The sequence below is a fragment of the Theobroma cacao genome, chromosome 9, assembly GCF_053813885.1.
Source record: "Theobroma cacao isolate CCN51 chromosome 9, ASM5381388v1, whole genome shotgun sequence".
NCBI classification, from domain to species: Eukaryota; Viridiplantae; Streptophyta; class Magnoliopsida; order Malvales; family Malvaceae; genus Theobroma; species Theobroma cacao.
In genome coordinates this window covers 2,420,842-2,539,324 of record NC_142647.1, presented here as the reverse complement: position 1 = coordinate 2,539,324, position 118,483 = coordinate 2,420,842, and the positions used below count along the sequence as shown (strand labels likewise).

The following is a 118,483-nucleotide window of genomic DNA, read 5'->3' as shown; positions in this document are numbered from 1 at the left end:
GTAAAATGCTTCACCGTCGGTGATTCTATCGTTTGTCTTTGTGTATTGAAAACTGATTGCTGAGGTCCCTTCGAGTTGGGGATATTTTGAAGGGAGTTGTTACTTATCGCGGAATAAATAGTATAAAATAAAATGTCGTGAGTATTAGGTGATATTTAACCGTAGTTAAAGGAAGTTTTGAAAGTTGTTGGAATGAAATTACCAGTAACTTCGAAGCTGAATCTCGAAGTTTCGAAGCTATTAATACGATAATTTAGCCAGATATGCCGAGATATATACGATTTTGGTGATCAAGAGGTTTATTGACACGTGGACGGATTGCAGACAGTGGCAGCCATGCGCAAATGGGCTGATTGTTCGGGCTTCTGCATTGCATCCACGCGTCATTAACTCTCTGCAAAGCGACGAACTACTTGGCAGTTAAGAACCCGCCAAGCTTAGCGGCAGTGTCACGGAGACCCCCGTGCACTTTAGCAAGTTTAAATTATGTTACGCTAATGTACACTTGGGTGGCAGATATTTCCATGGCGGAGCCTCCATCTGCGACGCAAGCAAATTTCCTTGTCCTGTTTTCAAATAGATGGTGAAGTTCAATGTTTTGGTTTCAGGTGGATTTCTAGCATTTCTTATTTCTTACTAAGCAAAGGTGGCGAGGCGAGCTCGTGCTGTTATTTACCATTTTAACATTTTAGCCACTCCTGTGTTTTTTTTCTTGGCCAGGCATTAAAGTGTCATTTTAGTTAATTTCATAAACGCTGTCAAGTCTCGATCAAAATATAATTTTGAAAATTAAATTCAATAGTAAATTTGATTGGCTAATTAATTGGAAAGTAAATAAAAAAATTGCAATCTGAACAAATTGGATTGATTTCGGAGAGAATTTAGTAGTAATTCCCAACATACTTTTGGTGAAGAGAGCATTTAGTAAATTACAGCGGATATTGAAGCGGTAACTGGCAAGTACACGTACGGGATACTAAAATCCAAATTTCCTCGATCTATGGAAATGAACGGCTGTGATGGCACCACGATCAAATCAGGGACAGAATCGCAAACCGACAAAAGAACTGAGCACATGATCCGTACGAATAAATATCGCACCTGCAGGGTCCGTACGTTGACACGTAAGCGCCATCACGTGACATACACCACCCCGGGTCAAACCAATGGGTACACGTGGTTGGTGGCACAGTGAGCCGGAGGTGATAAGCTTAGTCCTGCTACTGACACCCCATCAAGGCGATGAATACGCGTGGCATACGATATGGATTATTGCCTATGCTTTTGATCTCTCGAGATCTCCATGATCTTGACTTTGCTTTTTACTGTTCTATGTTTTTTCATTTTCCCTTTTTTTTTGGGTGTTATCAGCTTCAAGATTATCCACAAGGGCTTTCTTCGGATGCGGTACTCGGACGGGGATCTCCCTACTTTACACATCTTTGTCGTCAAACTCTATACATGAATGTTTATACCTGAATTTTTTTTTATATTAGCAATATTCGTCAATATTCAATGTTTTTATCGATATTAATTAATAACATTAAATATTTTTTTAAAAAATAATATCTATATTGGTCAACAAATGAAACAATTTTTTATTAATAATTAAGTCCAAAAAATAAATTTTAATTTTAAACAAACTTTTTTCTTTTAATATTCATCGAAAGCAATATCATAGGTCTACACCATGCCTTAAATATTTATCTTGAAAAAGTACATCTTAAAAGTGAGAATTGAGTATTTAATTTAAAGGTTTTAAATTTAAATTTTAAAAAATATTTATAAAATTAGTGACGTCTCTTTTATTTATATAATTCAAATTTCATTACTAAAGGAATCTAAGAATGTATCTTGTATTTTTCTAAAAGATGTTTCTTTTTTTTTTTCCTCTCTATTTAAGTTGTTATATTCTAGTTAATATTTTAGTCATGCAAGTTGTACTCTGCGGGAACCCTTTGCTTTACAGACAAAGAATGAGGAACCTTTTTTCTTGCAGAAGCATCTTATTTGACTCATGATTAGTTTTGGATTAGGATGAAAACTCATTCAGCTTGCTTGAATCTTAAAAGGGTATTTTCGAAGAGAATGTGGCAAAAGAAAAAATATTTATTTAAAACCCACTTGTATTATTTAGAGCTTTTCCTGAAGCAGTTAATCCCAAATCTGCCCATTAAGTAGATAGTCATTTCATGAAAAGTCATGGGTTATGTTGTCCCTGTCACAAAACAGTTGCCAAAAACAATAGTTAATGATGTACTAATTTAGGTTAAGATGATCGTGAATCCATGGACTTGTCCCATTGAAAAATCTCCTCGGACCGCGTTTTCTGCAATCCTGTCAAGCACATAACCCCCCAAAGTGGGACATAAAACAAAAAAAGAATGGCAATATTCAAATGGGTTCCTTTCATTTTAATTTCCTGTTTCCAGTTCATTTAAAATAGGAGTGGCTCTTGTTGGTTTTGGTTTAAGAACTGTGGGCTTAGGAAACCCGCGTAGGCTTTTTCAGCTTTACTATTAATAGGTAAATACGTTTGTTTTGGGCAACTAGGGGAAGGGAAGACATGGCCCAGGATCCCACCCAAACCCCCCGAAGGTCTTATACACTGCCGCTAAATTGTGCCCATGATGTAGTTAGAGCCCACTGGCACATGGAGGTGGTAGGTTAAAATGGAGTTGTTGGAAGGCTGAATTTGATGGTTCTGCCTTATTAAGCTCAACCCTACGCGGTTTATTAATGTTCATTTGTTTTTTTCTTTTTCCATTTAAGCGAGTGGAACTTGGCAGGAGAATGGAAAAGTTTGGTGAATTTGAATTCAATGTCCATGTAGCTGATTTCTATATAAGTAATAAGTAGATAAGACAAAAACTTAAAGAAATATTTAAGCACAGCCATTGGTGTTAGCAAGTTGGTATTTATCGCCAATAGAGATGGAAAGCAAAAGAAGTGGTGTCTTCTCATGGTGGAACGACAATGATTTTTAAAATTGGTGGAGTGGTTCTGACCAGGGAAAGCTGGGAGTCATCGGTTTGGATTTTGCTTGATTCCATGGGGTTGCTCCATGCAGAAAATGATGGCCAATCATTCATTGAGATGGGACATGCACTGCCACTAATATGCTGCTAAGTAGTACTACAAAAAGAAAAACATGTCATCCCAAAAATTCAAATTATCACCTGGTGATTATGTAGCCTAATGGCATGTGGAGAAGGTAAAGTTGGGATTAAGAGTTTATCTTCAATTAATTACACAACCAAGAGGTTTAAAACAATAAGACAAAATAAGCAAAGTTTCCCATCATATTGCAAATGTTGGACCAGGATGCCATCTCTGTTAGCATTTTGTTTGGGTTGGAGCTTTCAGCTTACACGAAGCCTATGATCTACGGCCTTTCAAAATTAAGTCCCCATGTTCATTCACCCCTGGAAACTGTTACCAGGAGCCTGCTAATAGTCCATGGTCTAATGGAGTTCACAACGAAGTTAAGATGGAAATTGAAATGTTAATGCGGGAGCACTGAAACAAGAGCTTGCCTCAATATGTGCAGGCTTCTGCACGGTGAAGACTCTGTAGCTGTAAAGGTTAAGTAAAAGTAAGTGGTCCACAAAATTTCAGAATGTATCATACAAACATATCGTCACCAGAAACGTGCATCAGTGAGAATAGCCTCTCAATTTTTTGTAATAAGGATAACCTCTCATATTCTAACTCAGGGGTCAAGCTCCAAATATTGAACTGCAAAAGGAGAATGAAAAGTTGTGGGCTGAAAATGAGGAGATGATCACTAAGCGAGAAGAAATGCTGGAAGTAGAGAACTCAAAGTTGCACAAGAAGCCAACTGAACAAATGGACCAGAAAATGAATATCATAAACCAGAAGTCAAAGTCGATCACTACAGGAAAAAGGGCAATCTCCTTGTTTCAAAGAATGCGTTGATAAACGCATCTCGGCTAAAGAGATTTTGCACCATAAGGTTTATCAGTGAGGAGGAATCAGGAGTGTCTATGTTACCATGCATACAGTTCAAACATGAGAAGGAATTCAGTGTTTGCTCGCAGTGTAGCAAGAATGGTAACTCAATATCTTGGTGTCGGTCCCCTACCCATCCAGTTTTTACAAATAGTAATCTCTGTAAATTTCCCTTGTCTGTTAAAAGACCTTCAAGCTACGCAACAGTGCTAGGAAGGACAATTTTCTTGAGACACAGAATTTTTTCGTGTGCAAAACTCATCTTAAACGGTTCAAAGTGCCGCAAGCAGTGGTTCTTCAGTCAATGATGTTTCTTAAATTAAGGAGAAAGGGAAGCTGACGGCAAGAACCACCGTTGGGGAACAACAAATGAAGAGACATAAAACTGCTGATGACATCAAACAAGAGGGAGGGGAGAAATTCATTGACTTAGATAAGGGTGAAACGAGTTTGAAATGTACAAGCCAGGATATGTCACCAAGATTTGCTATCAGGTTAAGATCTGGGTCTGATTCTGCTAGACTTAAGAAGAAATTTTCCTTGGAAGAAATAAGTTAGTAAAAATCTGGAAAAATTCAACTAAAAGGTCAATCAATTATGTGGGAAAGAGGAAGCTGGAGCACAAATTGGGGGCACCACGCTTGGTAGGAAGTTATGCTGATAAGAAGGGAAATAGACTGAAAGGAATCCGTCGGGCTGCAAGGAATTTCTCTTAAACAGTTGAAGAAGTACAAGGCTGATTGCGGCTTTTCTTTGCTTGGATTGTGCTTTGACAACATCATCTCATAACTTTTAATTTTATTCTCTGTATCCTTGTTATCTGTTTGCCTTTCATATATTGGTTTCTTTGCGTTATTTTAATGAAAACAAAATTAATCATCAAATAATACTTGGTATTTGACTACTTGTTGCTCAGAGGAGCAAGCATGTTGGGCTTGATACAACAAATATGGGTTGGGCCGCAGGCAAGTTCTGTAAGAGAAGAAACAAAGCCCAATTCTGACAGACCAGACCAGATGTTGCAGTTCACATGCGGCTGTGTAGCAGACCCAAATCCAGGTACAGTTGTTTTTCATTTTTTTTACTATTATTATGTTTTTGATTAAATATCCAAATAAGTCTTTAAATTATGTTAAAAAAATAATTTAATTTTTATTATTTTATTACTTTCAAATAAGTTTTTAAATTTTTATTTCAGATCCAATAAGTCTAACTCTCTAACCATTAACTAACTTTCATTAATCAATTATACATGTGACACTTTTATATTATTTTATTTTATTATTGTGATATTAAATATTATTAATTAAAATTTATATATTTACTTTTTAACTTATTTACTTAATTCTAATCAATAATATCTAATACCACATTATTTATCATGTTATAGATGACATAGTATAAAAATGTCATTTATACTATTGATTAATGAAAATTAACTAATGATTAGGTAGTGGGATTTATTTTATTTGAAATAAAAATTAAAAAATTTATATGAAAGTACTAAAAAGATAAAAATTGAAATGATTTTTTTATATAATTTAAAGGTTTATTCGGATATTTATTTATTTTTTTCTTTGCTAGTGGGAAAGGCAATTCGGGAATTGGGCACTTGCGTCATCACACAAAAGGGTGAAACTGTCGTTGACACGAGTTTTGGAGATGAAGAACCGGTGGCTCAGGTGTGAGAACACAAATAATCTAAAATTCAATGATTGTTCACTTGGTAACATACTTTTTCTTTTTGGTTTTTGCTATCCACCTTATAAGTCTGACAAGTTCATGAGCATTTGATGGGCACTGTGTCTCTGCTCTCTGGGGTCCAATGGGTTTCAGGCTGAATCTCAAGGGGGTTTGCCCAGTTCCCTCTCATTTTCTTGCCAATTCACCTTCGAGGCTCCCTTCTTCTGGTGAGTTCAAATAGATTTCAAATCCACCTTTCGTTCTTACTCTGCCAGAAAATAAAGTTAAATAAGCTTTCACTATTATATATATTAGATGACAGTGGCTAGATTGAGTTGATTGTTAAACTGTCTGTTAACTTCCTAGTTGAATTTGTTTTGTTGCCTTATGTTTATGTTAATTGAAGCCAAATATGGGTTGTCCTAAAATTAACTTCAAATTGGAAAGTTGGTTGCTTTCTGTTAAATTATAAGCCATTCAAGATCGTTGCTTTTACTATGCTTTATTTCCAAATTCACATCTGTGGTCTTATGCTTTGCTTATATATGATTTGCTCGTCTTTGGTTTGTTGTAGATTTTTTTTTTTTTGGTTTTATTCACTCACATTGTCCTATTTTCTGATGAAGGTGTGCTTTCGTTAAAAGATCCTCTGAAGGCATATGCTTCATCCGCAGCTCCGCAAACATTAGAAAAAGGTTGCTTGGAAATTGAAGAAATGAAGGTGTGTGGTTATGTCAATTGTTTCTACTAAGTTGCATAACTGTCCATTGTCCATTTCAATCATTTTCACTCTCAAGTGTCTCATACTTATTCTGAATCTTTTTCATCCAGGTAAACATTGGCAAGGGATCACAGGCACACAGTCATTCACTTACTATGATTGATAAAACTCATGAACTAATTGGAGGGGACAAATCTTCCTCTCGCACAAGCCCACAAGCATGCAAGGCTTCACATTATAGCTTGCTAATGGAGAATCTCGACGTTTTAGAGGAGACATTTGCTGATTCAGATGTGTTAACATTGGAGAGGGAAATTCTACTACAATTAGGAAGGCTTGGAGCTCTGAAATTATTCAACACATGTCTCTCTAGGACTCTTAAAGCTTCAAATATTTTGGACCTATCTGATGTTCCTGCTAATAGTGGAGATTGTAATATGAATCTCTCGGTGGATGGTCAAAAGGATAATATTGTTGTTTGCTCTAGAAAAAAGAAACAACGCAAAAAGATAAGAGAAAGGGCACTAGAAAACCCCACTATAATTTCTACCCAATTGCTGCCATCGAACACCCTGCATGGACGCTTTCAAAAGCCCAAAGTTTCTTCTGCAAAAAGAGTGTCAGACTCTAGAAGTAGAAGATTGAGAATTGCTAGAAATGAAGCAGAAATGTCGAAGGGAGTGAAGGTTGTCTTAAAAGTTTAGTATTTGGAATGCATATTCTTTAGTCACATCTTAAGGAAATCTTTGACCGCTCTACACTTTCCCAAGCAGGTGGTTGCAAACTTGGAGAGAATTAGAACAACTTTAGAAGAGGAAACGGGTAGAGCGGCAAGCTTGAGTTGCTGGGCAGAAGCAGCTGGAGTTAGTGAGAAGGTGCTGCAACAGCATTTGCGTTTTGGTTGGTATTGCAGAGATGAGCTTCTAAGGAGTACTCGCTCTTTAGTCCTCTACTTTGCAAGGAACTATAGGGGTCTGGGAATAGCCCATGAAGATTTAATCCAGGTTGGTCAGATTTTTTCAATATGTTTGGTTGTTTCATATAATGCTTGTTTCAATTTCTATTCCTATCAATTTGCTCATATAAATGTAATTTTCGGAGCGGATCTTGCCTGAATAACAGATGTGGTTGCTTAGCTTTTTCTTTGGCTATGTTAAGAATTCTATGTTTTGGAGTCTAGTCAACATATGTTAGTAGGTTAGGGTGAACTTTCTTGTGGGAAGTATTATGTTTGGAAGGGTGGGTTGATTTCTCAAACAATACAGTTCTTATAGACTGGGAATGTATGCCCAAATAATAATATAATATCCTTGTGGTGTGCTTTTCCATTTAAAATGGCATACTAGTGGGCATTCTCTCTTTTTAAAATTGAGAAGTAATTATACATTACCTTAATCAAAAAGCAGAAATGATATTGCCTTATGGAATCTCCCCAGTAAAATGGATTATCTTAGTAGGTGAATTACCATAAAACCCTCCTTTTTGCAGGGTCATTAGCATATTCAAATATTTCATTTTCTTTTTTAAATTTTTGTACAAATCATAAAGTTCTGGTAACAGTGAGAATGGAAGAAATCATGCCATGATTTATCAGGGCATCTTTTCTTCTGTGTGTCCTCTATTTCCTTTGGTTTCCCACCTGACCAAACATTCAAGTTTCTTGTTTTTGACAGGCGGGAAGTTTAGGCGTCTTACAAGGTGCAGAACGGTTTGACCACACAAGGGGATACAGATTTTCTACCTATGTACAGTTCTGGATAAGAAAATCAGTTTCAAGGATAGTTGCACGTCATGCTAGAGGGATTCAAGTTCCTGTATGTAGCTTTCTTCTTTGGTAGATATTTTTCACACAGATATCATGCTAATGCGTGTTGGAGCTTGACCAAAGTGTTATTCTCCTGTTCATTCTTTGTAGTGCACGTTAAGCAGGGCAATAGTTCAGATACAGAAAGCTCGGAAGGCCCTTAGCAAAAGCCATGGCAAATACCCAGACGAGGATGCAATTGCCAAGTTCACGGGACTTTCTTTGGCTAAAATCAGATCAGCTAATAAATGCATGAGAGTTGTGGGTTCAATTGACCAGAAAATTGGAGATTGTATGAATGCAAAATATTTGGTATGTCATTATTTTGTTTAGTTCACTTTCATCTATTTCTCTCTTGCATTTTAAGAACTTAGCGATGAGTAATTGATTAAGATACAGATAGGTTGTTTTGGTTATCTGAAGAAGGCAGTAAAGTTTCCATTTGGTTTTATGGATAATAAGTGATTCTCTATTTGATCTCCCTGAGACCCCTTTTTAGTTGAGTTGGATCTCTACTTCTTTGATTAGTCTGCTATATAGTGGCAAGAATTGAGGATGCATGTGACAAGAAATGCTGGTGAAGGTGCACAATCTATTAATATGGCAAAACCCCCTCTTGTTTTTCTCACAAATATGTACCTTAAACTCACTCTCTTTCTTGCTTGTTAGAAGCACTATTCTTTTTGTAAATGGAAGGTTGACTTTGCATCTACAATGCTACTGAGAGCATAACTTATTGAGGTCCCTTGACCTTATAACTTTGATCATGTGTGGATATGATTGGAGAACAAGGGCTTTTAGTGTTACTTTGTACACTTGAAAAGTCCTAACTCAAAAAAGAAATAACTTTAACATTAACAATATTATGAAAGTTGTGTTTACATAAAGTTATTGTGCATGTGTGAAGGATACATTCTAGAAAGTGGATGATGCAGGACAAGAACACGCTTGTTTTCTTCTCCCCTGCATTAACTCAATGCCTTACAATTACATGATAGGGTATAGATTTTTTTCTTTATTTAATTGCTTCTCAGAATGTGCATGTGCATTCTAATTCTCTAACACAAGCTTGTTGTAGGCATCAATTATAAGATGCTTTGATTGACAACAACTGTGGGTAATGATGCAGGAATTTATCCCCGATTTGTCAGTAAGGAGCCCAGAAAAAACTGTGATGAGGCAGCACATGAAGGAAGATATTCATGATCTTTTGAATGGTTTGGATGCAAGAGAGAGGCAAGTGATGGTTTTACGTTATGGGCTCAAGGGCTCTCCCCCTAAGTCTCTTGAGGAGATCGGGAGGCTGTTTCATGTGAGCAAAGAGTGGATAAGAAGGATAGAGATGAAAGCAATGAAAAAATTGAGGGATAAAGAAACGTGCAGAAATTTAAGCCATTATTTGGATTCATAGCTAGGGTTACGGTTTGAAATAGCTCTCATGTTGGCTGTTTTTGGTGTTAGAGCCTGAGAACACACTTAATTGCATTCTCTAAAACTATGATAGATGAGTAAATTGTAAAGAGATTTGCAAAATGCAAAACAGAAGGAAAATGTACATTCAACCGTACAAGGTTCAAAATCAACATGGTGTTGTCTTGAAGTCTTCACACAGACACTGTGTGCATCCTGAAACTAATAGTTTTACCCTGACTGACAATTGCTAATCATCTTCTTTTAGTAAAAGAAGTTATTGTTATTCTTATGTCTTCATTTGTAGTAAGCTAGAAGATTGGGTAAATTGTACTTGTGTTATTGCCTTGCAACCATTCCATAACTGAGCATAAAGATTGAATATACATGGTGACAATCAATCTCAGCCAAATGAAACAAGAGGGAGAAAAAAGTAACTATCAAACTGTCAAGTCCTTATGAACTTGAAAAGGAAAGTAAAGAATGAATACCAAGCTTGGACCTCTCCTTCTTCCAAATTAACCATCAAATTCTATAATTTGACAAAACTTGTTGTCTCTTTTCCTGTCTCTTGCAATTGTGGTTCTACCGTTTTGCCGCTTCTTCTAATCTCTCCCTCCTCCAATCCGTAATTCAAACGTGGAATACCTCGACTCCCCCTATCGTCTATTGTCCATAAGGATGTTGGTAACTTCATCCTTCTAGTCTTTGGACCATAGCTTGATATGAACTTCCTCTGGACTCTTCCATAACCCAATGTCCAACGTGAATAAGCTAAGTTAGTTCAATCCAAATAGAATGGGCCCAAGCTCAATCTCCTGGGTACCATTCATTTTACAATTACAAATATTTTCCGTTTTCATGCCACAGTATTTTTTCTACCACATTACCATTATCTTTAATTATTTGTCAAATTTGCCACTACTCCATAAAGTAAGGTTCAAGATTCTTTGTTCTTTGGGAAAAAAAAAAAAAACAGAGGGTAATAGAGTACCACTAGTGTATCTTTTCCTTAGTCGTTTGAAAATCCAAGTATTTCATTCATTACATAAGTGTTTTATTTAACCATTATGATATAATATTTAAAAAATTTAAATTTTTATTACGTTTAATTAAATTTTTTAATTTTTATATAAACTTTAATAATTAACAATTTACTAATTATTATTAATTAAAATATTATTTATCATTTTTATACTCATATGACACGAATATAGCATTGATATAGAAGGTAAATACCATTAAGTCAGCATCATATTACATAAAATAATAAGTGATATTTTGAATAATAATAGTTAGTTAAAAGTTAATTATAAAGATTTATTTGAACTAAAATAAAAATATATATACTTGATTGAATATAATAAAATATTAAGAATTACTAGAATATGGTAGTTTTTGTAAGTTTCGTTCAATGAAATGGAATACATAATATATTCGCCTTTCAAAAAAAAATAATAAGAACTTGTTTGAATTTTTAATAAATAGTTTAAAGAGTATTTTAGATATTATATCAAGAATTAATGATTGAATTTATATCAATGTATTTTAAGTGTATAATATTTATATACTATTTTTCAATTATAAAATATTACCTCATATATATGAAAAAAAAAAGTTTTAAAATATTTTTGTAATAAACATTTTTTAAATTATGAATATTTATTTTTAAAAAAATTAAACTTTTAAATTTATTCATTAATGAGACGGTAATATTTAATTCATATATATTAACCGTGCATTAATGATATCAAAATAACCCAAATTCCTAATATTTAATTTGGATGAGCTGTCACCAGTAACTAGCGTAAATGAATATTGAAGAATTATTATTTTACATGGTTGACGAAATTCAAAAATTTTATTGCAGAATTTTCTCATCACGTGTTTGGTTACGTGTAACACACTAATTAAAATTTTCTTTGATAAGTAATATATTTAATTAAATGAATACTATATCAAAAAATATAAACAATATTAAAATGTCAAGTTAATCCATTCTTATTTAGATGAACATGTGATGTTTTTATGCAACTAGCTCCTTTTTTTTTTTAAAGTATGATTAAACTCTTTTAACAAATGACAAACGATAAAAATTCTTTATTGGGCAAGCAAGCAGCTTCCCAAAGGAGCTGCTTCAAGTAAGCTTTTCACTTGGCTTGGTTTACTACACGTGGCTTACGTTCTTGCTAAGAAAAAACTGCTTCAGCACTCGCTTTGCAGTCACAGTAACCGTCCCTTTGTTGCTGGTCCACACACGAAGCAAAGATACCATGCCGGTAATTCAATCAAATCCTGATGCTGCGCTTACCATGATGGGTTTTTGCGCTCCAAGTTACGCGCCTTTCAGACACCAATACATTTCGCGCGTAAAGTTCACGCCCATCTTAATTAATAATTAGGGTAGGCTTAAAAGCGAAAGCTATTTAATCTCAAGGCTAGACAAATATCTACGCCGTCGTTTTTACCTAACCCGCGCCAGGAGGTTGCTTAAATGCTCTTTAACTAAAGCTCGAAGAGCATTAACTCTCAAAGAAATCTAGAACAACCAATCTTACCGTAAACCGATTATATGACCATTTTAGACTGGCTTTAAAACTGAAAAAAACTACTGTAACCAATCAAGATTTGAGAAACAATCAGGCTCACGTAAGCTTTAACATTTTTTAGTCTTCTCCTCATCTTCACCCCAATAAAGCGCTCTCTCTCTCTCTCATCTGTTACTTCCTCTCTCTTCTTCCCCCTCTGTGAAAAGCGCACTTTCTCTCTCTCTACAAAGCCTTTTTTGTTGCAGAGAGTCAGAGAGGAAAACCATTTCTAGGGTTTTCCATTTTTTTTTTATATTTCATAAAATTTTGACACAAACAGTTATATACAAAATATTTGTAAAATTGCGTCTATTATTTCTTTGTTTTTCATGGTGGTTTCAACGGTTGTTGTTCCTGTATGTTCCCGAATCAACGAATTTACTCCAGCACCGAATCTTAACCCTCCATTCTAATGACTTTCACCAGCAGTGAATGGCTCGATTTCATTCTCGGTTTCTCCATTTCTTCTCCTTCGTCTTCTACACCACCCTCATCTCTCTTTCCTCTTTGGCCCTCGAATCGGATTTTTTGGTAATTGATTCGGATTCGGAAGCTCTTTTGTTCCATCAAGACTACTCTCCGCCAGCACCTCCTCCGCCGCCTCCTCACGCCCCGTCGGTATCTTGCACTGAAGATCTCGGCGGGGTAGGTTCCCTGGATTCCACGTGTAAGATTGTGGCCGATGTGAACCTCACTCGTGACGTGTACATAGAAGGGAAGGGTAATTTTTACATCCTCCCCGGAGTTAGATTCCATTGCCCCTCAGCGGGATGTTCCCTAACCCTAAACATCAGCGGAAACTTCTCTTTAGGGGAAAATTCTACTATAGTTACTGGTACTTTCGAGCTCGCGGCTTATAACTCTAGTTTTTCCAATGGCTCCGCCGTGAACACTACGGGATGGGCCGGGGACCCACCGCCTCAGACGAGTGGGACCCCTCAGGGAGTGGAGGGAGCGGGCGGAGGTCATGGGGGCCGCGGTGCGTGTTGCTTGGTGGAGGATGGGAAGTTGCCGGAGGATGTCTGGGGCGGAGATGCTTATTCGTGGTCATCATTGCAGGAGCCTTGGAGTTATGGGAGTAAGGGAGGGACGACGAGTAAGGAGGTGGATTATGGAGGGGGAGGTGGTGGCCGGGTGAAAATGGAGATTAAAGGGTTGTTGGAGGTGAATGGGAGCTTGTTGTCTGATGGGGGTGATGGAGGGAGCAAAGGAGGTGGTGGATCAGGTGGTAGCATCTATATTAAAGCTCATAAAATGTAATGTTTCTCTCTTGATTACTCTGTTTTTTTGAGTTTGTTTAGTGTTGCTTTGGTTTATTTAGATTTCACAGTTGGATGGTTGTTTGGTAATTGAAAAACAGATAACCAAGTAGTGGGAATTAGATACTTAAGTGTCCTTGTATATGTGTCCCTGCTATTTAAGAGTAAGCATTGAATTTTCTTTGTGTTAGATTCTTTGTCTTAGAGAGGATTATAAGAGCATAAAATAGTTTGTAAATGAGAGCTTTCAAAGCATAAGGCTATGGAACAGTAGTGATGAAAGTTCATTTGGGCTGGCATTGGCTGTTGTGATGATGAATTCAAATCCTTTGATGAAGCCTCTTAAAGCTCTAATATTGCTCCTAGCATGCATACTAACGAGTGAAGGATATTGATGATGAATTCAAATTATTTGGTGAAGCCTCTTAAAGCTCTAATATTGCTCCTAGCATGCATACTAACTAGAGTGAAGAATATTGATGAAACAAACCCTCAAGTCCGCTTGTATTTGCTTGTGAGGAAAGTTTTGGTTCACTGGACATGCTGCATGCTATTTATTGCAAGCATTTAATGATTGTGCATATATTTTGTGGATTTGTAAAATGCACCTTTAATCAAGTTAATTTGGAGAGCTTGGAGCTTCCTCCATTAGCAATTAGCCTTTTATGTAATCATTGGGCCACATAAGTTGACACCTGGGATAGCTGACTTTGGATATGGCTGGGTGCTAGGTGATTTAAATTGTTTTAAGCCCTATTTGTTAGTAGCGGGAATAGGATCTGTGTCTCTTATCATTTGTGCTCCATTTAGGTCATGCCTGATGTTTCTATTTTAGTTTTATTAACAAAAAAAAAAAAAAAAAACAGAACAAGGTTATGGAAGCTGATGATCCTATCTTATGTATGTGTAGTACTGGCCAATTCTGATGCTTCAAGTGTCTGCAATTCTGGATATAATTTTCTTTGTCTTTGTTTTGAATAACCTGACTCTTTTGGATAAATACGTATGGGTTTAATGTCATTATATAGTTACATGGATATAATTAGGGTGTTAGTGTCATTGTATCTGTTGTTCTGTGAAGAGCAGGACTGGAAGTGGCAGGATAAGTGCTTGTGGAGGTAATGGTTTTGCCGGTGGGGGTGGTGGAAGAGTTTCAGTTGATGTTTTCAGTAGGCATGATGAACCAAAAATTTATGTACATGGTAAGACTTTTCATGTTTTTTGCCATTCTTATGATGGAAGAAGATCAGTAATTATTAAGATTAAGAAATTAAAGCTATTTTTATAATATTTTTATGAATACTTGTTGACTTTTGATTTGCTAAAAGAAGGGACTCATGAATGATGAATAAAATTGGCTAGCTTATTGAAGTGCGGTCTAAAGCAGTTTTTGACGATTATAGTATTTTGCACTCTAAGGATGCCTTTTGATGGTGAAATAAACGAATAGTTCACATGATGAATGAACTATATTGGATGATAGGAAGCTTGGAAAATGACTGTTTTTTTTAGAGCTTTTCACATATTCCAATTTCATTATTCAATTTTTTTCTATTTTTTGTTGTTTACTGCTTGCAGTTAGTACATTCATGGTAACTGCTTGGTAATTAATTGATTATTATCTTGCAGGAGGAATTAGTCATGGCTGCCCTGATAATGCTGGTGCTGCTGGAACCTTTTATGATGCTGTGCCCCGGAGCCTTACTGTTAACAATCATAATATGTCAACAGATACAGAAACTCTTCTTCTAGAGTTTCCTTATCAGCCACTTTGGACTAATGTCTATATTCGAAATCATGCCAGGGCAACTGTTCCGCTGCTTTGGAGTCGTGTCCAGGTTTGAGAATTTGAAGTTTTAATTTTGTAACAAAGATACCAAAAAATGTTAACAGGCTTGAGAGTTTGAATTTTTAATATTTGTGACAAAGATACTTAAAATGTTGATATCTTCCAAAACTCATGATCTTTGCCAGCTTTTAGTTCTCATTTGATACTTCAAAGTGGCTTTTTGGGCTTTATTTTCTTTTTAAGGCATCTGAGTTATTAGTAAATTCAGTTTACTTACCTTTAATATATGAAGTTCTCTCTAATTTTTTTCCATGTTTTGGAGTTGCCATATTGTATCATTTTTTTGCATTGCATATTTGATAATTGTGCTTTGTAAAGTTTCAGGTGATATAGGTTTCACATTAGGAATCTAATTCTATTGTTTGTTCCTTTTATAGGTGCAAGGACAGATAAGTCTACTATGCAGTGGGGTGTTGAGCTTTGGGCTAGCACATTATGCTTCATCAGAATTTGAATTGTTGGCAGAAGAACTGTTAATGAGTGATTCTGTACTAAAGGTGACTGATGCATTTTCTTGGGAACTTGAATACGTGATGAAGTATGTAAATTTTTGCACAAATTGGTGTTTTATAGGTTCTTATTTTGAGGTCTTCTCAAATGCATATTTGGTGGCTGTAAAAGCTCTATGCTTTGAGCGAGATCTCTGTTTCTCGTATTCATTTTGGTCTCATTTTATGAGACAATATTCTCCACATTTGCTATCAGTTGTCTTCCAAAGTCTTCTTTGTTGTTATATTGTTAAGTTGATAACTAGATTACGCAACAGAATACCCTTCCTGAAATAGCTGATTTTTTTTTTAATAGAAGTTTTAACTAACTGTTGTATCGATTTCAAGCTATGTATTTCCACTTCATTTGCACTCTTTATGTTGTTAACATGTCTTTCTAAGTTCTGATATATCCTCATAGCAGCGAGATGATTCCAGAGCATATATGTTTCAGCTGTGTCAGCTGCTCTCTATTCATTTCCGCTTCAGCTGACCATTTCTGTATCTGCTGTGTCAGCTGCTAGCTATTCATTCTGTTTCAGCTGATCATTTGTCTCATTTTTCTTCCTTTCCTATTTATTATATGCTTCTGATATACTTTCTGATCCCCCTGTTTGACAACGTCAGGTCTATGGGGCTTTACGCATGACTGTGAAAATATTCTTGATGTGGAATTCCGAAATGCTTATAGATGGGGGTGAAGATGCGACTGTTGCAACTTCATGGCTCGAGGCTAGTAATTTAGTTGTTCTCAAGGTGCTTAACCTGCTGCATCTTTGTATTTCTTTCGCATGTTTCTCAGGATGTAATTATTCTTGACAATTCCCCCTTCCCTCTCTTATTCATACCCAGGAATCATCAGTCATACATTCAAATGCAAATCTGGGAGTACATGGTCAAGGTTTATTGAATTTATCAGGACCAGGAGATAAGATTCAAGCACAACGACTGGTCCTATCACTATTTTACAGTATTCATGTAAGCAACTATTATTATATTAATTGATTGGTTGTTTTCTGTTCACGGTTTATACATTTTGTTGGTTTGTAAATTCTGATATTATATGATTAAATAAAAGTAATTTAAGTTTGCTGAGGACATTTAGGTTTGGAAGCTGAGGTATGTGACTGGTTACATTTCAACGGTTGAGTTACAGTTCTGAATAATAAAAATGCTTCTAAAGTTATTTAATAGTAATTCATTAAGTTTTACTACTCCGTCTAAACTTTCATTTTAATTTTGATCCATTCATTTGTCTGAAGTTTTTGTAAGGACGATGATTTATTTGTACTTTCACTGTCATATATAATGTTAAACATGGTATATTTTTCTTATAGAAGCCTTTTTTGGATTAAAGTGCGAGTTTGGTTGTTTTGCTTATATTGGAGGGGAAAACAATGCAAATCTTGTGTAATTCTAGCTCTTTTGTTGATTTTCGTAGCTTCCATATTCATGTATGTATTTCGATGCTGGTGTATTACACTTCTTTGGCCACTATAAAATCATCATGATAGTTAATAGAAAAGCACGTGATTTGGTGTGGCTCATGGACATGACCACATGTATGGTATAGATATTTGGGAATTCCATTCACCAATTGTGATGAATCTTTGCCATGGGATTTATATACTTTATGCTGGGAGATTCATGGTGGCTGTCCTACATGATTAATGAATTAATTATATTTGTTTGTGTGAAGGTTGGACCTGGATCTGTTTTACGTGGTCCCCTAGAGAATGCATCATCTGATGCTGTGTAAGTTTTGGTTTTGGTTGTATCACCCTTGGATTGAAGGCTTGTACTCGTCTTATTATATGTCTCACTATTCCTCTTTTTGTGTTGGGCAGCACGCCAAAGCTTTATTGTGAGCTCCAAGATTGCCCCATTGAACTACTTCATCCTCCTGAAGATTGCAATGTGAATTCGTCTCTGGCTTTTACTCTTCAGGTGTTTATTCTATACAGTTGTGCAGTAATGAAGTGAAAAATATGCTCGCTTTTGCTTATTTAACTGTTCCATTATTATTTTTTAGATATGCCGAGTTGAGGATATCACTGTTGAAGGTCTTATTAAGGGATCTGTCGTTCATTTCCATCGGGCAAGAACAATATCTGTACAGTCTTCTGGAATAATCAGTGCATCTGGAATGGGTATGTTCTCCATTGCGGTTTAGGTTTTATTTTCTTTAACCCTCTTTCTCTCTCTATACACACAGTCATGTGCATACACATAGAAACACATCCATGCACACAAATTGATACCTCCATAAAGATAGTCTTGTATACCTTTTTATCATCTTTTATCTGTGTCATATTTGGATGGACTTCTTTTTATTCTTGTCCAGGATGCACAGGTGGCGTGGGTAAAGGAAATTTTTTAGACAATGGTATTGGCAGTGGTGGTGGCCATGGTGGTAAAGGGGGGCTTGGATGTTATAATGGAAGTTATGTTGAGGGTGGTATTTCATATGGGAATTCAGAGTTGCCCTGTGAACTTGGTAGTGGAAGTGGAAACGAGAGCTCATCTGATTCGGCTGCTGGAGGTGGTGTTATAGGTAATGCTTTTGGGTCAATTTTTTTTGTGCACATATATTTGGCTCTTTTTTGCATTTAAATACCTGAAGATGGAGATAGGCAAGTCTTAGCAAGGTTAGTTTGAGTGCTATTTTATACCATCCTGTCTGTTTCCTCTGAAAATGGCTGTAAGATGGTTAAATTTTATTATTAATCATGTAGGGCAGCTATAACTTTAGTGCAATCTGATTGGTTGATTTTAAGTCACTGCCGTATTACCTCTTTCATCTTGTTCCTGGGATTGAAGTATCCTAATTGTTTTAGCCTATAAATTTACATTAGGTAATCTGGTTTAAGGTTTAGTTATCTAATTCTATGTAAAAATGAGGGGGCAATGTTTGAGTTGCTGTATTGTCTTAGACTCTTAATGAACAGCTATCGCTTTAAGTTTATTTAGTCGTATTTTCATGAGATGTTATGTCTGAACAGTGATGGGTTCTGTGGAACATCCACTGTCAAGTTTGTCTGTTGAGGGTGCTTTGAGGGCTGATGGAGAAAGTTTTGAAGAAACTGTCTGGCAACAAGAGTATTCTGTTTCTAATGATTCAAGCATAGCTCCCGGGGGTGGCTCTGGTGGTACTGTCCTTCTGTTTCTGCACACATTGACTCTTGGCGAATCTGCTCTTCTTTCAAGTGTTGGAGGATATGGTAGTCCCAAAGGGGGTGGTGGTGGAGGAGGGGGAAGGATTCATTTTCATTGGTCAGACATTCCCACTGGAGATGTGTACCAGCCAATTGCTAGTGTGAAGGGAAGCATCTATGCTAGGTTTGTTTCCAATGTAATTTCTTTTTCTGAATGCTAAGTTATTGATGGACCTACACATTTGATAACTTTTCTAGGTCCATGATATATTGGGGCAATCAATGCTCCAGGTGGTATATGTCCACAAAATGATATTGTATGGTAACTGCTAATAAGCTTTTCATCCCAAAATTTGTCTCATTCTCTGACTATTACTTAGCTTCTTCTGTTTTGATAGATTGAGGGCATTAGTGAATATGAAATAATCAGAAGTATGCTTATTTTTTAACCATGAACTGTCGAGTCCCAAACATTATATGTTGAGAATGTTTTATGGATCTGGTAGCAATACTATGGTTTTATATGGAGTAGCTTTTATGCGATTCATAGAGCAAGTTGTATCATTTCATGAAGTCATTGCTATTCTTTGCTTTTGATTGTTTGAGAATATTCTAGATTGAAGCCTTAAACTGCAAATATGATTGATAAGTGTTGCTTTTGGGACTATATTGTGGTGGTAGACTTAAACTGCTATGCTGTAATGCCTAGATCTTATCTCAGTGCTGCAAATCAAGTGTTGAAGCTGTCAAGTGTGATTTTACTTTGGCACTTTGGTTGCATTAGTGAGTAGCTGATTCGTATCTTATGTCATTGCTTTGAAGGATTACACTGGAACTATATCTTGATGAACTGTTTAGTAAAGATGTATATAACAGGTTATGTGTTACAAGTGCAGTAACTGCTTGCCAAAAGGGCTTCTTAGTTTGTAGTTACCTTTAACAAGGAACTTTGTCTTTGCCTTCTAGTTTATACTTGTAAATACTTGTCTCTGATGCTCATTTATGGAGTTTAGCCTATTGGTATCCTGGTGATTTTGTGATTATTGGTACAGAGGAGGATTTGGTGGAGGCGAGAGTGGAGGTGGAGAAAATGGAACTGTGACTGGTAAAGCTTGTCCAAAGGGACTTTATGGGACATTTTGTATGGTAAGTTTGCAATTTTATGGCGTTCTTAAAAATTTCAGATTCTTAACATGGAGATGGGTACTGGAGGCTATACTTTTAATTGAAGCATCTGGAAATTTAAAATTTATTCAATAATCAAATTAACATGAATTCTGTCATTGAAATGCTCATATGTTTAAAGTTAAAGGGGAAAAAAAATTCTATTCAATCCAATAATGCAGTTGAATTTATGGGGGCAGTTTAATATAAATGAATTTGGTACTTGTCTAATTAATGTAATGTTATCCTCCAAATTGGTTGGAGCAAGTCTATCTCGCATCTCTTTCTATAAGTTTGTAGAGATCCTTTTGTTGTCTTCTTTTGAACCGATACAAATTGTTTATTACTTTCAGCTGTTGAAGTTTGTTAACTATTTCTGTTTCTCCAGGAATGTCCTGTTGGTACTTATAAGAATGTTAGTGGCTCTGATAGCTCTCTCTGTTATCCTTGCCCTGCTTCAGAGCTTCCCCACCGTGCCATTTATATTGCTGTTCGAGGTACATTTGAATGTGTATGAAGTAGATTATTTGATGAGATTCAAATGGCATACTGCTCTTATACTGCAGTTTTTTGTATTTTTTTTTCCTGAAGGGTAGTTTTTTTCTTTATTTTTAGTAAATTAATTTTCAAAACCTCCTTTATTAACAGGTGGTATTGCTGAAACACCTTGTCCTTATGAGTGCATTTCAGACAGATATCATATGCCACAATGTTATACAGCCCTCGAAGAGTTAATTTACACATTTGGGGGACCTTGGTTATTTTGTCTTCTACTTGTGGGTCTTCTCATCCTCTTAGCACTGGTGCTTAGTGTTGCACGAATGAAATTTGTTGGGGTTGATGAATTACCAGGCCCAGCTCCCACTCAGCATGGCTCTCAGATAGATCATTCTTTCCCATTCCTGGAGTCATTGAATGAGGTTGTTTATAGTTCTTGTTTTGGTTCTCTTTATGATGTCAAAGAACTCCTGGCTTTCTGTGCTGATATTTGTATTGTTGATGATATATTTTTCCCCATGCTAAGTTATCAATTCTCTTGTTATTTTTGCCCACCGTTGCCTTTGGTTAACTTCAATTGTACCGTTTTTTCTCCTTTTTTTTTTTTTTTTATCCTTTTCAGGTATTGGAAACCAATAGAGTTGAGGAGTCACGGAGTCATGTGCACAGAATGTATTTCATGGGTCCTAATACTTTCAGTGAACCTTGGCATCTGCCCCACACTCCTCCTGAAGAAATAAAAGAGATTGTGTGAGTATTGCTATGTTTTTTGTTGAATTGCTTCTCATACACTTGTGCTGTACGCTGGATTTGATTAATAGTTAATTTATCAGAATTGTTAGACATTGACTTGAGTTCCTTGACCTGGCAGATATGAGGGTGCATTCAACACATTTGTGGATGAGATTAATTCAATAGCTGCTTACCAGTGGTGGGAGGGTGCAATTTACACCATTCTTTCTATTCTTGTGTATCCCCTTGCTTGGTCATGGCAGCAGTGCCGCCGGAGAATGAAATTACAACGATTACGTGAGTTTGTTCGATCAGAATATGATCATGCTTGCTTACGTTCTTGCCGTTCGCGGGCTCTCTATGAGGGGCTTAAGGTCTCTATTTACTTCTATTCTTGGTTTAATTTGTTCTCTATTATGGCATCATTTTACGTGGTTTACATCTTGTAGCTGGTCTATGTTCATCTTTGCTTCTGCTTTTCTCATCATTGTCTTTGCAAGACATCATCATCTTTGGAAAACCAACTATGTAGACATATCAGAGATGGATGCTGTTTATGCCTGAACTCATTCTAGTTTGAGTGTTGAACAGAGTCAGAGTCACTGAAATAAAGTTTGTCTATATATTCTTCCAAACTTATCTTATTTACCATCCTGAAATTCTCATCAATTCTGGAGGCTTTTAGTTTTCTGTACAGTTTGTTTTATAAACGTGTTTAAGTAATAACAAGAAGTTTTTTCTCAATTAAAAAGAAACCAAATTAAAGGACTGATTTAATGGCTCCTATAGTACATGGTTAGATGGGTACTATATTTTTGGAGGGAAAATGGTTACTCTATACCCTAAGTGCTAAATCAGTTGACTTACTGCTATATCTGGCATTATAGTTGCTTTTGAGTCAATGAACACTAAAGAAAAGAACAGATGAAAAGGATTTACAGTGTCAACTTTTTGGGATTTACACATTAATTTCTAAGATTTGAACAGTTTTTGATCTATGATACAAGTGCTGCTAAAGCATAATTCTCGCATGTACCTTTAAACTTGAAATTTTGGTATTTGATCACTGTAGGTATCTGCTACTTCTGATTTAATGCTGGCTTATGTGGACTTCTTCCTTGGTGGAGATGAAAAGAGAACAGACCTTCCACCTGGCCTCCCTCAAAGGTTTCCTATGTCTATAATTTTTGGAGGTGATGGAAGTTATATGGCTCCATTTTCCCTCCAAAATGATAACATTCTTACCAGTCTTATGAGTCAGGTTAGTTCTCATATTTTAGGTATGTACATTGGTGAAAGGCATGGGTTTATCTTCCAAATTTTAGCTATTATGAAGTTCTTTTTATTGTTATACCTCTTACAGTTGGTGCAACCAACCACTTGGTATCGACTGGTGGCTGGTTTGAATGCACAATTGCGCTTGGTTCGTCGTGGACGGCTAAGAGTAACATTTCGATCTGTCCTCCAATGGCTTGAAACGCATGCTAATCCTGCTTTGAGAGTCCATGGTGTACGCATTGATCTTGCCTGGTTTCAGGCTACACCTGGTGGTTATCGCCAATATGGACTTTTGGTGTATTCTATTGAAGAGGAAAACGAGCCTATATCATTGGGAAATACTGATGGAGGAATCAGAACCGAGCTTCTTTCACGGTAATGTTTGTGTGTGTGTGTGTGTGGCATGTTGGCATATCTCGAGCAGATGCTTGGTTTATTATAGAAATATATCCCTGCACAAGAATAGGATGACCTGTGGGGCGTATTTTACAGAACCCCGAGGAACTAAAGTTAACAAGTAATTTTGCTTGTATTATATGATAGAAAGAAATTCAAATTTCTGAGTTTCATATATGTGTATATACATGTGTGTGTGTGTGTGTGTGTTTGCATATGATGGAATTGTTTGATGCCTAATTATATGTAATTTAACTTGGTTGCTTTCTTATTTGCTTCATAGTATGAAGACCACATACCGGCAAAATCAATCTGGTTATCGAAGAGAAGATGCACTTTTAACCCAAGGTCATCGAAGCAGTGAAGGTTTTGCAAGGCGGAAGAGGAGTTACAGAGGGCTTATAGATACTAACAGCTTACAAATGCTTGAAGAGAAGAGAGATATGTTTTACCTTCTCTCTTTCATAGTCCATAATACTAAACCTGTTGGTCACCAGGTAGCTCACATGAATTAAGGAGTTATATTTTTTTTACTTGTAAATTATTTACAAATCTATATCATTCACTTATCACCTTGTTTTATGTTGCAGGATCTTGTTGGCATAGTCATATCAATGCTACTTTTAGGAGATTTTAGCTTAGTGTTGCTTACTTTCCTCCAGTTGTATTCAATATCATTGGTGGATGTCTTTCTGGTTTTGTTTATTTTACCTCTTGGCATTATTCTTTCGTTTCCTGCTGGCATAAATGCTTTATTCAGTCACGGTCCAAGGCGTTCTGCAGGTCTCGCACGTTTCTATGCTTTGTGGAATATAACATCCTTGATTAATGTGGTAAGTTCCTGTACTTTTTAATCTCTATTTCACTAGATAAACATGCTTTTTTTCCTTTTGTCTTAGTTTTCTACAATCCCTATAATAATGAATTTCTATTTCTTTGGATTTTATTAATTGCTGAGGTCAACAATTAAGCAGACCTAACATTATCATTTAAATTGTCCTTGGTAGGAGTGAAAGAGTTTGGGCAGTATAGAGGTAAATGGAATTTCTGGGTACAAATGAAATGTTGGTAGGCTAGAAGAAAGGGGTGTGGGGAAGGGGAGATATAAGAAAGTATATAGGGAAGACATAAGTTACAAAAAGGGTTGATACTGGTGAATCTTAATAGCATTTATTCCCCCCATCTTAGTAATGGAAAAAAAAAAAAAGAACTTCCCCCCATCCCCCATTTCTCTCTCTCCTATCTAAGGAATATTAGATGGCAAGATGAATTAATCTTCTAACTTCCCAACTTTATCTTTTTACCCTAATATCCTTTGTATTCTTAGCTGCTCCAAGTATTTGAAAGTAGTAACCTGCCTTTTGTTTGAATCAAAACCTGTGGTAATCATCATCTCATCCTTTGCCAGGGTGTTGCATTTCTTTGTGGATATATTCACTATAAAAGTCAGTCATCATCAAGTAAACAGATCCCGAACATTCAGCCATTGAATATTAACATGTAAGTTAATGTATTAGGTGCAAAGGAAATTTAACTGTGACACCATTCTTGCTTAACATTGGTGTGTATCTCCTTGGTTTGGTTTTGGATGCAGGGATGAAAGTGAATGGTGGATTTTTCCAGCTGGACTGGTTTTGTGTAAACTTTTCCAATCACAACTTATAAATTGGCATGTTGCGAATCTAGAGATTCAAGACCGCTCATTGTATAGTAATGATTTTGAGCTATTTTGGCAGTCATGACCATCATCATGTCAAAGAGATACTTACACATTAACAAGGTTCTTTTGTTCACTTTTATACTGCTCTAGTTTTTGTATGTAATTTGAGGGGAACAACTGAGTTCTTGACACATAAGTAGAAATAGAAACAAAGGAGAAAAAAAAAAAGAAAAACCAAGAGATAGAGTGAGAGGGGCATTCATTCATGTAAGCTCTCACGTTTTTCCTTTAATTTTGGGAGTTCCAATGTAAATAAAGAATTGGAGTACACTAATGCTTTAGAGAATTCATTTGTATATCTCTTCGGTGCTAAGTTTGTCATATCAATCTACCTTGTGAAGCTTCTTTATGGATCCGGGCATTATTGCTGGTTATAATACTATCTGATGAGATGCCAGCCAAACCATGCCCTGCATGGTGCATGCAATCCTTATGAAGTTGACTAGCTAATACGTTTTAAAGATTTAGCTTGGATCCTGAGGTGAACTCTCTCCTGATCTTCAATATGTTTATATAATTTTCTTACTGAAACGACAGGTCTGAATTTCGAAAGTGCCCTTCCAGGAATGTTCATAAATGTATCATCTATATTGAACTTTTTTAACCAAAGAAGATACTCTTATGGCAAATATTCACTTGATATGGTTCTGTTACTTAAGGTAGATAAAACCACCGGGTAAGACCTTGTGCCATGGTTAAAGTGTCTAGCCACCCATTGTAACACTGACATACCAGATTAAGAGTCGGTAAAAATAAAACTGTAACTAAACTGGGAGGTAGTATCAGATACAAGGAACATGTCCACCAAACCTGAAAATAAGGAAAAACAAGAACTGGCAAAAGGCTACAAGCATTTGTTGAAGCTAATACCTTTCTCGAGATGACTGATTAAGGCATCATATTCAACAGTTTGTTTATTAATGAAAAAGTCTAGGAAAATGCTTGTCGTGTCAAGGGCTTTAGGAACACTCCAATGAGAAAAGGCGTAAAGACATTGGTTACTAGACGAGCAAGTTTCCTTCGTCATGGCAGCCACTCTTCCCTTATAATCGAGATTTCTATGTGCATGAATGGTTCCACTAAGTTCTGCCTATACATACTCAGAATTTAACTGATCAAAGTGAACAAAATGCATAATCTTTCAGAGAAAAGTGTGTAGGGAATGCGTATCAGTTCATTGACAAACATTACAAAGCGGGATATCAGTGGGGAATTCATCACATCCAAAGCTTATAAATGAGAATTTGAGGCCACTTACGTACATGAAATTCTTTGGGTACTAAAGAGAGAATAATGTGGTACCCAAACAGTCTTACTCCTTGTTCAATACTTTAGGAACTTTGATATATGGCTCCTTGTAGCTTGGAACAGACGCTATCAGTGCTTCCCTGTTGAGAAACATATTTAAAGTCAAAACACTCAGAATATAACCTAGTGTAATGTTGAACTCAGGAACTACAGTGCATCAAACTATTTTCATCTCACTTATTCTCAAATGTTTCAGGGACATCTTCACGCAAATTATCACCTTCAGTGTCTGCAAATAAAACATAGCATTGACAAAAACTTGTTAAGAGGGTAATATCTAGTTACAGAACAGGAATGGTACTACGCATTGGTCAAATACACCAATGGTATTCCTACTAGTTTCTCCCTTTGTTAAGATATGCAACTATAATTAGCATTTTCTTTTTGTTGGGCTGCCCTCTTAACAATACAACACCATTGTTTAGAGTTTGACACTGAACTACAATTTGGCCTAATAAAGAATCCCGCCTACCAAACCTTTGAACTTGGAAAACTCAAATGGACAAACCAACTGTTTAAAAACTACCCTTCATTGATATGCTAGAAAACGCCTCAATTACATTATCTCAATTTTGATGCAACGCCATATTTTACTTCTGCTACAAACACATATCGCAAATGTATAGCACAATTGCACCAGTAACTAACAACAAGGAAATACCAATTTATATGAATGAGTTCTAAGTACCAGCTCTAAAAGCCGGCTCGACACTGTCAAGATCAACAGCTTGAAGTTGCCCAAACCTGCAATAGAGAACCCAAAAACCAAACAGAAAATTTACCTGTTACTTTTACCGTTTTCAAGTTGTAATATTATTAGAATAACATCCACTCACTAATAAAATGGAAATTATAATAATTAATTAAAGTACATTCTTCTACATACATCGAGCATAAATGCATAATCAATACAATATTTCTTAAAAACTTATCTTTATAAGAATCATGGGATAGCCTGACATATAATGGCAGCTAAAACCCCCAACAAAAACCAAAACCCGGCCCCCATTTTGTTGAGACATCTCCAAATTATTATCAATATTAACTGATTTGAATTCAATTTGGTTCTGAACTATCCTTTATGAGAAGATTACCAGTCTATCACTTGTCGAATTTTGGGAGCAAATTCTTCAACCTGAAACCAAACAAAAGAAAGAGTTGAAGATATCAAGTTAAACAATAAAGAAACGAGTAAGCGAAATAAAAATGGAGGAAAGTAGTGAACGAAACCTCATTTGGGGCGAGTGAAATACGAGCTGTTTCGGCCAGACGACACACATCCGGTGGCTGCAAAGACGACCTCGTTTTCGTGGATAACTTCCGGATTGTGGGACTACTCTTAACAAGATAAAAGGGTTTTGAAGAAGAAGAAGCAAAGCTGCTTTTAAACTTGAAGTTGGTGAGCATCAGCAAAGCTCTGCTCCCCATTTTTTGTTGTCGTCCTTGGGTTTATGGATTAGCAAGTGACCCCTGCACTACTTTGCTCCGTTATCGGCCGGTTAATACGACGTCGAAGTGGAAAAGGAAATTGTTTCTTACCCAGCCTGAGCCCGAAGGGAAATCACAGTACGTGGCCCGCAAATGCTTTTGTTAATTTGGGCTATATGCAGAAGATGAGAGCCCAAGCCTAAACGCAAACATTGGGCCTAAGTTTATATTTAGCCCAACATAAAAGGAAATACTGTCGGAGGCCAGCAGATGAAACAGAATTTCTATACATCAATGCAAGCAAATATGGTCTCAATCTAAGAGGGGAAAGATAACTCTTTTACTTGTTTGTTCATTAATATTTATAAATGAAGCTAAATTTTGACAAATTTCACTAAGCAAAGGTATTTCCCCTCTCTGTTTGCTTTTCCCTTCTAGTAACAAAACTCAACTATACGTGGGATTACATCCTAACTATTTTGGTTTCATTACATGTTAAAATGAATGAGCACATGATATTTACAAGAAGTCCATTATACAAAATCAGCCTTTGTTAGGATCTCCCGCATCGTGAGCCACAGTGCTCTTTTCCCCTTCATTCTTATAAGGATGTAGTTGTGGAGCCAGAGAGAAGCTCCTTTGACCCTCACTGGACGGAGGAAGTGGACTGGTGGGATGTCTGCTTTCACCCTCAGAGACTAGAGCAGGTGGCGCTGAGGTCACTGGAGCAGCCTCTGCTTCACTGCCTCCACCATTGCTTGGTACTTCTTTGCTGCTACTAACGGCTGAAAATTCATCATAGGTTGTATTTGAGAGTTGGGGAAAGTAGCCATGGAGTGTTGGAAATGGTAATAACATGAAGATAAGGAAACATGGCAGTTTGATAAAGCCAATTCTGAATTATCTCTAATCAGATGAAACGTTATTAGCTAGTAAAGTTGGCATTTCCACGGATACTAACTGCAGTTAGTCTACTATTCACCAATAGGTTTGAATGACCAAAATAAAAGATTGCTTGAGTAGCAGAAATAACCTGCATGACTGGATACAGCAATGCTGATGTTTGTATTTTGTGGTGCTGATGAAGTTGCAGCCCCTCTTTTCATCTTCAACTGCGGAACAAAAAGAAACTGATTAGTTTTGTTTTCAATGGATATTCTGAAGTGAAAATAGTTGAACCTTTGATCATGTTTTTTGTGTAATGTTTTCATTCTTGATGAACTTAAGAACTAAGGTACCACTCCCTTAACTTCAATATCAAGGCACTACAAATCCTCTAAACTTCCCACTCTAAGATAAAAGTAGGGAAATAAAGAGAGAGAGAGACTAACATCTTAGAAGCAAAGTTTATCCTGCAAAAAGACAATCTATGTTCTAGCATTCTAAAGAAGTTCCCAACTCAAAGCATGTCAACTTTCATACCTTAGCATTTTCTTCACAATGCTTTACAACAACTGAAATGCTGGCATAGCGGCCATTCAATAGCGTATAAGCCCACAACAAAAGTTTCCTTGGAATGCTTAAATCAAGAGTTTCAGCCCCTTCCATACTTGATGGAAATTGCTTTTCTTTTACTAGTTGAGATGGCACCAACCAAAGGTTGACACCAGATGGGAGCATTACACAGGAGCTCTCTCGATAGAAATTATATGAACTTCTAAGCAAAGAGTTGGCGGTCTCCATATCTCCATCAGAAGCTTTCTTTATAATGATATTATTAATTTTTGCCAAAGTTGGGCTCCATTTTGTTTGAAGACTTTCAAAATGAGTTGAGTCCTCAAATGATGAACTCCAGATTTCATGTGTCTGCAGATCAATACAAAGCTGCTGGCTGCGTTCCATGGCACCATCTATTGAATTAAGAGTTTGAACCTCACTTGGGAATCCAGATTGCAGTGGAGTGATTGATGCCAAGCTATATATAAGAGATCGACACCAAGCAACAGAGGCATGCCTGCAAACTTTGGCACAGTTACTATTTGACAATTTTGGATTCTTGAACCGCTTTCGGATCCGCTCATTTATTGCTTCAAGTATTTCCAGTTTGCCATTTCTTTCCAGGGACACAATATACTGGTGTAGATACCTAAGTCAAGTTTATCAACTATTAGAATTTTGTGAAAAGGAATGACACTTTTAGTTCTATTATGGGTTAAAGGATAAACAGAGCAAATTGCCTTATTTAGCAAAGTCAGAATCTACTGTATTATTTATCATATACTAAATGTTACACATTAAAATTTTTCATGAGTTTTAAAATTCCTAAACAACAAACTCAGAAAATATATGTTACCCATATAAAGTGCTCTCAGATATTTCTGAACTCTTAATCTCAGGCAAACAGCAGATCTCAGGCCATAAGGTACCCTGTTCCATAAACAAACCAAATATCTTCTCTAGTTGATGCTCAAAACTGCAGGCAGCATCAGCACCAGCAGGCTCAACTTGCCTCATGGATAAAACTAGTGCCTTGATGTGCCTCCCAAGTGCCACTGGTACAAGATCTTCTATGCACAGGGAGAACTAAGTGCAAAAAACAACATCAGTTAACAAATAGTATTAAATGACACAGATGGATAAGGCAGATGACTTTGACAGTAATAACATGTGATCAACACAAAATAAATTACTGCAAATATACTGATCATACAAGAATCTTCGTTCTTTTTTTTTTTCCTTTTCTTAAAGAGTGTGCATATGTGCCGGTAGGATAGGCAGGCTCTAGTAGGAAATGATACTAGAAACTGTTTACGTCATCTCCTAAATCTTGTTAAATGTATATGCATTGGCTGATAGGAGTTAGGTTCTGGACAAAATGCAACAAATCAAAGCTAGTTTCTAAAGGATCGACTTGTTACCCTCTTATCTGACCGAAGGGAGACATAAGCCCGGTCAAGAGTACAGATGTCTCCAGTTTCTTCCAACAGTTTCAGATAAAACAACAAGTATTTCCGGATGCAAGTTATAAATTTTCGAGAACTCTCTGGTAAGTTGACTTCAAGGGCCTTCTTGTTCCCAGCAAAACCTGGTGTTTTGCGCCTGATTTTTTTTCAAAAAAAAAAAATTGATTAGATTCATATAATAAGAGGCAACAAGCCACTTCCATGAAATGCATTATCGATGACATGAATGTTAACAAGGGAACCTAAGGACACCATATTTAGAAGAATTTGAACCAAAGGGAACCAATGCATTATCAACATTCATCAATCCATACTTTTATTTTATAATGAACCACTTTATTTCTAGGTTATGACTGCATGTCAAACAGAAGGACGATATAAATCTAATAGCTTGGAATTGAAATACAGATTGCAGCCATACTTTCCTTTTTTGACCATGCCATCAATCTCCCACATATTTATTGTAAAGGACGAGCGAGATGATTTGAAGCAAAAAGAAAGTTCGTCTTTGGCTTTCTGCAAATCAACCCTTCCCCCCTTCTTATATAACCCTTGAGCAAGCATAAATCTGGCCTTATGAAAATGTTTCAGATCTCCTCCAACACAAATTTCCAGGGCAGAAAGACAATCATTGTAAAGCATTGTCCACACCTCCATTTGCTCTGATTCATCATGATGTTTTTGCTCCATATTTTTTTGACAGCTTTTGTCCATTACATCTTCCAAAAGTGAAGTTTCAGGAGTCATTCCCCTGATAATGTCCATTACAGCATCCTTCACAGATTCACCGAAAGAATACATTGAAAGAACCTGGACACAGTCAATGATGGTTGAAACTTAAGAATTGTTATCTGGTAAACTAGACAACTTGTACAAGTCCAGAAACTAAAAAACTATCAAATGATTAGTGATTCAAGATAAAGAAGCCATAACAGGGGGAAAAAAAAGAGTCAAATGACAATAATGTTACTTGCTCGGAGGAGGGGAGGGTGAAGGGGATGAAAGAAACCTTTAAAACTTCAAGATTTTGTTTTCCACGGGTCCAGAGTAACTTCAGGCGTGAAGCATGCATCCGGTAGAAAGGATCGACAGCTGATGGATTCAAAGCAATGGCCTTATCATAATAAGATAATGATGTCTCATGTGAGTATCCAAGCTTTTGACAGAGTTTTCCTATGTAGAATGCATGTGACCAATCCTGCCTACAACATAATGGAGTCAGCTGAAGTTACACATCTTAGAATCTTAAATATCAAGAGTGAGACAGAAAGTGGAAGGGTAGGGATTCAGAAAAGCAATAATACTTGTGCATGAAGGCTTTTTTAAAATGCCTCAAAGAGTTTTCACAGTACATCCTCCAAGCTGCATCCCTTGAGGGCACGATAGATCGCTGATCAAAAAATGGGACAACATTCTGAAGGCTGTCATAGTATACCAACGCCAATAGCTCATGTATCTCGCACTAAGATCATGCAAAGTTATACAATAGTTAGCAACAATTTGCTACAAATATTAATAATAAAACCAACATCTAGATTTTATAACTTACACAGAAATGATATAAATATAACCAGTAAAGCATCTACTGAGGGGCATCCAAGTCACAGTTTTATTCTCATTATCACTATTGAACTCTTTTAAACCTCATACTAGATGAATGTCCCCAGCATTTTACTTGTATCAAGGAACCTTCCAAGAAAAAGGGAACTAATTCTTAAAATCATCCAACATTCACAGTGCATAGTGTTAAGTGATAGCACATTGCATATGCTCTCAGCGGGACTTATCTCTTGTTCCATCCCTTCTCACTAACTCGCATGTTAAAATCTGCTGTTGCGTACTGGTTTGAGAAATTACATTTAACGACTAATATAAGGGCTGTAGAAAGCATATTTGTCTGAAAATGATCAACAACATCCAAACTAGAGTCCAGCATGCATATGAATCAATGGAATAGGGCAAAACCTGCTGTGCTGATGTCTTTGCCAAAGCCAAACTTATTAATAGACAACGCCTGCTCCTCCTCCTACTTGTCTCAACTCTCTGAGGCAAAGTAGTATTTTTCCTCCATCCTGATACATTTATGTGCTTACTCCCATCATTTAGCAGCAAGTCCACCTCCTATTTAAAGGAAGCCCAAGAGAGTTTTGTAAAGAAAATGATCCCTTGCCAGGAAAATATAAAAACCAAAAAATAATAAAGTTTTAATGGTCTGTACATCATACATTTTAAAATGATAAACAAAAGTAAATCTTGCCTCATCATAAATATTAGCAAGACGTTGCCAACTCTCAAAGCGTAGAGGGTTATAGAGTAGATCATATTTGAAGAGATTTGCATTCTGCTGAACAAATTCTTCCCCTTCCTTGGTAAGCACAAAGCCAGGCCATTTATCAGTTGCATTCATTTCTTCTGACTGTGCCAGGAAATAATACAAATTGCTATAGACCTCCAAATATGGCTCAGAGCTGTATACAGTTGACCCATAATTACACACAGATAGCATCAGTAAAGAAGCAAAATAATGCACATTTAACCATTAATGAAGAAACAAACAAGCATTTAACATACTAGCAGAACAACACAAGTATATACCTCCGAAATGATGATGCCTTGTACTGTTTGAGGCTTCCTCCATTAGGAAAAAGCATCTTTGTTATGGTCTCAAGATAACCTTCAGATCCAGCCATCTCTGACAGTTTGTCCTCACATAAATCAGGATCATCTAAAAACTTATCTATTATATTGCCAACCAAAATATCTTCTGGTGGTTGAGGAAAGTGTTTACGTATGGTTCTTAGCACTCTGCGAAGTTTGACCAATCCAGTTCTCTGAATGTAAAATAACGTCATTGAGCTAAGTTGCAATCAGCACAATTTAAAATGAAAAAAAAAAAAAAACTCCTCGTGTATGCATGCACAGGCACCATTATATTCGTGTTAGTGTCAATGATGCATGTGTATGTGTGTGTGTGTGTGCGCGCGCGCGCATGTGAAGAGAGAAAGTCTACTAACAGAGGAAGCCTTGGCAGAAGGAAGAATGTATTGGAATACATCAGCACATTGTTCCTTAGTTTGATAATCACCACGACTAGTACTTTTGTGCACAGCCAGTTCATCATCATAGGATGAGTCAGATCTAAGTTTTAGACCATATAAGCAGAAAAAGCACTGATCCAAAGCATTATCAATCATTAGTTCAAGTTCCTCCTTTTCATCTTCCGTAAGCTCATCAGCACATTCATCAAGCTGATCACCACATTTTTCTCCAAGGTTGATTTTCTCATCATTACTGCACTGCTTTTCATGTGCTGTTGTATTGTCCTTCTCTTCACCAGAACAAGTTGGAGCTGCTTTAGAAGCAATCCCTTCAATATCATCCTTCATTGCAGTAATGGATTCAGAGTTTTCAGTTCTACCCATTTCCACATCTAGCTTATCTGAACTTATTTCATTTTGTGATGTTTTGGCATCATTATCATGGTTTGGCTGCCCGTCATGTGGACTATTCTCACTGGTTGAAGAGTTACAGCAGGATTTTAGCTTCATGTCCAATGCCAAGAGATGCTTTATTGCAAATTTAAGAAAAGTTGCTTCCTCCCCTTCACCACCTTCGCCCGCACAGCAAAGTCCATATTCAGCAAGCAAGTCATGAATTGCCACGATTAATTCAACCTAAGACAAGAAGTCAGAGAACAGAACTTAAAGAAAATACATATTTGCACACAAATGCTGTGAGAAAAAGATTATTCAATAGATCAATGAGTGAATTGCTAATTTCTTCTTCATAAAAACTAATGTAAAGTTCACCTGGGTTTTAATAGTTACAGAAGGGTCAAGATGTTGAAGCTTGCAAAAAGCAATGGCTGCATCAATGAAGCAATTACTTTGCTTTTGTTCCAGTTGATCAATAATTACTGGCATAGAAGATTTCTTGCAAAGGACATTGTTTGCAATGTTGTACATGATCGCCAGAAGCAGTGATTGAATGTCACTAATGATGCCAACTAAAACAGTGCCACTCTGCAAGCATAGCTAATAAGAAGTAAAGATGCAATATGGGGAGACAAAAATGGATATATTTCCAATTTAAATATTAACCATGGAGTATAAAACAGCAGGGATATGTTTCACAAATATCATAGAACTACGATCATTTAACATCTGATAAATTTGTCCAATAAAGAATGCGCTCATCAATCCTATTAGCAACACATTCATGCATCTTAAGTGAATTCCAGAGCAATTAATACTTTAATCTAGACTACAATTATAAAAAGCATTTCTGCTGGGGAAAAGAAATTACTTACAGAATCTCCACCTTGATCATTGAAGTTTTTCACTTGTGACACACATTGTGAAATCGCCTTCACTTCCTCCGCAACCAAGTGATCCCAGTGCTTGCTTGAACTGTCTCTTGATACCATCTCAGAACCAGAAAGCATTTTTAACCCTGACTTCTGAGGAAAGCGTTTACAAAAAGCAACGCATTGATACATGCCAGCTAATGCTGTAAGTAGTTGAAGCTTTCGTGTGTGACAATTCAAATACACTTCAATATCCATTGGCTTTATCTTCTGACAAGCTTTAATTAATATATCTAATGCTGACAGTTCAACAGATGTAATCCCCTCGCCCCTTTGGTCAGCAGCCAGTAAATATGATACATAATTGGCAGAAAAAAGAAGAGGAGCAAGCAAAGTTACACATTCCAGATACATCTCTTTCTCAATCATCTCACCTAAAGTCTTATCCAACAAGAAATCAACCTTTAATAAATTTATTTCATGAAGAATCCTCTCAACAGTTAACTCTTTAATATTCTTACAATGTGGCAGCTGCACCATACATAAAGGATTGTTTGCATTTTCCTTCTTCGCCAAAATTGACAAGGAAATGCAGAATTCCTCATAAGCTTTTGCCTTGTTGCCATCCAGAACAGACAACTGTCCACTCAACCAGAAGTAACGAACCCAGAAGGGACTTTTGTTGGATGACAAGAAACTATCTAAATGTGAACTTTCACAAAAAGAGTTATTGGGTGAAATTCCATCAGTGCCAAGAAAATTCTTAAATGAAGAGCAATTTTCATTCCCAAATGAAGAAGTCATATGAAAAGGATGATCTAATGCGACTGATTCAATTATTTTACATAGATGGTAGGATGCCTCCGATAAGAATTCAGATAGATTGGAGGAATTGGAAGGAGAAGACCCAATGTCGTAGTACAACTCAGCAAGAAAAAGACTACATTCAGGAGTCCTATCCTGCCCCCAATGCCTTGTCAACTTCTCCAACTCAAGGAATTTGACATGTGCATCTGGATGCACAAGGCTTTTATTTGTGGCATGTTCCAAAAGCAAGTGACCCAAATGGTAAGCACCATAATTTTTTGAAGTTTCTTTCGCAAAATTAGCAACATCTTGACATTCCATATCCAAGGAATAAGCTTGATCAGCATATGACATAGAACAATTAACAACATCATCAGAATCTTTGCCTTCTGGTCTACTGATGACAAAAGGTTCGAGAAATTGAAGCACAATCTTGGCCAAATCCTTATCGGCAGCAAAATCTATTTCTTCTTTGCCAGGTTTACGACTCCGAAGCCTTTCAAGACGAGTACTCCGCCTCTCCTGTGGTTGTTCTTCCAAAAAATTTGATTCTTTTTCTTTCAAGTTACTTGCTCTTTCAGTGTCACAATCACTAGGAGGAATACTTTCACCACTTGAAGCTGAAGTAGGCACTTTCTTTTCCACAGGCTCCATAACAATTTCAGAACCAGGAGGGATGAGTATCCTTAACCTGACATCTCCAGATCTTTGCAATTTTCCAGTCTCCAGCTCAGAACCACAACGATTCAGCAGTAGTAATATTCCCAGGAGTGCATCAGCGAGAGCAGCCCAGGAAGCTTCTGTAAGTTGCAAATCTATGTTCTGGTTCAGCTTTTTGAGGGCACTGCCCTCATCTAGATTCTCATCAGGTGCTTTTCTCTTGTCATGAAATTTAAGACGAACATGTTCAGGTTCTAGCTTATCTATACCTCTAGGAGCAAAAGGAACTAATTCTGACTCCTCAATAGTATTTTTGACATGCAAGGCACGAGAATGCAATGGCCAATGCCTTAAAATCAACTCTGAAACAGAAAGGCATGCAACTTCATCACCAATGGCAATGAGAACTTCCAACAGTTTCTCCATGCAATTCCCTGCCACACAATATATGGTTGTATGCTTCATGAAAATATAGCACACAGAACACAACAAGAGAAATAAATACATGATACAACTGAAGCAGACAAATGCTCACAATTGTTAGGACTGCACAAAAGTCCCTGCTCAAACGCCCATCGTGAAATACTCAATGAACCCATTGAGCATGATAGAGTTCCCAGCTGGTTCCAGACAACCGAATCTTTATTATCAATCTCTACAGCTTGAAGATAACAATGCAAAGCACTCTCATAATGACTTGAACCTTGTTGAAGGAAAACAGCAGCAAGGTTCTTCAGTGACAAAAATCTGCAGAGAACTATATGAAAAACATTAACAAATATGGTTACAAGAATAAGACATCATACGTAAATACATTTATTTGGTACACTTAGCAGATAAATCTAAATCACAGCAAATTTCAATCAAACCAGAGCAGCACATGGCTTTACCAATGGTTTATAAAATGAAACCTTTACAGACACTTATAGGGAAGACACAATTTACATAGACTAACCAACAACAAAGACTTAAAAAAAACTTTGTACTTATCATGCATATCACCTAACTCCACAGTCAGCTGACATTAGATTCACTACTCTATTTCAATTTGATTTTTGATAGGGAAAGGGGATTAACTTGTAGGCACGTCATGGCTTTGCATTCTAAGGTGCGATAAAAGGAAAGTAGTCGCATGTTAGCAGAGTCAAAGAATGAAAACTACGTAAGCAAACTATTTAAAAAATAAGTAAGATATAGATGAGAAGACAGCTCTTAACTTGAGTTGTAACAGATGACCATCGGTAGTATTGCTATCCACCTGAATATATTTAAAAATAAAAGTAATTACTAAACTACTCAAAAAAACAAAAAATTAAAGCAGTTGCAACCGAAATCTTCTTCATGGAACAAAGCAGATACTTGAGCGTTTGAAATAAGAGGATCCTTCAGAACGGATTCTAACAGTTCGCGAGCCTTTTCGTACTCTTTAGCCTGTAACTTGAGAAGCCCATCATGGTAAGCTTGTGTGAGATGGAACTCCTGCAATAAACCATAAAAGAAATTAAATTTTTATACTTCGAAATGACAAGGCAAAAAATAGAACCAAATATGGCTAGTCTTTTGAAACATAGATTTCTACACTCTCAAATATCGAAACCAATACAACAAAAAACACCCCAAAAAAGAAAAACTCAGATATTCAACAAAGAAAGACAACACTGAAAAAAAAAGCAATTCGAAACAAAATTTTTACTCTACATCCAATATCAGGCTTATGTTAGAGAAATAGAAGGAGTATGCCTGGGCTTCTTTAGTAGGAGCTAAGGGTTCCCATTGACCTCTGGAATCCGTATCGTTAATTGCTGCGATTGAGAACTGAAACACAAAAAAAGAAGGAAATTTAAATCAATAACAATAATAAACAGGAAAATTCACCCCTTTCCTTTTGCAATCTGATACCAGTCAAGAAAAGATTAAAGAACCAAACAATCATCGTACCATCTTGTTTACTTCCTCGTTCGAATGTTGGTGTTGTTTTTTTTTTGCTTGCTTCAGATTTAGGCGGGTTCAAATCTTACCATCCTGTTTAGGATTTCAGGGCTTTGCTTTTCAGGTGATGAGACTTGTTAAATATTCTTTCACTTTTCTACTAGAAATAAATAAATAAAAGGGGACGCAGTTATAAGTTATACCAGGCCCACCTGCCCAGGCCGTGACATTTAAAACGGTGTCGTGCCAGAGCCCGGGAACAGAATGACTTTCCTCAATTAGATTTCACCGCTGTGACGAAAACAGAGAGATTCAAACTGACCCGATCAGAGCTTCGGATTCTGGTAAGTGTTGTGAATGCTATAGATTCCGAGTAAAACAGCGTACTTGTTTTAAAAGGTTGGATTTTTGTGGAATTTGTTTGTTCAGTTTCGACGAGAAATCGGAGTAAGCCCTTTGAATTAACTCATTTTGACGAACGTTTGGCGGGCTTGAAAGGCTTTGCTTCATCGAATGGTTTTCTATTTTAGTTTCAAAAAAGCTTGTAATTTGTGGGGGAAAAGAAAGGGATAGACTAACCGAACCATGTGATTTTACCAGATTCAAGAGCTTGAGGTGGCGGCGGACTTTCTTCTTATCTAGAATGCTTCATTCAAACGACTTCAATTCATTGATTCTTCTCTATGTTTTAATCTTCATCAGCAGCAGCTCAATTTTCAGTCATGGAGAAATGTAAGTAACCTCGTAAAAGTTGGATTTTTGTGTAAATTACTTCCTTGTCATTTTTCTCTTGGGAACGAATGAAAGTTGCCGCTTTGGATTTACCAGGCTTGACGGCAGCGTTTTGAATGTTGGGGAGGAGCTAAAGAAGGAAACTTTACCCTTACGAATGGGTTCTCGAGTTTACCGACTACAAGGGCTCAAATCATTAACTTGGTACGAAGTGAAGATATCGTATCCAGCTTCTGTATGTAATTTCTTTTCTGTGATCTGCCTCTTTGTGGCATTTTCATTTCCATAAAAACTGATCTTTGCTTTTGTTGCAATATCAGATCCCTGCGAGTTTTTCTTTGCAACTGAAGAAGGGGAATTCAGATTCTGGGTTAAAAAGAAACAGAAGACTGTTGAATACAGAGAAGTTGATATTCAAGACCGATAGTCTTGACATGATTAATGATCAGGTTTTGGTTATGCTGCTTAAATTGTTTTTGATGCATCATTTTCTACCTTAAGTGAAAGGTAGTACTATAGAAGTTCATTTTTGCTCAGGGTGGGTTGCACGTTTTGGTAACTGTGGAACCTGAAGGTTTTGTTGCAATACCCAACACAAAGGAGAGAGAGTTCATCATCTTTAATATTGGTAGACCAACTATTTTCTTGCTCTCCCTATAAGTTTTTTTTTTTTTTTTTTGAAGTGATGATTCAAGCCCTTCCCTTTTGTAGCTTTTCCTTCTTGAAATGCAATATGATGATTCTGATCTGATTTTACCATTTCACTTCTGTTAAGATAATTAAACAAATTATCTAAGTAGAATTATAATGCAATATTGTTAGCTAGTTAGAGTTATAATATAATACTGTTAGCTAGTTAGAGTTAGATATACACATAATTTCGTAATACAACATTTCTTTCTTCTAACAGCTTCTTTTTGTTTGCTTTGCTTCTCATGCAATACTTATTTGTATCCCCTTTTGACTTATCGTTCTTCGGAGAAAAAGCAGTTTCATATTACCTTGTTTCCCCAGGAGCTCAGGGTTTTTCAGTATGACCGATAACTTAAAATTTTTCACTTTTCAGTTTGCGATGAACTATTGTTGGGCATCCCTTACAAAGCTTGGTGGGTTGTAGTCTTTGCCTTGCTGTGTTTAGGATTGGCACTGGTTGTTCCTCGTTATCTTCCATCATATCTGCTTGTTGGTCAAAATGTTGTCAAGCAGTCCTGAGACTTGTCTTAAGATGAGGAGTAATCGATTATCATTGCCACCATTTTCCTACTGTGGAGCATGTTTAAATTGTTATGTAAGGAGAGGTGTTTCTGTAACAAAATTTTCAGAGATGTAGCTCTAGCAACCTTTGGAAATGTCGAACATCTGCCTTAATGATGCTCAAATGCAGCAAATCTTTGTCACCTGTTTATGTTTGTTCAGGGGTATAATTGTATAGTTCTTCTTCCAGAGACGAAATCACTTTAAACCAGGGAATTGAGCATCGCATTCTTCATCTTCTTACGGGTTATTCTGATTTAATCATCCTAGTTGTTTGGAGGCAATGATAGGCTGTCTCTTGACAAGCCTTTTTAAGGTCTAAAACGTAGCAGGGAAAATATGCACGGCTTTTCTTTTGTGTCCTCCTAGAATAGGACCGGTCTTGCTTTTTAGGACCCAGATTTCATTAACGTGGGCTCGTAATTAAACCCAGAAGAAGCCTGAACCAGATGGTAGTTTGGGGCTCCAGCGCCGATCAGCTGATGGCCTGATGCCCAATAAGACAAGTAACGAATCGCTGATCTACGATTCCAGAGTGAATAAAATTAGTGATTCAATTAAAAAGTAAAATTTCAATCAAAGAGTAAAAATGTTCTGTTCAATTAGTTCATTAAGTCTATTAATTCAAAATTTTTTGTTCAATTAATTTATTTAATCAATTTTCAATTTTAAAATCGAATTGATAAAAAATCAAATTAATATATATTATTATATAATATTATTTTTAAATTTATACAAAATATATATTTTATTATTAATTTTTATTCTAGATTGAAGTTTATAAATTTTAATATTATAATTTACAAAAATAAAAAAACTATATTTTTTTTTCCAAAATCAAAACCAAACCGATCGAATAATTCGATATTTGATGGATTTCCATCCTCTCAACCCTGCATTCTACACATTCAAGACAAAGAAAAACTTATTAACAGAGAAACGAGATTTTCGAAGCCACAAAGAGAATCAAACTAAAGCAACTGTTACAATTACTAAGCCCAAAAACACATGACCTACACTGCATGCATGCAAATATGATGGAAAACAACAAGCAAGACACAACACCACCACCACCACCTTACAGAACCAACAGACCTCAACCCAATCCAAGCCCTAAGCTAAACACTCTTATTCAAGATCCTTGAGCAACCTCCTGAGCCTTGTGCTGCACATATTGTCCATACTCCTTAGCCTTCTCCGTCATGTCCCTAGCCGTCCTCGCAAGCGTATTTCTTGCAAAATCCAGCTGATCCGCTCCTGGTGGATGTTTCCCTCGCACGTAATTATATATCCACGATAACGCCGTGATCGCCGCCACCCCACACCCACCGGAAAACAAGAACCCGGTAATCACCAGGAAAATGACTACCCCAGCCGGGACTAGAATTGGGCTGAAAATGACCATGAGTGGCGTGGCCATGATCAGGGCCATCACTGTCCCGGTCAAGGTTAACCCAGACAAGAATAGCAGCGTTGCACCCAGTGTGGTTGCAGTCAAAAACTTGGCCGCCTGGCGCGAAGATGGAGCTGACTCATAGAGCTTCTGAGTCATCGGCTTGTTTTGATCATTCGACATGATGAACGGCCCTCGGTCTGATGATAGTGTTCAGTGAAAAATGGCAATGAAATTTAAGTGAGAAAATGGAAGACGGTTGCGGAGGTGAAGAGAGGGCAAGGGTGGCCACTATAAGGAGGTGGGGGGAGGGATACGTGGCGGGAGTTGGAGGTGTGTTCTCCTCGTGATGTGTGTTGTGCTGAGGGTAACTAACTGTTACTCTCTTGAACAGAGTGTAAGGGGTGGGTTTGGTTGGGTCTGGCGCGTGTGTGGCTGAGCAGCGTTGCATGGGTGCGAGTCGACAAGGATGTGACGCGTGCGAGAGACTCGGGTGAGCTTCTTTAGTAACGGATCCTAGGCATTGTGCTTTGTAGAGACTAGAGCTAGAAAGTAGAAAGGGGAGATAATATAGACGGAACCAGTCGACTATGACCAAAGGAGTCAGACCATCCATTTTAGGGACAAATTTTCGGATCCAATATCAACTTAGTTACTACAGTTTTTGTAGTTAAGTAATTGGGCTAAGACATTTTCGAGCTCCGATTGGGCAAAATTCTTTGCCTCAATTGTCCATAGGCCAAAGCATTTAGTAGGATCCGGATCTCCAAGTGACTTTAGCCCTCTCTCCTTAGGGCCTTAAGCCCATGACTTGAAACACACAAACCTAATATCCGGAAGACATGAACTAGTCAACGTGACGGCCAATGTGACTCTAGCCTCGTCTCTCTCAAGAGAGACGCTCCTTCAGATCTCAAAAATGGAAAATTTTGAAAATGCGTTACACGTGGCACACCGTACTGATTCGACCGTTGCGAGTGGGGTTCGCCGGATCCCTCCCTAACCCCTCTATTTTTTTTTTCTTTTTGTCTTTCTCTCTTTCTTCTCAATCGAAATATAGTAACTCGTCAATTTTTTTCTCTCTTGGCCTCTCCCCTCTCCCTTTCCTTCTCTCTCTTTCCCCAAAAAACTTGGTCTTTATTTTTTCTGTCTCAAAAAAATGGCGATCGCCGAGACCCACCCGCAACAACAAGAGAAGGTGAAGATATTTTTTTCCCTTTTTGTTTTCCTTGTTGTTCTTGGGAAAATAGTAGCTTTTTTTTTTCTTTTTCATCCTTCAAGAACCAAGCAAAGGCCAAATCTCAGTTTATTTTTCTTTTATAGAGGAATGGGGATTTTGAGAAGGGTTTTCTACATATAAAACGTATCAATTCGCGAACAGTACCCATTTATAGGGTTTAATTGGCAGATTTGGGAATATTAACAAATTTTTTTGTCTAGTTACCGTACCATTTGATATGTAGGGTTAAGCGGAATTTGAAGAATTGGGAACGTTAATGATTTGGGGATTTTGCTATATATATTTTAATTTGTGTATATTCATTTTCACAGGTTTCTTCAGAGGCTTCGGCAGCTGAAAAGAAAAGATGGACACTTAGCGATTTCGACATTGGGAAGCCTCTTGGACGAGGGAAGTTTGGTCACGTTTATTTGGCTAGAGAAAAGAGGGTTCGTTTCATTCACCTTTTTGTTTAAATTTTTTCTTGTTGCTGTTTTGTTTGCTAAGAATAATGAGGAAATTTGATGAAAATAAGTGTTTGTTCATTATCCGGCTAAAATAGAACAGACATATCAAACACTGACTTGCTCTTATGATTATCATTATCTGTAATTATTGTATTAGGCTGATGCATACGTACCTTTGAAACAGAGCAATCATATCGTGGCACTCAAGGTGCTTTTTAAAAGCCAATTGCAACAGTCTCAAGTTGAACATCAGCTACGTCGTGAAGTGGAAATACAAAGTCACCTGCGCCATCCCAATATATTGAGGCTTTATGGTTATTTTTATGATCAGGTATTAGCCTTTTAGACTCTATATTGGTGTTTTGATGCATGTAGATAATTGAATTTTTGCTGGATGAATTGACATGTCTTATTCTGAATACAACTGTTGCAGAAACGTGTTTATCTAATACTGGAGTATGCAGCCAAGGGTGAGCTATACAAGGAACTCCAAAAGTGTAAATACTTCAGTGAAAGGCGTGCAGCTACTGTAAGTTATTTTTCTTTTTGTGCCAATAGATTCATCCGATAGTTTGTAATGCTTAATTGAATTTATATTTGTATATAAATTGACAAATATACTAATTAGATGTTACGGTGTTTGTATGCCTATGTTGCGTGTTGCAGTATGTTGCATCATTAGCTCGGGCACTCATTTATTGTCATGGAAAGCATGTAATACACAGAGACATCAAACCTGAGAACCTTTTAATTGGTGCACAGGTAATTCCTAATCAATATGGCTGTACTTGTTGTTTAGTTTATTTAATGGAAGTCTTGTAGCACTTATCTTCTCAATTGGGATTTGTCAGGGTGAACTCAAGATTGCAGATTTTGGATGGTCAGTGCACACATTTAACCGCAGGCGGACTATGTGTGGTACACTTGATTATCTTCCTCCTGAAATGGGTATGTAGTAAACCATTGAAACTAGGGATTCACTGTAATGCTACAGCAGTTTTCATTTTATTACTGGTTCAATTTGTTCTTTATCAAGCAATATAACTTCATAGGTGCCTGAAGAAGTATAAGAGAAAACTAAGTTCAAACAATATCCATTTGTGTCATAAAATATAACTTCATAGGTACCTGAAGAAGTATAAGAGAAAACTAATTTCGCCTTACTTTTGATGTTCTCCACAGTTGAAAACGTAGAGCATGATGCTAGTGTAGATATTTGGAGCCTTGGTGTGTTATGCTATGAGTTTCTATATGGAGTCCCTCCTTTTGAGGCCAAGGAACACTCTGACACTTATAGAAGGTAAGCGTGAGCTGCAAAACAAGAGAACATGATCAAAGCTTTCTTTTACGTTTGGAGATGCATTTCATGGCACTGCATTTTTTATCAAGTTTAACTTTTGTTCTCAAATGATGATATGTTAGGGAATTTAACCTGCTATAGTATGCTTTCATTAGCAACTGGGATGCAGTATTAGTTCATCTTTTTATTGCTGATATCATAACTTTTCCACTGTACCACGTTCACAGGATTATGCAAGTGGATCTGAAGTTCCCTCCTAAGCCAATTGTTTCATCTGCAGCTAAGGACCTCATTAGTCAGGTATCTCTTGTTGCTGCATATCATCTCTTGTGATAAACATATAATTGTTCCATTGGGGCATATCCTGAACTTTTAACTGTACTTACAGATGCTTGTCAAGGATTCCTCCCAGCGCTTACCACTACATAAGCTTCTTGAGCACCCATGGATCGTTCAGAATGCTGACCCATCTGGCATCTATAGAGCTTAAGATACATTCTTTTGTGAGGATGATTGTGCAAAGATGGTTTCAAATTAAATGTTATGGTTCTTGACACTATGAATCCTTTCTTTGCATGTGTCTTCAAGCTTTGTAGTAATAACAGCAATTTGTCTGTTAAATCTATTGTAATTCATTTGTATGTTAAAATAGGATGGATCTGTTGTTCGGTGCGGTATTACCAAAAGTTCGAACTCCCTTACTCCAGAAAATGACAACCTAGACATTAATTTGTAAGTTACTGCGGGTTCAAAGCTAAAGATGAAACCATCTCGTTGTTCCTCAGTAGTAAACGAAGGGCCGATGGTGCCACGTTTATCACCAGACTTTCTGTTTCTTGTGTTCTTTTGGCCCCGATTAGGCAATCACCAGATTCAAAAAAAAAAATCAGAAATTAGTCGAATAGATTGTTGTAAAATAGCTCCTCACTTGGAACAATAATAGCCATTTGTGATTCTTTTACCAGCGTGGAAAAATATAGCACAAAGTAACAAAAAGAGCCAATACTTTCACTTCCATGGCAGTATAGATAAGCTGATCAGAGACGTTTCCATGTAAGACCATGTAAACAACTATTAACTTCTGAATGTTAAAGAACCAGCACCAAAATATCTAACTATAAGTAATTCATACAACAGCAGAAATAACTACTCAATTTCAAAAGTTGCTGTAAGACCTTCTTCACTGTAACCAAATATTTAGGGAATGCAGAGCGTTAAATATGAGTGGCAATTTGACCCACTATAAAGATGGTGATGAACATGACAGTATTTGATGCACCTTTCATGATATACAAGGATCGTCTTCAGTCATTGATTTTCTGTCTTTACAATTTTCCCCATCCAACAAGCCAGTTGCAGGTTGATCCTCTTTCTTGGCTTCAGAAATATCTCTGGGGTTCAAGAAGCTTGGCTGGTTTGTTGAAGAAAGCAGCCTCGCCCACATCCTGTCAGTAATGACAACCTTGTTCTGTTTCTCAATGATTCGCTGCATATTAAAATTCCAACAGAAAATCAACAGTAAGACTTTCTGTGAAACCATGAGAGAAACATCTTTTGCTGAAACAAATTTGGTCAGGAAAAGCGCTGCAAGTATTAAAAACATGGTGGGAGACAGAATGCAGCTTTCCATAACGATCATCTTTTTACAGGTAAATTCAAAAACCAAAAGCTCAATGACTAAATCCAAATGTGCTATGTCATTGCAACCCACCACAGTTCTTTCTTTCCCTTTCTTTTATTTAACTTTTGTTTCACTGGTTTCTGTCTCAAATAATGCCACAATGACAGCATGAATTGGAGTGACCATTGGTTCATGGTTAATGGTTCTAATGGACACTTGGAAAAAAATTTATAATATGAACCAGTGTTCACCGGCAGAGGAGTTATTAAAGGTGCAAGGAACATACATTAAATGGAATGTAAGCATGTCTCCCATTGACAGGACCAACAGTGAAGCCTGTATACCCTGCCATTGCTCCATGAACTGCACTATGAGCAAGTAGGGTGCAGTAGACATTATCAGAAGCAATGCTAGGAATAGCCCGGATCATGTATGTAGGATCTGCAAGCCAAATTTTTCAATTCAAATATTTTGCACATAATTAAAAGGTTGAATTTAGCAGGAAGAAAGTAAACAAAAAGCAAACGAGGCATTAACCTATATATTTAAGATTAATGGGCATCCTCTTCTTTGAAAAATGTTCCTATACAAAGCAACAAAAGACAGTTAAGATTTTAGTCTAGATATTACATAGATATCTAATGAGTAGCCAACTAGCCATAATTAAATAAAAGCATAAATTAGTCAATTGAAGGTATTACCTTTATCCTATGAGAGATCCACAGCCCGACATCTTGAAGAAGCTTGTTTCCTGAAGCATCTTGTTGGCCCATGGACTGCAAGCTCTCTGAAAGAAGATCCTGTCCTGCTCCTTCAGCTATAACAATAACCATATGTCCATTTTCTTTGAGCCTTTTTTCAATAAATTCATAAAGACCACCCCTTCCTTCAAGATAGAATGGTGACTCTGGAATCAAGCAACAATCAACATCACGGCTGGCAAGAGTAGCATACATTGTAATGAAACCTGAACCAGCAGTTCAATATGATAAATAAAGAAAGGCTCAAAATTACCAATACTACAAAAATTAAACTATGGGACAACTGGCAGTATTGACTATAACATTGTCAGGACTCCCATCTATTATGATTATACCAACTAAGCATACCACTGTAGCGTCCCATTAGCTTTACAAGTCCAATGCCATTCTCAATACTTCCAGCTTCAACATGTGCCGCATTAATGGCACGTTGAGCCTCCTCAACCGCAGTATCAAAACCAAATGATTTGTCAATAACCTGAAGCAAAATCAGCAATTCAACACAATGCCATATCATGGATTAATTAACGTGTCTTTAAAGTGGTGACAAGGATAAAGTGTGCAGAAAACTACAAATATGAAGATGAGAAATACCGGAATGTCATTGTCAATGGTTTTGGGAATTCCAGCAACTGCTACTTTGAGGCCACGTCGTCTAATTTCCTGCCCAGAGCAAAATGAGTTAAGCTAAAACTTAAGAACAATGATTAGTATTCAAATTAATGCTAAGAACAGTATTGATTTTTCTGACAACACATTATAAACTTGACTAGAGCCTTGGTTAAATTGATCAACCTCTGTGCGACATTTTTCTTAAGACTTTTATAGAAAATACCAAATGCTAATACCTCAAAAATGACTGCTGCTCCTCTTTGAGTTCCATCACCTCCAATTATATAAACCTGAACCGCTAAAGGAGACAATTAGAACCATCGGAAACTAGTTATGTGACAGAGCAGTCATTAGAAAAATATTAGATGCATAAATTCAAACAAAACAGGGAGGAGGCTGAGACAAAAACCTCTACCCTTGCACCTTAACACACCTGATTGATTCCACGATCCTGAATGCTATCAACAATCTTTGAGGTATCATGACCTCCTCTTGATGTCCCAAGGATTGTACCACCACGTTTATGGATATCATTAACAAACTTAGGTGTTAAGGTGACAGTGTTCTTGGCATAAAAACCCCTGTATCCTCCCTAAAGATGTATCAAGTATAAGTTGCTGGTGAAATTACCAAATGATGACACCCCACACTGATTATAAACCAACTTCACATGCATTAAAATGCTTAACTATCATACCAAAATCACTTACATCGATTCCAAGAATTTTTCTGACACCATACATGTGATAGAGGCCACAGACAATTTCCCTGATCACTGTGTTGAGCCCAGGGCATAGACCACCACATGTTACTATGCATGCATGCACTTCGTCTGATTCAAAATACACCTGACAAGCATTGCATGTGCCAGTCAGTAAACAGTCTATAGCTTACATTTGGTAACTTCAACCCAATAGCATTGAGACAAGATGAGGATTGTACCCTTTGACGAGGTCCTGCACGACGAAAATGCACCCCTCTTGGACTGTCTTTGTGAACAACAATCTACAATAAAACTAGTGATTCAGTCAACCATACCAATTAAGAAGCTATATAGTTAATAACTGTAATTGCAACACATGAAACAAACCATTTTTCATTTGGTATAGTTTCAAAGGCATTCTTTCTTACCATATTTACACCGCAGTTTCAAGTAAGTGCAGGACTTCAAAAACAGAGTATGAAATCGATTTTTGTTATAAATATATATATAAAAAGAACAGTGTATCAAATTGAAACCAAGAATATGGTTTATAAATAAAAGGAAGATCACCACATTTAACTTCTAATGAATTTTCCATAAAATACAAAACCCCAAGCATTAAGACAATGATTTACCTTCTGAGTGACGGTGTCATCTTCGTTAACAAAATACTGCCTGCAAACCAAACAACCAAGCAAACAAATCACTATCTTGCAACAAAAAGGGGATAAACAAACCACAATCGAAAACCAACGAATCAGCTAATGAAAAACACCAGGTTTACTGTACTCACTTGACTACTGAATAAGCTGGATTATCTTGTAATGGATTGGGATAGCTCTGCCACACAAACAAACACCAATAAAACGAAATTCAAAAAAAAAAACTATTCGCAATTACGTAAAGCTGAAAGCTATAACGTAACACATATAAAGTGTGTAATACTGTTATTCAACAATATATATATATATATATTACAAAACACGGCAAGAAAAGAAAGAAAGGGAGTGAAGAGGGAGGCTTATAATGAGGGAAAAATCAGTAACTTAAAAGATACTCGAAATGAAATGAAAAAAAAAAAAAAAACAGAAACTGAGTTCTCAAATTAATTTCACTAAACAAAAGTCTCAATAGTTTGCATCTCATCTCTCTTGAACTAATATCACTGGATCAGTTCGAAAGAAAATTTTGAAAAAATAAAGAAAAAGTGAAGAGAAGGTACAGGGAGATCAGGAAGGTAATCAGTCAAATGAGGAACATCTTCGAGCACGTAACCGGCAGCACCGGCAACCAACTTCATCTGCGTATCACACGGATTTCCCATAGCTTGCTCTCTCTAGAAAAACAGGGAACTTCGATCTTCGTTTTTCGGCAACTAGCCGGAGGAAAAGAGAAACAGCAACCGTTTTTCTTTTTGAGAAAAAACTGGAAAGCGTTGGCCGCGGGTGACAATGCCAATATATAGGGGTTGTCTGTGGAGAGAATATTGGATTATCGAAACACTTAAGGTCGAGCACGTCGAAATTGAAGCGGCGTCGTTTGCACCTGGATCCGAGGTTCTCTTCCGCAAAACAGGTGGCGACGCGTACGTTGTATTTCCTGCCTTTAACTGATACCTGTGGCTTTTGTGTTGGATTTTAGTCTTAAGATTGTTATTTTTAATTGGCTTTTAGACATTACTCATCCTGCCACGTCAGATTAAAAGTTGTTAAATTTAATTTTTTATTTATTTCGTGCACTTACTCTTTTTATTTTTTGAATATTTTCGTGCACTTACTTGATTTATATTTGTGGACACTAATATTTGCCAGTATGAAGATAAGAAGATTGGAAACCAGTTTCGACCATGGAATTTAAAAACAAAAGGAGCTCAAAACTTGGTTAGTGTTAGTGAAACCTGGAATGAGGAATATTTTGAATATTTATTTAATTAATCGGACACCATAAAGTGTATAGAGGCATAAATATTTGTGCCTTATTGCATTAAATGAATGAGAATCTGCTTTTGATCATTGTTGTGGGTTCTTTTTTTTTTACACTCTTAACAAATAGTGCAGCGATGTCAGTGTAATGATGCTGACGGTTTACAATTTGGTCACGGGTTTTACGAGTTGGTAAAACATACTTAGAGTTCGCTTTCCATCTCCATTGTTGGCAAGTAAAACATGACTTTTAACAGTGCTTCACATTTAAGTTCTTAGCATTCAATGTGTAAACCTTTTTAAACTGTTACAAGATTTAAATGATTTCATCATAATCGATGAAAAAATGCTTACACTGCATACTGATTAATTTAAATAAGGTTCCTAATGACACCTTATTGTTAAAATTTAAATTTAAAATTAAAAAATTTTGAATTCAAACTTTAAAAAGAAAAAGATGGTGAGATGTGTATTGTAAGATTATATGTATGTGTATATATATAGTTTTTTAATTTGAGGATGTATAAAGTAATTGAATTTTATTTGAAATTTTAGATGAAATTGCCAAATTACTGTTATACAAGGCTAAAGGTCTCCAACCTTTTCAGCTATAATTAAACTCAAGCTTGTATTGAACATGAAGATGTTCGTCTGCCTTTAAGAATGAATAATAAATCTAATTTAATATAAATTATAAATTTTATAAAAAAATAAATATGATCATATATTTTATTTATTATATTATTTTATCAAATTTTTAAATAATGTTTTAATTAAGATATTGTTTTTAGAATTAAAATTTTTTTGATGAGTTTAGTTTTGGTATATGGTACAAAAAAGTTATTAGACTTTGAGTCACTTGATATTTATACTTGATCAAAATTCCTCAACTGTATTTATGCATTTTCTTTATTTTAATTTTTTTGTTTAAAATTATAATAATTTAATTTTTTAATTTTCAAAATTATTTTAATTTAATCTTTTTAATATTTTTCTTTCAAAATTACTCTTCACAAAGTTAATATCATTACTGACCATATGTCACACTCTCCTTCAACAAAACAAGCTCTATAAACCCTTACATTTGTTTTATATATTACTTTTGTTTTTTTTATTTTTTTTTTATCTCTCCTCTCATCTTCTCTCTTAAAAATAGATCATTAGTTACCGATATCGTCGTCAATCATCGAAACTCAGCAAGCATATAATATTTTTTAAAAAATAAAAAAGAGACCCGTGTCTCTCCTCTCTTAGTACTGAAGGAAAGTATGACCTGCAGTGCTATGTTTGACATGCCACATAGGCAGAGACATGTGTCTCTTTCTTAATATTGAAGAAGAGTGTGACACGTGATACTATCTTTAACATGCCACGTGGATATTTACATCAACATATGTTAACATTTTTAATTCGTTTTATATGCCATGTCAACAAGCAGTGTTATGTCAATGTAATGTCAACAATGATTTTAGCTTTGAGAGAAATAATTTTGAAAGAAAAATATTAAGAGATTAAATTGTAGTAATTATCAAAATAAAAAAAATAAATTATTATAAATTTTAGTAAAAGAATTAAAATGTAAAAAATACATAAATACGAAGACTACTGAGCTATTTTGATCTTTGTATCTTTTAGCATTGATGGCCATGAGCTGACACGTCGGTATTGAGAGAATCTAGAGTATGATTTGGCATCTGGTTATTGGACCCATTCGTTGTCACCTTTAGCTTTTGATACGCCAATCAGTATGGAATCTTTTCCTTGCGCATTAAAACTCACAGGAGCCCGCCTCCTCGAATTGACATTGGACCATGCCGTTTAAGTCTTACGCCACGTTTCTTGAAGCCGCTTCACCTTCACAAGAAGTACAAGCAAATTCTCAAAGCAGAGCTCAGATTGAAGCAGGGAGAGTAGCTTTAATCTGATAAAATGTCGTCTCCAGCAGAATAAGTTTCTATACATTCTCATTTCTTCGCAGCATTTATGGTGCAATTTCACATTATTCGAACCTTGAGCATCACTGTCATTATTTCCTGCATGATTTATAAGAACTTATCGCTCACTGATTTACGCATTGTATCATTATTAATTTTTCTTTTTCTGTCTATCTTAATGCATTTTTTTTCGTTATCTAGTGTTTGGTTGCTTAGAAAATCTAAAGACAAGAATAAGATAGCAGTTTATAATACATTTTGTCCTTTGTCAATGTTCCTTCTTTTTTTTTCCCCTGCGAAAAAGGTTTTTGTTGATCGGTCATCTTACATTTAATCTGAAGGTTTTAGTTCCCTATTTCCACATTTTCTTAGCGTCCAAACAGAAATCAAGCGAACGTCAAGTTTTAAATGTAAATATTTGAATTCGCTAGCAAATAGCCACGTAACCGTCCTTTCTGTTTTTTCTTTTTTAGTCCTTCTTGCAATTTTTATTTCTTAACAGATCTTCTTATTGTCCTGATTGTGCTGATCCATGCCATAACTTGTTGCTTACTCTTTCTCAGTTTCTACAAATCTCTGCCACCGATCACCAAAGCTTACGGGACTATTTGTGTAGTGGCTAATGTTGCTTTCCATTTGGGACCATATCGACTTGAACATATTGCATTTCTCCACAAATTAGTAATTTCAGACTTTCAGGTACGGCCTAGGGTGTACCTGTACAAACGAATTCTAATGAAGCGCTTTTACAATGATATTATGACAAGTCTTGTTCACTTTTGTTCTGTTTGATTGAATGATTGTTATGTGTCACATAGCTACTTCTTGCTAATAAATGAACTTAAACTGTTGCCCTTTTCTTTTAGATTCTTTTTTTGGGTTATTGAGTCTTTTCTTTTAGGTGTGGAGGCTTCTTACAAATTTATTTTTCCTTGGAAACTTTTCTGTAAATTTTGGAATTCGTCTCCTCATGATGTAAGTATTTAGCATAGAAGCTTTCCAGAAATAATCTAAATGTCATGCGCCGATGCATGTGTTAATATGTGTGACAACATATTTGTTATTGACCTTCATTTACTTGTTATTGTAGAGCTAGATATGGAGTTCAGCTGGAGAAGGGGCCGTTTGAAAGGTGGACAGCAGATTTTCTGTGGATGATGATTGTTGGAGCTCTTTCATTGCTGGTGTGTTTTAGACATGCAACTTTTAATGTTCTTTTTCTACATGGTCTCTTCAGAGTTAGATGGTAGAATTTCTTATAATTTGGTATATGAGTTTATAGATGTCAGGTTTAGAATAGCTCTTATGTTGGAGTATATTATCTTTAGTTTCTTCTTTCTGTGCAATTAGGCATTATCAGCCATTCCTATGTTAAGGAGTCCATTTCTTGGGATTTCTCTGGTATTCATGCTTCTATACATCTGGAGTAGAGAGTTTCCTAATGCTCAAGTCAATGTATATGGGCTTGTTGCACTCAAGGCACACATTAGTTACAAATCTGTGTCACGGTTGTGCCTGAATTCTGCCATATTCTTCCACTTATTGTTACTTGTTGTTTGGGTCTGCTGGTGTAAATGCTTATACGTTACTGCTGGAACACAGGCTTTTTATCTACCATGGGCAATGCTTGCTTTGGATGTTTTATTTGGTTCCCCTCTTAAGCCGGACCTTATGGGGATAATTGCCGGGCACATATACTACTTCTTGACAGTGCTGCAACCTCTTGCTGGGGGAAGAAACATTTTAGCAACTCCAACATGGGTGTATCCTTTCATGTTTTATTCACAATGTTTTAGTTTTTGACCTCTCTGGCAAACAACAAATAACTAACATAAGAGGTGAAACTTTTCCCTTTCATTTCAAATTGAATTAATATTTATTCTACTGGAGGATAATAGCTCAAGTGATGATAGAGGTTATATACTTCCTTTTTTCTACTGAAAATAGTTATATGGATCATTAGTAATTTGCGAGTCTCCTTCACTGTTTGCTTGCTGTCCTGATGACTATGCTATTTGTCTGAGGTACACCCATAATTTCCTTAGCTTTTTTGTGGAAATTATAGCAATTATCTTCTCCATAAGCCATTTTGGGAGGAAATCTTAGATGAGTATTTCGTGGGCAATTGCTGAGCACTCCTGTATACTGTTACCAACTTATTCAATGCCTCGGTTAAATTACAGATACATATGACATTATGTTGCACTCTACATCTCAATCTAGTCTACCGGTTTATGTTAATTGCAAGGTCATGTTGTTTCTCATGTTTCTTTTAATCTAAATATTAGTTTTTTCAATTGAATTCGTATGTGCTTCACAATATATACTTTGTAAGATTTTCCAATATTTCTTTCCAGAAGTTTGCAGTTATTATAGCGGTTCTTTGGTTTAGGATATTCATGAATTTACATACAAGCAAATTCCTTGACTCACATGATTGCAGGCATAAACTTGTTGAAGGTGGAAGACTTGGGGACCCTACAAATGCCCATGTCCAACTAGATAGGGCAACCGGCGTGGCATTTAGAGGGAGGAGTTAGAATTCATCCCCTGGTGAAGGCTTTTCTTTCAGGAGACTCTGGTCATCTTGAAGAATCTAATTATTGGAAGCTGCAAATGCTTTAGCAATAATACAGATTTCTTAGACTGTATAGCATGTTTTTGTCAAAAGGTTAGATCTTGAGGAACGAGGACAAATCTGATTTGATTATGTTTACATGGCTATCACGAATATTACCTTTATGTAAAAATTAATAATGAGAATGACCCTTCGGCTAGATGGTCATGTACCCCAAACTCAAATTCAATAAGTTGATTTGGGAGCTCTCCCTTTGAAGTGAGGTACATGGCCACTGAGCCAAAGGCTTAACGATATTTCTCTGAGTAGAATCTATTTCTTTAACTTCTGATCATTTTGACTTCTCCAACATGTTCTTGTTCAATCTTCATCAGTGATCAGTGTTTTGATGATCCTCTGACTGAGTTGAATTAGGCACCGGTTAGAGAAGAGATGCAGGCCTGTGTTTAGTTTTCTTTACAGATGTCTTGAACAGAGCCCAAAACTGAAAGTTTCTCCATCCGTCAATTGACTATTGTAGTTTTCCTCAACTTGTTTACCTGACCAGAAAAATACAAGGTTTCCATAGACTTGAGATTTGGGAACTGACTAGTATAGGGCGGTGATGTTCTCCTCGGTTAACCTCTAGGGCCTGGGCCTTCCCCATCCCAAGCTGACCAATTACCTAGATTTCTGCAGATGCCCCAAACACAATGAAATCTGTGGCCACATTTACCTGCTTACAGCCTTTCACTTAAATGTTAAACATGCACCACCAAGAAATAATGCCAAAGGACCTGAGCTGAGGTTGCTTGTGAACACAACAAAGTGCAAAGCATGAATGGATGAGATGAGTCCCATTATTTTCTAGTTCCACCTAATGCCTACAGTTTTTCCGAATTCCAATCCGCTAATTACTTCCTTTCAATCATTGAACAACTTGTCGCTTAAAGATTAGTACACCTATAGTACTACTTTTCTTTCGGCTATTTTTCGTTAAATCACCTTTGAAAAATTAAGCGCATCAAGGGAACTGTCGGGCCGACGCTTAATTAAAAAAAGGAGGTGGGCGCCAAACGACAGCACACCCAATATTTTGTCCACGTTGGACGATGTCCAGCGCAGCTTGATTTTTACGCAACCTGCCTGCCACCTCCTTCCTCCTATATCTCCTCTTCTTCCTTTCTTCTCTTTGCTATTCACAAAAGAAAGAAGAAAAAAATCATCAGTCAAAGGAAGAGTTAGCAAAAGCAGAAGCTAAACAAAATCAAGCAAAGATGTCTTGGCAACAGTACGTGGACGAGCACTTGATGTGCGATGTAGAAGGCCAAGGCATTCATCTCACCGCAGCTGCTATCATCGGCCAAGACGGCAGCGTTTGGGCCCAGAGCGCTCCCTTCCCTGCGGTTCTATTTCCTTTCTCTTCTAGCTTCTTTTTCATTCCGTTTATTCTTAGATTGAATTTTAGTTTTGTCTGCTTTCTTTCTTCCTTTTTTTATTTTTTTGTAGTTAACATGTTATTGGGCTATTGGCGGTGATATGTGTTTTTGTGAACTTGTTCTTTGTTTGGGCTGTGCATGAGGTCGTTTTATTCTGATTACTTTTTAGTTTTAAAATTTGAAGTAATTAGGTTTAATTCGAATTACCGGATGATAAGTTTCTCATGTTATCATCAAATTAGATAAGAGTTCTTAAATTGTTGTGTTTCGTATGTGCTAAGGTTCTTTCCGATGAGTTTTCTTTAGGAGATGGTAGTTGAATGAGTCGACTGCAAAGGGCACAACTAGTTTACAATCTTCGTATGCCGGCTAAGACTAATATAGCTTACTCGTTTAGCTGACTGCATTAGTGCAATATACGGCTAGGATTTAATTATTCCATAAGTGATTTTAATATGGTAATAGCAGACCGATATGTTTGGTCTCAAACAAAATTCTATCAAGTAGAAAAGTCATAACGTTGCAGCTCCTTCTTGGGAAAAATGTGATTGATCTCAAGCTTTTGTTTTTTCTTTTTTTTTTTTTTTTTGGAAATGTGTATATAAAGAACTGTTTCTTTGTTTTGGAAAGTCAATAAGTGGAACTAGAGCAGATTGGGATTTGCAAGAGTTTGCATCAAAAGCATGTGCCTATCGACTTGCTCATTTAGAAGGGGCATGATTTATCTAAAGCATGGTTGGTATGTGTGTTGTGTGCAGTCTGTCTTCTGCTTGCATCTACAGATGGGCTCTCCTGCTTGTGTAATTCTATGCCCTGTGGAATTTTAACTGTTTCTATGCACTTGGTCTTGCAGTTTACGCCTGAGGAAATAACTGCCATCATGAATGATTTTGCTGAACCTGGTTCTCTTGCACCAACTGGCTTATTCATCGGTGGTGTAAAATACATGGTGATCCAGGGTGAACCAGGGGCTGTGATAAGAGGGAAGAAGGTAATTTATATATCTTGGTGCATCATAATTGATCTTGTTCTAGTTAGCCCTACAGGTAATTTGCATGGCAATCTGGCTTCCTTTGTAAAAGAGGAAACAACTTAATTGCTGGAAACTCCATTGCAGTGCTATACGTTCAGTGGTTTCTCTAATCAAAACCTAATTATTGTGCTATAATGCTATGAAATTGTTTAGTAGTATGGTCTTTTTTTGAGTTTCCCTCAACTTAATTATGCATAATTCAGGGCTCTGGCGGTGTGACTGTTAAGAAGACCAACCAAGCCTTGATCATTGGTATATACGATGAGCCTCTGACACCTGGTCAGTGCAACATGATTGTGGAAAGGCTGGGTGATTATCTAATTGACCAGGGCCTTTAATTGCATAGGTATGTTGCTTCCTCTTCGTTCCCTTTCCTGTCTCTCTTTCTGGGAAAATGTTTTTGCATCTACATATGGTAATCTAATATGTTCAGCACTGGACTTGTGGGCAGTTGATATCATTTCCAATGGAGAGCTAGGTGTGAAGATGAAGTGATTTGGTGCTTGAAAGTGATGATGCTGATATTGATTCCCCTATATTGTATGAAATTTAAATTTTTTTTTTTCCTTTTTCCCCCCCAAACATTTGCTGGGAATGTGTTATTTTACAGTGGAAAATTTTATTTGCAAGGGAATTGTTGTCTTAGACTGATGATTGTTCTTATCCTTATACCATTGATGTTAAATTGCAATTGCCATCTAAAGTTGATGCATATTGGACAAGTTGGGCTGTTGCTCTTGAAAACCATAAAAAAATTCTTTCTTTTCTTAATTTCTTGGGTTTGTAAATTTAAATACCAATGACTAACCAACTTGGAGATGTCCTCGAACCCCAGCTAGAAACTGCGGCAAGAGTTAAAGAGCAGTTGGTTTCTACTTTCGTTGGACCGTGGGCGGTGTTTTGCCATACCTGTATTGTAGCCGCCAATACTAACAAAGAAACTTGAAGTAGTTGTACAAAAGAATATTTCCAACTCATGCTTTAAATATTTAAGAATAATTTTTTTAAAACAATTATTTAAATAATTTAAATAATTTTTTATTATATTTAATTAAAATTTTGTAATTTTTTATTTTATGTTAATTTAACATTATAAGTAAAAATACTATATTTCATATTATTATGTCTATCATAATCTATTGTTAATGTATCAACAACAATTAATTAATCATTGATTATAAAAATTTATTTAATTTAAAATAAAAATATTAAAATTTAACTAAATGTAATAAAAATTATTTACATATTTATAAATAATTTAATTTTTTTAAAAAATATTATATCAAATATTTATTATATCACGGATCATTTTATGTATGGAGAAATGGGTTCTTATATTCCCTATTTTCCTGTATCTTATATTAGTTTCATCCTAATAATTAAAAGCGTTCATCAAGAGAACCTGTGATATAGGCCTGAGGGAACGGCTCTGATTACAAGTTGAAAATAGTGAGAGCAGATGCACGTGGCGGCGAGGAGACGTCCGATTAAAATAAGTCAGCAGCAGCCGGCAATCAAATCACGCCTCTCCCTTATGCTCTTTTAAATCTATCTTCTGTTTTCCTGTCTTCCTTCGTCTAAGCTTACACAGAAAGGAGTAAAAAGGAAAACCTCTTTCTTTTGTTGCTGGAAGCTGCAGAGCAGAAAATGGGAATTCCATCGGAAATGAGGGATGTATTCATACAGAGAAGGAGAAATTCTTTCGTGATTCCTTCTCCTGCTGAAGAGGAGAAGAGATCGAGGGCCGAACGGTTCTCTCAAGGTTTTTATTTTTCATTTCCTCAATTTTTGCAGCTGGAAAGTCTTAGGGAAAATAAAAAGAACATCAAATCTGAAATTTCAAATAATTTTTTAACTTGATTTTGTTTCAGTGATCAAGCTGCAATCACATAAAACTCTATTGTATTTTTCTTTTTTTCTGTTTGACAAATTTTCCGTCTACTAATGTTGTATGAATTTCGGTCAAACGCAAGTATTAATAGCTAGTACTAAGCTTTGGTTTTTGTCTAATCCGCAGAAGGAGTTCGTGCCGGTGTCAAGGCTGCTGCGATTGCCGCCGTAGTCAGTGCTGTACCCACAGTACGTTAACGTTAACCTCGCAATTTTATTTTATTTTATTTTTGATAAATGAATTTTCCAAATTTATAGTAACTCGTTCTGATCTATAATTCAAATCTTTTGTGACGGTTCCTTTCTAAAGAGCCGTTTAAACTTCTTGCTCCTTACAACATTTTCAATTTAGGAGGATTTCTGTTTTCCTCCGAATAATTCAAGGAGCATCATCCTGAATTCAAGTGTCTCTTTGGTTGATGCTTCTATTTTCCTGCACTTCAGAGATAATGGTTACAAATTGCAAATTTTTTCGACCTTTAGGTTAATGCAGGTTCATCCATTCCCCTTAACTGAATCTGCTAGCCAGCTGCTGTTTAGAACTTTTAATTCTTTGACCTTCTGTTGTTGAATTACAGATTGCGGGTTGTTGGTGTTATAAATTATATAGTTATGGCATAAGTACTAATTTACTTAGATTAAAATGTGTAATTTTTGGTCATCTAGTTTCAGTGATTTAGAGATTAAAACACAATTAAGTCAATGGCTGCTTAAGTCCTGGAGAATTTAATGGTGTTAAGAAAACAATTCTTGGAGTTTCATGATCTCCATTAGTAGAGGTCGGTCCTCAGTTCTTTTCCATGCATGGATGGGTTGACAATTGCTTTCTAATTTTATCCCAAGTTCCAACCACCCCTTCTTTTGTCAGTTGATTGCAGTTCGTAAGATTCCTTGGGCGAAGGCGAACCTCAACCATACTGCTCAAGCTCTCATCATCAGTGGAGGTATTCTCAAATCTGTACTGTATGTATGATTTATTAGTCTTAGCCATAGATTCTCATGAGTCCTAACTTGTGTATCCATGATTTCTATATAGCATCATATTAATGGCCATCTTGTGATAACATAGAAATATAAGGGATATGGGAATGACTCTTATTATGATTGAGTATAGTACGATTGTCACATCATGATATGGCTATCTTTATTGGTTAACAGCGTCGATTGCTGCTTACTTCATTACCGTTGATAAAACTGTGTTGGAAAGTGCTAGGAGAAATTCTCGAGCCCAGTTTGACAAAACGGTTTGAATGCCAGACCTGGAGGTTGTACAAAGGTTCCAAGAGCAACGATAATGTATCTTACAACTTGATGCTGTTGTATGGCACATGATGCAACTTTTCTCTGAGTATTAGCTTCAGTTGTTTGACTTCTCTAAGCTGTTTAAATGTATTTTGTTGATATTTTCTCCTCTTGATTATAGTCATGAGGTATATCCTACTCACCTGCCTTCAAACACGGAATTCGTGTGATTTCATTGCTCTGCATAACACAAAGTTTAGCTTTCATCATGCACTGTTGATTCCACTTATGCATAGCAAAAAGGTTTGGCCCTTTAACATATTCTTGAAAAAATAAAAAGATCGGAGATGGTTAAAGTATTAACAAAGCGATCGTGAGCAGGGCACACTGCTTGCACCACCACCTTTCAATATCCAGAAGGCTGTTTATTTTTGCTATCATATAATGGCAAATGTAACAAAATTACAGATGGAAAAAATTGTACTAAAAATTGCAATAAAAGTAATAGAAAGGAAGGGAAGAGGAAAAGGTGAGGTCCGTTAGAAACATAGAATGGAGTTAGCTCAGGTGAAATCATTAATTAGCCTGGATAAATTACCATATATTCTTTAAACGGGTACCATGGGAGGAGCAAATGCATAACATCTTGTGTCAGTAAAGAATAAAAGCATTTGCTGTATACAAAAGAAACACGAATTTCAAATAATTAGGGTTCCCCATCCAAAAGGGAAAAAATAAATTATGGGGGAAAGGAGACAAATTCATCTCCAATTATATCAGGATGACCGAAATGATCCATGGAAAGAGCAAAAATACCCCATTCCGGATATTGTACCATGTCTTATGCGTGAATTAAGTCTTCAGAATGCATACCGGTAGATGGCGTCAGCTACACCATCTTCATCATTGCTAGGGCCAATTACATCAGCCACACTTTTTGTTTTTTCTGTTCCATTACTGAGAGCAATTCCTAGAGATGCCAACTCAAGCATTTCCACGTCATTTTCCCCATCACCAATGGCCATTGTCTAGGGCCAAACAGAAAAGAAAACCATGATTAGATTATTAAGGTCAAATATAGGCATGTTTTTACAATACATTTAAGCTTGTAAAAACATAGTTCAGTTAGTATCATGAGAGTTCAACTTTTATCGTTGTAGAGTAGTAGTAATTGAACAATGTAGCAGCTACTTCTCCAGTCATCTACAGCGTAAATGCTGGATTTGCTGTGTTAAAATGCAAAATCAACTAGAAAAAGATGCTAGTTTCACCTTATCCAAGCAAATTCAGTGGTTGGGAAAAGAGAAACAGAGAAGAGAAGAAAGGAGATAGGAGAACATATTGGATGTACCTCCTTTGCGTTGACACCCAAATGATCAAGTAGCATTTTTACTCCACTCCCTTTTGAAGTCCCAAGGGGAACGATTTCAAGCATGTCTGGTACAGCTTGGACAACACTCGCACGATCTCTTGTTGCTTCTGACCAGTATGGACGCAAATTGGTTGATATTCCCTCAGGAGTGTCGAAAAATATCAGCTTCTGCAAATCCAGAAAACGTGCATTAATGATAAGGATCATATTCAACAAAATCCACAGTATCTATTAGGTTGAATTCTATAACAGAAATTGAGTCAAATTGATTGCAAGTTATTAATGGCATTTAAAACAGAAGTCTTCAAGCACCTTAGGCTTTTCATTCTCGAAAAGTAGTTTTATGTCAACAGATATACAATGTACATGCATCTATATTAGAATTACAGAAGCTATGGGCAATGACTACCACTGTTTCTAAAAGCATTTGGGATTTAAAATGGAATGAAAGCGAAAGATGGGAACTGCATTTTGGTAGGAAGAATGAAAATATCATTCACTCATGCCAGGACTTCTCAAAGCATATTGAAGATTGTGGTCATTGAGCAAACAACCAGATTTACTAAAATGAATAATAATTAAAAAACGAAACAATCACCATAGCTCCTTTTTTTCTCTTATCACAAACAAGATGTTTGAGACCTGGCGGATAAAGGATATACTCCTAGGACTTTCTACCTATGCTTGAAGCATGAACAAGAGATTAAATCTCTGCCTGTACCTGTATGTCAGCAGCAGCTACCAGATGCTCAACTGATGGCATGATCTCTGCCTGTAAAACTTCTTATGTGAATTATATCAGAAAAGTTCCCTTGGTCAACAAACAAAACGTATCGATATGAGAGAATGGTATATAAAATATAATGCACCTTTGGCTCATGATATACAGTATGCAGTGTGTCAACAAGAGGGTGATCAAATAGGGTTAAACAGCGATCCTCACAAAATGCAATAAGTGGAACCTTGTGCTCTAGAGAGTAACGGCCTGCCTGCAAAATTTAATAACTTTTGAATTGTGATACAAAGCAATAAATATAAATTCTTTTAAAAGATCTTCATGGCTAATCAGGGCATCAAGCTTTTAGCATCTTGATTCCTTTTTTTTTCATTCACCTGGTCCATATGATATCTGACACAAGACAGACACCCAAAAATGTCTCTGATAATTCCTAGGAAGACTACTACTTAGGTCACTAGACGAATAATGGCTAAAGTATCCTTTCCTTTTCTCCCTTTGGAGAATGGCAGGACAGTAGAGAGGAGTGAGAATATCCTTTTTCAAAAATTAGGCAATGAATACTATTAAATGAAATCCCATCTAGATAGTAACAAGCATGAATCGCAGCCTCTGGCAAAAAAATGTTCAAATTCATAAGAAATAAAGGCAGACTTCAGATGACAATTACCTGTAACAAGCACACTTAGCTTAAATAAACTGCTATCTGCTCAAACAAAATACAGTTCATATAACATTATAATGTGAGAGAATTTTTCCTGATAAATGTTTACACATAGACTCAAAAGCAAAAGCCAGTTTTGAAACTAGACCTACTCTCAAATGAGAATGAAAACTTACCATGCAGATTGCAGAAAAATGTTCAATGCTTGCAACTAGCCCTTTTAACAGGACAAGGGGACAAAACCACAATCCAAATTATTTTATGTTCAAGCAAAAGAGATATTTACCTCTCTGCAAACATTTGGATCTAAATTCCTTCTAAAAATTTCCCGACCTTTTATACCATAAACAAGCAATCCCTGCAAGAAGGAATAAGAAAGCAATTGAGTCAACAGATGGTAATAAAATAAACTGCAATAGATTTTCAAATTTCAAGCATACGAAAGTATGTGGAGAATCAAAATTTTGCATTGTGTTCTAAAGGATTCATTGAGAATGCACTAGAGAGATTCTAGTCATGGGATAAATATGTGAACTAAGAAGTTTACCACAGGAGCTTCAATATAAATTCTTCGTAAGTCATTCCACAGTTTATCTGACATGATATGTATATAATATACCTTTATGAAAGGAAAAATATATTCATTGAGAGAAGAGAAAGGAAAACAATAGAGAAAGCAAGAAAAGCATAAGAAAGGATTAAAGCAGTATGTGAGTCGAACAATGTCCTTTAAGAAGTGGTTTGCTTCAATTTTTCAGCCAAGCATCTTTATGCAGAAATAGATGTATGAGTTCCCATGTCACTATTCAGTTGAAACAGATGCAAAATGCTAACTGCCAGCAAGGACAAAGGAGAAAGAAAAACCTGTAAGAAAACCCCAGGAGAGTGCTCTGAAAGGATGCCGTCTTTGCCAGCTAAATCAACCATCTGCAGAACACTTATTGCAGAAGGACGTGCCTGACAAGTATCAAATGAAGAACTGGTAATGAAACCTTCATCTAGCAAGCAAAATGCCAAATGGAAGAGAATGAAAAAGAATTCTAACTATAAAATCCAGGTTAGAAGTATGAAAAATATCCCGATAGTCAATAAATCTGAATGAGAACAAAAAGTTCCCTCTGTTCTTACCTTTCCTGTGGCTATCACAATTTTTACACCTCTTGATGATGCCTCTTTTAAAGCTCTTGCATTGGTCAATGAAACTTGACTTCTACTGTTCAGCAGTGTACCTATCATTAAAGTTACAAAAGGATTAAATATGGTACCGGATATAAGAAGCACTTGAATTTCAGAGGGAATAATCTCACCATCCATATCACAGAAGATGTACTTGAACTTTGGTTTGTAAAATCGAAGACTACCTTCTTTCTTCCTGTCTTTTGACATATTATCTGTAAGATTATCTCACTTAAGATTATATATCATGATATATTGTTTAGCTTCAAAATCACTAAAGGATATACACATAAAAAAAATATAAGATTTGCAGGGTAAGAAATAAGAATTTAAAGGGTCCAATTACTAATAAACAGACAAAATATGATAGTACCATTTGAATTTTCCATATAAAGATTTTCAGCATCATATGCACTCTGTATTAATCCTTTTCCCTTCCATCCAAGACTCTTCAAAAGAAATTCCTCCTCCTTCTCCATTTCTTGTTCAGCGTCCTCACTGATTTCATGATCAAAACCCAACAGGTGCAGCAACCCATGAACCTTCAAAGAGGATAAAAAAAATTAAGTTGGAGTCACTACAACATCAGGTTTTTTTATTTCCTAATCCTAACTTCTTTAGAAGCTGAATACAGTACAAAGGCTGCTTCAATCTGCCCATTGCTTCCTTAGTTTTATTTTTTTCACACCTCTTATGAAATTGAAACCTAGGTATCAATTGTACCTCAAACACTTGGTTGCCAACCCACAAATTTGCCTTTTTGGGTTTTCACATAAACAGGTGAATCTAAAAAATTCCTTTCTGAGTGTGTATTGTGTGTTACCTTCTAAATAAAAGATTTGATTTCTTGAAATTCCATTCATACCATTATTATTTAAGCTCTATTGCAGTTGTATTATCGACAAAAGTTTATCTGCCCATTCTTTCTATCAATGTATGATGTTATAGAGTAAATATCATGACTCTCCAGTCTCAAGCAAATAAATGGAGAAAGTTCATATTGCTAAACCAACCATAAGGATTCGTATTTCATCAATAAGAGTGTGCCCTCTTTCTTCTGCTTGCCTTGCAGCGGTCTCAACAGAAATTACAATATCACCCAACAGAAGCTGCAAAGAAAAAAAGACATGTCAATGGCTTTCATTTACAAGTTACACAAACATTTCAGTCAACACATATTCTACTTACAATAGGAAGCTTAAGTTCAGGAACATGTTCTGACATGGAAAGGACATCGGTAGCATGGTCTTCGTCCCTCCATTCCTTATTTAGTTTTCGGATGAACTCATCGTTGCAAAGGAGTACAGACAATTCTACGCTCTCGAAACCGCCAAAATCTTGAATAACAGTATCTCTTGTTTTGTAATTTGTATCTTTCAAACGATCAAAAGCTAACTTCATCGCCGTTGGCACATTGAGACGAAGTAACTCCGCAATGCTCTGCAAAATGTATGATAAACCAAAGAGGAAAATTACATAATCGGAATTGCCTATGCATTTTCTTTTCTTTTATTTTCTCGAGAATCAAACGGAAAATAAGTTAATCCTGCATTTTTTTGAAAAGTTAATGTAAGATAAAATATAATTACCAAAATTTCAGGATCATCAGGCAACTCTTCTTCAATGCAAATACTAACACTGAGCTCCAACTGCTTCTCTCTACTCTTCGCTGGCCGTCTTCTCACCTTCCGATAATCTCTATTCAAAGCCGAAACGATTCGCGTAGGCCTCCAAAGCCGCCTCCCATCTTCTCGGCAGAGAGCGTGAAATCTCCTACCGAAGAGGGGAGATTTCGATAACGAAGGGACATCGAAACGAGCCGTGTAGCGAATGGGAGATAGATTGGAAGGAGAGCGGGAGATGGAGAAGGTGGTTAGGGAGCGTTCAAGAGAGAAAGTGGTAGTGGCGCGTGAAATAGCAGACGCCATTCGTGAGGAGAGAGTAGGGTGGAGGGAACGGGGGAGAAAGGAGAGGCGAGGGAGCATTGGAGTCTCCTTTCTCGTGTTAGCTAATAGTGCGACTCTGCGAGGTTGTTAAGCCTGCGTTAACCGAAATGGTTAAAACCGAGACGAAATAACCAAAAGGTTATTAAAATTTTGCAGATATTTATTCCAAGATCTTGTTTAGGTTCGTTTAATCCCAGAAAACTACTGTTGACCGCTGACCGCTGAGGCAGCTCGCTCAGCATATGCGATGCTGATGTTGCGTTATTCGATTTTTCTTATCATGCCAAGGAAACATAAACCTTGGAATATATCAGTATTATTACTGGAAACAAAAGTATACAGAAATAACGATGTTTTTTTAACTTCAAATTTATCTAAGTATTAAAAGTGTTTGTGGGCAAAACAATTATTCAATGATGATGTTATCTTATCAAAGATAAAAAAAAATAAAGCCTCTACTTTTTCTTAATTATTGGAAACAAGTATTTCATAAAAAAAGTGTTTAAGATGATACATTTAAATTTTATTTTCCTTTCGAACTGTAGAGTGAGTATACAATCACAGATATAAGATTGTTTACTAAATTGAATAGTGTTTGTTGATATAGTAGAATTTATGAAATTATTAATTTTTTTAAATATTAAGTTGATAAGATATTCAACATCCACGTTTAATTTGATGTAAAATTAAAATTTATTTTTTTATTTTTTTAAAGCACCTGACATGATATTCTCTTCTTTCTTTGAAGCATTTGACTGTTGGCATGACATCACCTCTCACTTAATCTAACAACCCTACTTATCTATGCTTTGAAGGTATTTGGTTTGGGTTGAATTTTAAGTCAAGTCCGTTCTGCTATTATTTTGTCAAGAAACTACTGTTTTTTCTCAAAAAGTAAACTTAATTGAGTATGAAACATTCACGTTTAAAAGTTTTTCAAAATTTTTTATTCACTTAATTTAAAATTGAAATTCCTTGTCTACTTTTTTTAAAGTGTTTGAAGTTGTTTTATGAATATGTAAATTTAAATATATTTATAAAAATTACTATACTTTTATGTGTTTGATAAAACAATTTATAAAGTTATACCAGGGTTTGCACCTAACAAAAGAAAGTTGTACTCAGTATTAATGATTTTATCCCATTTCTCAACCTGGTGTTAAGCCCTTTACCAAGTAAAAGAAAGTTGTTGGACCAGCCTGCCAAGTCCAGGCGTCTTGCTTAAAGTTTGAAACCCAAGTCTACTTACAGATCATATGAATTTTATATGATGGATTGATAAAGTATTAGTAGTATTATATTACGTACATATAATATGAAATATAATTCCTATTAATTAATAACATAACATACTTTATTTATATCATTTTCGATTTTCACCCCTCATTTTTTTTCCTTTCAAGTCTCAATTTTTTTGCCTACTACGCTTTTGTGATTTACGATTAAAATACAAATTAAAGTTGGTTCATCCTCCCAATAAAACAAAAAAGGTTGGTCATAAGCAAGAGTAAAGAAGTAAATAGGCTAAAGTTAAGTACTGTTAATATACAAAGTAAGCTTTAAGCCTCAAATGTTGTGCCTTGTTAGCATATTCAAGATTAATGGTTCAAACTATTTAAACAAAAGATTTAATGGTTTCGAATCAACCATCCCCTTTAATCTTCCTCCCAGATTTTAAAACATGCAATTAATAGTCATTTTTTAAACAACAAGTCAAATAAAGATTAACAAATATAAGAATATAAGTTTGAAATAATATGGTGTAATGTGGAGAAATTTTGTATAAAATGTACTAGATAAAATTTATTTTTTGTGATTTTAATTCTTTTATATTAATATACTGTGATTTATTTGTTTTTTTAATTAGCATCAACGTGATTAAGTTATATGTTCAAAAGAAATTACTTTCTTAACTTCATTACTAAATTATCAAAATATTTCATTTCAAAAGTTATCATATTTGTTTACATTAAAAGTATTTTCATAATTTTGACATAATATTAAAAAAAGTTTTTAAATTATTTAAAAAAATTCAAATAAACCACTATTTTTTATTATGTTAAACTCTTATACTTTAATTTTAAGTTAAATAAATATTTATGATTAATAATTAATTAATTTTTATTAATTAAAATATCACTTGTTTTTTTTAAATTACGTGATATTACACGTAATATAGTAACATATTATATTAGATGGTAACATGTAATGTTAATGTGGAATGACGACAATGTCAATATGACATTTTCACTCTCTGCATTCATGTCACATGAGTATAAAATGACAAGTGAATTTTAATTAGTAAAAATTAATCAATCATTAATTATAATAATTTATTTAATTCAAGATGAAAATATAAATACTTGATTAAAAGTAATAAAAAATAAAAAAAAATTAAAAATTTTTAAATAATTCTAAAATTTTTTCAAACATTATGTTGATCACATAATCTTTATAAAAACTAAATATTTAAAACGTTTCAAATTTTAAAATATTAGACAAATCTCTACAAAAAAAGGATTTTGCTAATAATTATCATCAAAACATGTAACATTACCATTTAAAATAAAAAAATTATCAAATGTACTTAATTGTTGCTTTAACGCTCGATATCAAATCTTAACAAGAATAAGACATGGCTTGACCACCAATTCGTGAGCATCCTTACTTTCTACCATAATAAAACTGTAACTTAAATTTTTTTTTCTATTAATTAAGGGTAAAAATCCATCAAAAAAAAGAACAAAAATAGACAAAAAAAATTTAAGGAAAAACAGCCTTCCATGGTAAATAATACAAAGTCAATAAATGCATTGACTTTAGTACTTTACAAGACCATAAAGACAATGGATTGGACAGACGGAATGGCTGATAAAATCATAATATTGGTGAGGGATTTTATGGAAAGGAAAATCCTAATCTTATTACATACCTTATCTTTAGTGGTCGAGAATAATTAAAAGAAGATTCATATGAAAGAATTTTGGAGCACCGACCCGCCATTTTCCTGTTCTGAACCAAACAAAGCTCTCTTTCTTTGGGGCACCAGATTTTTTTTGACATGTGCTTTTGACTTTTTAATCTCTTTAACCCGAAAATCAGCTAGAATTCAAGAAGCAAAGAATTTATGCATATCCCAAATTTTTCTCCTTGGGTCGGTCACATTGAAGTTTCGCTTTGAAGCTGCTGAGAAAAAGAAAAGCGCGTGCCACAGTGTACTTGCTAATGTAATTTATTCCCACTTCCGGTTCACATCTGCATCTGTCCATAAAATAATCAAAATAAATCTAATAAATTCAATAATTAATTATTTAGTCAGGCATCTAAACCAAAAAAAAAAAAGAAACCCTACCGAACGTTCCCTTAGCCAACCGAAACGGCGAAACCCTTTCGCCACTCTTTCATCCTCTCTTCTCTTCTCTTCTCTTTCTCGATCTTTCCTCCCTTCCTCCTTCTCTCTCGTCTTTGCGCACTGTTCTTCAAAATCGAGTTTAGATCCGTGTCTCTTTTGCTTGAAATTCCGTGTTTTATCTTCTTCGTTTGAATCTACCGAACAGTTTTTGTCCCTTTCAGCGAATTAGGGTTTCGATCTGTTTTCCGTTTTTGTACTCCTTTTTGTTTGCCCAAAATTGAAAAAAAGAAAAGAAAAAGTTTCTTTATTTTTTTTCATTTTTTCCGTTTTCCCGGATTTTTCTCGTGATTTTTGTTCTAATCCAAATTTGATCACTTATGATTTGCTAAATCGGTTTGTTCCTTGTCACGGTTGCTTGAATTTGTTCTGACTTCCGGTTAAATTCAAGCTTGCGTATCTTTGGGGTCGTTTTTTGGTTGTTTTATTGCTGAAACCGATGGATACTCGGAGCCCTAACGGATCTTCGCCGCAGCAATCACAGTCTCTGAAGAAATACGGAATCACGAAACCGATATCCCTCGCTGGGCCAAGTGAGGCTGATGTTCAACGGAATACGGAATTAGAGAAGGTAATGTTAGTCTTTTTTTCTTAAGGATAGCATATTTTCAATGATGTTTAATTCACGATTTTTTTTCTTTTGTCTGTAGTTTTTGATAGAGTCAGGGCTTTACGAGAGCAAAGAAGAAGCTGTGAAAAGAGAGGAGGTTCTCGGGCATATCAACGAGGTAATAAACGAATTATCGAGTTTCTCTGCTTTGTCCCGTTTCCATTCAACGAAGAAAAATGTGAATAGTTGTTGGTACATTGCGATTTTGGGGCTATTGGTTCATTTGCCGTACACTTAGGTGGAAACGTGAGTTCATTTGAACCTAGTTGGCTTGCACGTTATGGTGATTGCAGTGTGATATAAATCTTGAATTTCTATTAATTTATACATATTTTTTTAAAGAATTTAGATGTGAAAGAGTGAACTAATTATCAAGGAGAAATGCACTCCAGTAAGCTTTGGCATGTTCATATGTCTGCATAAGGCGTTTTATCAAACTTAATTTTTATGTGCAAATGTTTGTGACAATATTATGTTTCTTGTAGATTGTAAAAAGTTGGGTAAAGCAATTAACTCGTCAAAGGGGCTACACGGATCAGATGGTGGAGGAAGCAAATGCTGTCATTTTCACTTTTGGGTCTTACTGTTTAGGGGTAAGTATGAATTCTTAATTCCTATATATTAACAGCTATTTCATTAACTTTTGTTCTAATTTTTGCAATCATAGAAAATTGGTTTGAAATTTTGCATACTCGATTAGCCTGTTATGGCAGGATTTCTGAATTTGAGAAGAAAAAGCCTGTGGATATAAATTTCTCTAGGTTTGCAAAAGAAAAATGTAACCTTTATAAATGTCATTTGGTATTTGGTCATTGATGAAAATCTAGCTGTCATACTTTGGTTTCATTGTGCCTTATTTTGGTGAAAACTTTTAAGTTCTTTTGGAGGGCATGTGCTTTGTCTGTTGCTGTGCCTTTGATGTTAATTTTGTTTAGTGTGTTCTGTTTATCTTCTTTTTTTTTTTTTTTTTTTTTTCTGTTTCACAAGTAAACTGGATATCTTAGATTTTGGATGATAAGCAGCTAGTCACTATTTTGACAGGTGCATGGACCTGGGGCTGACATAGACACTTTGTGTATTGGGCCATCTTATGTGAACCGAGAGGTGCCTTTATTATGGCTACTTATTTTGTTTATTTTCAGTTATGTTGGTTTTGATTTAGTTTAAGTTTTACTAATGTTGAATTTGAGTTTCTCCAGGAAGATTTCTTCATCATTTTGCATGATATATTGGCTGAAATGGAAGAGGTCACTGAACTTCAACCGGTTCCAGATGCTCATGTCCCTGTAATGAAATTTAAGTTTCAAGGGATATCAATTGATCTTCTTTATGCAAGTATATCTCTTTTGGTTGTTCCAGATGTAAGTTTTTAGTCCTTTTGAGCAGTTTTGGATCTAACATTCTTCTCAACTCCACTGCATCGCTTGTACTCAAGCGAAGACCAAGAATGATTTCCTTTACATACCACAGGATGTCGCAAGCTATTCTACGATAAATATATCTTTCTGTCTCTCCTTTTTTTTTTCTTGATATGTTGTCAACTAGACCTTATAATGTTCTTGTTTTATACTAACTAGTAACTACTAACTAGTGTCTTTTTTATTTTTCTGCTATTCTTTTGTATAAAATATCTTGTTTTTCTTCTTCAGCAATGGTCAAAATCATTTTCACCTCTGACTTTTGGCAATTCATTGATGCATCCTAATGTATGAGTTTTTTTAGTAGTCCCTTTGATTAGATCTTTCCTAAAGAGTTTTTTTTTTTGAAATTTTCATAAAGAGTTTTAATTCACAAAAGGGACACTTTTGGCTTTTTAAATGAAAAAAAGAAAAGAAAAGGCATATTTAAATGATTTTGTAGGGGTCAAAATGAATTAGTTGGAGGGGTCTTGGAATATTTACCTGAATTTCTGTTTGACACGTGAAATGATACCACTGCCGAAAGGACTGGCCAAAATAGAATTTTCATTATATAGTTTTATGAAAAGAGTTCCTGTGGTGTATGTATTTATGTGATAAAAGTGTAAAATTTTCAGTGTATTATCTGGTTCCTATGATGTATATATGTATATCATTAAAGTGTAAAATTTGCAGCAAGATGTCTAGAAAATGTAGTGCTGTCTTGTTGATATCTATGCTGTTTTTGAACTAATCAACAGAACCTTGATATCTCACATGGGTCTGTGCTGCATAATGTTGATGAGCAAACTGTTCGAAGTCTTAATGGGTGCAGGGTTGCTGATCAAATCCTTAAACTCGTTCCAAATGTTGAGGTGAATATTGTGTATGACTACCCACACTTGTTTTGTTTTTGCATTTTTCAGTCTTCTAATCCATTGTATAATTCTAGCACTTCCGCATGACGCTTAGATGTTTGAAGTTCTGGGCCAAAAGGCGTGGTGTTTATTCCAATGTAAGACTGGTGTTTATTGGTTTCCTTTTCATTGGCTTCTTTGCTTTCATTTCATGTTCTTAATTTTTTGTATCTACTTGTTAATAGGTTACTGGATTCCTAGGTGGTGTGAATTGGGCGCTTCTGGTTGCACGGGTGTGCCAGCTGTATCCCAATGCAATACCTAGTATGCTGGTTTCTCGATTTTTTAGAGTATATACTCAGTGGAGATGGCCAAACCCTGTTATGTTGTGTTCAATAGAAGAGGATGAACTTGGCTTTCCCGTTTGGGATCCTCGAAAGAATCCTCGGGACCGGTTTCATCATATGCCAATAATAACTCCTGCATACCCTTGCATGAATTCTAGTTACAATGTCTCTATAAGTACTCTTCGCGTAATGATGGAACAGTTCCAATGTGGTAATAGAATATGTGAGGTGAGAGGACAATTGGTTATTTTATCACTTCTAGCTGCCTACATTGAACTATTGATACCTTATCGAAGTAAATTTTGTCTTCATGTAGGAGATTGAGCTGAATAAATCTCAATGGAGTGCTTTGTTTGAACCTTATCTTTTCTTTGAGGCATATAAAAACTATCTACAAGTTGACATAGTTTCAGCAGAAGCTGATGATTTGCTGGCATGGAAAGGCTGGGTGGAGTCACGACTTAGACAGCTTACCTTGAAGGTAAACATCAACTTTTCTGTTTGAGGAGTATCTATTGAGCTTTGAGCCATTTTAGCTTATTTTATCATTATGAGGACTTTTAAGATGATGGTTCAGTACATTGAGTAGCTTTCCTCTTTCTTTCATGTCACTCCACAGATAGAGCGGGACACAAATGGGATGTTGCAGTGCCATCCTTACCCAAATGAGTATGTAGATACGTCCAAGCAATTCCCACATTGTGCTTTCTTCATGGGCTTGCAGAGGAAAGAGGGAGTGAGTGGTCAAGAAGGTCAACAATTTGACATACGTGGGACAGTTGATGAGTTCAGACAGGAGATAAGCATGTACATGTATTGGAAACCAGGAATGGATATTTATGTTTCTCATGTTCGTAGGAGGCAGCTCCCTGCCTTTGTTTTCCCTGATGGATATAAACGGCCTCGATCATCGAGGCATCCTGGCCAGCAGACTGGGAAAATTTGTGAAGATATTACAAGGTCCCAGTCAGGGTCTGTAGAAAGACAAATTAAGAGAAAACATGAAGATGAAGCATTTGATGAAAAAATGGACAAACCAGATAAGCGGTCCTCAATTAGCCCCCAGCGGCTGGAGTCTGTTTCACCCGAAAGTAGTGCAAGTAGGTCTGGTGGAACATCTCATATTAGCGATGGTCAAATGGTTACACTAGAGCGCCCCACAACTTGGGATGTTGATAGCAATTCTGTGCTTAGGCAGTCTAGTGGGCTGTTGGACAGTGAAAAAAGAAATGTGGGGATTAGCATCCAGCAGGCTAGAACTGTTGATCAAGGGTCCCTCACCTTAAGTGGGCAGACTTCTTTAGATGTTGTACATAATCTGTCTGTAGTTAGAAATGTAGAGTCAGCTGAACAGATGGGGGAACCTTTTCTAAGGCAAGAGTCGCATTCTCCATGTGAAGTTCCTGATTCTGAATTGAGGGAAACGTGCAAGACTGGAGTGAATCAAGAGAAAACTGGGGATTATTCATCAGCTTACATGAATGATGCAGAGACTGGATCTTCTAGGAGAATTTTAAACTGGAAAGGAGGTGGCGTTGGGGTTGATCAAGAGGTAGTCAAACCATGTAATCAAACAGCAGTAGTAGAAATTGCTGAAAGTGTATTTGGGTCAAGTTCCAATGCGCAGAACCTCAATTGCGAGGTGAGTTTCTCTGTTTGAGGTATTTGGGTTAAAGATTGTAGCGGATGGCAATGAGAATACTGGAAGTTCTGGAGATAGTGAGAGTCAGGGATCTTTGCAGGGTGTTGTCTGCAGTGCAGATTTGGATTCACTTCTGGAAAATGGACATCTAAATGCAAATGGTGTTTTCCAAAACAGCTTGTCTGAAGAATTAAAGGTTTCAAATCTAACTTCTGGACATTAATTAATTAATATTTTCTTGTCTTTTACTTTCTTATCTCAAAATAAAGTAGAAGCGATTCTCTTACATTTTTGTTTCTTTTCTCTTTCTATATCGTTGGGCCATTGTGCCTGTCAATTCTCATTCTTATACTTTATTTTTAAGAAATAAGCATTTGAGCACATAAATGGTCATGACCTAGTCTGTGATGGTGTGGGAACAAAATCTTTGTATCTGATGACTTTGAGGATCTTGTGACTTGTGTTCTTTTTTAGGAAATCTTTCAGAATTTTACATGTAATCTTGCAAGTGTCTTCCTTAATCATTTTTATCATGTTAATTTTTTACACCCAGCCGATCTACTAACTGGTGCATATGTGGTGGCAGGTCCTGCACCACCATCATACGTGCTATGTTTCCAGTAACTGTGCTTAAGACTCTTGACTGTTTTGTGTCTAAGGCTCAGATACATGACCTTCCCTCTTATTTCTTATGTTTTTCTTGACAATTTTTGGGGACCTAACTTGCCTTTTTAACCTCTGTTTTTTTGTATAGCCAAATATCGCACTTGGAAAGGTTGTAAATTCTCAAGATGGAGCTAGGTCAGAAACTTTGCAGAAGCCAGTGATGAGGCATGTGTTTTTGGAACTTCTGTTTTGTTTATGCAAATTATGATCTCTTTATGCTGTTCTTTTTGGTTTTTGATTATTTTTAGCAGGTTGAGTTTGAAGTCTATGGCATAATGTGTTGTAGATGATGCATTTGGAGAATCTTTCTTACCAAAGGGGTAGGGCCAGCACCTCGGTAAGTGTCACATTAATTGCTGGCTTTCATTATGATTTTACAGGTATGAACCTGGGTGTGACTGGATTGGGAGCATATTTGGCCATGTGGTGGAGAGTTGGGTTGTTTGGCTCATACTGTTAAGTGTGTTGTGCTGTGTGTGGTTTTAGCTGAGGGGCCAAGAAGCTATTGAAGTGTGCTGGTGCTTTAAAGACTGCTATCTCATTTTTTGCCACTGAGTGTTGTGGCATGCTTCTTGCCTCCGTTTATGGATGAGTCATTCTTAATTGAGAAAATTGTAAATAAACAATGGGGTGGTGTTGTATCATTAGATCTTTGTAACCTTATGTAATCCTTTGTACATTTCCACTAATACAGTTTATCAATGCTTTTTAATTAGTTAAATCATCTCTTTCTCTCTCTCTCTCTCTCTCTCTCTCTCTCTCTCTCACTCTTTTACACTTCACTTGTGTCTGCACATGCTCGCATGCGTGCCCACTGACAGTATGCGGATCTAGAAGATACCTATCTTGTTCTTCTCGTTGATATGATAATGTCGTCTTTAGTGTTTTGCTCATTTGAATTGTGAACTACAATGTTGCCAGAATCATTTTGGGTGGTCAAATCCTTAGAATGTAATAATGCAGGTAATTTTAATTTGCATCTTGAGTAGAATACTGGAAAGTCTAAGTTTACAGATTGATTGGAAAAGAGAATCTATAGTGCTAAGTCTGTACAATCTGAGACTACTAAGTTGCCTTCTGTCAGTTCGACGTTCAGCAGACAGTGATCCCATGTTAATCGTCAAAAGTGCGTAAATCACATGCAAAGCTGGTTCCCATTCTTCGGACGATCCCATGTTAATCGTCCGAAGTGTGGATAACACGAGCAAAGCTGCTCCCACTCTCGGGAATCCTGTCGACATGGTCGTGCATATAGGGCTGTTGAATGAAGTCACCACGGTTATGGTATATCAGACACTGTAAATTATTCTATCATCTTCCTCTGATTCCTTCTTACTGCGCTTGTAACTAGAAAGATAAGTGGCACTGCCAATAAGTGGAGCTACGCCAAAGTCGCTTGCCACATTTTTCGCTCCATTATCATGAGGAGTACCACAGCTACTAAGGACGTGCAAGACTTCCTTCATGGAAGGCCTGGTAGAGGGCGATGCACGTGTACAGACGATTCCTACCTTGTATACCATAATCATTTCGTCCAAGTAGGATGGTTCTTTTATCTCTGGATCAAGTATTTCAACTATGGGCTTGTCCTCTGAGTCGCGCTGCCACGCCCATTCTACTAGGCTCGTACTCTCATCCGCGCTATTAGCTTCTCTTCCTGTCACCAATTCCAGGAGTACCACCCCAAAGCTGTAAACATCAACCTTTGCATTGACTTTGGTTGTATATGCGTACTCTGCAGAACAAATGACAATTTTGTGTTAAAGGGACGTTCTAGATTTTCTGATTCCAAATATATTTGAGAAAAGGACACAGCAGCCAAGTTTTGACTATTTTTACCTGGGGCGATGTAACCAAAAGACCCTGCAACTGCGGACATTGTATGAGAAGTAGCATGCCTACTTAGCATCTTAGCAAGTCCGAAATCTGCAATTCTTGCCTTGAACTCCGAGTCCAACAAAATGTTGCTAGACTTCACATCACGATGGATGATTGGTTGAGGGCAATCATGGTGCATGTAACATAGGCCCTGAGCAGCTCCGACAGCAATTTGCAACCTTGTTGGCCAATCCAGGACAGCACGGTTAACCGAATTCGTCCCTGACACTGACCTTCTCTTCTTCCCATGAAGCCATCTATCAAGACTCTGATTCTCCATGTACTCGTATACCAGAAGCTTTGAATCTTCACTGGAAATGCAACACAATAACTTCACTATGTTGAAATGGCGAATGTTGCCCAGTATTTCAACTTCTGCTAAGAACTCTTTTTCAAGCTTGTGATCCAGTTTCTTACTATTCCAAATTTTCTTCACGGCAACAGATTTACCTGAACGGTTAATGTCGATTTTGTAAACCTTACCCGAGCCACCACTTCCGATTAGATTACTATCTGTCAAATTGGACAGTATGTTTCCCTCTGTAAAATCCAATCTCTGGAACGAGGTCAGCTTCCATGTTGCTAGATAATGTCCGCGCTTTTTCCTCCTCCAATCTCTAACAACGAACAAGGTCATTAGAAGGATAACCAGGGAAACAAGGATGGCAAGTGCTATAATCATGGCAACATATTTAGAGGACAATTTTTCGGGCTCATCGAGTTTGGAATAGCAGTCTGGAAGCTTTAGAGTTGGAACATCTGCACACAGATCTGCATTGTCCAGAAAACTGTTTTCATATGCAGGGTTATCTAACTGAGTCGGGATCTTCCCAGTAAGTTGATTGGATGACAAGTTGAGGAAAGTCAGCTTCAGGTTGCCAATTTCAAGAGGTATTTCACCAGACAACTGGTTTTCTGATAAATCTAAGTTAATCAGGTCAGGTAAAGACCCAATTGCAGCAGGGATTTTACCAGAAAGCTTGTTGTTGGAGACATTTAAAGTAACTAACGATCTCCATGAGATTATTTCAGAGGGTAGCTCACCAGAAAAATCATTATCGTCGAGAGACAGAGTATTAAGGCGAGAAAGATTTGTTATCTCCTTTGGAATTTTGCCTGAAAAGAGACTGTTGCTCGCCTTAAAGACAACCAAATTTGACCAAGATGCAACTGCGGTAGGAATTTCACCGGAGAACTTGTTGTCACTAATTTCCAGCCTTGACATATTCCACGCGAGGTCACTTGGTAGTTCGCCCGAAAAGGAATTGTTGCTTAACATCAAGCTCGACAAATTGAAGGTTGTCCATAAACCTCGAGGAATCTCACCTGAGAACTTGTTGTTCTGAAGTTGAAAAGTGCGCAAAGTAGGGCAATTTCCAAGCGACTTTGGTACTTGCCCACTGAGGTTGTTTGTATGTGCAACCACTCCTTGTAGAACACCTGCAGCACATAAATTTTCAGGCAGTGGGCCACTGATTTGATTCTGCGACACTTCAAATCCTTCGAGCTTTGAGTGAAGGCCGAATTCTGGTGGCAAGAATCCGGTCAACTTGTTCTTGAAAACACGAAAATCTGTCAGGTTAGGAAGTAGGCCGATGCTTGTTGGCAACTCTCCGGTTAACTGATTCGTGTTTAGGTTTAAAAAGACCAATGATTGTAACTTCCCGAAGTCTTCTGGAATGGAGCCAGTCAAATTATTCATCGAAAGATCCACTTCAACCAAATTCAACGCCTCGATGGGTTTGGGTATCTCACCCGATAGCTTATTGTGAAAGAGATACAGATTGGTTAGATTCTTAAACAAAAGCAACTTACTGGGCATAGGACCTTCCAAATTGTTTACAGACAGGTCAAAGTGCACAAGACTGGAAAGATTGTTGAAACTTTCCGGGATTTCACCGATCAAATTGTTTCGTAGCATCCATAAGTACTGCAACTTCCTTAACTGACCAAACTCTTGAGGTATCTTCATGGGGACAAAATCATTATAAGCCGTGCGCAAAGCCTCAAGATTGGACAAGTCACCAATTTCCTTGGGAAACGTCCCATTGAACTGGTTTTGGTGGATGTTTAAGGTTTGCAACTCTGGTAATCTCCCAATACTTGGTGGAATATTGCCAGAAAAATTATTGGCACAAATATCCAAGTAAGTGAGAGTTGATAATCGGTCAATGTCGTCAGGAATTGGACCAACAAATAAGTTCTGAGAAATGTCTAAGTATTTGAGCTTTGAACAATTGTAAAGTGTTGTTGGGAACTCCCCAGGGATCATATTGAAGGAAAGGTCAAGGCCAATGAGGTTTTTAAGGTCACATATTGTTGGAGGAATTCTTACCGTGATGGGTATCTTACGGAGAATAACTGCGGTCACTGAATTGTTGGTGCAGCCGATCTCCTGCCAATCACACGGTGAGGATGAGGAGTTCCAGTGTCCGAGGGACGGTGGATTGCCCAGCTGTCGTTTCAGGTTGAGAAGAACAGTTCGTTCTGTGTTTATGTCTTGTGAAATTACATTGAAGGGTATGGAGAAGAAGAGGAGGAAGAGAAGTGATAAGGGTAATTCAGACATTTCGAGTTATTTCAGATGGTTAGTTCCGGCGAGATGCTGCTATTTCTTCTGCCGGGAAAAAGGTGTGGTTAAACCGGTTTTCAAATTGTCGTTGGGGCTCTGGCCTTGGGCAGGATAGACACTGATCCGTGTGGCTATAAGTAAGGGAAACTTCCTGCGAGTCAAGTCCTAGCAAAGAGTTCCGTTTATTACACGCGTCAACCATGTCATCCTCGTAAGGGTCCCACTTGTACTGTCTTCGTTTCTACTCTACAATCTTGGTTAATTAACCTCACTTAACATTGGCTGTTTAGGAATAAAAAAAAGGAAAAAAATCATCATTCTGTGTTTATCTGATATTAAAATCAGATAGATCCATTTGCAATAATTAAATAAGAAAACTGAGCAATCTTTGAGTTTTCCAGGATGTATCGTCTTTCAGGCATAAATCAAGTAGTATCCCATGTCATTTTATACTGTGGGTTTGTTGTTTCGAGTATTTTAATTTATTTTATTTTTCTCTATAATCAATCTTCCTATGGATTTCAGGTTCGACTTTTTCACTTCTTTTTCTATATTTAAATCTTGATTATGGTTTCCAACAACGTGCAAAGTACCAAACGAAGCTTGTCAGTAAATGCAGTTCGAGAGGCAGTTCCGCAATTAGCTGCAAATCCATGACCCTTTTGTTTGTGTGAAAGCCTTGGTGTGATGGTCAACCAACATGGGCTGCGGCTTGACTTGAGCCGATTCCGGCTCGGCTTTACAGTGAGAGTTGGCTAGGGAGCTCTGACGGTAGAAAAAGAGAAAATTTGTTTCATACTTTTTATGAAATTCATTAGCAACTCATAAATGGGTAAAAATATATAACAAGTATTCATTCTGAATTGAGGATTTACTTGTAAATGCTTCATTACCAAAGAAGAAAAAGGAGCTTTGTTCAGCATTGGCCCAACTTCAGTATAAGCCGCAGAAAAGCTTTTTTCGAGTCAGTCAGTCAACTCGCAGCAGCATCACGTCAATGATTGATGCAACACAAAACGTAATTGCCAACTGAGGAGAAGCTTCCTATACTTGTATTTCTTGCACTCATTAATTTCTTGTTTGAAAAAAGAAAAAAGGAGGTTTGAATGCTTTGACTATTCAAATTGGCTTTACATGGTTTGGTCAATGTGTTGAACGATATCTAGCTTTTAATTTTTTATTCTAACTTTCGTTCTAAGTTCTTTTCGCACTTTTGTCTAGAAGGAAGACGAGGAAAAGGATCGCTCATCCCATGCTCCTCAACAGTCGTTGGCCAGCTCCAATGGGACTAATATTTTATTTGACGCCGGATTTAATTAAAAGTATATGGCTTAAAAAAAAGCTGAAAAGTTGCTTAAGTGGACAAATGGACGTACATTATATATATATATATATATATATATGGTTAAATATGAAGAAAATATTGCACTCCATCAACATTAACCATTATGCACGTGCGCAAATACTAATTCCCTACCATTTGATTTGGTATTTGCTGACTATTTATTAAAATGTCCAATTTGGATGTGCATGCCGTACTTGCTGATGTAAGTATGTTTGCATTGTGTGGTTATATAATAAATTTGGGTTTATATCTTTCTACAAGCCAGGGCAAAATTCCAACCTTATTCAGCAGAATTTTTTGCTGGCTTTAGTTGTCGACTGCCCTCAGGGCTTGATTTTTTGTAGTTAGGTAGGAAATTTTACATTACAGACAAAAGCCTTTTCAGTTCAAAAAAGTAGTGCTACTTTCATGCCTCACAATGACAAGAAAGTTGATAATAAATATTAGGTGATATTGGAATATATGCAGGGGGGGTTGAGGAATTTTGAAACTTTGAACTTACTTTTAGCATCCATTCATCTTTTAATTGAATGAGTAACTATTTGTGTACTTCAAATCAATACTTTTGAGTAAGTGGAAGGTTTAATTTTTACTTCTCTGAGCTAAGCCATTCAGAGGTAAGGGTTTTGGAAGTGGAAAAATCTATCTGTGTCTTTGATCCAATTTCTAGATGTTAGGCGATGCCCCATTCTTTCTACCATTATTGCAGAAAAAAAAAAGATATAAATGTTTCGATTGCAAGTGCCATAACCACTTTCCTTGGAAAGTAGATTGCAATCGTAGAAAATAATGAAAGAAAACTTGGGATTTGAGAGCCACCAATCCCACCACATTCAATTTTCCAAGAGAGAGGAACCCTCATCAGGACAATTCAAATCTAATTAGTTTCAGCTTTTGCCTTAATTGCAAAGTGAAGGGTCCCTTCCTCCATTATGTGGAAAACATGGGGTGGTATCAATAACCAGTCAATAAGGCAAGGGTCCTGTCTTTTTCAAATGGAACAAATTAATCGAGAATGTCGCCAATCACGATCAGAGGAATGGAAGTAGAGAGGATGGAAAACGTTGTGCGGTTGTTGAGGCAGCACAATGGTATTTAAAATCCACAACATGCCAAAACTATGTGCAAGACTCGAGTCAAAACCATTTGATCATTAATGGCTTAGAGTTAGGGGTGTTTCAAAAGCATTAGGTTCAGGAATCAGATATATGGAGGATTTGGATTTTGGATAGTAATATGTTCATACTTTCACATTGGATCAGTGTTAAAACTTCTTAATCTCTTAATTCTGGGCATCAAAGTACTTTCATCGGTTTAAATATAATTAATTTTTGTTACAAGTATGTTATATCATGGTTCGGAACTTAAAGTCTAATTTCATGCGATCTTAAACTCTAAAAATAAAATTTAAATAAATTTATAAATTACGAACTTTTATATTTTCAATTCAAAAGACAAACCTGATAAGTAATAAAATATTGATGTGAGGACTGAAACTTAAATTTAATCTCGTGCGGTCTTAAATCTAAAAATAGAATTTAAGTAAGTTTATAAATCACATGTCTATATTCTCAATCCAAAAGAGATGCTTGATAGATGATTTTTTATTTTTTTTTTATAATTATGAGAGAAGGGATTCGAACCTTACTCTATAGACAGGGGATCATGCACCAACCAATAAGCCAAATGCTCGGATGCATTGATAAATGATTAATGACTTATGTTTATATACCCAAAGCCCATCTTATCTCTTACTGATATGAGATTTGACATATAATTATAATTATAATAATAATAATAATAAAAAAAAAGTTTGTAATTCAAGATTTGATAAATTTATAATTAGTTAATATTAATTTAAAGATTGAGGATATGAAATTTATGCAAGTAAAAGAACATGTATTTTCATGAATAACGTTAAAATTAAAACAAATTATATCAATAATTTTTAATAGAAAACAATATACTATATAACTAATTAAAAATTAAATAAATAAATTTTGAAATCATAAAATTAAAAAAGAAAAAACACGTGAATTTCAACATATCTTTTTAGCAACTAATAATTACTCAATTAATTACTAATCATTCATTAAGATACATTATATAAAAGTTATAAAATTATTTATAATAGAGTAAAAATAATTAATAATTTATTTATAAATAATTGGTAAAATTAATGACTATGAAATCAACGTTTACAGTTGCAGGGACCCTGGAGTAGCATGCTGGCCTGAACAGCTATGGGATTGTGATTGTGATCGTATATATATATTTGAGTAATGGCTTGGAGAGCATGATTCAACCTTTAGGGGTTGTGTAGTAGACGGTAAGTGAAGGACATCCCATGCAACTAAATTGGAGGGAAGCATATTGCCGTGTTTGGTTAATGTTTTGGAGTTAGGAAAGTAATCCCTTAACAATGTGATTGTAATGATTCCCTTCTCTTCTAGAGGGAAAGTTTCTCTCAATAAATGGAAAGTAGAAAAAATTTTATTCTCAATTTAACCTCCCAACCATTCTCTTCTCCTTCCTGCCGCCCGTAAGGATAGCTCATTACCAACAAATTTGGATCAAATTCGAAAATTGGAGATATTAAGACCTTGGGGTTTATAAAATCTTAATTTAAATTTTCAAGAAATTTAGAAGTATTTTGAGAAAAAAATTATGTTTTTTATGTCAAAAATTGGGAGAAACACTTAAAACAATTTAGAATTGAGGAAATTTATTATGGAATTGAGAGAATTTGAGAGGAAAATGTGTTTAGGTGCTACGGTTATGAGAGAAAGAAAGCATAGGTACTTTAAAATAAATTATGTTTAAACTTTTGGTAACGAGGTATCTATCTATCGATAGATTTTTCTTGCGATAATGTTTTTTAATTTTAATTTGTAAAAATAAATATGTAGTAATTTTATATATTTTAATATTTAAATAATTAATATTAAAATATTAGGTTAATTTTATCATGTTATTAGTTATTATTTTAATAGATAAACTTGAAAAGTTAAAATTTTACATTAAAAAATATAAATTTATTCAATTTTATATTTTAATATATAAAAATAATTTTTTAAATTTACATTACATTCTTAATAAAATATTTTTAAATTAAATATTATAATATAATTTTTTTAACAATCACATTTTCTATAATCATCACTTTTCTACATTATACAAAATACTATAAAATTATCATTTCAATAATCATATTCTCAATAATGTACGAAATTCAACTTTAGAATGACACCGGCTACTACTGCAGCCTGCAAGTCAAGCGAGCATACGAAAGTCCAAAAGCTGGAGGCTAAGCCACCCAACTGTTCCTTGATTGATCTTCATTTGGGCAATTTGCATCTGTACAGAGAAAGAGATTGTCATTGGCCAGTACCCGACCGCTCCAAGGAGTCCAAAAGGAGGGTTGCCACCGCCACCAATAATTGTCTCCAAGTTAGTTTATGCATATTTGGTCTAATTTTTTTTTTAATTTATTTATTTTTTAAAAGTAAAAATTAAGTTAAATATGATATTTTGATAAATTTTTTTAAGAAAATAATTTTTTTTAAAACAAAATTTTAAAGAAAAGAGCTTAAAAAAATTTCAAAGAAGAGTTTTTTCTTTTTTTTTTTTTAAATACAAGAAAATTTTTATTTTTGTTCAAAAAAATTTTCATTTGTTAAAAATAATTACAATATTACTTTCTTAAAAAAATATATATATTCTATGATAATTTTAACAAAAATTATAACTTATAGAAAAAAATTTATCAAATAATTTTAATTTAATTTTAAAAACTATTATTTTTTATAAAAATTTTATAATAATTTTTAAATTAAAAAAAATCAGGCCAAACAAAAGCTCTTAATAAGTTGATATTCAACTACTTTTCCTCATAATGCTGATTGGGTACTCTTGTGTTACAAACTTTGATTCAGGCTAATCAATGATTCAACCACGGTAAAATACTGGTTTAGCTACTACATATCCCGACGTTCGATTTATCAATGTTTACATTGAAGTACTTTGATGTAAGCATCCTTTTCATGTTAGCTTTCTTCATCTCCTTATTGTCAGGCGGCGATGACTTCAGAGCATACTGGAAATTCACAGAAAGATAAAGTAAGACACTTTAGCATGTGATTTTCTTGTTGCTTTTCAAAAAAAAAAGCATGTGATTTTCTTGTAAGTCAAAGATTTTGATCAGATTTCTTAGTTGGATTACAATCAAAATGCTAGAATACGCAAGAAGAAAATGCCATACTACCCATTGCTGTAAACATTCTCCAAACCTAGTCTGCTGCGGTTAAGTCTACCCCAACCCCCACCCCAGTTAAGAGTGGTTCTTGCTCTATTGCCTGTCCACATCACAGCCTTGTTTCATTGAGTCTAGTACTTCCTTTTACCAAACGACAGAGGACATCCCATCGAACCGATGCTTGCTAAAATCTTTAAATGAAATGGATTAACTTGATGCCTAAACTATTACCATTTACAACTACTAGATCTGATTTTAACAGTCGGGTTATGTAATGATTGAAATGCTACACATTGCATGCATGAGATTAAGGCAGGTATATTGACAGATCTAGGATTAAATTCCTGAAGAGTAAAAATTAAAAAAAAACTAATACATTCATGTATACAAAAAATTTAAATTAAAAAGTATATATATAATATTTTTTTGTAATTTATCGAATTTGAACATAATGTTCTTTCATGTCATAAAATTCATCAATAATTGAAATTGTGTCAAACTTTTCAACAATCGCTCTTTCAATATAAGTAACCATGCAGTCAATAGAAAAAATCATCTTTCATCTTATTCCTAAACTTATTTTTTATGATATTCACAGTTGAAAATGACCTCTAACTTATTACAGTTGAAGCTTATTTTTCTTTTTACTTTTATCACTTAAAATGTAATTTTCTTTTGTTAATTTTTATTATATAGTTTGTCTTATCTTGAGTTATATCGTTATAATCTTGATTTTTAAAATTTTTAAATCACAGTGTTATATACTGCTTAATTAGTACTTATTAATTATTGATGGATCTGTCTTTGGAGTATTTGTCTGTTTCCATAAGTGATAAGCATAAGCCTTTGGCATTTATTTCATTTTGACAGAGGATTGGAAGAAAACACGGAGAGATCACTTGCTTTTAAAACAATATATATATATAATTAGAAAAATTTCAACTGGTGGGGAGTAAGCACCCCCATGCCTCGGTATGTATCCGTCCTTGGGCAGGAAGTTGGACTTTTATGTGCTAGAGAGACAGAGACAGAGAGAGGAGAGAGTACCAGTTCTTCTTGTTTTTCCATCATCAAACACACCATCTCCAGCTTTGTGAGTTTCCAAACCAGATTCACATATATCTCAAGCTGCATTTCTTGATCGAGAACACTCTGCATCTTCTCTTCTCTCTACAATGTAAACTTTCTTTCTCAACTTGTGTAAGAGACTTACTATACAAGTTGGCTTATTTTGAGGAATAGCGTTACTTGTTGCGTTTTGATGATTAGATCCATGCAGTCGTATTTGCCACTGAGATGAAGGGAGCAAAGGCTGGAAGCAAAAGAGAAAACAAGACAAGAAACTATTGAATAGTAAAGAATCAAAGACTACCTAAATTCCTATTTATACTCATTTTACTCATTGAGAAAGCAGGGGGCTCGCACATGCTAACAATATGTTGCTGTTAATGTCTCAAAATATGGGCATTCAACCGTTCCAACTTTAAATCTTTTTTCGATTATCCTCTCTATTTAACATGATTAATCTTAAAGAATGTTCGAACTTCGTTTATATTAAGACATACTTATTGTTAGATTTTTACAGTTTCAATTATATAATATAAAATAATTCGTTAATAATACGGTAACGTGATTTTAATCTTTGTCACACCTTGTGGTTTAGGGAATGTTGATCAAAATTATTGAACATCATCTACCTCATTGCACTTTTGCATATGGAATGTGCAAATCGTTGAGGGGTTTTTCTTTTACTTTATTCTCACTTTTCACCAACTCCTTGCTATACACTATGGACATTGAATTTATGCGCTCTTTTAGGTCATGTTTGAGAGTCTAAAAGGCGTATGTAAAGAATGCTTTTATTAGCTAAGATTGAGGTTACTTTTGGAAATTTTTTTTTTTTTTACTATTTACAGGGCTTTTCTTCTACTTTCACTTTTCTGCAAGCAAGAAGCAAGTGACAACTTTTTTGTGCAAAAAGAAAAGCATTAACATATTTTATTTACTTGTACAATTAAGCAAAATCAAGAAACAGAAAGAAAATCGAATATTATTTGTACCAAGCAAAAAAACGTTAATCAATAATTACAAAAGCAGAATAGGCCACATCTCATAGCCAAGCGGATAACCCAAAATTTTTTCCCTGGGAGGAAATGGGCCCAGTGAGGCCCACTATCCTTAGAAGTTTGGGCGTAGGCATGGCCTGCACTTACAGTGTTTCTCCTTTACATAAATGTATATTTATAGCCTGAAGTCTGCATTAATCATTAACAACTAAAAGGGTGATTGACATAAATCCTGTTCTCAAAACATTCCAAAAACCCTTCAAAAACCCTCCATTGTCCATGGCTCCATGCCTTTCTAGGACTTCATTAAGCATTCACAATGAGAAGCTTTATTCTGAAATGATCGTAACAAGAAAATCATATCACTAGAAGAAAGCCATAGAGCACTGAGCAAATTACTATATTAAATGCAATAATGTAGCCTAATGTTTAAACAGTAGTTTGCAAGAAGTAAAATTCAACCATGAAAAGTTAAGAGATCCAAAAACATTGGGTATCATTTGACTGAAGTGAATCAGCTGCATAGACATGTAGATGTATGGTTTGAATGGGGAAAGAAGAATAGAAAGCAATAACAACTATTGATTCAATTTTAATGATAAATTCAACTCTCGATAGGTTCAAACACTTCAAAGCACTAAAATAAAAGCGGGATTTTAGAGGCAGAAGTTAAGCTCTGTTGACAACAGTGAGAAAATGGCTAGTCACCACTTTATTTGTATTCAAATGATGGCACAGGAGGAGCATCAAAGCTCTCCAAAACCTGTGTCTTACTTCCACTACTTGTTGCTGACTCCTGCTTCTTTCCGCCTCCAAAAAGTCCTCCAAACCATGAAGAGGAAGAGTTAGATGAGGAAGCTGATGATGATGACGGTGATGATGTTGATGACGGTGAGCCCTGCCTCAAACTGTCAACTGATACAGGTGCTTGGTTTGGCAATTGCCCCATTGGAAATCCAGGCATACCAGCTACATTTGGTGCTGGCTCTTCAATCATAATAGGCATCTGCGGTTGACTAAGAAATTTATTCAACATGATCCCAGCTCCTTCAATCAAGGCAAGCAAAACCCCACCAAACATTGCTGATCTGGAAGCAGCACCAAGTCCTTGACGCATTGAAAGAAACCCTCCAGTGGCAGCACCAGCTATAATCGAGTTCCATGGATCTTCTTTCTGCCGGATGTACACCATCGTGCAATCAAAGGTGGAAAAAAGACCACCCCAAACAGCAAAACTACCACCGATACGAGGGGCATTCATACGCACAGCTTGAGTTGCTCCAATCAACCGAGCACCACTAGGGGAGTTCATTGTGCCTTTCAAGAAGTGGAAGGCTGCACCTCCAACAGCACCCATACCAAAAGCACCTCCAATATCATCAAGAATTCGATCTGGGCATGGCTCTCGGGAAGTTTCTGGGGTCCCCATGGTTCAGAAAGATGGCGCCTTTATATTCAAAAACTACCCAAGTTTCAAAATTCCCAACAAAATTCACCTGTCAGAATAATTGCTCAAAATTTGACAAACAAGAAGGATTTATTTCAAGACAAATTAAACATAGGTCTGATTAAGACGAAGATTTCAGCAAACTAGCTAATCTAATTTCGCTGCACCAACCTAACGTTATTTACCAAATTCAATGACCTATAAAACCAAACAAAATCAATAAAGGAAGACATAAAAACTAATAAATGCAAAACTTTCAAGGACACAGATTTACATAGTATATGTTTTTGGGACACTCTTCTTTTCTTTTCTAAGCTCACCAGCTAATTTCAAGTTACGTAAAAAAAAAAAAACTGATTTTTTTCAAAGAAAACGATCATAACAAGCGATCCAAGCTAAAACCCAAGGGACAAATACACGAACAGAGAAAAACACTAGAAAACATATCACCTTCAGATGGTGAACGATCAGTCTCGACAAAATCGATAACATATTTGGGAAAAAACGGAAAGGACAAAGAAAAACAATAACCTTGTTGTTTCTGATCAATGAAAGTATGGATTTTTACCTTGGTGCCGATCTGCAAGAAACCCTGAGGCCTTGACTGGATGGGGAGGGATTTTGTCATAAAAATTTTGATTATTTATTAAACAGCAAACGGGAAAATAAAATATCAGTAAGCCCTAGAACCTTGGAATGGGAATTTGCCCTTTTGGAATTGGGTTCTCCTCTCTGTGTTTGTTTTATAAATGGGCCGCATGGCTTCACGTAGTGGAACTGAAGGCCATTGGTTTTAGGCTTCTTTGGTCTCTCCTCTTTAGAGGCTACTTGCACTCCTCTCTTATTTTTTTTTTAATTTTTTAAGATAAAATTATATATCTAAACACAATTTTAGTATAATATTTTAAAAAATTTAAAAACATTTCAAAAAATTTTAAATGAATTTTTTTATTATATTTAATCAAATTTTTATACTTTCATTTTGAGTCAAATATATTTTTATAATTAATGATTGACTAATCATTATTAATTATTATTTTATATCATATGATATTGACATGACACGTAATATTATATTGAATGATGATATAACATATTAATTGAAATTCATAACATTTTACAAAAAGTACTTGATGGCTAATTTATTACTATTTATTTGTTATTGAATTTTTTGGGTTTTAATCAAATTTAACTTTTTATTTTCATTCATTCAGTGGTTAGTGCTATAATTTTTTAGTAAGTTCTTAAGGTTGGACTTTGGCTAGTTGAAATTAATTCTTTTTTCAATCATCAGGTAACAGTGAAAGTCTTTTCATTTCAGAAAAGAAAAAAACATTATACATATCAGTAGACCAAAATCCAAGTCAATTACAAGCACTTGAAGAGATCAGGTCCCATCAAGTTTCCATTTCCAAATACCTAGTTGACTTCTAAAAGGACAAAAAAAAAAAAAACGTATAATTGAAAATACAAGTAGTTCATCTCAGGTAGTCCATCATATATTTACAAACTTATTTATGAACATCAAAGCTCAGAACTCAGAAGAACCATAGAAAATTAGAAATGATGTCAACTTTTATGAAAGGATTGCAAATGATAGATTTTGAAGTTTTGAACCCAAATTTGAAGTTGGTGCCACCATAACTTCTCCACTCGAAGATAAAGAAAATTCCCCACTCAAAAGTCATCTTCAAATTTGCACAGCAGGAGCAAGTGGTGTCTTTTCTTGATCATTGCTACCAACTGAAAAGCAGCCAAATTCCCCAAACTTTTAAGCTATCTTAGAAAGTCGGCTAACAGAAATAGACAATTTTCAGTTCTAGTAACTTACTTCGTAGAGTTGAAAGTTCAGAACTCTTCAATACATGCAGCCTCTTTGCAGTAGAAACAAACATGCTGCCAAGTAGATGAACTCCAGGATCAAAATGATTGGGGACATAAAAAGATCAATTGTCATAAAAGGATATCAAGAATTCATTCTTTGATTCAATGAGTATAGCAAGTTTATGTAAAGGTACTAGCTTCAAGAATCATGATAGAATATCAGTCATTACACTTAATGAATTACAGATTGTATGCCACCAAGTTTTCATCCTGAAGAAACAAATGTTTTTTTACTGAATTTTGCAGTTGAATCATAGTTGAAGGTTTCATTAGTAAGAATCTAACGTGTAAGCTGATCTGATAAACTAAAGACTAATAAAGAGAAAAATGCTTACTGCCATGGGACATCCCCAACAAGCATTCTGTCTCCTTCATCATCTTCATAAATTAGAGTGTATTCCCCACTTCCAGCTAATGAACCTGCATCTGCTTTTGCTAATTCCTCAATCTTGTGCTCATTTTGAGTGGCAGATGAATCTCTTTGAGCTGGATGTAATTGTAAAAAACCAGTCAATGTTTGCTAACATACAGGAAGACGTTACGAAAATGTTTTAAGTATCATCTGTGGAACGTTTTCTACGATCAGGTTTGAAGGCAACCTGCAAGCAGACCACTGAAGAGCTCATCTATAGCAAGTGAGAGTTCCTCGTAGCTGTTATAGGCACTAAGATTCACTTTCCTTCCGATAGGAATTCCTTCCATGTTGATCTTCACGAACAACTGATTTTTGGAATTTTCTGGTTTTCCTCCAGTGTCCTTTTCATTTGGTGATTCAGAAGCTGGCTTGGACGAGCTGCTGCTTGCAAGATTTTTCCTGAATGACCGAATTGGAGGCCACCCAACAACTGGGGAATATGCTATTCTGCTCATTTTGAGACAGTAAGAGGAGCAGATAAGAAAAATGATCTAGCTTTCAGTGGCATCAGCCAGGGGCTAACCAATACAACTTTATAAAAGACCTTTTTCACAGCATTTATTACTACTCAATACAAACCACAGAAACACCTTTCCCACCCCACACATGCTAGAATCAAACCATACTCATCGCCTAGGACAAAGAGTTGGTGCCATTTTGCCTAAAGTTGCTGACATTTTAATAGACTTTCATTTTCACTAAGAGAATACAGTTTTCTTTTATCCTAAATTAAAGATCAGAATAATATCTTTCTCTAGCTTTTTGTTAAGAACCAACATGTAAAATGGCCTTTAGTAAATTCTTTTTCCTAATACAAGCAAAGTATTAAAAGTTAAAGCATAACAACCTTTTATTGGAGGTATTGTTTGTGGCGGTATCTGCATCAGCAGTAGCAAGACTAGAACATGCCTTCCTATGTGGAAACTGCACCTCTGCCCCCCTAGAGCTACATGGCTGTGAGAAGTCCTCAGCCATGCCAGCAAGGTTCTTGGAGATTGGTAAGTTTTGGAAAAATGAAGCCTTTGAATGTTGTGACTCCATCTGGGAGTCTCTCTGAAAGGCAGAATATGGTATAGAGCCAGATGACCATGGAGATGGAGTACAATTTACCGCATCGCCTGTTTTTGCAAAACACGAAAGCTTTTGGCATTGGTTTTCACTACCATCTCTCCACCGGTCTTTCTCTGCTATTCTTGTTTCAGCTGTGTGTTGGAAAGCTCTCTTTGTTCCATGAGTTGAACTGTTGTTGCAGCCAAGGAATTCTCCTGGAGGACCAAGCCTCAACTCCAACTTTCTGTCCTCTGATACTTTATGGTTTACAAGCCATTCCTTGTTCATAGGATTTAGGTTCAGCAATCGAGGATATTCCTCCATCTTACTTAGCCACTATAAGAAGGGAAAATGAAAGAGATCCTAGCTGGTTGGAAAAAGATACTATATTTTAATTCTTAGAAAATAAATCTTCAAAAAAAAATTCTTAGAAAATAAGTTTAGTTGAGTGGAGGCTAAGGGCAGAGAAAACTACTGAATCCTTTCTGGTAACAGAACTTCAATCAGGAAACAAAATGATTCATGTAGATAAGAGAACTGCAGGCTAGGATCAGGCAAAACAGAAGCTCACGGGATATTTTTAGCTATGCCTACTTATGTCTACCTAAGGCTGAAACAATCTACAAACCAACAGTCTACAAAATCTATCTATTTCCAGCCTATCAATGAGTTTTGCTGCTTTCTAAGGAAAAGGACAACCAGACACATCCAGCAACCACGCCAATCCGAGAAGAAAACTTGGTGATATATGGCAAGCTCGTGGGAAAGATATAGTTAGGCGGCTCTTTGACTGCTTTCAGTTATTCTCTTCTAGTTTCCTCTTGAGACTGAGTATAGTATAGACAGACAGAAAGAAACTGCAGAGAGGTTTTTTTTTTTCTTTCAACCACAGTAGAAATGGAAAATAAGGCATTGAGGCAGGCAACAGCTTGGAAATAATGGAATTTGTGGTCATATACTTTGATGCATAACCTAGACAAGACAACATTGTTGTGTTCTTCTTTTGTCAAGAAGCAATGCTAGTCTAGACTCGTATGATGCTTATCCTAAGCTTAGGCACATGGACATGGCACATGATAAAGACAGCATTGTTGTTCATTTTCTCTGATAATGCAAACCTGAGGCCTACATTTTACATTTTGATTAAATACATACAAAATTAAACAAAATACCCACTAACATTTTCCCCTCTACTGTAGTATTAAGCTGATTGCTGACACACAATATTGCTTTACACCTATAAGTTTTTCTCTCTTTTTTTCTTTTTGGGTATATATATATACTTCTCTTTTATGGGTATAAAAGACGCAATAACCCTGTCTCCTACTTATACCATGTAGTATGATTTATGAATCTTGGACAGGTGTTTGTCTAGCCGGCTACTCCATAATTATTGGGAATAGCAACCGAGCAAGAGAAAAGTGTGTGTGATAATCAAATGCTTTCCACGACATAGGATTCATCCAAAGAAGGAAGAAAAAACCATGTGCCGTATCCATACCTTTAGTCAACCTTTCACTACAATTAGTCCACTAGTTAGTAAACCCAGTCAACTCATCCCATATGTCCAGAACGTTGTTGAACTGAGAACTACAATCCTGATTAGGTCCTGATTTAAAAGAGAACTCGAAGTAATAATTACATTTTACAAATGGCTTCTTAGCAGTCATTATTAAATTGTTGACCCTAAAAAACACTCTTGGAGGCATGCCTTTCTGCAATCCGCGTTTCTTGGATGGGTGGAGAAGCCTACCTTTGCTTGATGGGTTCAGCATTTCGGACAATCAAGTTACTTTCAGGCTTGTATATATTTTTCCTTCTTTTTTCACAAAGTAGGCACTGGAAATGTTCAATGAATATTGGGGGAAAAGAAAAAAACGAAACTAAAGTCTTGGTCATCATTATTAGCAGAACAACCCTTTTGCGCTCACCATCTGTAATGGTGGAGCCCCAACATCCCACTTATTAAGATATGATCCATCACTGCCTGCCTTGATAATTCCCAGCTTCACTTTAGAGGAGCCCTTTTGGACCTTTTTCGCTTTATTCCTCCCTTTTTCTAATTCTCTTTACTTCTTGATCGGTATAATCATTACAAGTTTGCCTGCTAACCAGCCAACCAATCTCTCTCTCTCTTTCCAATTCTCCCTCTCATCCTTGTTTCATTAACTACTATATCAGTGTGCTTTATTTTTGCACCTGTAAAATCGATTGTACTACGATTTTTACGAAGAAAATTCTATTCTGTTCATATATTTACATAAAAACCTGAAGTAAAAGAGATGTGATGATGATTTTAAAGAAAATTATGTAATTCGTTTACTGGTAAATGATGGCTTGGTCTTCTCAACGCCCTAGGTATTCACCTAGCAGGATACAAGACAACTACTGTGTGCGGGGTTCTTTTTTGGTACAAACCTTTTCTAAACGTTGATTGGATATAATTGCTCTAATTCTGTTTTAGTCCTTTTCCCTCTCTCTCTAGACACTATGCAAATTTGGGCCCAGAAATACAGTAATACGAGAATCATGTGAGTGGGTTCAAATGGGAAATCTGGGGCTGTCTATCCAACAAACAACAAAAGCCCAAGACTTTTCAAAATTCAAATCTTGAAAGCATGGAGAGAAGTTGAATAGTTGAATTTGACAAACCACCACCACCCCATAGTCCCATACCTGAACCCTTCATTTCCTCTCAACTTCGAAGTGCGGGGATGACCATGACCTCTCGCCCAGGAGACCCTAAGTTTGGAGCTTGAGATCTGGCCACTAACAAGACCGTCAACTTTCCATTAAGTTTTGCGATGCACTCAATGTATATACCCCCACCAAACCAAAGGAAATATTAGTTCGGGCACAGGGAAACAACTTGATCAAAAAGCCGTGGGAAATATAAAGTGGCATATTATTGATGATATTTAGATATTCAGGACATAGTTACTCATGCATCATCGACAAAGGATCCTTGTTTCCATGGTAATGGAACTAATTTTAGTGAAGGCTATATCAGTTTATATATCTCCATTTATATCAGCACCTGACAGGCCAGGCACCTCATGGTGTGTGAGCAACATCAGCCTGTCTCACCATCTGCATAAAACCCAGACGAAGTAATTAGAAGCTAAAACCATGCCGGTGACAGCACAAATAAGAGAAATAGGTAAAAATGGGAAGACCTGGAAGTAAACTTCGAGCTTCCTCCTCAAGATTGCATACTCTTGCTTGACTTGCTGAAAAGTCCTAATGCATCTACAAAAGCAAGGTATTGAATTCACTTCAGAAAGGGCTTGCTTATTTAATGCCGGCCACCGGGAGCAGTTCATGAGTTAAGCATCTCTATGTATGGAATTGAAGAAAGGAAAAGGAAAAGGAAGTAGACAAGAAAATACCCTTGAGCATTTTCTGCACTGCAGTATTCTCTGAACACTTTGCATTCATCGGTCACCTTTTTAGCTCCAATGCTTCAACCATTAGCAAGTAACTTAGAAAACCAATTATATTTCTACTAATATGTATAAATTCGATTTAACTTTTTGTCTTTTAATTTGGGTATTTAAGAGTTTACCTGGAGCTGCTACCCTTGAATTGATGCATGTAATCATCCAGTTTACTAAAGTCAATAGGCCCATTGTTCCTGCATGGATTTATACAAGTCTATAGTAATTAGAGGAAACTTTAATTTGCAGTGTATCTCAGTAACCTCAAATTCTCAACTAATATTGATGATTGTCACGAGAATGTTGGCCTTACAGTGCCTGTTCGATGTTCTGAATCAATCTTGCTGAATCAGTGTAAAATAGTGTAACAATTTCTTGTACAAAATTAGGGCTGGCATCATCTTGTAACTCCTCCAGCTGGATGAATTGCTCGTCAAGGAATCCCTATAACAATGCTTCAATATGCACATTTTACTTGATTTGTTGATAAATTAAGGATAGAAAAGAAAAGTAGAAAAATTTACTTGAAAATGATTTACGGATTGTGTTGGATGAGTCATATGAAGGGGTTCAATTAGTGAAGAACAAAATGTTTTATCTTTTATTTATAAGTGGAATACTAGCTTGTCTGTTTAAAAATTATATAAAAAGAAAAAGAGCAAAGAAGAATCAGTTAAAGCATGATGCTCTTTTTCCTTTGGCCCCGTGCCTGGAGGCACGTAAAGAAATGCGAAATAGATTGAGGTTTCGAAACGACGCCGCACCCTTCTTGTTTTTGTCGTTGACTTATTTTCTTTTTACTTTTTTGTCGAACATAGGATTATATATTCTGGAAAATGCTTGGAGTGGGCGTCATGTGAAGTCCAATAGCATATTGGCTTTTTAAGGAAACTGAAGATACAAATAAAGGAAAAAAGACTAAAATACAAAGAAACGTGTTTTTAGGTATATTTCAGTACATGGTTTTTTTTTCCAATTCAAAGTTTATGTCAATTAAAAAAATTCATAAAATATTAATTGAAAAAAAAAAACCAGAAAATTTATCATCTTTTTCAATGTTGACTTATTCAAGGCTAAAACGAAGAGAAGCAACGACGTTTTGGTAATAAATAAAAAGGAAAATGAAATTGAGAATGTACGAATATTGAAAATCGAGAGACGACCTGATCAAATAGGGACCTTCTCATGCAGGCAACTTGGTGTTGCAAGCTATTCCTGCCCATCCCTGCCTGGATAGAAATATTAGTAAAACCTGACGTCGACGAAGATAGCTCTACAGATAAAAAGATTTGAATGTGATTCTATGTGGAGTTGTGCTCAAGGGCATGCCTTCCTATTTATGGTATATGGCTATACCCTTCGGTAAGAGAGAGAGTCACTGGTCAAAAACATACAAAACAAAAAGGGAATCAAGGCAAAAGTCTCAAGAGACTTACGTGTCAACCAATTATCGTATTGATATATCCATTTAGATTTTGACGTTTTGGCTAAAATAAAAAATTTAATGACATAAGGATTCCACACAAATATAGGAATTTACTAATGTACCAAGTAGTTTTGATGAATTCTTTCTTATAAGAATTGAATAAAAGATTTGACGTTTTTCATTTTTATCACAAACAAAAGTTTTATGAAAGAAAAAAAAAAGGAAAGTAATTTAACCTAATTTTAAAGCTTTCGTATAACATAAGTTACATAGGACTTCACAAACTTTTATGATATGACATTTCAAAAAAAATTTAAATAAATTTTTATTTTTTATTAAATCAATTAAATTTTTATATTTTTATTTTAAATTTAATAAATTTAATAATTAATAATTAATTAACTATTATTAATTAAAATATCATTTAACATTTTTTATATAATGTGATATTGATATGAATAATAAAAATATCATATGATATTTTTATGATTAATAATTTTTTATATCACATTATATCAACGTATCATTTATTATAACATATCTAACATAACATTTAATTTAAAATAAAAATATCAAAATATAATTAAAAATAATAAAAAAATTTAAATCTTCAATTCAAAAATTTTTTTAAATATTATATCATTTTTCAATAAAAAAAATTCTAATTATCATAAGCGCTTAAGCTCGACATACTATGCAAACAGGCTAGACTAATATAAGTAAATGGATATTTTCACTCTCTAAACAAACCCATTTTCAATTTCAACAATATCATTGCCGACAATTGATTTTTACGTGAAATCATTTTTTGGTCCCATCAATTATATGAATATATAATATTTAAAGAATCGTCATATCGGTTAGAACTTCTTAAACTTTTTTCCGAAGGTTTAAACTTCAAAGAGAAAGAAAAAAAAAAAAAAAAAACTTCAAAGAGATTTAAGAAAGAAGAGTGCTAACAGTTTGTTTATATATAAACGTATATTAGCTATATATTCTTCCCTTCGCCCAAGCATGGGACCACTTGCAAAATACGAAGGAGATGCTATTTGTGAAAAGGACTACTATAAAGCTAGAGATCACCTTTTGGATTTTGGGACGTGGCTAACAAACGTTGGCCAAAAACAGCAGATCGCTATAAGAGGTTCCCCTTGCCATGTTCAACCCCAGCCGTCCACCAACACTGGAAACCTTCCCCCGAGGGTTACATGTCCACCGGCGAACAAACCAAGTCAGGCAACAAACTTGTACATGAAGAACGCATGGCTGATGGCTGCCATGTTCATCCTTTAACTGAAAGACTAAAGCTAAAAAGTAGGAAGAAGGAATGAAATTAGCTTTATCCTATCCCAGTGATAAACCAATACCAGATTCAGTAAGCCAGTAAATTTGTTACAGTTTCAGGAAAACGTTGCTCTTTCAGCATACGAGTCCTCGGTTTGAAGCTTCAAGCATCATCCAAGCAATCCGTCAAATTACATAATCCAGCAGGGGAAGCTGGTGAAAAGACCAAATAATATGATTACATATTTGATGATTCAAACTATTGAATCAAACACAAGGCGTCGAGAAACTCAGCATCTAAGTATACACTTAGCAAACTACTTGAACTCCTCGGAATTACTCAAGAAGGCTTCCATTATTGCTATAAATTGAAAACTCGAGAGACGGTAACTAATCCTTAGGTCCTGGTCATGCATAAAAGGATGCAGTTCCTAACTAATATGCTAATATCATTATTATAGAACAGTTGGTTAGTTATTTAATTATAAGCATTTAAGAATTGTAAAAGACAAAGAATAAAGCAACTAATCATTGTCACGAGTCAATTACTAGAAAGAAAAAATTTGCATTCAACTTTTCAGATCAGGGCACCATATGCAGATAAAATTCCATAGGAGTGGAATCTGGAGCAAGCAAAATGTACAATAAAACAGATCATGCTCTAGAAAGATCAATGGATCCCGATGTAGAAACCATATGCAACTAGCAACATGTTTACAAAAGGTACAGACACATGCTAATTGGCTAGCCTAGAATTGGAATGTCTTAAACAAAATGAAATTAGCATATGGCTGCCACTAGATTAGATATAGTCAACAATTGATAGAAGTACAGGCAACTATGTCAAAGAAATTGCATTACCAAAACCACAATTTCATAATAACATTTGGCTTTAGTTTGTTTTAGTAGAAGAAGGTTCTTCTAATTAGCAAAGCCATGTAACAAAAGAAAATGAGAATGCCAAAAGGAGCTTGAAAGGACCATGAGGCAACCAAAAAAGGGAAACAGAAGAGACCAAAATTCTGTTAATGATTGGAATAAGAACATCACCTTTACATGAGCAGACCGTGGTCCTTGTCATGTATCTTTCTCTGTACATCTCTCTGTGGAACTGACAGCCAAAAGTTAAAGAAGGAAGAGTTGAGAAGGATGCTCCCTTTATTCCTTTGCCACCCAACGAAGAGAGAGTGGGAGAGAAAGAGAGTAAAAGGGGATTTTACAGAGCCATTGACCTCTCACTGTCTCCCTCAAATAGCCTTTTATAGATGCTTGATCTCATCTTCTCCTTTGTTAAAGGAAAGGCTGTGGGTGGGTGGAATTAGATGAGAATATGAATTGCTGATTTTAATTGCACTGGAAGGATCGATATTCGCTCTTCTATCACTATCTCCTATGCTGATAAGAATCTTACTATCGACATGATAGACACTACACGTAATGGCAGGCTTGCTTCTAATAAAGATGAAGCTTCCCAGAAATAATTCTCAAAAATCCAAATTCTGATGTTTCCAAACTTACCTCAACTAAGCCTTAATCTCAAACTAGTTGAGGTAAGCTAGATGAATCTTTATCTGTTTTCTCTATACAGATTATTTAAGGCAATATCCTTAGAAAGACTTGGGACACTTTAGAGGATATTTTCTAGGTTATCTAACTAAAGCACACAATCAATACCTTATCAGTATTGTAAGTCCTTCCAGAAAAATCATTATAAACATCACACCAATCACTGAACTGTAACTCGTTTTGATGACAACAGCACACTTGTGTTGCACTAAACAATTAAATAAATAAGAACTTAACCAGTCAATAAACCACTGCACATGAGCCTTCAGTGAATAAATATGACTGTTTAAAGAAGATTTGCAAGTAAAGTAAATTTTTTACCCACTCAATAACATGAAAGTGAAACAAGTTTCTATCAGGCAATCAGTGTATTTTATACAGCAAAAATTGTCTAGGGAAAAAGGCAATAAATCACCAACTTTAATGAACATTAAGGAATATAAATGGCACCTGTCTGCAAAGGAGAGGTAGAGGCAACTCCATCAAAGAATTCGTGGACCTTCAAATAAAAAACTTTTCACTTATTCGGAACATTTTAATGGGAATATACTCCAAAAAACTCTGGGGGTGATGGTGAATAATCTAAAAGTCATATTATGGTTTGTATACAAATCATTTCACTCATCTACACAAGAATCCCATTGCCTGGTAGACATTATTGAGAGTAGCATCAGCTATAGCTGCAGCTTTCTCAGCCCCTTCTGCCAAGACTCCATCCAAATACGCTGGATCAGAAATAATGTCCTCATACCGAACCTGCAAAAGCAGAAAATCTGACTGATGATGGGACACCCCAATCAATTATAATCGAACATCATCAGTGGAAGAAAACTCAATAGCTTTCAAAAGAGTAAAACCAATGCAATCAACAAAATGATTGGACCAAATATGGCCACAACTTTGGCCGAAAACAACAACTGTATGCACATCAAGCAAAAAGAAACCTACATGTACATACAAAGTATTCATGAAAAGAAACAAAAGCTGTCTACCGTCAAAGATGGAATCCAATCGAACATTAATACCATCTGGGCACCAATGGGGTTTCAACACTGAAGCAGCAACATGGACCTGACTAGAATTATTGTTTGTTAGGCTCCTGTAGGCAGCTTCATAACAATAATCATTTTGCACAAATGGTTGATTTCTAGGTAGACCAAACAGCTGGAATAAGATATAGCCAGGACTCACTAGATTTCAAGTACATCAGCAAAAGATTTTACTAGTAAATTACCGTGATTTAGAAGCAAAACTTATTAGTCAACAGAAAACATCCATAAATGTATATTTCCTCCCCACGAATATATGAACTGTTATGGTTAGAATTATTTGCAAGCCAGCATTAAATATGATAAATCTTAAGTTCGCATATATTTCTAGAATTAAGTATTAACACAAAAATAAACACCTAAAGTCCATTGGGAAAATAACATGCACAAGTGAAACAAAGACAAATTATATGTAAAACAGCATAGCATGTACATGTTCCTATCATGCACCATAACCCAGTTTTTTTATATAATATAAAAAAAAAAAAAAAACACCCTGTGTATGGTGCTAAGAACCTGGATAGGATGCAGATGATCAACCAATGCATCTGTTAGGAGGGTTTTAAATGAGCCCCAGTTCATATCTTGGCATTCTTGTGCAACTTCCTGAAATAAGAAGGAAACATAAGACAATTCTTAGGTGTTGAATCTCTCCTAATCTATCTAGACTGATTGATGATTCCACAATTTCTTATATCACAGCAGCAATTTTAATATCAATAAGAATTTCAAATGCAAAGTTGAATACTGCACAAAATGTACTAATACTCAAAAGAAGAGAAAGATTATCTAGTTCTTCAAACATTTCACACCTACTCCTGTGTGTGTAGCTGTGTATATTAATTTCAGAATACTGTATGCAGAGAACATCCTCTGACACATTTTCTTGAAGCAAAAGTTATAACCGGGAAGACTTGATCAACCATTCAGTGGCTTATTGTTAGCTTCATAATCCAGAGTACTTTTAATGTGATGTGAATTACTATAGGATTGATTTATCTTGGATGGACATGAACAGAAACGCAATTTCAAAAGTTATACACATGAAGTACTCAAACTCAAGTAACACCTAATTTTCAAACCTCTTTCGTCTTGCTTGAAATTATCTGATATATTGAAAGAAGATTGTTGCACTCAGGACGTTCAGGGTTGTCAAATTCCAGGCTATAAGAATTGCCAGAAGAGACACAAACAACACAAAATGGGCTTGTAAGACTTCAGATTAGATTCACTTGTTCATATAAAAAAAATTATCTAAAAAAGAAAATAAAAATAAAAATAGAAGGAAAACTTCATATTATCTGGATAGACTAGGAATTAACCCTGGGAAAGAGTCAGTCTTGCAACGCTTTATCTTGTTTGCTATCACCTACCACCAAAATAAGGAGATTACTTCAGATCAAACCGAAGATATGGGTAAAAAACAGAACTTTAAAACAAATTATGCTCCACAAACTTTTACATGGGATTGAAAATGAGTGCATGAAGTCATACAAGTATATATTCCTTAATTACAAAAGCTAGGATTAACTTTATTAGATAAACTTACATGGCAAAAACTTTGTAAGATGGTCCACAAGAACCCTTTCTTTTACCCCCAGTATACTGCAACTCAAAATTAGCTTTGAAGCCCAATCCAGGATAAAGACCCATGACATCAATGATTACCATGCAGATTTTTTCACATAATTACTAAATTCAACGGTAGTATGCATATGAATTATAATACCTTTCAAATTTTACACACACTGCAGGGTGAGGGAAGGAAGAAATGTATTAAGCCACTCACATCTTTAGGGTCAAGAAGATTGATTCGAGACTGATCAGAAGGTGCAGACTTGGACATCTGTAAGATTGAGCCCAGAAATACGTCAGTCAGTTTCAGAAAAAAATAATTTCAGAAAACAAACAAATAGGTTATAAAAATTTCATCAGCTATCCTTTATTTCCTCTTTGCTGGTCATAGAGCCAGATCTACAAGATGAATAAAAGTTGAAAGGTGATTCACATTTTTTCTTATCTTCAACTTTGTAAAAGGGAATGGAATTTTTATTATATTTAGGATAATAATAATATGTTTAAGAATAAGGATTAAATATCCCCAGTTACTGACTGCAAAGCTTTGTCAAAGATAATTCACAAAGCAAGATGATTATTTATATAAACAAGTAACTAGGTTAGAGTCTGCAGAAAGCTTTCTTAAGACCTAAGCAATGGAAAAGAAAAAGAAGGTAGGAAAGACATGCCTGATGCTAATTGAATAAGTTATCACAAAAACTAAATGTAGGGATACTACCTAAGCCATCTTAGACCATTTGGTCTATCCGTCCTGAACCGCTATGAGAGTTTAAACTTAACCATTACTTTGAGATGTTACTAAGTTACTGAAAACAATAGCAGCATAGAAATATATGTAAAAGAATGTACTCAATCCTTAAAGTCTTAAGAGTTACCAATATGATCACCTCAAGCAATTCATCAAAGAGGAATTGCATTATATAGGAGGTGGGTAAGTCAGGAACTCTTATATTCATCTAACACATGCAAGTTTCACAAATCAAAACATAGATTGCTGAAAACCTTTGAAAGACCATCACTGAGGGACATAACTCGTGATCCAGCTGGTGGTATTAGGGGCTCAGGAACCTACGTAAGGGAATAAACTTAGATAAGAACATTTCATAATTTGTCATCATTCATAAGCTTATAAGCTAGGGCTAAACCAAGTATCGGTATAGAAAGGCCACCTTAAAAATAGCACCACCACGCCTGTGACCAAAATTAAATTTAAAAAATTAGAAGAATAAAAGCTTTAGTGATGACAATATAGAGCAACTGAAAAAGAGGCACAGACATAGTGATGAATCTACTCTTTAAATGAATATTTCAAAAATATACAGTTTCTTCTCACCCTCCCAGCTTTTTCCACTTCCTTCCTCCATATAAATAGTTAACACGCTCAGCCAACTCACGTGACAACTCCAAATGCTGCTTCTGATCTTCACCAACTGGGACAAAGTCAGACTGCAGAAGCATGCAGCAATTGCGTAAGAGTCATGCACATTCAGGGCAATTTATCAAACTATTGTCAACGTTTTGCAGATAAAATACTCAAACTATCAAGGTTATTAGCATGCCCCAATAAGGGATAATATGCATGTTTCCAAAATCACCTGATATAAAAGAATATCAGAAGCCATCAGAACAGGATAGGTCAATAGAGCAACCCCAACATTTTCATCTCCCTGCAAAACCGTAACAGAGGAAGCCAATTGATTTATACACACAAAAAACATACATTTGATAAGAGACACAAGATTGAAATGAAATAATGACTCTACTACAAAGTACTAACAATCCTCTGTTACCGTGATAATAATAATAAAATTAGTCCATATTCCATGAATGTTACAAGCCATACTATGTTTCTTTTTTTGGATAATATTGTGATACCACCAAAGGTCTAAAAGGTATGGAGTGAAGGACTTTTGCAGGAGTTGATATCCAATAGCATGATTTTTTCTTTTACTAAACTTTTTCTGCATGATTGAGAATTGGTGCCTACACATTGACAGCACCTAAGCATATGGGGTGATGCTCAATGATGATTTTCTAGACTAAAAAGGTTTATCAGATGCCAGCTGAATTCTTCTCCTAATATTTGTATAAAAGAACTAAAACCAAAACACTCCCACTTTGACCAACTCCAAATGCACAGGAATAAAAACTTTATAGGTAAGAGCTTATGGTACAGAACTCCAATGAAAGTGAGAGCTATATCATGATAATAAGTATTGGAGATGGAGCTGTCATACAGCTAAAAACGCACCGCCTTGCGAGATTTCTCTTTAAACTGAATCATTCTGTTTAGCCAACCAATTGGTGTGGCAGAACTCAGTAGCCACATCAATTCTACATGGGCACGGACATGTGACTGCACAAAAACAGAAGCCTGCATGTCCAAATGAGGATTATTTCTTACCATTAAAGATTCAAACATATAGTGAGATAGACACATAAAATGTATCATAAAGGACCAAAAGTTGTAGCACACCTTTGAGGTGTCTACACCACATGCCAAATAAATAGCTGCTGTATTCCTTGTTGCCTTAGATAATTGTCGTGTATCATATGGTAATGTAATCTGCATGTGGAGAAAAATGAAGCAATTAAAAATAGCAAAATAGGCATACAGAATCAAGAGAAATATTGCTTTCAAAAAGCAGCTCAATGTAAAAGATTGATTGTGAGACAGCAATATCAATGAGGAACTTTTAACAGATAACTATAGATATTATTTCTAGCATACCGCATGGAGGTCCACAATGAAAAAGAGAGTGTCATACGAGTTCTGCAAAAACAGAACCAACGTCAAGAAACACTTAATCACGCAAAAAGTTAAACATAACAATTAAGTGTCCGTTTATAGCTAAAATAACAAAGACAGCCACTAGCTTAAACTAGTTCATTTTATTCTGTTCTCATTGAAATCCAGGATATTGAAGGCATTCAATTGTCTAGTTCATGAATCCAAAATTGATTTGACATCCAGAGCCTGCCACAAAACCTAATCGTAGGAGATTCTCAAAATCGCTCACAAGAATAACAAATACATACAGAATAAGCTAGCCAAGAAAGATAAAAAGATCACACATCAATTTCACAATGGAAATCTAGAAAAATTGCACTAGTCAAGGAGAAAACATCAGTGATTGACAGTAACTTCAAAAGCGACTAAAGTTGATCAAAAAAGAAACTAGAATATATTCCATACACTCCATCGGAAGTAGCTACATTGCTGAAGCCATAAAACCATATTATCCATAGCACTTAGCACGTTTGACCTTGAAATATAGTGGAGAAAATCAGGAGAACCTGAAGGGCAATCCAATTCTTTATGGCACCAAGATAATTCCCAAGGTGGATAGCTCCTGTTGGCTGGACTCCCGACACTATTCTCTGCCTGTAAGTAATTCAACATACATTCGGTAAACCGCAGTTCTAGTAAAATGCTAGAAATTAAAGAAATAAAAACTTAAAGTTATTTTAAATCTATAATTTGCTTAGTTTGGAATCCAACAAACAGTTGATTTTTTTAAAAATGAAAAAAAATCAATTGTGAGCAAATTTTACCATAAAATTCGTCCTCAAATGAAATGAATTAAAATTTAATTTGGTTCCAAACGGGCCGTAAGCAAAGTTATTCTAGATTACCAAACACATTCTGGCTTGTCAGTTTTCAACAATTCAATTTAACAGTTAAAAACAAGCTTATATATTACCATTGCCTTGTCAAGTAATAAAATACTATTCAACTCTAAAAAATTCTTTCCATTAACTCCATTGGAAATAAGATAACAAATAAAACTATGGAATGGAGATTACTTGACCGAGCTCGAAGAAGTCTCCGGAGTGGCCGGCTGCGAAAGCGAGACACTGCAGCAGCAACGGAAACCAGCGCCATTGTCACCATTTATAGCACGATTATGACGGACTAATCCAGGTCTTTTCAAGTATTTACTTCGAAGTCCGCCACAGGACCTGCTTTAGTACAAAAGCCAAACCAAAATGTAAATGGATGAAAATTTCAATTTCATCGATTTAAAGATAACGCGAGGAGGAGAGAGTACAGTGAAGATGAGAGGCGAGGAGCGGAATTGGAAAGCATGAGAAATTGCGAGAGAACTGCGCGCCCCATTTTTTCCACTCCCTTCGTTTTCTGGGGTTTTTCAAATTTGTGTTTGGGAAGATTTATCCAGCAAAAACGAGTAAGGCAATGCAAGGAGCTTGGTCTGCCGCGTACTCGCGCCTCGTTCTGTTTCTTTTAGCCTATATAGGTTTATATTCGTTTAGCCTCGGTGCACCCTTTAAGTTAGCGGCTAGGATGATAGCTCCGTTCTTCCTTGCCTGCGTGTGCCCGTATTATTTATCATGACATATAAATAATAAGATCATTTTAATCATTATCAACATTGGAACATGATATTTGTAAATAATAAACATCATAATCAGTATTGTTATTAGTATTATTTTAAAGCTAATTAATAACGTCTGTGTTCATGCATAACTTAGAACTTGCTAATGGAAACAAAATACTATATGGTACAGTTGCTTATGAGTTTCATATGATGTATAAAAGAGATCAATGCAATATCTCGACACCTTAACTTTTCGTGTGTAACTTATATGGTACTAAATTATTAAGATGAAAATTATATAATGTATTATGTATTTTAAAATCAAAACTCAATATTTCAAATATATTAACATAAGCTCTTGTTACTTATAATATTAGAATATTTTAAAGAGTTGTTTATCGATCTTGATTTTTATTATTTGATATCACATTGATTACTAGTTTTGTTCATGTAATATCAATATATTAAGTTATTGTTGCTTGAACGGGACAAGGCGAAAACTCAAGGTTGTTTTGTTGCATTACCAATTTATTATTTGAAATCTTTTTTAGGAAGAAAAAATTCATTAAATTTTAATTAGACAAGAAAAACAAAATCTTAATATATTGTTCAATAATAGTTGTCTAGTATCTATTGAAGGAACATGATAAACCTTTATTAACCATACAATTAGCTATTTTATTATCCTCTCTGAAAATGTGCCGCATATTAACATCCTACTACCTTTGAAGAAGTTGATAAATGACTTGAATTAGGTCGGAATTAGAGTAAAGATGACCCTAAGAGTAGTAATAGCTTGCACAATTAACTTACTATACTTGTAAATCAAATTTTAAGAACCCAACTTTTAAGTTAAACAAAATCTTCTATAGACACCTCATAATTCATTTTTTTTAATTTATTTTTATTTGTATAAAAAATGAATGGATTTATATGTTGACTTTGTTATAGATGAGTTTTATTTCATTCACCTCTTGACATGGTCACTTTTTTTTTTTTCACCAAAATAAGAGTATGCATTTTTCAACATCTAAGTAGATCAATACAACTTTGGCACAATCTTAAAGATTCTTTTAATAATTAAGTCCACGAGGAGAAACAATGGATTTGATTTTTTATAAAGAATGAAGAAAAAATTAAATTGGAAGTCGGTCCAAAAATATATATAAAAAAGAAATAAATGAATTAAACATGAAATCCATTTGTAAACACGCAAGGTAAAATTTAATTTGTGAAAATGAATGACCATTAAATCCAATTATTGAAATACTCGTTCTATGGATTAAAAAGTGAGATCTTTTAGCTGTTTTTTTTTTTGTTTTTAATTATTTTTTACTTTTTATAAAAAATATTATTTAACTATGATGCTCACGAGTATAAAACTATTTTTTCTTTTGGTAATTTAATTTTTAATAAGAGCGGATGACGAAATAAAACTGCAGGGCGCGACATGACATAAGAAAATTTGTCGGCCGAACCGGCCTAGAACGGTTTGTTTATACGATTACAGATGTCTAGATTTATCACGGGCTAGCTGTAATGGGTATTTAAATCGATTTCGCGTGAACAATTTTAGAAGGGAGGAGAGTGTGCGAAGAAGGGACGAACAATTCTTCAATTTCCCGAGGGAAAATTGCTGTGGGGCGGGGGACGATTGCGATGGCGGGGACAACATAAACGTTCATAAGTCCCTTCATTTCCAAACAAAACCCTAATACCATAGTGAAAAAAGAAAAAAGAAAAAAAACAGCAAAGCAGTCAAAAGAAGGAAATGGAAGACGAAGTAGAGAGGCGACAGATCGAACAGATTTTAGAGCTCGATTACGAGGAGTTACAGATCGAAGAAGTCGAAGGTCTTGCCGAATCATCCGATGATGATCGTGACGCGACGTAACCACTCCAACCATATCATCTCTTTTTCCACCATATGATTCGCTGTTTGCCGTTGCAGTTGGAATTTATCGTCGTTTTATCACAGTGTCCTTAATTTGGGTTGGACTGAGGGAGGGGTTTAGGAAGAAAATTTTATTAATATTGCAGATTGAACTCTTTTTGAAGCTCATTTTATTGTTTTTTCTATTTTATTTTTGAACATTCAGTCTTTTAGTGAAAAAACAAATGCTACGTTTAATTATTGAACGGTATTTAGTTTGAATTAAAGCATTTTTGAGATTTCGTTCAGTTCGATTGCTACGGTTTATTATTGATGTCTAACTTTGTTTTTTCATACTGTAGTGGCGTTCCTTCAATTGACAAGTTTACCTTCAATACCGATTTGACTTCCTTACATTCATATCTGGGCGGTAATCATGTTCTCTATTTTACCATTATAAAGATTTTGGTCAGTTTTATCCAAATAGTTTGAGATTGACTTTTATCAAATGCATATGGCAGAGGTTGATGATACACACCACAGTTTTGCCTTTTGGGAAGGGGGTGCCATCTTGAGCCTCCCATTGTTCTATCTTGAAGGTATTTACATATTCCATTTATTTTTGGTTTTCATAAATTGTGGTTCTAGCAGTATTGGTTCATCATATTCTTATGTTGTTGATAGATAAAATCAGAAAAATTTTAGGAACATTAAATATTTAACTTATTTAGCGGGTTTTGATTCAGTGCCACTGTGAGAGGTTGGCTTCGGAGACATCCTACATAAGTCTGATCCATTTATTATAGCTTTTGAGCTCTATAATCAGTATTTGATGATCAGTTTTTGAATAACATGGTTTTATATTATTTTGGATGTTTTCTTACTTCTCTTAATATTCTTCCTCTTTTTTATTAACAGATCAAACGATTTAAACTCTTTTGTTTAATATTTACCAGGGGTAGTCCTGTTCCCAGGGGCCACACTCCCACTGAGAGTTATTCAACCCAACTTTGTAGCTGCAGTTAACAGAGCTTTGACTCAGGCTGATGCTCCTTATACCATGGGTGTGGTAGGTGAACTCCCATCATATCTTTTCTTTTTTACCTTTTCTGTGTATGTGATTTCTTTCTTGTTGATTGTTTTCTTGGATAATGAAACAAGGGTTGAATCTTTATCCAGGTCCGTGTTTACAGGGACTATAACAATGGACCATTAAGGCTCGCAAAAATAGGGACAACTGCAGAGGTATACTTGCTAAAACCCACTGGTTATATTTTTTTGCTTGCTGATAGGCATTCAACTTGCATTTGGGTTACATTTAATTTCTAACAACATATAGCATTGCATAAGAGTTGTTACTTGTTTGAGGTTCATTTACAGAGTGCTTAGGCAGTTGCTTTTAAAATTTATTAGCACCAAAAATAAAGCACCTCCTTTTCCCACACACCAGACACTACACAAAGAAAAAGGGTATTCAAGATTTGAACAAAAGCAGTAAGCATGTTTAGCTATAGGTGTAAATAAGTAGGTGAGGAAAAATGCTATTTGCCAATGAATATGTGTTGTCAAACTGAATTCTGCTTGATGAGACTATTTTGTTGGACCAGAGAAAATTATGTGGTTAGAGAATGTCTGTGTATGTGTTGTGATGTACCCTTGTGAGTACCTTGTAAGTTTCACTCCCATTTGATAGCGATGTTAAGCTTGACTATGATTGATTTATAATAATTTTACTTAAATGTATTAACTCACATTTGCAGATTCGGCAATTTCGTTCGCTAGAGGATGGTACGATTAATGTGGTTACTCGTGGCCAACAGCGGTTTCGTCTGAGACGCCATTGGATTGATGCGGAAGGAGCAGTAAGAATAATCTTGTTTTTTTTGAAAATATTCACAAATATCTTTCTTGTTAGTACATGTATGATAGAATGCTGATTTGCTGTAAATTCTCAATTTTTTAAGCCTTGTGGAGAGATTCAAATTATTGAAGAAGATGTGCCATTAAGGACCCCTCGAGATGCATATGCAAAATTGGTACCATTTAGTAATCTGCAAAGTCAACAGATGATATCTTTAAATGCTTCATCACGTAAAGATGGGAATGAGGAAAATAATTCAGAAGCGAATTCAGAGGAAAGCTTTGAGAATGAACTTTCTCAAACAGAAAGGAGAATTCATCAATCTGCAATTGGTGCCTGTTATGAGTCTGATAGGACGGATGAATCAACAAACAGTGATGATAACAATAAATTGTCTGAGTCAGACATCCAATCAGGAAGTCCGTGCAGAAATGACTCCAGCTTCATGGGTTCATCACCTTCTAAACATAAGAAACTAGTTAGAAATGCTGGCTTGGGATCCATAGCTCACAAAGTGGCAAGACCAAGGTCTCATCTTTCATGTACAGTTTCAAGAGCATTCTGGCCCTATTGGGTATATCGTATGTATGACTCATATTGTCTTGCTCAAAAGGCAGCAGGTATTTCAACTTTGATATTAGTTGTTACCCTATGTTCTTTTGCCAGCACCTCATTCACTTTGTTTATTTTGGAGACTTTGCTAAGTTTGTGAATTATGAGAATATTGTTTGTCCTTGCCTGGTGTGTAGTTTAGGTTTGAATCTTGGAAAGAATGTTTCTGGAAGAACTTAATATGTGGTTCCTGCTGCATGGCAGGTTTTCAGAATTTAATTTAAGACAACTCATTTTGGTCATTTCTTGGTACGATTGGTGTTCCCTTTCTCTATCATGCTTTGTGAGTTTGAAATGAGAACATTTTGTTCTGTGATACATTTGCAAAAGGAATAAAGGAATATACTTTATATATACAAACACTCAGTCATTATTTAGTAAAATTTTCTTCCTATTTGCTAATTGGCTTGTTATGTTGTTGTTTCCTTTTGGCATGGTATTCTTTTCAAATCTCATAAATATTAAATGTTTTTGATATTGCTATTTTGCAGATATGTGGAAACATATAGTTGGGATTCCGAGCATGGATGGTTTTGTGAAGAAGCCTGATCTTTTGTCTTTCTATATTGCAAGTAAAATTCCCATCTCTGAACCTACAAGGCAGGAGCTTCTGGAAATTGATGGTATTTCATATAGACTGCGTCGGGAAATTGAATTACTTGAAAGACTTGATCGTATTCGATGTAAGATCTGTCAGGTACTGCTCTCTCTCTACTCATCTCACGTGTGTGTGTGTGTGTGTGTGTGTGTTAATACCCATGCCATATGATTTCATGCTTTCTCCTGTTGCTACTGCAGAAATATGCAGTTCTATGAGCTATTATTTACCAACTTCTATTTGATTGTCTTTTTTTCTTTTCAGAATTTACTTGCTAGGCGCAGAGATATGTTGGTGATGTCCAGTGATGGTCCTCTGGGTGCTTTTGTTAACCCAGATGGCTTTGTGCATGAGGTAATGACTTTTTATAAAGCAAATGGCTTAGCGCTCAGAAGCCGACCGGCTAAAGAGTTCAGCTGGTTTCCTGGGTATGGTCTTAAACTCTCTCTCAAAGGCTAGTATGAAGCTAATGGTGTTACACTAAATAACTTGGATAGTTGGTACCTTTTCATCAAATATTGGATTGTTACTTCATTTTGCCTTGGGATTAATACTAATGGGGTGATAATGTCTTCTTTTGGGGTAATTGACTTTTGTTTAAAATCTAGATGGTCACAATCCCCTAGTATACCTTTGGTGATTAACTTGTAATGACTAGTAACAAGTTGTTATGAAGAGGACAGTACAGGAAAGATATCATGTCGATATAGTTGGCAAAAGCAAAGTGATTCAATTCTGGTTTTCATGATTTGCATTGTGTCATTGCAAGTTCTTATTTTTTATTGTAAATGAGGAACGTTGATGATCAGGCATTTACTCTCTTATGACAATCGTGTTGGTGTATGTGGTAGTTGGAGGAACTTTATAGATGAGAGGGCAGTAAACCTGCAAATTAGGTCTGAATCAATCAATATGCAAAACTTGTTGACATCTACATGAATGGCAACATTATCTTGTGATCATTCTCTTAATTATTTTTTTCTTGGCTGTATAACCACGATTAACTTAATTGCTGCTTTTCACAGGTATGCATGGACGATCATAAACTGTGCGTCTTGTGAAACCCATATGGGGTGGCTTTTCACTGCAACAAATGAGAAGTTGAAGCCTAAATCCTTTTGGGGGATAAGGAGTTGTCAAGTTACGGATGAAATGCGTTAGAAACCATGTGTTATCATGTACCTCCAAAACTATTCTCTAGTTAATATGCAACTAGACTATCAGAGATTATATTATGTATATTAACTTGGGAGCACTATCTTGTATGAAATGGAGCGTTATAAATGAAAGGCTTAGATTTCATGCTGCTTGTTCTAAGTAAGGCATAGCACGTATGATTGCAAGAGCCTTATTGGAGAAAATTAAAGCTTGGCCTAGCAAACAACTGACTCAATCGACCTTAAGCTGATGCAGAAGCTCAAAAGCATCTGGATTTGTCATTTCCTTTTTGTTTGGTTTGAGGGAGAGGACCAATGGAGTTTGTAATAATACCTTGCTTAATGATAACGTATAATGTATAAAATTTATACATTTACGTTGTTTTGATTCATGATATAATAAATGTGTAACAGAAGTCGTTGAAAAGATAATGTTAATTTCTTAAAAGAAGAAAGGTAAAAAGGACTGAATGTCGTGATTCATTTCAAATAGGACTAAAAAATAAGAGTTCTCCCAAAAATTTCTATGGAAAGAAAAAAAAAATTAATAGGTCCTAATAGGCTAATAGCTATGCCATAAACCTCGATTACAAGAACTAGAGAGATAACAGAAACAGAAGGGATAAACAATAAATGAGCCATAGAGAAACGGAGAAAAAAAATTAAAGGAAAATTGGGAGAAAACATGAGCAAAACGAAGTGAGGCCTGCAAATCGCAGACTAACAAAGTATAGGACTCTGCTTCACTTTCAACGGTAGGTTCTGTAGACTGGGCTGTACATGCAGCTCTCCGCATATTTAACGAGATCCTCAGGCTGAGGAAGATGAGAAGCCAGACCTAGGAACAAAAAGGAAATGGAGATGAATACGGAGGGCAGTGGTTTTAATAAGAGGTAAACAACTTATAAAGACAAAGCATGATCATGCATCAGGTTTCAGGTTGGAACTCACCAAGTTCATATGCCTTGGCTGCAACTTTAGCAGCAATATTCGCTGATATCTTTCTGATATTGGAGAATGGTGGGTATATCAGTCCCTTTGCAAAGTGTTCTTCTGTCACTTGTGAAGCCAAAGCTTCCGCTGTCACGAGGGAAAAAAGAGAAAAGCAGTTAGGTCCAATTTCTTACAGTTTGTATGGGTGGAAAAACAACCAAATGATAAATAAATAGTTGTAAAAAGGGTATTATATATAGAAAAAGTTTGTAGAGGCAGTGTGAGTGTGGCTTGATGGATCTAGTTTAACAGATTCACAAGGTTTATTCATCTTAAGTTGATTTCATGCACTTACAGGCCGCCAAAAGCATGTCATCATGAACACGAATTGCACCAGAAATTATCACACCCAAACCAAATCCAGGGAATATGTAAGCATTGTTTGCCTGAATTACATCAAACAAGGAGATAACAATTAGTATAAAAAACTTTGGGTGCAAATAAATTCCATACTTCAAGATGCTTCAGGTATAGACAGAACCTGGCCAGGCACGAAGACTTTGCCATCATATTCAAAGGGGTCGAATGGGCTTCCACTGGCAAAGATTGCTCGACCCTGCAGATAAAAGGTGGAAAATGGTGAAGGTTTATGGACGTATAAAACTCCATGCTACATTTTAACAAGGCATCCCAGCTTACAGAACATAAAAGAACATTGCAGGTCATATACCTCACTCCATGTATATGCTTCTTCTGCGGTACACTCGGCTTGTGAGGTAGGGTTGGATAGAGCCATGATAAGAGGTTTCTGCAAGTCAACCATCAAGATTAGTACAAAACTCTTCTGTTGAGATGATATTAAAATGTATACAGAGACATATAGACAGACACAGAGAGAGAAAGTACCTCATTGAAGGATGCCATGGCCTCAACAACCTCCTTTGTGAATTGTTTTCCTACCCCAGATGTTCCAATCAGGATAGTTGGCTTGATTGCCTGATTAATCAAGAGCAAAAGTGAGAAGGCAAGTTAAAAGGAAAAACCCCCCGAAACAGTTTTTTCTGGAAATATAGATAAATAATTCAAGACAAATTACACACCTTGACAGCATCTACGAGTTTCCTGACAGGTTCATGCTCATGAGCCCAAGGTTTCTTGAAGTGTTGAAGTGACTCCTTACGAGAGTCAACAATTAATCCCTGCCACACAATTTAAAACTCATCAGAGTGAGACAGGATGGACAAAAGTATGCCATTTATAGACAGAATCTTTCCAGAAGATGTTTAGCTGAGATTCACAATACTTTTGAGTCTACAAGCCAAATCTTCTTGCGGTTCTCTTCAATTGGATTTCCATTCTGTCAAGAAACAGTATATATTTAGCCACAAAGATTTTCTGAGGAAACGAATATTTAGCACAGGAAATGCATAAAGTTTTTACCTGTTTTGACATCTCAAGAGCTATGAGCTCAGCTATACCAGTTCCAGCCTGGAGGAAAGAGGAGGAAAGGTTAAGTGATGTAAAGAAAAAAAACTCCTAAAAAATGATAAAATTTGAAGAGACTAATTAGTAGTAGGTGTTGTCTAGAAAAGGTAAGTTTCCTTCATGGTGTTGTGTTAATTGAGCCTTACCTCTCCTGCACCCAGGAATAAGAACCTATGGTCAGCAAGAGTTCCACCAAGTAATTTCAGGGCTGCAATAAGCCCTGCCAGCACCACAGACGCTGTGCCCTGCCATTATGAAGGAGTTACAAAATAAGAACGGATATTTCTCAAAACTAAAATAATGTTACCATCATTAATGAAAAACAGAAGAGAGTAATCTAGTTAGAGAGAATCACCTGTATATCATCATTGAAAACAAGATGAGTAGAACTGTATTTTGCCAATAGCTCAAATGCGTTGTGGTTTGCAAAATCTTCAAACTGAAAATCATGCTTATCTTATTCAGAGAACAGAGCATGTAAAAATCCAGAAGTAAAGGCTTAAAATGAGTATGAACTTATGATTACCTGTATTAGGACTTTCTCTCCATAATTCTGCTTAGCTGCAGACATGAACTCCTGAAGAAGTTCAGCATATTCCTATACCATGGAAATCAATGTAATTTAGTATTTCAGATTAAGTATGCGGCATAGGAAACTATGACTGGATGGAAAAATGTAGAGAAAAAGGAAAAATCACCAAACCTGTCCAGTTGCCCTCCTTTGTTTAAGCCCAATATAAAACTCGTCATTTAACAACTTCTCATTGTTTGTCCCAACATCAATAGTTATAGGCAAGCACTGTAAATATAGAATGAAGGTTGTAAATAATTAAATATCAGTAGCTGATTTAGGAAGTAATTTATACTGTTAGGTTAAGCTGCAGAAAGCCTGAATAATATAGAAATTTGAATCAAACTTGTATATGCAATTAGGGAACTACTGCAGCATAACTGTAACTCGAATTTTCACTATAAACTCATCCATTGGGGAAAAAAAAATCAATCATGCAACAGAATGGTTTTAACAATGCTTACTGCTGAGGGACGGACTCCTCCCAGAGCTGTGTACAGGGAAAGCTTTCCTACAGGTATACCCATTCCCTGAAAACAATCATAATATTAAAAATCATTAAGTTGGTCTATAAGAGAGAGGATCACTGTTCCAGTTGACTCACTACTTCAATACAAATATAGCATTACCTGGCAACCCAGATCACCAAGTCCCAAAATTCGCTCACCATCAGTGACAACAATAACTTGAACACTTCTCTCAGGCCAGTTTTTCAATACTTCAAGAATCTTCCCCCTGAGAGAATGTGAGGCTTAGTTATTGTTATGCAACAGCAACATATAAGAGGAAATACATACACAGGACACAATCAAATACATACTTCTCTTTCAAACTGATGTAAAGACCCTGAGGGCGCCTGAAAATGCTCCCATATTTTTGGCAAGCCTCACCGACTGTTGGAGTGTACACAACTGGGAGCAGTTCTTCCACATTATCAATGAGCAGCTTGTAGAATAGTCGTTCATTCCTCTCCTGCAAAATGCAATAGACCATCAGTAAAGGTAAGTTGTCAATAGCTGTCATATCACTAGCCTTTGTGACACAAACATGCTTTGTTACACAGACTCGAGGGGGAGGGAGTCTTGAATACAAATATATGTCCCACGTGAGTACGTTCAATAATTTTAAGTTTCTTCGTATATTTAAAGAATCAGACCTCCGTACTCATGTTCGTCGGATATGTGTTAACATAGCAAACATGGACTCAACTGAAAGTGCAAGAACTTAAAACAACACTTTAAATTCACTTGAATCAACTCCCAATGTGGGCTATGCAACACATGAACAAGTACCTGAAGATCCATCATGGCCACGTATCGTTGCAAAGGAACTTTATACTGGCGAAGGTTATGCATCAGCCTCTTCCCCTGAAGCTCCTGACTGAAAACAGCAGGGGGCAGAAGGCCACGCAGGTAGTGGGCATCTCTCTCTTTCTCAGTGAAGGCCAGCCCTTTGTTGTGACGTGGGTCCCGCATCAAGGAATACCCACTGCAACAGGAGTAAGAAAGATCTAAACTTTATATGTACGCATAAGAAGGAAGAAATAACAGTAGCTTTTCTGTTTATCTTAACAAGGCATCACTTTGTTTGCAAGTTTCGGTTTTTTTCCCTTTATTCTCAAGAAAGTGTTGAAATCATTAAAAACCCAGAAAAAATATTATATAATCATTGAAATTATTAGACACAAAATGAAAAATCAAGCATTAACGTGTTCTATTATGGCAGTGAGTAAGTATGTGAACAACAGAAACCACAGTGACAAATATAGTGGTGCAATTTGCAGTCTTGTAGAAAAAAAATATTGACAGAAAAGACAAATATGATAGAAGATTTAACTATTGTCGTTATATTACCAACACAAACGTTATCTGCAAAGATCAACAAAGGAATGATCTCTGGTAATTTGCAGATTAATATTGAAATTGTTTTAGATCTAAAATGTCTGAATGACAATTATTACTATTAGTTCAACTTTAACATACATCAGGTGAAACAAATACCACTTTCGAGTTTTAACAAACCAAAAATCTAAACAAAAAAGGAATATAGGCATTGGTGCAGAAATGTGGGTAACTCACCTAGCAACAGAGACAGTCCAAGGAGTGACAGGCTGATCCATCGTGGCACTATCTTCACCGTACATATCCTCAACACCGCCACCAACAGCGGACTTGTTATCCACTAAATCACCACCGTTCATCATTGTTCTCTGCAATAAGAAAGACCAATATTTTCTTTCTTCTCCACCCAATACCGCTCTCTGCAAAAGCAAAGCTTAAAACAAAAAAGAAAGACAGAACAGGAAAAACAGGGCAGAGAAAGACAAGCTTTTGGCTTTGTGTTTGTGAAAACAGAAACTAACCCAACCTTTTTTATAGGCAAAGTAAAAGCAAAGCAAACGAAATAGCCAGAAAGATTGTTCAAGGAAAGTTGAAAATCAAAGCTTGGGTTGCTTTCTTTAAATGTCAAAGAGAATAAAAAGTTAACAATTTTTGTTTACTTTGTCAAAGAAAAAAAAATGTCAGGGTCATAACAAACTTGCAACGTGGGAATAATTGAATAAAGAAATGAATGAGTGATAAATGATGGTAATACCGTAAGTCTTTTCAATGATAGCATCCTGTTAGGAAGGAGAGGAACGTGGAAACGACTGCTGCTGCCAAACGCAATATATTTTCCGCGTTTTCCTATAGAGAGAGAGAGAAAGTAAATCCTTTCCCTTTCCTGTTTGTTTACCGCGTTTCTAGAGAGAGAAAGGCTATTCACTCGTTCTGATTCTTGTATGTTGCTTTTTTCTCGCTTGTACAATTTTACTAATTATTTAAGCAAAAAAAAATCATAA

The 118,483-nt window shown here is 35.8% G+C and overlaps 20 protein-coding genes across 36 annotated transcripts; 9 read left to right on the top strand and 11 right to left on the bottom strand.

The window, feature by feature from the left end:
* The first annotated feature begins 5,677 nt into the window (after window positions 1-5,677).
* On the top strand, window positions 5,678-9,791 carry LOC18588019 (RNA polymerase sigma factor sigC-like). Its single transcript, XM_018128136.2, has 7 exons — window positions 5,678-5,882; window positions 6,282-6,376; window positions 6,487-7,062; window positions 7,150-7,380; window positions 8,050-8,190; window positions 8,292-8,492; window positions 9,310-9,791. The coding sequence occupies exons 1-7, from the start codon at window positions 5,798-5,800 to the stop codon at window positions 9,589-9,591; spliced, it is 1,611 nt and encodes a 536-aa protein (XP_017983625.2). The 5' UTR covers window positions 5,678-5,797; the 3' UTR covers window positions 9,592-9,791.
* Window positions 9,792-12,226: 2,435 nt separating this feature from the next.
* LOC18588018 (uncharacterized) lies at window positions 12,227-25,015 on the top strand. 2 transcript variants are annotated; one of them, XM_007012155.3, is made up of 22 exons: window positions 12,227-13,434; window positions 14,524-14,639; window positions 15,067-15,275; window positions 15,664-15,783; window positions 16,402-16,530; window positions 16,627-16,752; window positions 17,474-17,529; window positions 17,622-17,721; window positions 17,807-17,924; window positions 18,119-18,328; window positions 18,777-19,113; window positions 19,982-20,075; window positions 20,482-20,590; window positions 20,742-21,013; window positions 21,214-21,341; window positions 21,463-21,697; window positions 22,396-22,584; window positions 22,687-22,976; window positions 23,281-23,494; window positions 23,588-23,830; window positions 24,406-24,497; window positions 24,592-25,015. In XM_007012155.3, the coding sequence occupies exons 1-22, from the start codon at window positions 12,611-12,613 to the stop codon at window positions 24,737-24,739; spliced, it is 4,359 nt and encodes a 1,452-aa protein (XP_007012217.3). In that variant the 5' UTR covers window positions 12,227-12,610; the 3' UTR covers window positions 24,740-25,015. The 2 variants fall into 2 exon arrangements, with proteins under 2 accessions (XP_007012217.3, XP_088665904.1); XM_088809778.1 differs by lacking the exon at window positions 14,524-14,639 and having other exon boundaries at window positions 13,295-13,434.
* Window positions 25,016-25,829: 814 nt separating this feature from the next.
* LOC18588017 (glutamyl-tRNA(Gln) amidotransferase subunit C) lies at window positions 25,830-27,512 on the bottom strand. The gene is made up of 5 exons (XM_007012154.3): window positions 27,256-27,512; window positions 27,120-27,160; window positions 26,714-26,769; window positions 26,203-26,254; window positions 25,830-26,105 (listed from the first exon to the last, which is right to left on the bottom strand). The coding sequence occupies exons 1-5, from the start codon at window positions 27,451-27,453 to the stop codon at window positions 26,030-26,032; spliced, it is 423 nt and encodes a 140-aa protein (XP_007012216.3). The 5' UTR covers window positions 27,454-27,512; the 3' UTR covers window positions 25,830-26,029.
* A 259-nt stretch (window positions 27,513-27,771) lies between these two features.
* Window positions 27,772-38,218, bottom strand: LOC18588015 (Tetratricopeptide repeat (TPR)-like superfamily protein). 3 transcript variants are annotated; one of them, XM_018127152.2, is made up of 19 exons: window positions 38,068-38,218; window positions 37,870-37,944; window positions 37,489-37,608; window positions 37,347-37,387; window positions 36,665-36,876; window positions 34,666-36,563; window positions 34,166-34,390; window positions 33,371-34,030; window positions 32,952-33,187; window positions 32,614-32,824; window positions 32,322-32,477; window positions 31,661-31,818; window positions 31,366-31,558; window positions 30,778-31,166; window positions 30,312-30,492; window positions 29,747-29,976; window positions 28,876-29,539; window positions 28,487-28,565; window positions 27,772-28,238 (listed from the first exon to the last, which is right to left on the bottom strand). In XM_018127152.2, the coding sequence occupies exons 1-19, from the start codon at window positions 38,068-38,070 to the stop codon at window positions 27,997-27,999; spliced, it is 5,973 nt and encodes a 1,990-aa protein (XP_017982641.2). In that variant the 5' UTR covers window positions 38,071-38,218; the 3' UTR covers window positions 27,772-27,996. The 3 variants fall into 3 exon arrangements, with proteins under 3 accessions (XP_017982641.2, XP_007012204.3, XP_017982642.2); XM_007012142.3 differs by having other exon boundaries at window positions 34,166-34,378; window positions 38,068-38,217; XM_018127153.2 differs by having other exon boundaries at window positions 36,665-36,886; window positions 37,489-37,944; window positions 38,068-38,213.
* A 61-nt stretch (window positions 38,219-38,279) lies between these two features.
* On the top strand, window positions 38,280-40,279 carry LOC18588016 (uncharacterized). Of its 3 annotated transcripts, none has more exons than XM_018127154.2 (7): window positions 38,280-38,402; window positions 38,488-38,505; window positions 38,659-38,790; window positions 38,887-39,025; window positions 39,111-39,239; window positions 39,328-39,418; window positions 39,857-40,279. In XM_018127154.2, exons 3-7 carry the CDS (start codon window positions 38,702-38,704, stop codon window positions 40,000-40,002), a joined length of 594 nt encoding a protein of 197 aa, XP_017982643.1. In that variant the 5' UTR covers window positions 38,280-38,402; window positions 38,488-38,505; window positions 38,659-38,701; the 3' UTR covers window positions 40,003-40,279. The 3 variants fall into 3 exon arrangements, with proteins under 3 accessions (XP_017982643.1, XP_007012213.2, XP_007012211.2); XM_007012149.3 differs by having other exon boundaries at window positions 38,293-38,402; window positions 38,488-38,574; XM_007012151.3 differs by lacking the exon at window positions 38,488-38,505 and having other exon boundaries at window positions 38,285-38,402.
* Window positions 40,280-40,989: 710 nt separating this feature from the next.
* Window positions 40,990-41,887, bottom strand: LOC18588014 (Oleosin family protein). The gene has a single exon (XM_007012141.3). It carries the CDS (start codon window positions 41,618-41,620, stop codon window positions 41,177-41,179), a length of 444 nt encoding a protein of 147 aa, XP_007012203.2. The 5' UTR covers window positions 41,621-41,887; the 3' UTR covers window positions 40,990-41,176.
* A 408-nt stretch (window positions 41,888-42,295) lies between these two features.
* Window positions 42,296-45,219, top strand: AUR1 (ataurora1). Its single transcript, XM_007012140.3, has 9 exons — window positions 42,296-42,635; window positions 42,989-43,105; window positions 43,308-43,454; window positions 43,557-43,652; window positions 43,790-43,885; window positions 43,975-44,071; window positions 44,306-44,423; window positions 44,651-44,723; window positions 44,812-45,219. Exons 1-9 carry the CDS (start codon window positions 42,597-42,599, stop codon window positions 44,911-44,913), a joined length of 885 nt encoding a protein of 294 aa, XP_007012202.2. The 5' UTR covers window positions 42,296-42,596; the 3' UTR covers window positions 44,914-45,219.
* Window positions 45,220-45,469: 250 nt separating this feature from the next.
* PFK6 (phosphofructokinase 6) lies at window positions 45,470-49,740 on the bottom strand. Of its 2 annotated transcripts, none has more exons than XM_007012138.3 (13): window positions 49,343-49,740; window positions 48,914-48,960; window positions 48,756-48,795; window positions 48,360-48,422; window positions 48,128-48,265; window positions 47,851-48,009; window positions 47,654-47,707; window positions 47,400-47,468; window positions 47,154-47,283; window positions 46,746-46,951; window positions 46,582-46,627; window positions 46,331-46,485; window positions 45,470-45,909 (listed from the first exon to the last, which is right to left on the bottom strand). In XM_007012138.3, the coding sequence occupies exons 1-13, from the start codon at window positions 49,442-49,444 to the stop codon at window positions 45,706-45,708; spliced, it is 1,413 nt and encodes a 470-aa protein (XP_007012200.3). In that variant the 5' UTR covers window positions 49,445-49,740; the 3' UTR covers window positions 45,470-45,705. The 2 variants fall into 2 exon arrangements, with proteins under 2 accessions (XP_007012200.3, XP_007012199.3); XM_007012137.3 differs by having other exon boundaries at window positions 46,746-47,011; window positions 49,343-49,739.
* A 2,231-nt stretch (window positions 49,741-51,971) lies between these two features.
* LOC18588011 (derlin-1-like) lies at window positions 51,972-54,812 on the top strand. The gene is made up of 7 exons (XM_088809924.1): window positions 51,972-51,991; window positions 52,543-52,675; window positions 52,878-52,951; window positions 53,067-53,160; window positions 53,327-53,455; window positions 53,579-53,739; window positions 54,420-54,812. Exons 1-7 carry the CDS (start codon window positions 51,972-51,974, stop codon window positions 54,514-54,516), a joined length of 708 nt encoding a protein of 235 aa, XP_088666050.1. The 3' UTR covers window positions 54,517-54,812.
* Window positions 54,813-55,665: 853 nt separating this feature from the next.
* Window positions 55,666-57,696, top strand: LOC18588010 (profilin-1-like). 2 transcript variants are annotated; one of them, XM_007012135.3, is made up of 4 exons: window positions 55,666-55,939; window positions 56,826-56,963; window positions 57,209-57,351; window positions 57,439-57,696. In XM_007012135.3, exons 1-3 carry the CDS (start codon window positions 55,811-55,813, stop codon window positions 57,341-57,343), a joined length of 402 nt encoding a protein of 133 aa, XP_007012197.2. In that variant the 5' UTR covers window positions 55,666-55,810; the 3' UTR covers window positions 57,344-57,351; window positions 57,439-57,696. The 2 variants fall into 2 exon arrangements, with proteins under 2 accessions (XP_007012197.2, XP_007012196.1); XM_007012134.3 differs by having other exon boundaries at window positions 55,678-55,939; window positions 57,457-57,696.
* Window positions 57,697-58,477: 781 nt separating this feature from the next.
* LOC18588009 (early nodulin-93-like) lies at window positions 58,478-60,353 on the top strand. The gene is made up of 4 exons (XM_018128010.2): window positions 58,478-58,767; window positions 59,023-59,084; window positions 59,764-59,839; window positions 60,054-60,353. The coding sequence occupies exons 1-4, from the start codon at window positions 58,653-58,655 to the stop codon at window positions 60,143-60,145; spliced, it is 345 nt and encodes a 114-aa protein (XP_017983499.1). The 5' UTR covers window positions 58,478-58,652; the 3' UTR covers window positions 60,146-60,353.
* A 342-nt stretch (window positions 60,354-60,695) lies between these two features.
* On the bottom strand, window positions 60,696-66,133 carry LOC18588008 (haloacid dehalogenase-like hydrolase family protein). 2 transcript variants are annotated; one of them, XM_007012129.3, is made up of 12 exons: window positions 65,675-66,133; window positions 65,274-65,525; window positions 65,099-65,194; window positions 64,459-64,627; window positions 64,217-64,300; window positions 64,038-64,138; window positions 63,774-63,866; window positions 63,196-63,267; window positions 62,379-62,498; window positions 62,231-62,281; window positions 61,489-61,677; window positions 60,696-61,165 (listed from the first exon to the last, which is right to left on the bottom strand). In XM_007012129.3, exons 1-12 carry the CDS (start codon window positions 66,068-66,070, stop codon window positions 60,998-61,000), a joined length of 1,791 nt encoding a protein of 596 aa, XP_007012191.3. In that variant the 5' UTR covers window positions 66,071-66,133; the 3' UTR covers window positions 60,696-60,997. The 2 variants fall into 2 exon arrangements, with proteins under 2 accessions (XP_007012191.3, XP_007012194.3); XM_007012132.3 differs by having other exon boundaries at window positions 64,217-64,285.
* A 3,064-nt stretch (window positions 66,134-69,197) lies between these two features.
* Window positions 69,198-75,680, top strand: LOC18588007 (nuclear poly(A) polymerase 4-like). Of its 3 annotated transcripts, none has more exons than XM_007012121.3 (13): window positions 69,198-70,011; window positions 70,091-70,168; window positions 70,536-70,643; window positions 71,092-71,154; window positions 71,250-71,411; window positions 72,209-72,322; window positions 72,400-72,462; window positions 72,550-72,879; window positions 72,968-73,132; window positions 73,271-74,293; window positions 74,394-74,489; window positions 75,048-75,124; window positions 75,208-75,680. In XM_007012121.3, the coding sequence occupies exons 1-13, from the start codon at window positions 69,880-69,882 to the stop codon at window positions 75,233-75,235; spliced, it is 2,439 nt and encodes an 812-aa protein (XP_007012183.3). In that variant the 5' UTR covers window positions 69,198-69,879; the 3' UTR covers window positions 75,236-75,680. The 3 variants fall into 3 exon arrangements, with proteins under 3 accessions (XP_007012183.3, XP_007012182.3, XP_088666416.1); XM_088810290.1 differs by having other exon boundaries at window positions 69,199-70,011; window positions 75,340-75,680; XM_007012120.3 differs by having other exon boundaries at window positions 75,048-75,680.
* A 223-nt stretch (window positions 75,681-75,903) lies between these two features.
* On the bottom strand, window positions 75,904-79,536 carry LOC18588006 (kinase family with leucine-rich repeat domain-containing protein). Its single transcript, XM_018127287.2, has 2 exons — window positions 76,799-79,536; window positions 75,904-76,694 (listed from the first exon to the last, which is right to left on the bottom strand). Exons 1-2 carry the CDS (start codon window positions 79,404-79,406, stop codon window positions 76,249-76,251), a joined length of 3,054 nt encoding a protein of 1,017 aa, XP_017982776.2. The 5' UTR covers window positions 79,407-79,536; the 3' UTR covers window positions 75,904-76,248.
* An 8,101-nt stretch (window positions 79,537-87,637) lies between these two features.
* On the bottom strand, window positions 87,638-89,236 carry LOC18588004 (mitochondrial import inner membrane translocase subunit TIM17-2-like). Of its 2 annotated transcripts, none has more exons than XM_007012116.3 (2): window positions 89,091-89,236; window positions 87,638-88,571 (listed from the first exon to the last, which is right to left on the bottom strand). In XM_007012116.3, the coding sequence occupies exon 2, from the start codon at window positions 88,502-88,504 to the stop codon at window positions 87,788-87,790; it is 717 nt and encodes a 238-aa protein (XP_007012178.3). In that variant the 5' UTR covers window positions 88,505-88,571; window positions 89,091-89,236; the 3' UTR covers window positions 87,638-87,787. The 2 variants fall into 2 exon arrangements, with proteins under 2 accessions (XP_007012178.3, XP_007012177.3); XM_007012115.3 differs by having other exon boundaries at window positions 87,638-88,537.
* A 581-nt stretch (window positions 89,237-89,817) lies between these two features.
* On the bottom strand, window positions 89,818-92,838 carry LOC18588003 (auxin-responsive protein IAA6-like). 2 transcript variants are annotated; one of them, XM_007012113.3, is made up of 5 exons: window positions 91,669-92,833; window positions 91,006-91,268; window positions 90,742-90,892; window positions 90,354-90,418; window positions 89,818-90,265 (listed from the first exon to the last, which is right to left on the bottom strand). In XM_007012113.3, exons 1-5 carry the CDS (start codon window positions 92,193-92,195, stop codon window positions 90,213-90,215), a joined length of 1,059 nt encoding a protein of 352 aa, XP_007012175.2. In that variant the 5' UTR covers window positions 92,196-92,833; the 3' UTR covers window positions 89,818-90,212. The 2 variants fall into 2 exon arrangements, with proteins under 2 accessions (XP_007012175.2, XP_088665594.1); XM_088809468.1 differs by lacking the exons at window positions 89,818-90,265; window positions 90,354-90,418 and adding an exon at window positions 90,521-90,616 and having other exon boundaries at window positions 91,669-92,838.
* A 1,917-nt stretch (window positions 92,839-94,755) lies between these two features.
* Window positions 94,756-99,208, bottom strand: LOC18588002 (histidine-containing phosphotransfer protein 4-like). 3 transcript variants are annotated; one of them, XM_088810063.1, is made up of 9 exons: window positions 99,069-99,208; window positions 98,131-98,231; window positions 97,818-98,041; window positions 96,472-96,581; window positions 95,622-95,752; window positions 95,437-95,505; window positions 95,261-95,332; window positions 95,048-95,120; window positions 94,756-94,961 (listed from the first exon to the last, which is right to left on the bottom strand). In XM_088810063.1, the coding sequence occupies exons 4-9, from the start codon at window positions 96,529-96,531 to the stop codon at window positions 94,926-94,928; spliced, it is 441 nt and encodes a 146-aa protein (XP_088666189.1). In that variant the 5' UTR covers window positions 96,532-96,581; window positions 97,818-98,041; window positions 98,131-98,231; window positions 99,069-99,208; the 3' UTR covers window positions 94,756-94,925. The 3 variants fall into 3 exon arrangements, with proteins under 3 accessions (XP_088666189.1, XP_007012174.2, XP_017983543.2); XM_007012112.3 differs by having other exon boundaries at window positions 96,472-96,537; XM_018128054.2 differs by having other exon boundaries at window positions 96,472-96,533.
* An 858-nt stretch (window positions 99,209-100,066) lies between these two features.
* Window positions 100,067-106,460, bottom strand: OVA4 (Nucleotidylyl transferase superfamily protein). Of its 2 annotated transcripts, XM_018128053.2 has the most exons (16): window positions 106,264-106,460; window positions 106,019-106,177; window positions 105,509-105,596; window positions 104,943-104,984; window positions 104,688-104,777; window positions 104,463-104,585; window positions 103,807-103,878; window positions 103,545-103,657; window positions 103,381-103,402; window positions 103,214-103,279; window positions 102,423-102,479; window positions 101,956-102,002; window positions 101,716-101,797; window positions 101,150-101,239; window positions 100,577-100,655; window positions 100,067-100,340 (listed from the first exon to the last, which is right to left on the bottom strand). In XM_018128053.2, exons 1-16 carry the CDS (start codon window positions 106,329-106,331, stop codon window positions 100,330-100,332), a joined length of 1,209 nt encoding a protein of 402 aa, XP_017983542.2. In that variant the 5' UTR covers window positions 106,332-106,460; the 3' UTR covers window positions 100,067-100,329. The 2 variants fall into 2 exon arrangements, with proteins under 2 accessions (XP_017983542.2, XP_017983541.2); XM_018128052.2 differs by lacking the exon at window positions 100,577-100,655.
* A 1,546-nt stretch (window positions 106,461-108,006) lies between these two features.
* LOC18588000 (ATP-dependent protease La (LON) domain protein) lies at window positions 108,007-112,812 on the top strand. Of its 2 annotated transcripts, none has more exons than XM_088809536.1 (10): window positions 108,007-108,441; window positions 108,787-108,854; window positions 108,946-109,023; window positions 109,381-109,493; window positions 109,604-109,669; window positions 110,185-110,286; window positions 110,389-110,905; window positions 111,389-111,594; window positions 111,760-111,849; window positions 112,521-112,812. In XM_088809536.1, the coding sequence occupies exons 1-10, from the start codon at window positions 108,323-108,325 to the stop codon at window positions 112,554-112,556; spliced, it is 1,395 nt and encodes a 464-aa protein (XP_088665662.1). In that variant the 5' UTR covers window positions 108,007-108,322; the 3' UTR covers window positions 112,557-112,812. The 2 variants fall into 2 exon arrangements, with proteins under 2 accessions (XP_088665662.1, XP_007012168.2); XM_007012106.3 differs by having other exon boundaries at window positions 108,012-108,441; window positions 111,760-111,923.
* Window positions 112,813-113,109: 297 nt separating this feature from the next.
* On the bottom strand, window positions 113,110-118,048 carry LOC18587999 (NADP-dependent malic enzyme). Its single transcript, XM_018127573.2, has 18 exons — window positions 117,720-118,048; window positions 116,934-117,129; window positions 116,462-116,613; window positions 116,271-116,376; window positions 116,106-116,171; window positions 115,774-115,869; window positions 115,597-115,668; window positions 115,426-115,509; window positions 115,217-115,315; window positions 115,026-115,073; window positions 114,889-114,942; window positions 114,686-114,784; window positions 114,492-114,581; window positions 114,316-114,393; window positions 114,127-114,201; window positions 113,941-114,031; window positions 113,604-113,732; window positions 113,110-113,490 (listed from the first exon to the last, which is right to left on the bottom strand). The coding sequence occupies exons 1-18, from the start codon at window positions 117,842-117,844 to the stop codon at window positions 113,402-113,404; spliced, it is 1,749 nt and encodes a 582-aa protein (XP_017983062.2). The 5' UTR covers window positions 117,845-118,048; the 3' UTR covers window positions 113,110-113,401.
* Window positions 118,049-118,483: the final 435 nt, after the last annotated feature.

Bases quoted from the DNA above. Each gene is read 5' to 3' on its own strand.
- LOC18588019 (XM_018128136.2), top strand. From the start codon at position 5,798: ATGGGTTTCAGGCTGAATCTCAAGGGGGTTTGCCCAGTTCCCTCTCAT. The intron at 5,883-6,281 runs GTGAGTTCAAAT...TTTCTGATGAAG, and splicing joins TTCGAGGCTCCCTTCTTCTG to GTGTGCTTTCGTTAAAAGAT. The intron at 7,063-7,149 runs GTTGTCTTAAAA...TTTCCCAAGCAG, and splicing joins AAATGTCGAAGGGAGTGAAG to GTGGTTGCAAACTTGGAGAG.
- LOC18588018 (XM_007012155.3), top strand. From the start codon at position 12,611: ATGGCTCGATTTCATTCTCGGTTTCTCCATTTCTTCTCCTTCGTCTTC. The intron at 14,640-15,066 runs GTAAGACTTTTC...ATTATCTTGCAG, and splicing joins ACCAAAAATTTATGTACATG to GAGGAATTAGTCATGGCTGC. The intron at 19,114-19,981 runs GTTTGTTTCCAA...TTATTGGTACAG, and splicing joins AAGGGAAGCATCTATGCTAG to AGGAGGATTTGGTGGAGGCG.
- LOC18588017 (XM_007012154.3), bottom strand. From the start codon at position 27,453: ATGGGGAGCAGAGCTTTGCTGATGCTCACCAACTTCAAGTTTAAAAGC. The intron at 26,770-27,119 runs GTAATCTTCTCA...TCTCTATTGCAG, and splicing joins ATTCGACAAGTGATAGACTG to GTTTGGGCAACTTCAAGCTG. The intron at 26,106-26,202 runs GTGAGATGAAAA...GTTTCTCAACAG, and splicing joins CCTGAAACATTTGAGAATAA to GGAAGCACTGATAGCGTCTG.
- LOC18588015 (XM_018127152.2), bottom strand. The intron at 34,031-34,165 runs GTGAACTTTACA...TTCTTGTCTTAG, and splicing joins CTGTAACTATTAAAACCCAG to GTTGAATTAATCGTGGCAAT. The intron at 32,478-32,613 runs GCAAGATTTACT...TCCTTTAAATAG, and splicing joins TTGCTAATATTTATGATGAG to GAGGTGGACTTGCTGCTAAA.
- LOC18588016 (XM_018127154.2), top strand. From the start codon at position 38,702: ATGCTTCATTCAAACGACTTCAATTCATTGATTCTTCTCTATGTTTTA. The intron at 38,791-38,886 runs GTAAGTAACCTC...TGGATTTACCAG, and splicing joins ATTTTCAGTCATGGAGAAAT to GCTTGACGGCAGCGTTTTGA. The intron at 39,419-39,856 runs GTAGACCAACTA...TTCACTTTTCAG, and splicing joins GTTCATCATCTTTAATATTG to TTTGCGATGAACTATTGTTG.
- LOC18588014 (XM_007012141.3), bottom strand. From the start codon at position 41,620: ATGTCGAATGATCAAAACAAGCCGATGACTCAGAAGCTCTATGAGTCA.
- AUR1 (XM_007012140.3), top strand. From the start codon at position 42,597: ATGGCGATCGCCGAGACCCACCCGCAACAACAAGAGAAG. The intron at 42,636-42,988 runs GTGAAGATATTT...TCATTTTCACAG, and splicing joins ACCCGCAACAACAAGAGAAG to GTTTCTTCAGAGGCTTCGGC. The intron at 44,724-44,811 runs GTATCTCTTGTT...CTGTACTTACAG, and splicing joins CTAAGGACCTCATTAGTCAG to ATGCTTGTCAAGGATTCCTC.
- PFK6 (XM_007012137.3), bottom strand. From the start codon at position 49,444: ATGGGAAATCCGTGTGATACGCAGATGAAGTTGGTTGCCGGTGCTGCC. The intron at 47,708-47,850 runs GTGTGTTAAGGT...TTAGCGGTTCAG, and splicing joins AGGATCGTGGAATCAATCAG to GTTTATATAATTGGAGGTGA. The intron at 47,469-47,653 runs GTATTAGCATTT...TGCTCTGGGCAG, and splicing joins GAGCAGCAGTCATTTTTGAG to GAAATTAGACGACGTGGCCT.
- LOC18588011 (XM_088809924.1), top strand. From the start codon at position 51,972: ATGTCGTCTCCAGCAGAATA. The intron at 51,992-52,542 runs AGTTTCTATACA...CTTTCTCAGTTT, and splicing joins ATGTCGTCTCCAGCAGAATA to CTACAAATCTCTGCCACCGA. The intron at 52,676-52,877 runs GTACGGCCTAGG...CTTTTCTTTTAG, and splicing joins TAGTAATTTCAGACTTTCAG to GTGTGGAGGCTTCTTACAAA.
- LOC18588010 (XM_007012135.3), top strand. From the start codon at position 55,811: ATGTCTTGGCAACAGTACGTGGACGAGCACTTGATGTGCGATGTAGAA. The intron at 55,940-56,825 runs GTTCTATTTCCT...TTGGTCTTGCAG, and splicing joins AGAGCGCTCCCTTCCCTGCG to TTTACGCCTGAGGAAATAAC. The intron at 56,964-57,208 runs GTAATTTATATA...TGCATAATTCAG, and splicing joins CTGTGATAAGAGGGAAGAAG to GGCTCTGGCGGTGTGACTGT.
- LOC18588009 (XM_018128010.2), top strand. From the start codon at position 58,653: ATGGGAATTCCATCGGAAATGAGGGATGTATTCATACAGAGAAGGAGA. The intron at 58,768-59,022 runs GTTTTTATTTTT...TCTAATCCGCAG, and splicing joins GGCCGAACGGTTCTCTCAAG to AAGGAGTTCGTGCCGGTGTC. The intron at 59,840-60,053 runs GTATTCTCAAAT...ATTGGTTAACAG, and splicing joins AGCTCTCATCATCAGTGGAG to CGTCGATTGCTGCTTACTTC.
- LOC18588008 (XM_007012129.3), bottom strand. From the start codon at position 66,070: ATGCTCCCTCGCCTCTCCTTTCTCCCCCGTTCCCTCCACCCTACTCTC. The intron at 64,301-64,458 runs GTACTATCATAT...ATAATCTTACAG, and splicing joins TTATATGGAAAATTCAAATG to ATAATATGTCAAAAGACAGG. The intron at 64,139-64,216 runs GTGAGATTATTC...CTTTAATGATAG, and splicing joins CATCTTCTGTGATATGGATG to GTACACTGCTGAACAGTAGA.
- LOC18588007 (XM_088810290.1), top strand. From the start codon at position 69,880: ATGGATACTCGGAGCCCTAACGGATCTTCGCCGCAGCAATCACAGTCT. The intron at 71,155-71,249 runs GTGCCTTTATTA...GAGTTTCTCCAG, and splicing joins CATCTTATGTGAACCGAGAG to GAAGATTTCTTCATCATTTT. The intron at 72,463-72,549 runs GTAAGACTGGTG...ACTTGTTAATAG, and splicing joins GGCGTGGTGTTTATTCCAAT to GTTACTGGATTCCTAGGTGG.
- LOC18588006 (XM_018127287.2), bottom strand. From the start codon at position 79,406: ATGTCTGAATTACCCTTATCACTTCTCTTCCTCCTCTTCTTCTCCATA. The intron at 76,695-76,798 runs GTAAAAATAGTC...TTTGTTCTGCAG, and splicing joins TTTTGGTTACATCGCCCCAG to AGTACGCATATACAACCAAA.
- LOC18588004 (XM_007012116.3), bottom strand. From the start codon at position 88,504: ATGGGGACCCCAGAAACTTCCCGAGAGCCATGCCCAGATCGAATTCTT.
- LOC18588003 (XM_007012113.3), bottom strand. From the start codon at position 92,195: ATGGAGGAATATCCTCGATTGCTGAACCTAAATCCTATGAACAAGGAA. The intron at 90,419-90,741 runs GTAAGCATTTTT...TCTACTTGGCAG, and splicing joins GTTGGGGATGTCCCATGGCA to CATGTTTGTTTCTACTGCAA. The intron at 90,266-90,353 runs GTAAGTTACTAG...GCTGCTTTTCAG, and splicing joins TGAACTTTCAACTCTACGAA to TTGGTAGCAATGATCAAGAA.
- LOC18588002 (XM_088810063.1), bottom strand. From the start codon at position 96,531: ATGGGCAGGAATAGCTTGCAACACCAAGTTGCCTGCATGAGAAGGTCC. The intron at 95,333-95,436 runs GTAAACTCTTAA...TAATGGTTGAAG, and splicing joins TTCAAGGGTAGCAGCTCCAG to CATTGGAGCTAAAAAGGTGA. The intron at 94,962-95,047 runs GTCTTCCCATTT...GGTTTTATGCAG, and splicing joins AGCTCGAAGTTTACTTCCAG to ATGGTGAGACAGGCTGATGT.
- OVA4 (XM_018128052.2), bottom strand. From the start codon at position 106,331: ATGGGGCGCGCAGTTCTCTCGCAATTTCTCATGCTTTCCAATTCCGCT. The intron at 104,778-104,942 runs GTATGCTAGAAA...CTCCACATGCAG, and splicing joins TCATTGTGGACCTCCATGCG to ATTACATTACCATATGATAC. The intron at 103,403-103,544 runs GTGAGAAGAAAC...TTTTGGTCACAG, and splicing joins AAGTGGAAAAAGCTGGGAGG to GCGTGGTGGTGCTATTTTTA.
- LOC18588000 (XM_007012106.3), top strand. From the start codon at position 108,323: ATGGAAGACGAAGTAGAGAGGCGACAGATCGAACAGATTTTAGAGCTC. The intron at 108,855-108,945 runs GTAATCATGTTC...TGCATATGGCAG, and splicing joins CTTACATTCATATCTGGGCG to AGGTTGATGATACACACCAC. The intron at 110,287-110,388 runs GTAAGAATAATC...CAATTTTTTAAG, and splicing joins GGATTGATGCGGAAGGAGCA to CCTTGTGGAGAGATTCAAAT.
- LOC18587999 (XM_018127573.2), bottom strand. From the start codon at position 117,844: ATGATGAACGGTGGTGATTTAGTGGATAACAAGTCCGCTGTTGGTGGC. The intron at 114,785-114,888 runs GTATTGTGAATC...ATTGTGTGGCAG, and splicing joins TTTGGCTTGTAGACTCAAAA to GGATTAATTGTTGACTCTCG. The intron at 114,202-114,315 runs GTATATGACCTG...TTTTATCTGCAG, and splicing joins AAGCATATACATGGAGTGAG to GGTCGAGCAATCTTTGCCAG.